The sequence below is a fragment of the Durio zibethinus genome, chromosome 14, assembly GCF_047325235.1.
Source record: "Durio zibethinus cultivar Kanyao isolate XHJ-2024 chromosome 14, ASM4732523v1, whole genome shotgun sequence".
In the NCBI taxonomy this organism is placed as follows: Eukaryota; Viridiplantae; Streptophyta; class Magnoliopsida; order Malvales; family Malvaceae; genus Durio; species Durio zibethinus.
Window position 1 is genome coordinate 10464003 of NC_143175.1, and position 141626 is coordinate 10605628.

The window sequence follows — 141626 nt, forward strand, 5'->3', positions numbered from 1 at the left end:
CTTTTGTGTAAAATCACCCACATGCCAGAAAGTTGAAGAACAAATATTTTCTTCATTTTTTGATGGCTTTGTGAAGATATTTGGTTAAGATAGAGCAATTAAAGCTAATGTTGAAACCATAGTTGATACTGTGGAATCATTTCATGCTTATGATAATGTTGATTTTGGGTATAACAAGAATGAGTACGACGCTGATCATGATGATGAGAGAATAGAAGATGATAAAGTTAATGTTCAACTTGTGCCACAACACATACCATAAGTAAAATGTCGTATGACCAAAAAGATTCAAAGAGCTCTAATGACTTAGATGAATTGTGGAACAAATAAGCAATATTGGGGTTGCATATTATATGGTAGCGTAATAAATTAAGGACATTTCTTTTTGTTTTAAGAAAGAAGCTGAGGGAAGTGATAGGCGAATGTTACTCTTTAACAAAAATCATGTAATTAGATAAATTCTCCTAAAATGAAATATTATCTACTAGAGAGTATATCTTAAGGGATACACATAAGATTTGTTTCTTCTTTGCTCTGCTAAATGAATTTAGAAAAGATTACATACAGAAGTAATTGAATGAATACAATGCTTATTGACCATCATTTGACTTTTTTCCTCTAGGACATATGTAGCTGTTTTAAATTATGGACATCATATTATATTTGTAATGTTGAAAATTATAATTACTTTTTTTTTAGATTATGGACATTGTATTTTATTTCTAATGTTGAATTGTTTTCAATTATGGAATATGTAATTTGAAGACTATATAAAAAAGTTATAATTACTTTTTAAATTTATATAATTACTTTTTTCAATTCAAGAAAGCATTAGATAAATATTGAGTTTATTAAGAGAATAACGCCATGGTTAACATAATTAACTAATTTAAATCTAAAAACATTTAGACAAATACTACATTTTTAAACATAAAAATGCCATCTTTGTCAAGTTAACATAAAATTTGACAAAGTTTAATTTAAATATGATAAATTGACAAAGACTGTATTTTTTAACATCATAATATCATTTTTGTTAAGCAAAAACTTGTTTTTAAACATAAAAATATCATCTTTTTCAAGTAAAAATTATGTTTTTAAATATAAAAATATCATCTTTATCAAATCAACATAAAATTTGACAAAATTCAATTTTAAATATGACAAATTGATAAAGCCTGTGTTTTTAATATCAAAACATCATTTTTGTCAAGCAAAAATTATGTTTTTTAACATATAAAAGTAATATTTGTCAAATTAACATAAAATTTAATAAAGTTCAATTTTAAATCTTATAAACTGACAAATACTACATTTTTTAACATTAAAACATTATCTTTGTTAAGTAAAAGCTGTGTTTCTTAACCTAAAAATGTCATCTTTATCAAGTTATCATAAAATTTGATAATTTTAAAATTTTAAATTTTATAAAATGACAAAGAATGCATTTTTTAATATAAAAACGTCATATTTGTCAAGCAAAGACTATTTTTTAACACCAAAATGTCATATATGTTAAGTTTAATAATACATAATAAATTATTGCTCTCAAACTCCTAGCTATTCAATTTATACAATTTGGACGATATCACATGATCCACATAAAAGTAAGGAAAAATATTTGAATTTGTAAAAATATTCATATATGTTGAATTTGAACATTATCCACATAAAAGCAAGATAAAGAGTTTGGAATTGTATAATAATTATAGCTTGAATTTGGACTTGTATAAAAATTATATGTTGAATTTGCATCAATAAAAAATAGAGATTGTATAACATAATGCACATTTCTTGTCCTCACTATATAAATCTAGATATATAGTTACACCATTCATGCTGCACCTTATCAATGTTCTCTTTTATGAAATGTTCCTTTCTAATCCATTGAAAATAATTAATGAAGTGAAAAAAAGAAATAAAAAAGTAATTCATAATTATCCATATACTAACAATGTATTTGTAATTAAAAACAATAATTAACTTTATTTGGTGTACTTAAAATATCGTTATCTATTATTTGGTGTCCTTAAAATATCGTTATCTATTATTTTCTTTATGAAATAAAAGACATAATACTCATTTTCTTGAGTTTTTGGTTGATGAGGAACCTGCAAATGATTGTTGGATTGTTAAGTACTTTTCACATTTATTTAAATAATTAAATATATATTGAAAATGTTACTCATGTTATTTTTTTTTATTACAGATAGTCAATCCCTTTAAATAATAAAAAAGGTAACCAACACTTATACTCATAGAATCATTATATCTCTTCAAACAAATATGAAATGGAAATGAGAGACACAGCCTTTGAAAAACTTATTATTTTCTTTGTTTTATATTGTAAAATAATGAGAAATGATTTATTACTTCAAATAATAAGGCAACAGCAATGACGATGACAACATAAGGCATGTTTAGATTTAAGAACAATGTGGAGCAAGGATACACTGTTACAGACATGAGTGTCTATAGATTTGGAAAAAATAAGTATATAATGAATTGTCAAACACTATATTTATAATGACAAAAATATCGTGTTTGCTTAATACTTGGCTTTTATAAAACAAAATTTCATGCTTGTTAAACATAATATTTTGATGATTTATCAAAAATTACGTTTATAATGACCAAAACATCGTATTTGTTAAATATAACATTTTGATGATGTGTCAAAGATTACATTTATAATAATCAAATCGTCGCCCTTATTAAATATAATATTTTGATTGTTTGTCAAAACTGCATTTACAATGACTAAAATGTCATGCTTTATTAATATTATAGCATTTATAAAACAAAAACATCATGCCTATTAAATATAAGAAACATTCCAGGTCCTGATGAACATATTACTATCAATATCTAGGGCCTAGATCAATATAATTTGATACTTAGATTGATCCAAATTTTGATGTGTTAGGCTTATGATATTGACATCTATTTGTAGCCAATGAAAATTCTAGTTGATCATTCAATTGATTTTATGTTCAAAGATAAATACAAGATAGATGCATGCCTTTTCACCTTTGCACACTGGGAGTGTTTCAAGCCCGTAATAATTATAATCAACTTTGCTAGCTGCCATAATTTGATTATGGTTTTACACGCTTTTATCACAATTAGTGCTACTGTTGCATAAATATTAGGCTTAGGATGGAAGATCAAATCATGCCCAGATGCATATTCACTACCCATATGGCTATAATCATAAAGCCCTTTCCAAATGATTGTCATGTTTTGATGATTTGTCAAAAACTATGTATATAATGACCAAAATATCATACTTGTTCAATACTACAGAGTTTATAAAATAAAAAAATGTTGTCCTTGTCTAATATTAATTTAAGAAATATTAAAAAATTACATTTGTAATAACCAAAATGTTGTGCTTTTCCAATATTAAGTTATTTTTTTACTCAATAAACATTGTCCTTATGTGTTTTTTATTTTTTTTTTCATAATATACAATCTTATTTTTAATATAATCGAAAAATAAAAAATTTCTTTATTTTTTTGTTTAAGAAATTAATTAATAAAAAATAAAAAATTATAATGATTATGTAACTACATATATGACAAATTAACAATTAAGAGTTGTAATATTTATTACGTGTTATTCGCATGTAATAAAAAATATTATAATAAAAAGTTTTTATTATATAATCTAATATTTCGTGAACAAAATATAAAAATTTAGCATTCTTATGATAAAAAGAATCAGCTACTAGTCAAAATCGACAGTTCTTCAAAGATCAACTTTTCTATGGGAATTCTAAATTCCTGGAATCAAATACCTTAAGGGTTTAGGCGATGCAAAGCTTAAAATATTGATGAAATGGTTGATTATGGGATTGGCTACTAAGAAATACATTAAAAGTAGTTCATGTATAAAGCCTCAAAGCATCTTTCTATTCTTTTTTTGCTTTATAACTTTTTAGTGTTTGGCTTGTGTTATACTCTCATTTCTTTTCTTAACGTTTTTTTTTTCTTTTTGTTATTATTTTTAAGGGAAGATGCTTTGTAATCCTTGTTCTCAATCCAACCTTTTAACTTTTTGACTTATTATAAATACTTATTAATTTGCATTTTAATATTTAATTTAGTGTTCGATGCACAATTTGATAAAAAAATTACAAGACTCAAAATTTTTGAATGAATTTTATATATTGGGGACAAAGAACATGGAACTCATCAAATATAGCCTAATTTATTAAAAATTAAATAACATTTGTCATGAGATTTTTACTCTTGTAAAACAATTGTAGCCTCCCGCTCCCTTTCTTTCTTACTGATAATATTGCCGTAACCATGTCTAGCATCTAAATAATTTCCATACAAACTCCCTTTGTAAAAATAAAAAATAAAAATTTATTATTGTGGAACACCCATATCACTTTCAAAGCATGAAAATTCGAAACTATTGGAAGTTGGGAGTTGATACGTGCATCATCTAACGACCATGTTTTTTTTGTTTTGCTACCTAAGTAAGAATAGACTTTTCATGGACCAACTTCACAATACATTGCTTTCAACATCATAATAAAATCTCACATGTTTTATTAGTGCATGTTATCGGTTGTTTAATTAATAAATAAATAAATAGCTTTAAAAGTTATTATTAATTATTATGTTATTTAATTAAAATAATATATTTTAAAATAAAATAAAATAATCAAATAATTAAAATCTAAATAAAATGGTATTGTCCTCTATTGCACTTTGTCCACACTAAAAAATTAAATTGATAAAATATAATCCTTTTCCCATTTTTATTTCTTAGTTACACACTCATATCAAATTAAAGAATAAGGATTTGATTGATTAAAAGTAAAATTTTGCCCATCATATTGGAGTTTGAAGGTACTTTTTTTTTAATTTATAGTTTACATGAGCTTTTTTTTTTATTTTTTTAGAATTTTATTTTTTTTTAGTTTTAATTTTTTTAGGATATTTACTTTTATTTGGTTCTTTAAATTAATATTGTTAAACTATTTGACTAATATTTTAAATTTCTTTTTGTAATTTAAATTTATTATATATTCTTTAAATATATATACTTTTTTCACATTTATTATATTATTTTATATATTTTAATATTTTAAGTATAAAATTATTTACAATAAAATTTTATTATTTATCACATAATGAATTAAAATTTTAAAATATTTATATTTTAAAATAATTTTATTAGTTCAACAATTGACTCGATTCATTCAAAAATTGAACTAATAACCTAATAACCTAACTTTTTAAATAATTCATTATTCAGTCCGATTCATGTAACTATGATACATATTTGATATATATAGTTTTTGAAGATTTATTTTTATTTTTATCTAAAAAAATATAATGAGATTTTATTCTTATATTTAGTTTTGACAATAATTATCATATTTAAACACAACTAGAAAACTTCGATTGCAATAAAAAGAAATGACCAAACAATATTTTATGAAAATAACTTTAGTTTTTAGGATCTATTTCCTTTATACTTTTTTTTTTTTAAGAAGTTACATTCGTAATCAAGATTTTCTTAATACTGGTATTACTTATATTTTATTATTTATTTTTACTTTTTAATACTTATTATAAAATAAAAATAATATCATAATTAATTTAAAATGAACAAATATGCAACACAAATTATATTAGAATTAGTCAACATAAAAGTAAAAGCATCTAGTTTTTCGTTTTTCATAGAAAAAAACTACAAATTACATGTAGTCCTTTCCTATCCTTTATTCAGGAGCTTATGGTTATTTGTGGGTGAACAGTAGATTGGAAGGCAGGCTCCATACCGCTCTTGTACGCTCCTTTTCCTCGTCTTCGCAGATGTACGATGGGTCCTTTAGTTCAATTTTTCCCTTAAATCTTTGAATCAATTCATGTTGATCCAACTTTTTTAACTCGTCCCCAAATTTTTAATTTAATAATTAAAAATATTTAAAAAAAATCAAAGATTTAATTTCGAATTAAATTTTTTTATTTATATTAAGATTTTATCCTTTTATAACAAAAAAAAAAAAAAAAACTCTTCTTAAGTAAAGCAGCATGAAGCACGTGCAAAAATTTGTTTTGCCTATTGAATAATTTTTTATTATTAATAATAGAAGCAAGAAAATGAATTGTTTAGAATGAAAAAAAAAAAAATGAAGTCAGAAGCTTATGCATAAAGAAGCTTCTAGAAAAAAAAATAATAGCCCTTGTGGAAGACAAAGAAGCAACTATTAGTATTTTCATAAAGATTTATAAGTACTCTTTATTATTAATTATTATACTGAATTAATATTATCTTTTATATTCTTTTTAATTTTTGAGAATTTTTTATGTTATGTAATAATGAATCCTATTATAATTATATATATAGAAATATTTTATGAATACATGTATGCATATCCTCAATTTTATTTTTTATTACTTTAGTATGTAATTTTTAAGTGATTTGGTATCTCTTAAATTTTTTATGCTTAATTCATATCTTATTGTTTTAGGTTTAGAAGAAATGAAATGACATATGATAATTAATTAAATGATATATGTCTTTCATTCCGTGACTTTGATTGATTTGAATTGAAATAATTATAAAAAATAAATTTTATGATTTGAAACTAATTGGATTCATGTATATTATTTATTAATGTTCTTATTTTTTATTTTAAATTATATGAATATAAAACAAAAGTAATCTACCAGAGAAAAGATAAATTTACCCTTTTTAAGTTTTTACTAATTGCTTGACACTTATTAAAAAGATGATGGTATCCTTTTATGTAAATGACAAAAATATCCCTTTATTAATTAAATAATAAATTACTATAATACCTTTCTTTTCTTAAATGACAAAGATACCTCTCTTATAAATATCAAATCACTATAATGCCTTTCATGTCTTAAATGATGAAAATATCTCTCTTATAAATGACAAATTACTATGATACATGTATATTATAATCATGAGCTACATATGAAACTTTTCATCCCTAAGCACACTCATATCAATACTTATGCTGGTTGCATGCAATTAGAGGTACTGGTAAGATCGAATTTATAATACTTGTGAAAAATGATTCGTTAAATGTTTAATGTATATAAAGGAACTTCTCATTCTCAAGCACGTCATATCAATGTTTACGCCAATTATATACAAATAAAGGTATTGGTGAGACTGAATTCATTAATACCTGTAAAAAAAGATTAATTAAATATTGAGAGTATATAATTATCAAATATAAAATACAAAAAAATCAAATATATTTCTCAATATTTGCATAAAATGAAAATCATTAACAAATTCAATCATAATAACTCTGTCCTCCAATAACACAAGTGTTACAGATCTAAAATGGGAGATATATTAGGCACTATCTCGAATTGATATGAACTAGTATGACATCTTATCATGAGGCTTTTAAATAATTTATATTAGGTAAGATCATCCACTTATCATATGAGGCACAAGTCTCAAATCATGATAAGGTTTTAACAACTCCTTAACATGCTCTGTGGATTCATAGAACATCACATATTTACCTCGATACCAATTAAGTTCATCAAATAAATCTCGTTGCATCTGTGCCTAGTTATCTAAACCCATTATAAGCAACCCAATAACATAACAAAACTATAGTGTCCATCTACCTTAACATTCATGATCCCTGTATGTATGGTTATAACTTTATGGGTAAACCATCCAAATATCGCATTTTTTTGTTTACCTTCGAAATGATGAATGGGAAGTTTATTTATCACGTCATCACTTGCACTAAATTGACAATGTTTAATGGTGATGTACTATTTTGAGTAGATAATATAATCTACCAATGTAAAAGGTTACATTATGTAGATATATTTGCTTTTATATCTTTATAACCTTCTGTCTTAGCTATATCTAGTAGTGGAACTAGAAAAATTGTTCACGTGTCACCTGATTCTCTTAATTTTCTTTTCATGGCTTATTTATCGGCCTCATCACATTCATTGAAGCATTTTATGATTCATTCAACCTCAAACACAATGGTAAACTTAAAGGATACCTCATTAACTTTACTTTTCATTAAGTCTAACTTCATCCAATGATGATGCACTTTAGATAAAGAAATTGGACTTCTTACTCTGATATGCTCTATAATTTTATGCATGTAAGGTAATTCTTATGTGCCTTTATCATATAACCACAAGTATGCTTGTTAATTCCAACTTGATTTGCTCGTTTGGTCTTCATCAAAATTATATTTAGTGCACTCCTAAATACCAGTCCTTACAACTCTTTAAATAATATTAATTATGTTCAACAACTATAAGGCTTCTCTTAAATAAAGCCTTTATCTATATATCAAAGCTCAATAAAAGAGTTGATTATCTTCCATGATGATTCAAAAATCCTCTTAAAATGATCCAAGAAGCTTTTTCAACTTTGCATATGCATTCTAGGCCCTAAATGAATTTAGAAAGGTATATTAATATGAATGTTATGTTATGAATTGTGAAAATCAAAATAATCTTTAAAATATAACAAAAATTACACATATTTGTTGTAATATTACCAAAGTGCATCATTTTGTTTGTTTAAGCAGCAACAAATCTATCCTTATACTTTGTCAACCATTGTTCATTCATGTATTGATTACTCTTTGATAAGTTTGGTAATCAATTTTTAGTGAACTTAAATGCATTTGGTACTCATCATTGATAGAAAAGAGCATAAAAATGCTCTATACTAACATAAATGCCTCTCACTTCTGCTTGTACTAAAAAAACTTCTTATAATTCAAAAGCACATTTCTTGATATATGCAATTTGTATAAAAGAATTGTTGTATTGGGGAACATACTTTCTATTACATTCAACAATGCAAAGTTTCTATAAATAATAATGCATTAAAAAATATACCAGGAAGCATCAAACTTTTTAACGTATATAGTGCCCAACAATAGTTGTCATACCATTTGACTTCTATGAACACAAATACAACAAAGAATGTCATCTCAGTAAATGTCACACCAATAATCTCAAGCAACGAGAAATTATATCTATTGATTTTATAAGTACAATCCGGACACTTAAGAAGGCATGCAATAAATCTATACCAATAAATTTAGCCCAGAATAAGTCTTTGATAATTCGCTTGTCTTGTTAGTCCTGTGCCACTCCATGAATTTACAATCTTTCAACTTTTTCATCAATTATTTCATTTGTCATCTATCAACTATCTCAATCAATTTGTATCTCTGACATTCATTATATATAATCTTTATTGTGCTGATATTTCTTTTCACCATGTTGTTTTAGGTAAATTGATGCTTTTTAGTCTACTCATACTGTTTGACATATCAACCATTATTATTTTTTCTTTATTAGACAATTGACGCGTATATGAATATCCCTCTAAATGTTTTACTAGTAGATGATTATGAAACCCATATACTACTTTCACACCCCCACTCATGTTTGTTATCAATTTAATCCCTTGTAACTCAAATGGGTAACCATACTTTTTTGTTCTCGTTCTTTTATGCTACGTTTTTTTCCGCATTTGCCTTATTATTTTATTGCTTGTATTTTTCACTTTGCTCACATGCCAATTTTATTCTAGGTTTCCTAGCTAGATTTTCCAAATTAACGTTTCTAATAACAACAACAAAACTATTATCTTTTCCAATTTGTCTAACCCATAAAACTAAAATTTTCTTACTACAAAACACTTGTACAACAAATTATACTTATCACATTGTCCGTCAATGTAAACTAACATATGTCTCTATGTAATCTAACTTCAAAACATGATAACTCTGTTGTAGTAAATGAAAAACTGCAATCATAACTTATATCCAAATTGTATGGTGATTCATTCCACTCTGCAAGTGCCATTTCAAAATTGTTTTGCATATTGAAAGAAGTTAAAAAAATTAAAATGATCACATTATCGGATATGAAAATTGATAGGTTTTATATATTTTTAGATAAAGATATCTATTAAGTACTTTATGCTACTGGATATACATATCTGTTAAATTCTTTATGTTACCGAATATGCATATTTGGTAATATATAATTGTTTTTTAATATGCATTTTGAATATGCATTTTGGTTACTTAAATACTTATTGAATATGTATATTTGAAAATCATTATACAATACCAGATATGCATATCTGGGACTAATACTGGATATGCACACACGATAATAATATCGAATACGTCGAATATTCACATCGATAATGTAATATTATTTTTAGATATGCTTAACTAGATGTTCAAATTTATAAGTCAAATTCAAGATAGATTTACCTTATCGTTTATTCGACCATCTTCATCTCCACTAGTTTTCTTTTTCATTTGGCTATCCATTTTTACAATGTAGAAGTTAAGACAAGTAGTTTTAATGAATTAGGGTCTAGGGTAGAATTGCAGAAAAAAGAACATGAAGAAAAAGAAAAGAAAAATGAAGAATAGAAATGGATGAAAAAGGGTTAAAAAAACGGTTTAATAAAAGATAATTATTTAATTTTACTTAAAGGTATCTTTATAAAAAAATGCTGAAAATATTTAGTAGGATACAAATAAAAACTCCCTTAACGAAATTAGAGAATTGTTACATATTCTTTCATTAAATATATAATTAAAAAATCACATAATATAATCTTTTAATTTCGTTTATGAAATTTAAAAATTTTAAATATATATATATATATAATTATCTACCACTAACAAAAATTAACGATTGCCACATACGTTATTAAAATGTATTTAAAAATTAAAAAATTAACATAATAATAAATATAAAGAATTATAATAATATTTTAATCTCATTTAATTTCTCTATCTTTTTTTTGTCCATTTTTTATTTTTTGAATGTTTTGTAAAATCATATCATCTTTTTAAAAACAAAAACTGCTATTCTTTTATATTTTAAAACTATTTTTTATATTTTTATTTTTTGACATTAAAAATTATAAAAAAATAATTTTATACAATATTAAAATTTAATATTAAATATTTAAAATTAATTTTTTCTTAAACTTGCTGAAGTTAAAGTGACCCAAAAATTTGGGAGGAAGGAGTGTAAAATTTTAATTCACAATTTTGCGTGAAATAATAGATTTAAAGCTGTAATCAGATTGTTAAACAATCCGATGCTCTCTTAACAAAATGAATGAAGTTTGGTATTTGCCGTATTGGCATTTACGATGAAGAACATAATGCGAAGCATTCTGGTTGATAGAATCTTATTCTTTTATATAAGAGCAAAGAAAGTTATTTCATATTTAAAGCCAAAGTAAATTATCAATTTAATTAAAATTTATGAGTTTATTAAATTTTTATTTATAAATTTTTAAATATATAAATTATTTATCAATAAAAAATTATAAAAAAATTTAAATCTAAATATTAATAAACTCAATATTCATCTCTTACCGATTCTGTTCACACTGTCGACAATTCTTTTTATAGTTTTTCACTGCAAAAATTGGGGAATGGAATTGAAATATGGCATATTATTTTACACACAGAAATTACATCATCACGCGCAAAATACGGCACCAAAATCATCCCTCCACTCACGATCTGTCTCCAATATCACTAAATGTACTCGACCAAAGCTAATGACAGATAAGGTGATTTCCATAATCTTATTTTAACAAACGGCATTTTCAATTTTTAAAAATTAATTGTTCAAAAATTTTGAATAAAAAACAGGTTTAAAAGCATTTATAATTGGAGTTATTTTTCATTTACATTTATGAAGCTAACGACTCAAATAACTACTCAGATTACTCATGTTAATCTTCGTGTTTATTTAAAATATTTTTTTAATTGAAATCATATTATTATTAATGCTAAAAAAAATAAGATTTTGATGAAGTTGCAATTATAAGACAAAGATGCAATATTATTAAAGTATTAAATTATATAAGAAATTGCTTAATTAAATATGAAAATAAATCAATCAAAATTAATAAATAATTAGATAAATGTAACATAAAATTGAACTAAATTCACATATAATAAAACTTGAATTTATGACTTAAAATTTAAAGACTTGTCTTTTGTTACTAAACTAAAATCTCATTAGTAATTGAATGATTAATATTAGTAGCAAAAAATGTATTTATTGCATATAGAAATGCCAATTTTATGTATATTCAATGAAAATTTTAATTTTTTTATCTGAACAAAAATATGTATAAGTATTAAATTTTGAAAAAAAAAATAAAATGGATATGAATTTAAAATATTCTGAAAATAATGGTAGGGATGCGTAATATATATATTACATGTAGAAAATGTTCAATATTAATTTTTTTTGAATTATTATCCCTTAAAAATACTACTTCAATATATGCAATGAAAATAAATATAAAAAAATAAAATTATAAATTTTTAAAATTCAATGTTTTACATTATCAACAACATATTTATTTTCAGTATTAATTTTCAGTAAAATACCAAATAATTTTTATAATTTAAATTCAATACTTATCAAATTTAATATTAAAAATTCAATACTTAATTTTTCAGCACTTAATTTTTTTAGTTTATCAAATATAACCTTACTTTCCCTTTTTTCTATGTTTTCTTTGTACTTTTTATTTATTTTAATAATTATTAAATATTTTAATATTTTATTTTTTAAAAAACTACAAGTACATAAATCTTTATATCCAAATCGTAAAATCATTATGAAGATAAAAATAAATATAAATTTTTATTCAAAAATAAATAAATAAAAATGAATATAATATAAAAAATACTGAAAATTAAAATTACTTTATCAATTTAATACCCACCACATCTTTAATTGCATAATGAAAGCAAAAAAAAATCAATAAGTAATTGGTTCAATAGGTTAAAATTTATCTTTTTTAAATAAAAAAATTTTAAATTCAAATTTTATCGATAATTATTTATTAAAATCATTTCGAATGATCAACCTACAACCTATCTACACTTAAAATTTTTTTCTTACCACAAAAAAAGCGCAAAAATTTTTATCTCAAATTTCACTTGTGTGTAATTATTTTTCTTCAGATACACTTGTATAATTGTACCCAAAAGAGTACACTTATCTAATATTTTCCTCCAAATAAAGAAAACCTTCGTCCTTTCATTTCAAACAGGTTTCTCTTTCAAGCAGGTTTCTCTTTCTCCTTATGTCTGTTCATCTCCCAAATCACAACCAGCCAAAAAAAACCTGTAGAGAAAATCTTTGAAGAAAAGACACCATCATCAAACTTTGCTTGACCATAACAAATAACCAAACGGTTTTCTCAAAATTCATATAAAAAAGAAAAGAAAAGAAAGAAATTAAGCTCCATTTTGGTATATTCCACCAAAAAATCCAATTCTATTAGCAAACTGAAAACCATAGACTTTCTTCAAAAACCAACAAAAAAAAAAAACCCAGAACCAGTTTCAGTTTTGGCATCAAAGAATTTTTTGAAAAATTTTGCAAAATTCAAGCATTATGTGTGTTTGTTTTCAAGCAGATCTGATTATGTTGAATAACAAATTTTGATTTGACACCTGGAGGCAGGCCTTTGAATTTGCAATAAAATCATTAGCTTTTTATTGAGTTTTAATGGATTTGGATGATTTTAGATCAGTTCTTGAAACAGCTGGTGTTGATGTGTGGACTTTTATAGATACAGCAATCCTGGTGGCTTCTTTGGATTATGGTCAAGAGTTGAAGCAAAAGAGAGATGGGATTGTGGAGAAGCTTTATGCTGCTTCTATGGTTACTAGATGTAAAAGCTGTGATTTTGGTGAGAGATCAAATGGATATCAAGTTAATAAGGAAGGCAACCTCCATGAAGGTAAAGGAGGAGAAGGAGGTAAAGGGTCACCTTTTACACCTCAATCGGATAATGAAGATGATGATTTGGATCCCTACGGAGGCTTGTTTGATGATGAACAAAAAAGGGTTCTTGAGATTAAGGAGCGTCTTGAAGTACCTGATCAGGTCTTTGAAACTTTTCTTGATTGTATTGTTGGTTTGATATTTTGGATTTTGATTTGAATTTAGTTTTTTTCTTATTGTTTTTACAGTCTGAAGATTCCTTGGTTGATTTGCTTCAAAGCTTGGCAGATATGGATATAACATTTCAAGCTCTCAAGGTAATAATTATGTGGAGCGAATTTTTTTTTTTATGGGTTTAGTTTCTAGTTTAGTTTGATTCAAGACCATTGACATATTATGATTCTATCTTCAGGAGACTGATATTGGGAGGCATGTGAACAAATTGAGGAAGCATTCATCAAATGACGTTAGGAAATTAGTGAAGCAACTTGTCAGGTTTTAATAAGCTTATGGAAATTTCATATATGTATAAATGTTTTGTTATGTTCATTTAGTTTGAAAGAGCAGTTCAAGGAAAGTCTGATTATATGATTTGGGTTTTTTGTTTCTCCAGAAAATGGAAAGAGATTGTAGATGAATGGGTAAAGGTGAATCAACCTGGAGAACTTGAATCTGCTGCACTTATGGGTAAAATTATCATCTAAACTGTAACACGAAGAATTTTCATTTTTGTGAGAAAATATTTCAAAGGTGAATGGAAATTGACATGTCATTAAAGTGAAAATGACAATGAATATTGTCTGGCAGCTGATGGAGATTCACCACAGCAAAAGTTTCCTCAAAATGGTCGTCAACAGGTGAAAGAAATTATTTTTCTTGTGAAAGTTGTTTGAAAATTCTGCGCTTTTTTTTTTCTCTTTCTAAGATTCTGCTCTGTTATAGGTTCCTGATTTTGCGTACTCTCCAAATCCACACAGTGAGTACAGAATCTGATTCAAAGTTTGATTTGATCGTTGTTTCTTTTGTGCATTTAATTAATCAGCCTTCCTTTCAACGCTTTTTTGGATGACAATTGACAGATGGGAGTTTTGGTTCAGACAAGAATAATTCAGAACCAGAAAGGAAGCCAAAGCCAATCCCTCCTCCTCGAAAGGATCCTCCACCTAGACCTACTCACTCAACTCCTCCACAAAATGTACAGGTATTAATACATTCCAAATTAGAGCCTCTAATTGCATCATTATCTTGTTGATGGACATGGAGGTCTGTACCAAATTTAGAAGCAAATGCTTTCAAAAAGATTGTTTGCTGTTAAACTGGCATTTTGACAAATTCCTATGATCCAAGGTTTATGCTTCTCTAGGAATGAGAAGTTGTAGTTACAATGCCCAAACAGTTTATCTTAGCAAAAATGTCAAGAAAGGGAAATTCAACTTAATTTAATCATTTTAACCTTGCCCAAAAAATTCAGTTCGGCTGAGTTGATTTTTGGTATAAGCTTTGTAACGTCTATTTGTTGAATTGCCTTTCTGGGGATTTTGTGTAGAGACAGAGAGAACAGAAGGAAAGCAATTTTGACTCTGAAAGGCTGGCTTCTGTAAGAAAAAGGCTTCAAGAAAGTTACAAAGAAGCTGAAAATGGTTTGCTTTCTTCTCTTCTTCCACATTTTATTTAATCTTGAATCCCTCACTTCAGGTTCATACTAAATGTGATTGTCTGTGGTTTTCCTGTGCTTTTTGAAGCCAAAAAGCAAAGAACAATACAAGTAATGGACATACATGAGCTACCAAAACCCAAGAATGCCTTCTTTGCAAAGAACAAGGGAGGTGGTTCCCAAGGGAGGCACTGGTGAATGGGTGAATGAATTTGGCATAAGGACATCCCATCTTAGGTTTTTCACTTCTACTTTTCTTTGTGATCATTGTATGATATAGGACTACTCCATATCTTTGATGGGTTATCCTTCCATGTTCTTTCATGGAGATGTACTGAATTTTTTATCAATCATCTGAAATTCTTGAGGGGAACGGACATCCATAACCATTCAATTTGGAGATGTGCCGTGATTCTTTGTTTGACACATGTTACCTAACCTCCCACCCCAAATGTTCCGTGTTTTTAATTTGTAATATATGTGAGTTTTCTTGAAAGATAACTCCTTGTTTTGGAAGCATGTTAGTATCTTTCTTCTTTTTTTCAATGCAAGCTGACTCTACCTTGAAGATAAGAACTGACATACAGGGCAAACACATTATTTGGGTTAATGTGTTATGTATACTACTGGTAGCAGTATTTTGCAGGATATGCTTATGAGGAAAATTTACTTTTTATTTATATGTCCGCTAAACTTCTTAAAAGTTCCATAAGATAACCACTCATAAGTATTTCTATTCAATTGACAAATGCTTTCTTGTGAACATTGATGGGGTGCACAGAGATTTATTTTTCCAAAAAATTAATTTCTGCCATCATGTTTATGTTTTGAATTGTTTTTCCCAATTCCTAGCTGGGATGCTCAGGTGGCGTGGGAAAATTTTTGAACTTGGCCATGAAAAGAATTATGAAAATGGCATTGGACAGACTGAAAACTACATAGCTTCCATATTCAGAGATTGTGATTTTTCATTCTTGTTGTTACCAGAAGCCAGCTCAGATTATGTTTGTTGAGAGTCTGACCGATGTTGTGTTTCATTTTACTGTTAAATTTTGCTGGTTATATGATAAGGCTCATTAACTTTATTGCAACTGTAGAGAGAGGACAAGGGGACTCTGCATAATTACTACAGATCTATAAAAGCAATGAGGTTGATCAATCGTATGTACTCTATTTGTTGGGGCTCATGCATTGTGGTTGATGACTTTTAGCTTTTGTTTTCTTCCAGTAGTTGCTTGTACATCAAAAGATGATTGAATAAAGCTTATTATCACCTCTTTAACTGCAGGTTCTTTGCAGTTATCCTAGTATTTTTGTTCCCCTCTGTGCAATTATATTATTTTTAAAGGTTGCGTTGTTTTTTTTATCTATGCCATTTCATTTTGTGATACTTTTCTCACTTCAAGCTGATTGCTTAGCAAAACATTTCTCCCTTCACCACCCAGAAATTCCAAACCAAATCCTCCCCCAAGAAAAATGAAAAAAAAAGAAAAGAAAGATCAAACATCCCTCTCTTTCTCTAAGATGATGTTGAGTTAACCATTTTGTTTTCAATTTTGCTCGCAGGTGGTGGGAATTAAATGGTCATCTGTTTCCTATGTTTTAAGTAGACCAAGAGAATAATAAGGCTCTCTTTAAGTGGTTTGTATCTTTATCAAGTGATCAATTGCACTTCAGCCTTTGTTCAATGACCACAACTGTGAGAGAAATTAGCCTTCAGCTTATTATGCTGGTTGTTGGATGTAATTGATTCTGCTGCTAAGGGGTATTCTCGTATAACCTCAAAGGATATATATTTTTATGAATTGTAGATTTGCTTTAAGGTAGCAGTTTAATAATACATATTTCTTAAACTGAAATTGCATGAGCAAGCTTTGTTGGGGAACCTGTGTGTTGCAACTTATGATTTATAGGTGTTATAAAGTTAGAATGCATAGAATGTTGAAAATCTTGAACTTGATTCTGTTGCTATGTGAATTCTGGATATTCTTTTACATCTCCCTTCAGGTTTTGATAACTGCAACTTGCACCAATCTGGTGCTTTTGCATAACAAACAAAATGTTATGACGTCCAAAAGAATTCAAAGTTCTAATGTAATTTCAAGTGCTCATTGTCTTGAAGTTTTACCAAAAGTAGTACTCAATATTTCTCTTTTTGTTTTGTTTTTTCTTTCTTTCCTATAAATTTATTTTTTGTAGGTCAACACACTGTTGAGTAAAGTTCTTTAAAACTCTTCTCCCTGATTGCCTATAATCACCACTTGTAAACCTCCTGACTATGTTGGTCCTTGGAGTTATTCTTACATCCAAATGTGGCTATAAATATATAAATATTTTATGTTTACACGTATGTGTCTGCCAATCTCTTTATTAGCAAACTGAGTCTCCCACAAAATTTTTCTGGTCTGCTTTAGGCTTCATTCGAATGGGTGGTGGGAATCCTTTTCCACTGTACCGAGGTGTTGTTTAGCTGCTGAACCCTAAAAGTCATTTTGTTGCTCGCTGCAGTGGGAATCCCTCCCACCGCCAGTCTAAATGCAGCCTTATTGACGTCAACCTATAAACATTAAATGTCATTACATGTTATCTCCACCCTTTGAATCTGAGAATTTAATGAGGGCAAGGCTTTAAGGATGAGCTTCGGGAGTAAAATTTCAACTATGCAGATAGGAGTAGTTTCACATTGTTTTTTGAGAGCAAGAATGCTAAGGTCAATGACTAAAGAATTGTATCTTGGTCACTGCAACACTTGAGTTGAACTGTATCTAGTTGGTGTTAATCCTTGCTAATGCATTTTATCTATGATTCCTGATATTTTGATCTTTTAAATTTTACTTTAGTTCTTTGCTCATCTCGTATTATTAAGTCATGTTCTGTTTAAATGACAAATATACTCCCAAGATCCCTCCAATCCTTGAGTCTTACTAAATGAGTTATGATCCAACTGAGTTGGGGGATTAGGGGATTTCTGAGATTACAGGTATTTTAAATATGGGACAAATTTCTTCTTTGCTGTTGTTTGGCATTTGATTGTTTTCCATCAAACCTTGTTTGTCACACTTTTGGTGATACTTATAAGTAAGCTCAACTGCTTTGAAGACCTGATGGAACATGAAAGTTTCAAGTTTCTGTTCCTTGTGTTCTTCAACATGCTGTGAATGTTAATTTGTTATTTGTTGTTACCGTATTTGCCTGTAAACTTACTAGACAAATGATAAAATATTACTTAAAACAGTAAGGAGTACTAGTTCTGAATCTTTGATATGATGCAGGGATGCAAGACATGGTCCTGCGTCAAATCATTTTCATTTCACATTTATTTTATCGAAAGAGAAAAATTTTACCATGTATTTACTTTTATTGGCCTTAAAATTGCTATACAAATACAAACTTACTTGTCTTGTTCCTTGAGTTTTTCTAGGCTTGCAATTGCTAATCATTTCTTGTATCACAGCGCCACAGATTATTATTCTTCTTAGATTTGCCTACGGGCTTGACTGCTTTGCTGCATTTCAACATGAAACACCAGCATCAGGGAATTAAGTCATCCTATGTTATTATTCTGCATAGATTGTGCCTACTGGATTGATTGCTTTACTGCATTTCAACATGAATTCGGCATCAGGGAATTTAGTCAATCCTATGTTATTAATTTGGCTGTACTCAAGTGTATACCATGTATTGGACGTATTACTATCCTGTTAGCAGCCAAAAGTACATCCTTTAGCTTAGCTTCAAAGATGGCCCGACCCTAAATAGCTTATCGAATTTGTCAAGTGCTCGACTTTTTCATATTTTAGGAAGATAAGCGGCACTCTATTTTAGAAATTAAATTCAAGTAGGGATAATGGAATTTTGTTTAACAGCATCATTGCTGGGAGATGCTCCCCGAAGTTATGATTATGGTTACATGGTTATGGAATCAACTGAGAAAAAGTTGATAAGAACATTTTTTTTTCTTTTTTTATGGGAGACTTGAGTAATGAAAATAATTTTTGGGTGCCGAACGAAACATTGCATTGTCTATGTATCAAAAAGCATTCTTGTCGAAAGTTGTGTTGCCTGTGACCTCAAAATCTAGCAGCTTGTTCCTGGGGATGATGATGAATATTTTTCTTTGCTGTCTCGATTGAAAATACCTTTTTGGGGAAATGAGTGAAAACATTCCCGACTTAAATGTGTCCTATTAAGATAAAGCTGGATTTTCACCAGGTACTGCACCATTTAAATTACACAAGATTTCACTCTACCACGCAAAATGATCCTAATAATAACAGGTAAAGTGTGGCAAAAATCAACCCCCATATCAAATCATTTCCATTGCTCATGATAATGCACCTTTTTGGATAAGTGGGAAAAGAGAGCTATGCTCCATGCCTTGACGAGATTAAAAAAATATATATCCTCCATATTTTTATCCTTAAAATGTAAATTCCCAACAAAAAACACATTTTATTCCATGACTTTTTGGCATTTCAACATTAATGGTAAATATGAACCTAGCCTTGAATCTATTCATTATGATATCCCATAAAATGTTCTATTCCAAATATATACACGTCTCACCAATACTCCACAAGATTTACTTTGCTGAACTTCAGAATGTTCAAAACATACTAAACGAAATAACATGTAATTTCCTTGGCTACATTATGTTGCAGAAGTAATGCAGAAATGAATATAAACTTACATTAGATTTAATCCTACAGAAAACAAACGAGTACAACATTCACGAATAAATTGAATCCATAATCGGAATAATGTGATAGAGAAAAAGGATGATGATGAGAACATATAATTATGTACAATCAACATCAAACCAGAAATAGAGACAAGTTCGAGCATAAATGACCCGAACTCGCTGTAGTGCTAGGTATCCACCGGTCAAAACAGCCTTTGCTCCTCCTTCAATCCGAGTGTGCGAAACAGAAACGCTATCACCATGGCCCTTCAGTTTGGAAGGGAATACCCCACTACCAGCTGTACTTACGATTGGGCATGATAGATAGTCCAATGGGTTTGATTCACACTGAAGGATGCATTCTTCTATAATTAGTCTTCCACTCCTATGAAGCAAGCAGCAACCTAGCTCCGCCTTTACTGTTAAGTTTGTCAGCTTGCAGGTGGACAGAAACTCTAATGCACTGCTCCAACAAAATGAAAGGCCCATACAAACCATTGTTTCTTTAGATAAAAAAAAGCTAGTGGTGACATAATGGGAGCCATCTCCAGACTGTTGGATATCCATATTCTTTCATAGCAGCTCGACATGCAATCCATTCTTTTATTTTTATCGTAAACTTGAAAAAAAATGTTTTCCAGCAATCCTGGGCATCTCTCATTTTATAAAATATAGCTTGTAGGTAAAAGCATCATCAAGATCATCCACTGACTAAAGAAGATTAGTGACAGAATGATCTTGGACTCATCCCACCATATAACATTTTCATTAAAAAGGAAAAAGAGAAATGAAAAGAAGAAAGTCCACATTGATGTTCCAAGATCATCTGACCATGTTTGAAATTAGTAAGAACAAACAAGGCTTATGATGTCAAAGAACTCACTCAATGTGAGCTACATGTGAACCACTATGGCCCTTTAATCATATGGCTACTGAAATCCAACAATATGAAGGTGACTCCTCACAGCATTTCTAGAGAGAAACATGGAGAAGCCTCTCAAAGAATCACCATGTGCATATTAGGCAAAAACTAGTGGAGATTTGCAAACCTGTCAGAACCTCGCAAACAGAGGAGAGTTGTTTCATCAGGAATCTCACCTCCACCAATCTGCAGAAACTAGGCTGAGATAGAAGCGGGGGAAAAAATGGAAAATTTTGATACAATAATCAATAAGAGTTAATCTTCCTTCCCCATACATGTTCTTCATCTCCTTACCAGGGGACAATTACATAGTGCAAAGGGGGGGACAGGGAAAGGGACATGGGTAGTAGTTGGCCAACAGCCATCCATGTTGGGACACCTAAAGTAGAATCCTAAATCATAAACGCTACTCCTAATTGAGAAGAGGTTATAATTTAGTATAGAGCAGGGATTAAAGGAGGGTAGGGAGCAGTGGCTGAAGGTTTGCCACAGCCAAGAATTGAATAAGCTGCTATTACTAAAATGTAATTTTAATTCATATCAGGCCCAATAGCAGAGAGTTGTAGGCCTGTATTTTTTTTTTCTATATATCTTTTGATGGCAACATTATATCTATACAGAGGACGACCTTTGGTTGTTCATATATTTTATAACAAAACATTAGACATATAACATGTCTAGAAGTGTATTTCAAATAATACCTAAATGAAACATCTTTGAGTGCATTTACAGAAAAAAAAATCATATTCATTAAAATATGATGAAAAGTGTACCGACATAAATAATAACTATAGAGGGACTAAAACAATTATATGAGAAAGAAATTAAGTTTCTCCTTTCTCAAATACAATGGTAAGGCATTCAAAAATATAAGAGACACCAAATATAGGATGGCACATTCAATGCTAATGCTTATGGAAGTTCCCTCCAAAGGTAGATCATATAGTGGCCATATTAAAACATTTTCTCAATATTTCATATTCAAACTTCAAAGAGTAAATGTATAGCAAACAAGCAACTCATATATAATATAAGCAACTTTCCAGAACCCTATGGACATACCAGGCAAAGTGGTTTTCTAATCTGAATATTAGAGGCAAGATGACTGCCGCCAGCTGCAATTAAAATAGTATCGCCGGGTCTAAAAGGGAAAATTTGATGATATGATTTCAGTAATCTACCATATGATCCCAGAACCACAAAGTGGAAATTTTAGTTTTACATACCTGGCCGCAGAGACAGCTTCTTCAATGTTAGGGAAAACACCGGGTTCAGAGAAATCCTTCACAGATCTGTCAACTCGCAGCCACAATCGAGGGTGGCATGCCAAATAACACCATCTGTGGCAAACGAGGGCGGTGTTATACCGATCTGCAACTCAATAGCACTACGTGATAGAGATTGCACTTGATAACGTGATAAAAGTATCAGGAATAACCATGCCTACTAAAATGCTTTCAGGTCACTAGAATGTGACACTTTGAAACACCAATCTGAAAATCCATTGGTCCTCAAATGAAAACAATGAAAAAAAAAATAAAACAAAATGAAGTGGTTTCAAGGAAGAGGGATGGAAAATTTGGATTTCAAGTTGTTGGTTCGGTAAAATCCGTAGCATTCTTAATCCAACTATCCTAAATCCAGACATTAGGTATTGAAAACCAAAAACCTAAATCTTAAAGGACAAAAAAAAAAAAGAATTATTGCACGAAATTAATCTTCCAATTAAGAAATCTAACGCAAACCCCAATTCATATTCTTAAAAGAAAAAAGAACTATATGAATTAAGGACATCACATATACTTTCTTAATCCAACAAATTAATCACACTAACCTTCACCCATTCCCTATAAAACAGAAAATAACATTTGACCATTTAAGTGAAAAAAAATGGAGTGATACAAATTTCCTAACACATAGATGAGAAGTAAAACATTAAAAATTAATACAAAAACTCAATTGCCTACTAATTGTACCTAAAATAACTTCAATTAACCTTAAGCCAACTTCCTATGAAACCAAACCAACAATTGAGTGAAAAAATACATAATTTTCTTAATACCCAGATGAAAAAATACAAAATTGAAAATAAATAAAGAATCTTAGCTACAAAAGAACCAATCTTTGCACAGTTCCATGAAATGGAAAATATTCGTCAAGAAAAAGGGTTTAATAGAAAAAAAAACCTGGAATGGGAGATAAGAAGCTGAAGATATGCATGAGACAACCATCATCAAGATTATTAATAGGAGCAGAAGAAGAGGAAATCTTTTCATTTTTGTTGCTTCTTGTTATCTTCATTGACTTTCTTCTCTTTTTCTGCTCCTGCATCTCCATGGCCTTTTGCCTTGGACGCTTTGCAAAGAAAAGATAGTAATTTATTTCTTTGGATTTTTTTTTTTAAATAAAAAAAAAAGAATTGTTTATTACCTTATAAAGATATTGACTGCGTGATGATGCATAAGTAAGCAAGGAACAAAAATCCGACACGACAGTCAGTCGACATGAGTTAAGTACCTCGGTTGATTCTTTAGAATTGGGCTGGATAACTAAATGGGCCCATTGATTTACGGGCCGAAATTTGGGCAAAAATATCAATGTCTTAAGCCCAACCCCTCGGGCTCGACAGTCCTCGGCTTTTAGATTTATTTCGAAAATTCTATAACCAAAAGATTAAGATTGCATTTAGAGTTAACAACGGATCGGATCTAAGTAGATTTTTACTTAGTTCGAATTTGATTTTATATTCATAAAATTTGATCTCGATTTGATTTGACTCAAAAAATTTTTATTTTTTTCATATTCGAACCCAACTCGATTTGATATTGTATAAATTATATTCGATCCGACTCGATCCAAAATTAATAAAATATTATTTTTTAAAATATAAAATATTATTTTTAAAATATAAATATAATTAATTAATTAATTAATAAAAAATAATTTTTATATAATATCGGATTAAACTGAGTTTGCTTAAAACCTGAACTCGATCCGAACCTTATTTTTTCTTAACATTACTTGATCCGACTTATCCAAAACTCAATTTTCAAAAAAAAAAAAAATCCTGTGGAGTATGGTCAAGTTGAGATCTACAGAGGATGGGTTGAGCTACCAACCCTAATTTCGATATCATCAATCTTCCATTTTGGTGCGTTTAACTTGTTCTTTTTTGTGTAATTGTACTCAAAATAATATTTTACAATAATTATTTTAAAATATATCAAATTTATTAATAATAAAAAATGTAAACATATAATAACAAAATTTACACTTATAATTATGTTGATATGTTAATATATATGTATTATATAACAAAATGAATATATTAAACAATTGATCTTACATTTTTTTAATTATAAATAATTAATAATATTTTTTATAAGAATAAAATTATTTTTTTACAATATTAATACATTATTTTATCATATTTAATATTTAAAATATTAAAGTAAAAAAATCACAAAAATATAGTTTTTTAATAAATTAAATTTTAAAACAATAAAGTAAAAAATTTGATACATAAATTAAAACCTTCTAATTTTTTACATTGTATTTTTACATTATGAAAAATAAAAATATATTTAAACTAATTATATTAATTATTTTGACATGTAACAATTTAAAAAAAAAATGAGTATGCAAAATATAATAAAAAAATTGATTGAAAAAAATTTATAATTGGATATTTGTCAAATCGATTTTATTAATTGTAATACTTACATACATATATATTAAATTTAAATTTACATATTTGTGAAAATATAATGTTGATAAATTTATTATTTATTTTAAATTTTTAAAATTATTTATAATAAGTAAATACAAGTTAAAAAATTATAATTTTTTTGAAATTAAGAATTGTAATATTTTGATACAAATAATTTTTATAACTATTTATCTCATATAAATATATAAAATAAAGAATGATATGTATCAACATAATAAATTTAGGTTTGAGAGGACCTAATTAATTTTTATATAAAAATTTTTAAAATTATTATGAAAATAACATATGTATGAAAAAAAATTAAAATTTTTGGAAGGCCATGGCCCTGGGTTTTTTAAAGCAACCGCCAATGGTCATGATGAATTGTTTGGTAACATGTTACAAGTGCGATTGAGCATAAAAACTTCCACGTCACTTCAGACTGAAGGTAAGAGGGTTTGGTGGGATTTTTCATTCCCACTCGTTGATGCGGGTAAAATTTTTTTGTTTTATCATCTCTATTTATCATATATTTTATAAAATCGAATAATTAAAAAAAAATTGACACATGAATATTTTAATTAGTCTCAATTTTTTTATAAATTTATTCAATAAAAAAATAAAAAAAAAATTTTAAAATAAAAATGAAAAAAAAAACTCACTAAACGTGTAACATTGACACCTTAAGTTTAAAATATTAATTTATTAAATTCAGATAAAAAATAATTTTATTAATATAATATATATAATTAAATAAATAATAAAATCTAAATTATATATATATATCTTGAAATAGCTCAAAAAAATATTTTAAATATGCTTTTTATTCGAACTCATTTTTGTTTTTAAAAAAATCAATCTATTTCAATGTATATTATTTAAAAATAAAATAATAAAAAATCCTCTTAACTCATTTCAAAGTAAAATATTATATAAATATATGAATATTTAAAAAATAAAAAATAAATTTTTTTAAAAAAAACTTGACACGTGTAATACTTTTTGGTATTTGTGAGATTAAAATTAAAATCTTTAAAATATTTATCAAATATAAAAAATAAAAAATATTAAAAAATAAACACGTGATACTAAATGGATCTCATAAAAAATAAAATCTTAAAAAAAGTAAAAAATAAAAAAAAGTTTGGTATAAAATGGGTCCCACTTTAAAAATAAAATTTATAAAAATATTTATTAAATATAAAAAATTGATAAAAATAAAAAACCTAAAAAAAAAGATAAAAATGTAAAAAACAAAAAAAAAAACAGGTGACTTAAATTTTAGTCATGTATTTTTCATCCGTACATGACCAAAATTTAAGTAATGGATTGTACACTTATGTCATTTGACTTTTCTTTATCTGCTTTTTAATTCTTTCAAAACTTTTTTTAAATGAAAATAATTATTATTTCGATATAAAAATAATTATTATATTTTCCTAAATTATCATAATTCGTAATCAATTTTTTTTATAAATTTGATATATTATTATATTATTATTAATTATTAATTATTAATTATTAATTAATTTCATAAATGTCTAATAATTTAAATTTTATATTTTATTTAAATTTAAAATTAATACACTTAATGATCATTTTATTTTCGCATTATAATTTACAACACCGTTATCATTACTTTTATATTAAAATATATGTTTTATCATTAATTTAAATTTTATTATTATAATAATTAATTTTAACTTCATCACTATTTAAAATTTAATAAAACTAATCTCATCGCTCATTTAAATAAACCTTAAATTGTCTACTCATTTAAATAAACCCTAAATTATCCTCAATTGATTCTCTGAATTTAAGTTTTTGGAAAGTTAATTTAAGCACATGTGTTCATCAGTTCATATAGGGAAATTGAGTGTTTAATTGATTTAGAGAGGTGATTGAGTCTTTTTAATGTATTAAGTGAGGGCATAATTGGAAGTTTGGGATGGTTTAAGGGATTCTTAGGATCTAATGGTAGGGCTTAACAATTTTTACAGTCATTTATCACAAGTAGTTTGAAAGAAACAAGTTTGGAATAGCCCTTCTGCTAACTATTTTTACATCAATTAATCAAATTCCTTTTCTTTTCATTAAATGGTAAGAATCTTATGTTTCTTCCAAAGATCTTAAGATCATTTAGTTTTCTTTAAAGATCAGAACTACTTTTTCTAGTGATTGATGTTTTGAGTTTGTGATATATATATATATATATATATATATATATAGTTGGATGGTATTAAATCTTAAATACAATAACAAGTAAATTAATTTTTAATGAATTAATATGATATTTCGTTATTTAAAATTAATTAGTATAAACATTCAAATACTTTGAATAGTATAATCAATACTTTATTTTTGATAAAAGAGTAAAAATTTTTTCGAACAAAAATTTAAATAATTATTTAAATTTTTGATATTTTAATTAAGTTTTTGAATTTTTTATTTCAAATCAATTAAACTCTTAAACATATATTTTTATCAAATTAAACTTTAAACATCTATTTTCACTTTAATGAAGCTTTCAATTAGCTAAAATAGGTGTTGACGGTTAATTAATTTTTGTCTAATAAGAACACAATTGATGAAAATAGGTTCTTAAAGTTTTAATTGATTGCAATAAAATGATAAAAATTTAAATGATTATTGAATTTTTGTTCAAAGTTTTTTTTTACCCTTTAGCCTTTATTTTTTTTTTATTCTTGAAATTTTAAGAGTTTATATTTGATACATTATTAGTATATAAATCTTATACATTAGTAGTAAATCAATGATAATACTTTGTTAATGATCAAACATCAACCTTTAAAATAAATATATAAAAATTAATATTTTTTAAAAAAATTCGCTCATCAATAAAGTGTTATTATCTAATTTACAATATTAATAAAATAATATTATTTAATTCACTGACAGTATATAATATCTATAATTAATATGATATTTCGTTATTTAAAATTAATTAGTATAAACATTCAAATACTTTGAATAGTATAATCAATATTTTATTTTTGATAAAAGAGTAAAAATTTTTTCAAACAAAAATTTAAATAATTATTTAAATTTTTGATATTTTAATTAAGTTTTTGAATTTTTTATTTCAAATCAATTAAACTCTTAAACATATATTTTTATCAAATTAAACTTTAAACATCTATTTTCACTTTAATGAAGCTTTCAATTAGCTAAAATAGGTGTTGACGGTTAATTAATTTTTGTCTAATAAGAACACAATTGATGAAAATAGGTTCTTAAAGTTTTAATTGATTGCAATAAAATGATAAAAATTTAAATGATTATTGAATTTTTGTTCAAAGTTTTTTTTTATCCTTTAGCCTTTATTTTTTTTTTATTTTTGAAATTTTAAGAGTTTATATTTGATACATTATTAGTATATAAATCTTATACATTAGTAGTAAATCAAATGATAATACTTTGTTAATGATCAAACATCAACCTTTAAAATAAATATATAAAAATTAATATTTTTTAAAAAAATTCGCTCATTAATAAAGTGTTATTATCTAATTTACAATATTAATAAAATAATATTATTTAATTCACTGATAGTATATAATATCTATAATTAATATGATATTTCGTTATTTAAAATTAATTAGTATAAACATTCAAATACTTTGAATAGTATAATCAATACTTTATTTTTGATAAAAGAGTAAAAATTTTTTCGAACAAAAATTTAAATAATTATTTAAATTTTTGATATTTTAATTAAGTTTTTGAATTTTTTATTTCAAATTAAACTTTAAACATCTATTTTCACTTTAATGAAGCTTTCAATTAGCTAAAATAGGTGTTGACGGTTAATTAATTTTTGTCTAATAAGAACACAATTGATGAAAATAGGTTCTTAAAGTTTTAATTGATTGCAATAAAATGATAAAAATTTAAATGATTATTGAATTTTTGTTCAAAGTTTTTTTTTACCCTTTAGCCTTTATTTTTTTTTTATTCTTGAAATTTTAAGAGTTTATATTTGATATATTATTAGTATATAAATCTTATACATTAGTAGTAAATCAATGATAATACTTTGTTAATGATCAAACATCAACCTTTAAAATAAATATATAAAAATTAATATTTTTTAAAAAAATTCGCTCATTAATAAAGTATTATTATCTAATTTATAATATTAATAAAATAATATTATTTAATTCACTGACAGTATATAATATCTATAAACTAACAATGCATTAAATATAAACTCAATCTTCAAAAATATAACATTATCTTTTTTTCGAAAGAATTATATATGCAAATTACATCTTTATCATTATCCCACAAAGAAATACGAACATTTACCTAGTGATTATAAAAAGAATCTATCATATTACTTGTATAATTAATAATTAATTATATAATCATTGCAAATACATTTTTCTTCTAATTATCACCTCAAATTTTATTATATGTAGGTATTAATTATTTACAAAATAAAAAAAGATTTTTTTCCAATTTTAAAATAATGCATTTCATAATTAGCTAAACGAATGATTAGAAAAAATAGATAAAATTTTGTTTAATTAGAAATAATTAAATGATAACTAAAATTTTTTAAAAATAAACCTAATGGGAAATTATTTATTATCTCTAGTCAAGTTAATTTTGGATTGCTTAACATTTCTGTAAATAAATACTCATAATAATTATTAAGGCCTGGTCCGATTATAGTCAAATTTTGGACACAATTTTTTAGATTTAAATAGGCATTATTTTATTAATATAAAATATTTTTGTTAAATTTATTCTTAAATATATTTAAACTATTAATATAAAAATAACTATATATAATATTATATTACATAATAAATAGTTATAGATAACATTTATTAATTTGAACATTTATGTAGACAATTTATCTTTTTAATATGTAAAAAAATTCTTAAAATTTTTCTTAATAATGACATATAAGATATTTTTTAATTTTAAATTATATATAAAAAATATATATTTAAAAAAATTATTTAATTATCCAAAACTTTCAAAATTTAAAATGAAAAAGAAATTCATATATTAATAAAAATATATCATATTATCATTAATTAATTCTCTATTTTTTTTTTACTGCAAGTGTTGTTGCAATTTTAGTTATATCTTTTTACAAAAAATCTTGATTCTAAATTTTTAAGTATTGGTTCCATATTATCAACATTTCTTTCACTCAATTTAAATTTAAAATAACTAAATAGAAAAAATTATCTATTTAAAATAAAAGAAAATTATAATATAAATTTGAAATTTTAAAAGTTAATTTTATTTAATTCAAATTTCATTAGTTATTTAAATATATTTCTTTTTAAATTTTACAATTTAAAATTTGAATTTTTTCCTTCATAATTTTTTTATATTTATTTTTTAAATGTTTAAAAATTTAAAAAGATAAATATCATTTATTATATTTTTTAAATGAAAATATAGTATCAATTTAAAAATTATCTATACACTTAATTGTCATGCAATAAACGTATAAATGGTATATGTTAGACCATTATTTTTTTTTTCAATTTACAACTTTTTTTAAAGATATATTGTTTTTTTTTATAATTTTATTCTTATAAAAAAACTAATATTTATTTCAATTCATTTTTCTTTTAATACTCATTTACTAACTTTTTTTTTTTTGTATTTTGTTCAAAACTTTTGATCATTTATCGCAAAGTGATGATATGTTCATAAATGTTTATTAAAATTCTTCTTTTTTTAGGAAATTTGTGTTAAAATATAACTTCCTATAATATCTTTTTTCTTAAAATTATATTTTTTTTTTTGGATTTTGGATTTTTTTAAATTTTAACCTATTATCAAGAAATATTTTTTTTTCACTTTTCACATTGAATAGTGCTATTTACACTCTAAAAAATTTTCAATACACCCCAAAAATTAACCTTTAATAAAATTACTTAAATACACATTAGTCAATTATCTTTTTTATCCTTCACATCTTTTTTTTTTTTTCTTTTCAGTAAGTTTTGAAAATTCATTTCTAGAAAAAGTAGTTATTTACCAAAATTTATTTTCGAAAATGAACAAAAGTTACAGAAATTCATTTTTGGAAGCTTATTCAATGTACTGAAAATTCATTTCCAAAAACTTCTTCAATATTCCAAAAATTTATTTTCGAAAACTTCTTTATTGTATCAAAAAATACAGTTCTTGAAGCATTACAATTATCTGAAAATAGATTTTCGGAAGTAATTTTTTACTTTAGTTTCTTTGTTCATTAGGTATGAGATAGTAGATTTTAATCTCTTGATCAGTGTTTGACACAAAAATATTGGATATCTCTTGCTGTGATCTCCAAACGGATCTTTAATGATTTATTCAAGATACAGGCTGTTTAAATCTGATAGTAGAAATTTCTAATTTTTTTACCACACTGTTCGTTTAATAATATTTGCAATATTTTTTCAATTTTAACAAACTTGCATTTGAGAGGAATCATTAATTGGGAAGAGGAGCTCGTGCAAGTTGACTACTTCACCATATGCGATGAAGTCATGCTCATCGCACATAGTGCAACAGTTAACTTGCACGAGTGCCTTTTCACACTTATTGGTTGTTCTCAGATGTACGTTTGTCAAAATTATAAAAATATTGCAAACATTATTTAACGAATAGTGCTTAGTGGCCAATAAATTAAAGGTCCCTATTATTAGATTTGCTAATCTATTGATGACATTATCAAGGTCAATATTCCTTACAATGTCAAATTATTATGTATCAAAAATTTATTTATGAAAGTTTTTAAAGACTTCTGAAAATGAATGTTTGAAAATCATTAAGAAATTCCAAAAATTCACTTTTGAAAATTCTTAAAAGATTTTAAGAAATGAATGTTTGAAACCTTTAAGAGATTCCGAAAGTGAATTTTTGGAAGATCTTGAACGATTTTGGACATTCATTTTCGAAAATTTTCAATAATTTCGAGAAATTCATTTTTGAAATGTTTAAATCATATCTCAAATCGTACCTTAAAACTTAAAATTTTAAATCTTATGAAACTAAACACAAAATCAAATGAAAAATAGAAAAAACAAATAATTTACCTCTGATTCTAAGCTATCTAATGTCAAAGGGGTGATTAGGGTTTGATTTGAGGCTAAATCCTTTAAGGTTTTTAGGGTTTTTGGTTGAAAGAGATGGGATGTTTAGGTTTTTAGTAAATTTTTGTTTTGGGTTTGGGGCGTATTGAGTAAAAAATTGGATGTTAATAGTAATGGGGTGTGAAGAGAAGAAGTTGGGGTGCAAATAGCACCACTCTTCACATTTGTCATATATTTGCTTTTTTATGAATTAGTTATTGAGTTTGTATAATTTGGTTTTAATAAAATAAGTACTATTATATGTACCGAAAATTTATTTTTGAAAGTTTTTAAAGACTTCTGAAAATGAATGTTTGAAAATCATTGAGAAATTTCAAAAATTCTTAAAGATTTTCAGAAATGGATGTTTGAAACCTTTAAGGGATTCTGGAAGTGAATTTTTGAAAGATCTTGAACAATTTTGGACATTTTTTTTTGAAAATGTTCAATAATTTTAGGAAATTCATTTTTGAAATGTTTAAATCGTATCCCAAATTATTATTTAAAACTTAAAATTTTAAATCTTATGAAACTGAACACAAAATCAAATGAAAAGCAGAAAAAACAAATAATTTACCTCTAATTCTAAGTTATTTAATGTTAAATGGGTGATTGGGGTTTGATTTGAAGCTAAATCCTTTAAGGTTTTTAGGGTTTCTGGTTGAAAGAGATGGGGTGTTTAAGTTTTTAGTAAATTTTTGTTTTGGATTTAAGGTGTATTGAGTAAAAAATTGGATGTTAATAGTAATGGAGTGTGAAGAGAAGAAGTTGGAGTGCAAATAGCACCACCTTTCACATTTGTCATATATTTGCTTTGTTATGAATTAGTTATTGAGCTCGTATAATTTGATTTTGATAAAATAAGTATTATTATTTTTAAAGGAAAACTACTTATTTCATTACTTATTTCGGTCCGTGAATGATTATTTTAAGTTAAATGGTAAGGTACCAATGATGGATATATTATGTTTTTTTGTTCTATTTTAATATAAATGACTGAATAGATATTCAACTTGATTAAATTATACATCAACACTTTAGATTTTATAGTTATATATATTTTAATATTTTAAATAATATTGTAAGATAATTAAAAAATCCAAAGGTTTTATCTATCACTTTAGATTTTTTTTTATTTTTATCATGTAAAAATATTTGTATATTCTATATATTTTCTCAACCATTTTATATAATTCATAATTCACAATCAAACACTCTAAATGTTTTTTCATTTTTTGTTATGAATCAAATACATTATAAATATAAATGCATTTTTAAAATAAAAACTTTAAGATCAAAATGTGATAAATTATTTTTTTATAAATAAAAAATTAAGAAATATATTTTTCATTAAAATAATAAAAAAAATTAAGATAAATTTAAAAAAATTTAAAAATTTAAAAATATGATAAAAAAATCTGTTTAGAGAAATCTAGTTTTGATATAAAACAAATCAAATCGTATCAACCAAGTCTAACATGACGCGAAACTGGAAACTCTTTTATTTTACTACAATTGCTACGCACAATTTAAAAAAAAAAGAAGTTATCTCATATACGGTCTTTCATCCAGGTGTCTTAAAAAAAAGAGTCCACAGACCTCTTCAATCATCCAAAGCCATCTCGACCATCCAAATGTACCTATGTCCAAGCAAATCCACACTCCCAATTCTTTGATCAAAATTTATTGCAACGCTACGTTCTATAAAAAATACGCACCTCCACTGCCACTATCCCACACTTAATCACTCATAATCGAAGCAGCAAAACAAGTTGCAGTTCTTACACCTAGAAGTTGATGATCTGCAAGTCCAGGTTTAAGGGATTGATAGTTAACAAAAAAAAAAAAAAAAACCTTTTACAAATCCTTTTACGTTACTTATGGAAACAAGAAAATATAAAGGCAGTTTGATTTTTCAGCTTTCCTGGTTTTTCTCTTACTCTTGCCACTTTAGTTTCAGAACTTTCCATTTTGAATTCTCCTTGTGTCTAAATATAAATTTCTTTCATTATTACTTGACATCAAATCTCTAAAATATCTAGGGCCTAGGGATTTCTCTTTATATAACTAGCTGCAACCAGCCTTCTGCCTCCATCAATTAAACTTCACATTCTTGTTCAGGTAACCAACCAATCTCTTTCCTTTGTGTTGGGGTGTTCTTTATTTCAAGAACTTTTTCTGGTACGTGTAACATGTTTGTTACATACTTCAACACAAAAAAAAAAAAAAACAACAACTATTACTTCTTTGTTGTTTCCCTGCTTTGTTCTTATTTGAATCTTATTAACTGTGAAAGGGAGGTAGCATTAATATCATTGCATTCTTCTAGCCTCCATGTTAGAATTTATATATCAACCATTTGTGTTCTGAAGTCTGGCATCTAATAACTATCACATAGGAAATTTTATTGTCTCTCTCTGTTTTTTTTTTTTCCCATGTTTTCTGCTTATTTTCAAATGCATCTCTTCAAATTATTGTACTCTGTTTGGCATTCAGATGTGATTGTCGTTCCTTTTCATATGATTCATGGTTTTGATATCTGTATTGGAAGAGATAAATCACATATACATTCTTGAATTTTTCCTTGCTACAGTATAATTTAGAATTTGGATGTTTTGAAATCTAAACCTGCTTTCTTAAGTGCCAAATTATACTGATTTTAAAGGTTTTTTTTTTTTTTTTTTTCTGTCAGAACATTTGCGACTATCTGTTTATTCTTTTAAACCCTCTAACATATGGTCCCTTTCTTCTAGTTTGCTTTGCACAATGGCGGGAGGAAAAGTAGAGTATTCTTTGGGGGAGACCAAACCGAAAATTGGTGGTGACCGAGTCTCTGGCAGTGCAAAGCTTACATCCTCATTTGACCTTGTTGAGCAGATGCAATTCTTATTTGTCAGAATAGTTAGAGCTAGAGATTTGCCATTGAAAACCGTCAATGGAATCAGTGATCCTTTTGTTGAAATAAAGATTGGGAACTATAAGGCAACGACGAAATACTTTGAGACGAAACCAAATCTGGAATGGAACAAAGTGTTTGCCTTCACAAGAGATCGTGTGCAGGGTACAGCTGTGGAGATCACTGTGAGAGACAAGCAACTTGCAATTAATGACAACATGATTGGCAAGGTTACTATTAATTTGTCTGACATTCCTACTTGTCTTCCACCAGATAGTCCACTTGCTTCACAATGGTATAAGTTGGAGGACAAAAATGGGATCAATGTAGGGAGAGGAGAACTGATGTTGGCCATTTGGTTTGGCACTCAAGCTGATGATGTGTTTCCTGATGCCTGGCATTCAGATGCAGCAATTGTGAGCGGTGAATGCCTTCTGAATACTCGTTCGAAAGTATATCTTTCACCTAGACTTTGGTACCTTAGAGTTAATATAATTCAAGCACAGGATTTGGTACCTGCTGGCAACAGGAATAGAAAACCAGAGGTTTATGTCAAGGCTATTCTTGGGGATGTGATCTTGAGGACCAAAGTTTCCCCTGATAAGAATGTGAATCCTAAATGGAATGAGGATTTGATGTTTGTTGTGGCAGAGCCATTTGGTGATCCTTTAATTTTGAGTGTGGAGGATAAGCTGGGAAAAAATATGGAGTGTTTAGGAAGGTGTGTAATTCGTTTATCACAGGTTGACCAGAGGCTGCTACCTGTACCAGCTGCTCCTAAGTGGTACAATCTTGAAAAGATTGTACTTGAAGATGGACGGAGGAAAGAGCTGAATTTTTTTAGTAAGCTTAACATGCGAATAACTCTGGATGGTGGATATCATGTTTTTGATGAATATATTCACTATGTTAGTGACTACCGGCCAACAGCGAAAAAGCTGTGGACGGCAATGATAGGGGTTTTGGAGTTGGGGATCATAACTGCTAGCAGTTTGCAGCCAATGAAGTTAAGAGATGGGCGCGAAACTACTGATGCTTATTGCGTGGCGAAATACGGGCCTAAGTGGGTCAAGACTAGGACAATAGTTGACAGTTTTGCTCCGAAATGGAATGAACAATATACTTGGGAGGTTTATGATCCGTTTACTGTCCTTACTATAGGAGTTTTTGATGACTGTCACTTGCATGGTGGTGTTGTGGTTGGAGGTGGAAAAGATCCAAGCATTGGGAAGGTAAGGATTCGACTATCTACTCTTTCAACTGACAAGATTTACTCATACTCTTATCCCCTTTTGGTGTTAAAACCCAATGGATTGAAAAAAATGGGAGAAATTCAGTTAGCTGTAAGATTTACTTGCTCATCGTTCTTGAAGTTATTTCTGGCTTATACCATTAATCCTTTGTTTCCGAAAATGCATCATATTTACCCGCTCTCCATATATCACCTCGATAGTTTAAGGCAACAAGCCACTCGTATTCTTTGTTTAAGGCTAAGCCGCTCTGAACCACCATTAAGGAGAGAAGTTGTGGAGTACATTTTGGATGGAGGTTCCCAGATGTGGAGCCTAAGAAAAGCCAAAGCCAATTTCGAAAGACTATTGGCTACTTTGAAGTGCTTTTTGGATGCTTGGAAATGGTTTGATGAAATACGGAGGTGGAAGAATCCTACGGTAACTATTCTAGTCATATCAATATACTGCATTGCGGTTCTTAAACCAGATTTGATATTGCCTACACTGATTCTATATTGCCTTCAAGTTGGGATTTGCCGATGGAGGAACCGACCGAGGCATCCAACTCACATTGATGTCAAACTTTCCCTTGCTATTTCAACAACTGCTGATGAATTGGATGAAGAATTTGACACATTCCCATCTTCTAGACAATCTGACGTTCTTAGAATGAGATATGATCGGCTGAGAAGTATAGCAGGGAGGGTTGTGACTGTTATTGGTGACTTTGCAACTAAAGCTGAGAGGTTTCACTCTCTGCTAAACTGGCAAGACCCAAGAATTACAGCTGTGTTCCTTGCTTCTTGTCTGGTAGGTTCTTTCCTCTTATATTACGTAAATCTCAAAGTTTTTCTTATCGTTGGTGGCTTTTATTGGATGAGGCATCCAGCATTTGGTAATGACATTTTAAATGCACCCCAGAACTTCATGAGCAGATTGCCCACAAAAGCAGATTACATGTTATGAGAATACATTTCTTTTTCCTTCTTTTAACAGTTCTTTTAAAAGATGTAAGCAAATATTCTTTTTCTTCTGATTAATAAAATTACAAACCATGGAGCTTTCTTCTTTACGTATTTCTTTTATGTTTAAATCAGATTTTATTTTCTTCCATCTCCTACAATCACCAACACACATTTCAACCAATTCTTGAGCTCTTTTACTCTCTAGACTTGTTCTAATAAATTGGCAAAAAAGAACTTCATTTACGAAAGAAATCAATAAGCAAATTGAATAAAATTAACATAAAGTTGTATTAAACTTTAAAAAAGAAGACGAACTTGATCCTGAAATCACTGCTGCTAAACAATGGCCAACCATCTACTCAAACTAATTGAGGTATCCCTAACAAACAAGGCGGTGGGAACAAACAACCACCAAGACTTTCTCAAATGTGCATATCAAAGTTGAGAAGATGGTGTTACGATTTGCTTGATTGTAATAGAATTACAGAGTCAGCAAGTAGAACTAAAATGGAAAATTATTTCCTTTCCCATATATTTTATTATTATTTTTAATTTAATGTAATCAATTGTTGTGCAATGCATTTTAGATTTTAATCTACTTATTTAACTATTGAACAGAAAAATGCATGCAATCCAATATTAACACAAAGCATATTCAAGAAAGTTGGCACTAATACCGTTAGGATGGAACCAGGTAGGTAAACACAAAAATATGAGAAAGTTCTAGTTTATTTAAACTAATAAAAGACACGTGATGCATCGATTCCATATCGAAGTTTCAGTTACTGGAGTAATGGAAGAATAGAGGTGGCAAATAATTGATCTGCCAAGACTTACTATGTTTCAGAGAGTTGGTTGATGTTGCTTCAGGCAATGTGTAGATTATGACACATATAAATAAGTCATCTCCAGGGAGTATGTCAGAGGAATATTTGTACGGGCGATATATAACTGACATTGACTTCAAACACAAGCACCTATGCAGTTTTTGTTTATAGATGCTGACAATAGATGTCCACAGATTCTTGAAATGGCAATGTTTTAAGGCTCCAGATCCAGCTAATCTAGGATGATTTTCATGGCTCCACGATAAGCTTGAAGGGATTCAGCTCAGACGACAAGAAAAAAATACCTTGGAATTACCAGTAAATCCGTATAATAATTCAAAGCACACGCTTAATAGGCATGGAAATATTAAGGGAATTACCCTTAGAAGAATTTCAGATTTCATTATGAGGATTCAACCTTAGCAACTCCACCATCTGCAGGCCCATAGTTTGATGCATTCTCAGAGGTATCTATGCAAGGACTGTTCTTGAAATGCTCCACGTGTTGGGGTCCCATCAATGGGGAAGGACCTTTTGAGACATTGTGAGCGAGGTTTTGTTTAACTTGTGAATTGTCTGATAAGCAACCCGGCAAACTCATTAAACCCACTGATTTGCGTTCATATGAGAACTTTGAGGAAGCAAGCGATCCAGTTGTCTCAGGATGCTTTCCTGACAACTCGAGAGGCCGATCGAAGAGTAAATGAGCAACAGTACGATCTATGGGATTGGTCTCTGTTTCTGCATCAGACATCCTGTATCATACATTCAAAGAGAATAAGATGAGACTTGGAACTTCTGATGCAATCTAACTCCAGCAGGCCCAAAATGCAGCATTAAGTGTTAAAGATGGTATTCTAAGTTCCGAAAAAACTGTTGATTCAGGGAAAGAACCTGAAAAGTTCAGAAGAATGACTTTAAAATGATATAACATAAAGTAATGAAATCCTCGCAGAGACAAAAATAATCCATAAACACAACTGAGTAAGCACGTATGTATTTAACTTAGACAAGGACACACATACTAGCTGTTAATAACATGACTTGCAGAATTCAGTTTTGACAGGTTTTTTCTTTTTTTTTTTTTTATCTCATTTTTCATCATTACAAAATATAGACAAACATATTGCCATGCCTGACACCCATCTCCAATGTCAAAGCATGACATCTTAGTTTATGTGCTTCAAGCAAATGTTCAATTTAAAAGTTACCAAATTTTGAGTTTCTTCTTCCTGAAAATAATTTAACCGCAGAACATTTCAGTTTCCTTGCAAATTCTTCATTTGTGGATGCATATTCCTATTTTTAAGCCAATGATTGTATATTCTTTGACATTTTCATCTTGGCTATATTTGATCTTTTGGTTGTCCGCATGAGCTAGAATGGATTTTTATCTCATAAGAATTGGGACTTCAGATGGAGACTACAAATTATCTTCAACCCCAAAAGAATACAAATAAAACTCTTAGAGCTTGAAGCAAACCCTCAATGGGTGTAAAATATAACTAAAAACTGATTTAAACCTAAGCTATTAATTATGAATTTATCTATAATCAAATATCAAAGAAGGAATGCCCAGATAAAAAAAATTAAGTTGCTTAACTTAATTACATGCACAGAAAAGGAATTTGCTGTTATCCTTCCATGCCTGAATCTCATTTAATGGAAAAATTGGAAATGGAAATCATATTGCACTAACAAAATGGACATATAAGAGGTGCTGAGTTCTCTAAAAATTTTAGCCGTAGGAGAGATGTTGAGAATTTTTTTTAAAAAAAATTCATTTAGGTAGGAAGGAAATAAGGGGGTTAAGGAAGGAAAAAGTTATAATCTAATGATTGCGCTACAAAATAGCACATGTTGTTGTAGAGCTCAACCATTAGTTAGAACATTTTCCTTCCTTACCCCTTTCTTTTCTTCCTACCAAATGGAGTGTTAAGAAAAATCCATTCAATTTCCTATAAGATTAAGAAAAATCCATAATTTCCTTTAAGATTATAAATTAAAAAGAAAAAGTATATCTCAAAAGGAAAACTCATGACAGCAGATCATTATGCAAAAATAATGTCTCTAGATAAAAAATTTTCTTCTTAGTCAACCCAAAATGAAAGAAAGATACTAAGGCCTTAAAATCTTCCATTTTTCTACTTCTTTCCATAAATTAAGAAGGAAAAGAATGCCATGGGGACCCAACGAAACTGCCAATAGGAATATAATAGAGCCAGCTTAGCCAAAGTGAGAGAAAGAAAAACGCAAAAAAAATAGAGGATAAGAAATTTGAAGCGAAAAGGATCAGCAAATTCTCATAAAAGTAGAGAGAGAAAAGATCAGCAATTCATCAACCAAGGAAACAAGTTATGCCCAAGAAGAAAAAGGTTGAACGCCCTCCTTTTTCTATATTTTATGTCTTGGCTGAAAATGCATTGACTCCATACTAAGTCAAAATTCATCTTTTTTAACAAAGCGTACATTCCTTTTAATAGTACAAACCATAGTTAACCCCAGGCTATTTAAACTTTAAAGTGTTAGTATCAGCAAATTGTCATAAAGCCAAAGAAAAGCAAGATCTTCATTTCATCAACCCAGAAAACAAAAGAAAAAGAAAAAGAAAAAGAAAAGGGAATCTTTAAAAAGAACACCCTTCCTTTTTATCTATATTTTTCATCTTGGATTAAAATACATTTATGCCTTGGTAAGTCAGCACTCAGCCATTAATGACATTAGGTAATGAAGTGCAATGTAATTTTAGTAAAACCTTTGAAGAGTTCATTAACAGAGATTAACCTTTCCAAGATAACATAAAATCAATTTCACTTTTGAAATAAATATAAATGCAACAGCATAGAGTTTACTAACCTGTTATGGTTCTTATTTTCCTCTTTTGCAACTTCATTTTCAACCCTGCTACTTTTGTTTGTGCTGCTTGTGTCACTAGCATAATGTCTCTGCATCGCACTTTGAGCCAACCGGATCAAGCTATCTCTTACGCAAAGTCTAATTCTGACATCCAACTTCAAAAATTGATATGTTGGTGTCAGTAGTTCCTTATTAGCCAGCAAGGAAAGAAATTCAGCAGCAAGTCAAGCATACCTTTGCAATTATATCTTGTAGCTGACACAGAACTGTGTCTTCCACCGAATGGTTGTCAACTGCAACAGAGATTGTATTAGAATCATCTTGCTCTAGAGGTGAGTTTGGCTCAAAAGACGCAAGAGTGCTAAGGTCTTCAACATCAGCTCCCTCAACATGTTGAAATTGATTTTCTTGAGTAGATTTTTGAATGACAGAATGATTGGTGCAAGGAACTTGATGAGTAAACTGCTGTTGTTGTTTCTGAATGGCAAGCAGTGCTTGCATTTGCTGGCGCCGCCTCAATTTTTCGATTTTTTCCTGAGGTGTCATGCTCAAGGGTTTTACAGAAGCCTCAACAAACCTGCTTACAGGATTTGCCTTGCCAGGGGAAATGTCATAACAAGAAAGCAAGGGTTGCTGATTAAATTCCCCAGACTCGATGTTTGACAAAACTGGCATTGCAGGATATTGGTTTGCAAAATTCCCATATGAGGAAGGGGTTACATATATATTGGATATGTGCTGGTACTGCAGTGAGTCAGATCCTTGAAGCTCCCTCTGCTGACTCACAACTGAAGACGGAGAAGATTTTACCATGGAGGTTGCCAAATTATTCTCATATTGAGCCAATGGGTTTCCAGATGGATTCCAGGTACCATATAAATCCTGTACTAGTTTTGCCTCACCTATTTCTTCAGGTTTTGTTTGAAATTTCAACAGCTTTTTCTGCCTATATGCCTGTGCACAGAAGTATTAAACTAAAATAAAACATTGAAATCTTGAAGGGAATGCCTAAATTTATAATGCCAGTAAATTAATGCAATAATTTATATATTGCCTATTCAGAGCATCCTCCAATCCCCAGGAAAAAAGAGGAGGAAAGAAGAAAGAAAAGATGAACCGCTAAAGAAGTTCTCTTTTTTTCTTTGGCTAAAGAAAGAAGATATCATTTAAGAGAAAGCAATTACTTGACCTTGAAGGACAAACAAATATATGCCAAACACATAAAAAGTCCTCTCTGGACAACATTTTAAGGTGAAATGAGCTATAACTCTTTTCTACATGAACAAGTTCGAGCTATCCTTAGTTCAAGCAATCTCAATCATTCCCAACTTCAATAGTTGAATAGACAATATAAATCAGTGAACCTATTGTCACTGTATATAGCAAACTTTAGCAGGCTCCAAACTAAACTGCTGCCTGATGGTTACTTGCCAAGTCCACATAATACAAGAAAGTGGGCCTTTTTAGCTCAATAAATTTAACAGTAAACATTACAACATCAATATAATAGTATATTCTCAGCATCTATTAGATAATCCAAACTCTGAGTTATATCAGCACCTACCAAAAGCTTGAATAAAATTTAACAGTAAAATGCCGCAAGGGCTTGAAATATTACACTTTGTTTTCATTGGAAAGCACATAACACAGTTAAATGTCAAAGTCAAACATAGATTCAAAATTGACAGGAAGAGGCACTTTCTACCCAGATGGTTTTCATTGGATAATATTGTTAGAGATCTTCCAGAAGTTAATGATACCAAGCCAAACCCACTAATTCTGTGTAGGGCACCTAGTAAACAAATTTAATCCATCTATTTTGTTTGTAGCTAGCAAAATCATTTATTTAAAAATTCTACACTGAAAGACGCTAGGCTCTTTCCCTTCCCAATATAGCACATGAGAAAGGTTCAAGAAACTTATACCCATGGTTCTGTAACTGCACAATAAATGAGACATCATAAAAACTTGCCATCCTAGGACCATGGAAAATAGTATTTTATTGTAAATCTTGAAGAGAAATATTAGAAACCAAAGATAATTTGAATAGTTAAGTATTAAGAGTATGATAGGAATACCTTCTCAGCCAATTCATTATGGGTCATAACTTCTTCAGCAACCAGACAAGACTTTGATGCACTGGTTTTTCCCCCAGTTTCCACATTTCTCTGTGAAAGTGAAAATAGAAATTAGTTTATTACTTTGGTTTAATTGTCTAAGTTAAAAGCATAAGTAACAAAGAATTGATCATACTGCATGTTGATGTTTCACACCTGCTCTTCAATTATGGATTTACTTTTATCTCCAGGAAATTCCACATTATGCACATCATGAGATGGGGAACCAACCATTTCCCCATAGCTAAGGGTAAATGACTGATTATCTTGTTGCTCATATTTTCTCTTGATTTCCGAATGTTCAGATGTGCTCCTTAATGCTCCTAATCCTAAGCTAGAAGAATCCATAGTGGTAGGAAAGGATTTTCCTGGGCTGTTTGTTATCTCTTTAGATGAGGGCCATAACTCATCAGCACTACCAAGGCTTCCATTGCCAAATATTGGGTCGTCATTGCTGCAAAATCATCCCTTGTGAGAATATTGAGTCAGATGGATGCCATTGTATATGATGAAAAGGAGAAACAAGGAACGGAACACTATGATTAGAGTTCTTCTTTTTTTCCCAGAAAGGGGGGGCAGGGTATTGGACTCCTCACAGATTTTTCTGACACTAGTTTGCAACACTGCTACAAAATGAAGAGAAACACATAACAAGTGTATATTAAATTTGGACCAGCAGAATGATCAAACCGGTGTCACTGCTGCAAAATCATCCCTTGTGAGAATATTGAGTCAGATGGATGCCATTGTATATGATGAAAAGGAGAAACAAGGAACACTATGATTGGAGTTCTTTTTTTCCCAGAAAATGGGGGCGGGGTATTGGACTCCTCACAAATTTTTCTTACACTAGTCTGCAACACTGCTACAAAATGAAGAGAAACACATAACAAGTGTACATTAAGTTTGGACCAGCAGAGTGTTCAAGCCGGTGCAGGAGTTTCAGGTTCTTTACTTTTACATTAAGGGTACACAGAATAGTTATAACTTGGAGCAAATGAAAGTAGAAAATTTCAAAGTAAAAAGTCCATGAAAATAACTGGTCATTTATGTTAAGACAGTAAAGGTTATGCCAAGGTGACAAAAGTTATCAACTTGTGGTTGCTTACAGAATTCAAAAGGAAAAATGAAAATCATAACAAATACTGCTTGCCTGACTGCACAAATGCCAATCTTCCAGACTAGATTGTCAAGACAATGCTTTCATAAGCTACAAGAACAGTATAAATTGTGCTTTACCTAAAAATTCGATCAAGATCATCAAAGCTTCCAATGTTAGCCCAGCTATAGTCAACAAAATCTTGTTCTTTACCATCATTGGGATTTCGATCAGGATCATTACTAAGTTCAGTCATCTCCTCTGTTCAGATAATGTGGATAATTAAGGTTATAAAACAATAAAGAAAAAACAAATGTTATTGGTTTTAGTCTGAATAACTAATATTCTCATCATTTTTTAAACTAAATTTAGTTACTTCAACCAAATTGTTAGAGACTTCTCTACCAATAGAATCCTGATCAGTTTTTGCTGTATTAGATGAAGATAACTCTGGCCATGAGCCCATACCAAATCCTGAAGTGGCAATCCCTCCATTTGCATTGAAATTGGAACTGCCATCTAACTTTGTTCCACGAAGATCAACTTTAACCCCAGATGTCTTTCGCTCAGTAGACTTTATGGTTGCAGTTTCTTGACTCCATTCCTTCTTACTACTACAGTTTTCACCTCCCTCATGATAAGGTACTATATGGTCATCAGTCTCACCATCCTCACCCCATATTATATCCCTTAACTGAAAACATGACGAAGGGTCCATATCACCATTCATATCACATCCAAGAAGGTATTATCATATCTTTAAGCAATCAAAATAATGATATTTAAGCAAAAAATAAAATAATTGAAAAGCTATAGCAAAGCTGCAGTTCAGTTGTCTGGTTTATGGGTCCAAGGATGTGCCTGATTAAATCAATTGTTATGCCTTTAGGTTCTTTCTAAAATCAATCTTTGCCCGCAACAATAATTTCACCACAGCAAATTAGATAGAAATTATTAGAACTATTAGATACCAGAAGGATAGGTTATGAGTTTCTTCAATGGAAATTATGAACAAAATATCAAACTCTATCCCCAACCCAGAGCATTACTTTGTTAACTTGTGTTGCAGCCTTTATTCCACGAAGCCTCTTAATGTTCTTTCCTTTTGCTCAAATGTTTTGACTTCACTCAGAATCCATTAAATCTTCCTTCAACATGATTTGGTCCCAAAAATGAATTTGATCTCAAGAATTTTTATTGTTTCTATGTTGATTGGAGCTAATAGTGTTTATTATTTACTTTAAATCACAATGCAAAGCATCCTTCCCACAAATTTAACCTTAGATAACACTACTTTCCATAAGCAAACAAAACAAAAAATTACAAAAACAAAATAAAATAATACACAGTTGTCTCACTTGGATGTCAAGCTAACAGATTCAACAGTTGTTTCAAAAAGCAAACGTTGCTCTTAAGAGGCTACATTCAGGCCCGATTACAATCAAGAGCTGCTTCAAATGCTAAGCATCCATTGTTGTCAAGCCTATGATATTACTGCCACACAACTGCAGACAAGATTGCACAAGCTTCCCCCGCATGCAAATATAAAGGAAATGAATATCCAGACAAAATCTTTCTTGGGAAGTTACTAATACAAAGCTCACTGATGTAGGTACATAGACGCAAGCTCTCCGAAATCTAAAGGAAAAAGGGAGAGAAAGAAAAAGGGAACATTACCTTAGACTACTAAAAGAAATGGCTAACAAAGACTGCAAGTGGACTGGTTCTCAGCACTTTTAGCCATATGCTATCCAGAACCGTGCATGTTTACCAATCTAATACATCTGTCGAATAAAAACCAAGGCAGGATTAACAACTAGAAAGTTAATCTCCCTCTGAGTTTGCATCTACGGTGACATGAAATTTCAGTTACGAATATAGGCTGTCTTGACTTTGCAAATTTTAGTATTCTACGTCAAAATATGAGCTATCACCTCCTAATGATGTAGAGCAAGTTTCTCAAAGAAAACACTCAAGAATAATCTGAAATTTTTAATGAAATTCTCTAAATCTCAATTCTCAACTCTCAATAGTCAATTCTCAGCATCAAAATCTCCAAGATCAAAGCCTTGATACTCAAATCTCCATAATTCAGAACATTCCAAACTTTATATTTCATAATCATAAGCTCCCGGAAAGTAAAATAATTTGGGTACTTAAAGCTAAACCCTAAACCTAATATAAGCTCAAATTACGAAATATAACCATAATGCTGTAATACTTGGAAAATAAGTATAATGCTAATAATATAATGAAACCCAAAATGTCCTAAATATCCGTAAAAAACAATTAACACATATAACATAACAAAATAGCAAACATAAATCTGAAGAGTTTAATCCCTTAAGTAGCTTTTATCCATCTTGGCTAAATAGGGATGACCTTAAATATGTGCCAACCTGTCTAGAGGGCTCCAGCAGGTTGCTTAGTGATTGGACAGCTCTATTTGTTAATAATGGAATACTTATCTTATAAATAAATTATTTTTTAGCTACAAGAATGATCTTCAATGCCAACTATGATCAAGTCTATTAACCAAGGACTCCAATAGCAATTCCAATACAAAGGGGCTAGACAGAACTTTACATTAAGAAATTATCTACAGTCCCTTGAGATGACACTTTAGTCTCTGTTAGGTATCAGGAAACTAGGGAGTGGCAAAACTAAGTTAGAAATAATAATAAATAAAGAAAGTGGGAAAGAATGAAATGATGATCAGAAACCAAACACAAAAGAAGAAGAACCTTCATCCTTGAACTCATTAAGAAACATGAAACCTTTAGCACAACTGCAACAACAATAAACCCCACTTAAAATTTTAGCTCTTATTACAATCTTTATTGTTAAATATATGGTTAACCACTTTTTAAATGTTTCTCTTTTTCCAAAACATGAAACCGAGCATTTCCACACCTTAATTGAAGTATAAACCCTAGCCCTTCTGCTCTAAAATCCTGGCCCTAAACAATAATTTTTTCCAGCTCTAGTGCAGTAAGTGAATTTAAGTAGGTTTCAGTCTACAATTAAGCAAGGTTTCTCTTGGATCCACTGACTCATTTAAAATTTTGAATTATTTCAAGATAAAGTTTCTGATTCCACCAATTCTTAATGCTACTTAAATTCCATCTGACACAAGAGCCATTAGTCTATTTCTCTACACTGTTATAGCAATTTAAAACTTCAAGTTTTCTTCCAATCTCTATTTCAGTACTCTATCTTTAAGAATTATATTGGTTATACCCTGCCCCTTCCCTCCCTCCTACATGCTTCTTATTAATTTTTTCCAAATACTGATCATATTATATTCATTCACGCTGTTCTTTACTTTATCTAGTTTTATGTTTTCATGTTAAGTTAATAGGAGGCTAGAGAACAGAGAATAATGCTCCCCCATGTGCATAAACCATTTACTTACTAGCAGACTAGTTTGCCTCTCATTGATTGTCATCTTTCATGCTTTCTAGTTCCTAAACCAGATAACTTCATCATGACGAATTGTTTTAATAACTCATAAATACCAAAGCTCCATTTTCAGTTTCACCCTAGAAAATGTCCTTCAAACATCTCAAGACTCCTCAACTCTAGTACAGCTTATCACGTTCACTTTAACCTACGACTCCACTTTCCTAGATCTCTAACATTAACCCATTTCCATGTTAAGTACTGAAACTCTTCTTTACCTAAACCCCAAGACAGCTTTCAACCCAAGAAAGAAAAAGATTGAATTTTTAAGCAAAAAATTTCTAAAAACCATAGTTTAAAAAAAAAAATTTATAACAGTTACTATAAATAATGATTGTGAGACAATCTTAAGCGAAAATGTTTCCTTACATAGAAACCTTAACAAGTGCGCTTTAATTTTCATAGTAAAACAATTCAATGAGAAAACACAGACAGAACACAGAAAATAGCAATCTAAGCAATCTCATAAAAGCCAAACACAAATTTTCAGTTAAATTTATTCCAATAACAATTACTTCAACAGAAAAAAATTAACAAGTTGAATTAAAAAATGAAATTGACTTCATATTTTGTGCAAAGACATACCCAAAAAATTAAAGAAAAAAAGTCATTTATTAAAAATTCTTTTCAGGAAAAACAAGTCAGAAATAATTACCTCTTCTTCGTTCCAATCAAACATCTCTAAAGAAAACGCAGCTGATCACAAATCCAACTCCAAATCCCAATTCAAAAGTACGTGCCACAATTGCCCCACACATCGCCAATTCCACCAAAAATTTTAAAGAAAATACAAAACAAGCTAACACAACAACATATAAAACATTCCACAAATTAAAATAAATTTACTTTCTTTGATTTTTCATATTATTTTTACCGGACGAAGAGAGTGATGGTAACAGAGAAAACGAGAGAAAAAAAAAATGGGAAGAGAGTGAGGGAGGAGGGACCCAGTTCACGTGACGTCATATGAGAGGTGATTGGCAGATAAGATGACACGTGTGAAGGGAGTGTCTAAAGATGTGGTTAGGAATGAGCCAATCTTTTGCCGAGTCGTGATTGGAGGGCTTTGATTACATTTCAATATTCAATTCAATTTCATTTTGAATAAAAAAACAAATGATTCGTATATTCGTTCAAAAATCAAAATTTAATATTTTTATCCTAATTTGAACTAATTTAATTCTTATACTTTTGACTTACAAAATATGACTCCAAAGTTTAATAGAATTACAAAATCATTTTTAAATTACTGATATAATAGTTTTTTAATCATGTAAATTGCTAATGTAATTTATTTTCCTGGTTATGTAAATTATCAAATAAAATAATTATTTTTTATTTTTTTCCTTTCATTCTCTCTTAAACTCGACCTTGATATCTAACACTTTCCAGAATAATGGTTGAAATTCATAAAGCTAAAAATTTCAAAACAATGGATGAAATTTGATAAAAATTTAGGTTATTCAAAACAATGTATCATTGTGATATATGCACCTACCCTATTAAATCAATTACTGGTTACTTTTTTTTTTTTTTAACAAAACCGATAGAAGATCCAGCTATTAGTATATTTTTATCGTATAAAATATTAAAATTTATGTATTCGTATTATATTTTATATAAAAATTAAATATTATAATTTATATTTGTATAAAAATATAAAATATATTATTTTGATTTTGTTCAATTCATTATAGTTATTAATAAAATTTTAAATCATATTATCTTCGTATATATTTTTTGTATTGTATTTATGTCGTATCAACGTGTTGTATTTTAAATTATCATGTTTAACTAATAGCTAACAAAAATAATTTCTTTTATAAAAAAGGTTACAATATTAAAGAGGAATAGATATTAAAATTTGAATTTAAATTTATTTGATATTAAATTTCATATTGAAAGTATGCATACCATTTTTAATTCATTAATTTCTTGTCCTTCCCTACCAGTGGAGCCAAGCTTAAGTAGCAAAGCAGAAAACTTTTGTTGATCAATTCCATTAACTTTTCACCCTTGCACTTACTCTTACAATCATTGAAATTTCATGCACCGGATCCCCTGACGAGCTCTTGGCTGTCAGGAGAGTCTATCAGGCTCGATACAAGAATTCCCTGGAGGAAGTTGTTGCTGCTCGCACCAATGGAGATATCCGAAAGCCATGTCCTCATCAATATATTATTTTTCTTTTTACTTTATTTTAAGGTTTATGAAACCTTGGGGAACAAGTAATTAATGAAGTTTTTTGGTTGCTGTTACAGCTCTTAGCTGCTTTCGTAAGTGTGTTCAGATATGATGGAGAGGAGATAAAAACCGGACTAGCAAATTCTGAAGCCAAGATTCTTCATGATGGTATCAAAGACAAGGCATTCAATCATGAAGAAGTTATCAGGATCCTGAGTGCAAGGAGCAAGATGCCACTCATGGCGACTTTCAGTCGCAACAGAGACGATCTAGGCACTTCCATCACACTAAAGTACCCATAAAAAGCTCCTTTTATCAAAGCTTCAATAACTTAAAACAAGCTATGTTAGTGTCAAATGTATTCTCAATTAACTTTTTTCTTTCCTCTTTCTCCAGAATTTGCTAGGTGATTCAAGTGATGAATTCCTGCTGGCATTGCGTAATGCAGTTTGATGCCTCAATGACCCGAAAAAATAATCTGAAAAGGTTAAGCCTTATGATTCTAATACCATTTTAGTAAGACTTTTTCATCAAATTAAGCATTGTCTGCTATAGGTTTTGCACAATTCGATCAAAAGGATTGGAACTGAAGAGGATGCTCTTACCAGAGTGATCATTACGAGGGCTGAAAAAGACCTGAAACAGATCAAAAACCCTTATCACAAGAGAAACAGTGTGGCTCTTGATCAAGCTCTTGCTAAGGACACCCCAGCTGATTACAAAGTCTTCTTACTCTGTTGGGGAAGGAAAATTGAAATTCTTATTGGCCTCTCTTTTGATTCAAAAATTATTTATGTAGTCAAATTTGCTTGCTGTATTTAAAGCCGCTCTTTGCCATCACATATCAACACAGAACAGTCAAAGGGGTAGTTAAATATGTATGTTTCCATTCATGTTAAGATGCGTTTCACCAACAGTTTCAACTGGTTAGACATTATTTTATGGGGACAGATTTACTTGGAAACTATGTACTGCATTGTTATAAACAACTACATAATTGTATTTATGGATAAAGTATCATGGAGTATTCCTAATAGGAAAGGCAAAAAAACCAAAAACCTTGATCCAATGCTAATCAAGGTTTCCTATAGTGCAGATTGGAAAATCATCTCAGCAAGTTCCTGCAACAACACAAACAAAACGTCCTTGTCATTAGCATTACTTGCTATTTAATGTCAACAGCTTGTATATGTGACAATGAAAGAAGAAAGCTCGAGAAAAAGATCTAACTACACTATTTTCTAGGTTAAAGTAATGCATAACGGAGTGTATATAAAAGAAAAGTAAACAGTCAAAAAGGCTCTATGAAAAGAATTGCCTTGTCATTTTTACAAAACCCAACCCCAAATCCAAACCTCTAATAGTAGAGCAGAATGGTCATCACAGTCAATCATAAAGTTGAAAGAATATAAACATTATAAAAAGTAATATATCTAACTACCTGCTTGGCTGAAGCAACCTTGGGCTCTCCCCATTCCATGGCTTTCTTCTCAAGCATTTCAAAATCAGCTATACCAGCCTGTTGGATGATGTATTGCTTACATTAGACATAGGAAATGCCTATTATAGGCCGAAAAGGAAGTTAATACAAAGAATATAACCTCAATTTGGGCACCAATTTCTGTGTCAAAGCTGGAATATCGTTTACGAACAAGCTCAGCCAAAGAACCATCCTACAAATACAAATCCATTAATATTGTCAAAGCGAAGAGAAAAGTGAGAGGCATGGTCAAAAATTGGAGGAAACTTGATATTATATACTTCAATCAGCTTGGCAGCATTTCGGAGTCCACGGGCCAAGGTGTCCATTCCACTAATATGAGCAATGAACAAGTCCTCAACATCTGTGCTCTCTCTCCGTCTAAAAATCATAAACAGCAAAAAAATTTATCTCAACTGGATAAAGAAAATGAGTGTGTGGGTAGACACAACACAACTGCAAGAAAACAAGGAAAAGTTTACACTCACAATTTTGCATCAAAGTTGAAGCCTCCAGGTGCTAATCCTCCCTGCCATAAACAAAAGCGTAAACACCAAATGTAACCCCAATTGAAAGTCAAATCCTTTTGAATTATCAAAAGTAATTAAAAAGAATCCTTCGCATACATTTCTTATCACACTAAGCATAACCATAGTTGCCTCTCCAATATCTGTCAAGAATTGATCTGTATCCCAACCTGTATTGCAAACAAATCCAAATCTTCAACTCTAAGAAGATTGTAATTCCAAGTTTGTCAAATGAAACTAGGAAGCTTTGTAAGAATAGAATGCATTTAGTTATTGAATGGTACCAATCTGAGGATCCCCCGTGTTTGCATCAATATTTCCTAGCAATCCATTGATTCTTGCAGTCTCAAGATCATGATGACAGCTGCCAATTGCACAAGCACCATAGGTTGGCAGAGGAATTTCCATCATGCAGTTGTTGGTAATGGGCAATAATTTTACTTGGAAATAATAAGTATAAGAAAAACTGAATGTATGGAACACGACAAACCTGTGACCAGAGAGTGTAGCATGGTTGCATTCAATGTTCAGTTTGAATTCCCCTGCAAAAGGAAATAGTGAACAATGAGTAAAAAATTTAACTGCCTACCAACATAGATAACATCAGGAAGATTTTCCTTTTTCTTCTAATATAGATGGAGCTGATCAACTAGAAGTTCCAATATTCTGAAAAGCATGGTTTGGATCATTAATTTAAAATAGGTATTTGAATAAAGTGACAGTTCACTTTACTATAGTTTCTGTTGGAAACCAAATACTCCACAAAATGGTTCTACATCACAAAATATCATAAAGCCAAATAAAATTCCAAATTAAGCGACATTATTCTCTGGGCTGAGGGTTATGCTTTCTTATCATATATTTTGTTTCTCAGCCAGCTAATCTTACCATGTAATCATCATGTTCTTCTTTATTTATCAGGTCCTGGTAAGAGCATGACTTATACACTTGCTCTTACTAAATGGTGTAAGTTTTCACTTTTCAACCGGCACATATGGTCACATTCATGAAATCAACACTTGCTTTATCAGGTAAGAGTTATCTATGAGACAAGTTGCCTCAAATGCACAAGTTTAGGTTATACTTTATTTTGCTAATGCATGCTGAAAATTGGTACCATGATTGACGAAAATAACATAGTTATCAAAGATCATTTGGAAGGCTACATTAGGGATCAGATGAGAATTCATTAGAGCTCACCAAGTAGCCCATTTTTTCGCAAGAAGTTGGCTGTTGTTGCAGCATCCCAGTCATACCTGGAAAAAAAATTTAGCATAGTTCATATAAAGAACAAAAGGGACTTGATTGATATTACTAAGAACTGAAAGGATTGTTGAAACATACTGATGTTTGGTAGGTTCTTGAGGCTTAGGTTCAATCAATAGGGTTCCTGAATCAAAGTATGTTCCATCAGATTTTCAGCAAAATAAGAAAAATACAAAAATGAACAACAGGGAAGAAATGCAGAAAACTCCTTTGGTCCAGAATGGAATCCTTCATTTTGTTTCCCCCTTCCTAGCAACCTATATTTTCTGGAAGGGAAGTTATCATACAGACTTAAGATTATAATAATGGAAAATTACCATTGAATCCGATCTTCTTCTTATAGGCAACAGCAGCTTCAAGAAATCTTGCCTATCAAAAAATAAATAACAATAGTTTAAGTTGATGAGAACTAGGGCACCACATTAGAAACTTTAAAAAACTTCCAATCAAGAAAAATGTATAAAATAAAGTAAACCTTTTAAGTAACATAAAATTAACAAGAGCTCACATTGAAAAACATAATTTACCAGAACACCATAGCAAGAAATGTTGAACAAACATACCAGATGATCAAGCTCTCTTTCCATGTCTGTGTTCAAGAGTGATTGATAACCCTCACGACCACCCCAAAAGACATAATTTTCTCCCCCTAGATAATGTGTCACCTATAGTAGGAGCAAAGCAGCGTATAAAGCAAATATCAGAAATAAGACCAATGCAATTGTAAACTAAATGCACAAAAATAGACCAAGTTTCTTCTCGATGTTATATGAGAAAAACACCCACCTCCATGGCTTTCTTGACTTGAGCAGCAGCATATGCATATACACCCACTTCAGAGCTACCAAGCAAACATAGAAGCAAGTATTAAGTTCATCAAGGGACAAACAGATCTTGTTCTATACAGGATATACTAAGGATATATGCAGAATACTCAATTAAGGAAACCTGGTAGCACCACCATGCATGTAACGTGGATGCATAAATAGTTGAGCTGTACCCCACAAAGGACGGATCTTGTCTCCCTTCATAGTCAAGTAAAAGAGATGTTTAGGAAACAGATAGCTTAGTCAAGTTTCAAACAAGAAAAACTTATCAAACAGATTATATTGAAGACCAACATGCAAGTATAATTAGTCACACCAAAAAAAAAAAATGGCAAAACAAGGTGCCAAATTATTTTGAGCAATTTGAAATTTGTGGCACAAATTTTTCATGCCATAATTAGATCTTAGTTTTGATTGCAAGAGCACAAATAGCTAAAAAATGAGAGGCCCAGACCCCAATAGCAATCTTTCTCCATTCTCAAATTCAAAATATACAACTTTAAGTTTTACTATTCTTTGCCACCTCCAGGTATGCAATCAAGCACTCAATGAAAACAAGTAGGAAGCCAATTGCCAAGAAGATTCAATGGTCTCTATTCCTTATATTAGAGAAGTAGAAAATTACAGAGCAGGTGAATTCACTATTTGTGTTCTATAAATATTTATCCTTCACGTTACTCATTGCTGAGAATCCATCAAAAGTGACTTATCGTTATACTTCTTCCACAAACAATAAACTAGTTCAATCTGTTTAGGTTACATGCATATGTCCAACGTAAATGACATGGGCGGCCTGGTTAAAAACAGGCACAATGCCTATTACCTGTGTGATATTGATTAATAAATCTAGACTGTAAAATAAACAAACTAAAAACAAATAAGTAAATACGTTGTAAAGAGATCCAATCTGGGATGTTCAAGAACATAAAGAATTATTGAAAGAAATAAAAGCAGGTTAGGTACTTAAGTCTCTGCTTAAGTAAGACGGCATCCATTCAAAACTTTTTTGCACATTCAGCCAGTTACCTGAAGTTCTTTAGCAAGGGCCACCACTTCATCCAAGTTTGATTTAGTTTCCTACAAAAAACACGATAAAAAAAGATTGACAGACAATGTTCCAAAGCAATAGGAGGGCTGCTGAGACAGTTTAGTAAAAACCCAGTTCATTTCCAAGCATTCAAATATAAAAGCAACTTTAAAAATCAATAAGAAAACTATCTGACCTCTAGTGTTTTGCCATCCGGAGCAATGTCCCTGTCATGAAAACACCACCTATCAATGCCAAGCTTTTTAATGAATTCGAAGTTGGCTCTCACTGCAATTGTTTCAAAAAGGAGCAAAAAAAAAATTAATGCATGCTGTGAATTAGTATTAATAAATAATAAGAGGTGGGCAATAATTATCAATCTTACTTCTTCGTTTGGCCATAGCAATGGAATTGGTACCATCTTCCCAAGGCCAAAACTTTGTGGGTGCACCAAAAGGATCAGCACCTGTCCCACGGAATGTATGCCAAAATGAAACACTGAATCTCAACCAGTCCTACACCATTCATAACTAGTCAGCAACCATCAACACCTTGATAAATCTCATACAAGTTAAGAAAGAAAATTAACCTTCATTTTCTTTCCAAGAATCTCCTCTTCTGGATTGTACCATTTGTATGCAAGTGGATTCTTGCTAGAAGGACCCTGAAGTCAAAATTACTGTTAAATGTCATATGTTCGAATAATTAAGCTATGGCAATCACATCTATGATTGCTTTGAGAACCATATTTCTAATTTCTAATAAAATATTCCAAAAAGAGAAAGAGATAATATTTCAGTAGTAACAAAGTATACAAATAAGACCCTTTAAATTTTTTATTCACCAACACATTCACAATATTTTTGACGTATATTGGGATGTAAGCCTTTACCTCATACTTAATTTTGGGAATTCCAGGGAAAAATTCCCCTTCCCACTCATCATCTTCAGCACATTTTCCACCAAGATCAGCAGGGCATGTTTGTGCAGCATTCTGCATGCAAAAACAATTCCAATTCAGATAAAAATTGGAAAAAAATTACGTAACATAATATCTACATAAAGAATACATATAAACATTACAAAAGATGTTCACAAAAAAAAAAAAAAAATGCAATGGAAGGTTTTTTACCACTATAAGAGAGACCACATTGATACAAAGAAGTAGTAATAAAATCCTCCCAGCCATACTTTTCTTCTATAATATCATGAAAACTAAACCCTGAAAAAACAGAGCCAACCAAACAATTAAATTCTAATAATATAATAAAAATCAACCGATAATTACCCCAAAAATTAAGCACATAGAATTTGGGAGAGCATCAAAAGTTTAAACATGTAATTATCAAAAAAAAGAAAGAAAAATTTAGGGTTTAACAATCAGAAAATAATAGCCTACACTGATTCATGAAGATAAGGAGACAAAATTAAGCTGGCAGCTTAAAATTTTTTTTTTTTTTTTAATGATGAATACCTGTCATCAGCTATCACATAAAACCAACAAAAACATTAAAAATAATGAATTTTGACAAATACCCATAATCAGATATCACATTGTTAATCTCAAAAAAAATTCTTTTTTAATTTAAAAAAAACCCATCAACGAAAAAAAAAAAAAAAAACCTTGAAAATCGAAAGAAAAAACAGCTGAGAAAGCGATCTTACGGATTTTGACAGAAAGAATGGATTTTGAAAAGAAAAAAGAAAGCTAAAGCCAGAAATTGAGAGGAGTCAGTATTTATAGGTTGAATTCAGAATGATTTTTGTTTTGGATAAGGATAGTTACGTACATCACTGTCAGTTCTCAGGTTTTCTTTTATTAGTCTTTTAACTAGCAGTATTAATTAATATAATTTAGCGTAATACCTAAATTTCATATCATCCGGGAAGGAAGATTTGGGAGTGGATTTCAAAAATTGTTGTAGGTTTAAGATCCTAAATATATTTATTTTCTCTCCTGAAACTTATTTATTTATTTATTTATTGATAAATTTAGTACACCCGTAAAAGATTAGCTCTAATATTAAAATGTTTTCTTTTTTTATCAATTTGGATTCAATTTATATTTGAAATATTATTTATTTTAGAGTGAAAATAAAAAATCTTGAATGTATGAAATTTGGTACCCAAAATATACTTTGAAGGTCATTTGAATAAGGGATTAAGGTTTTTTTTTTTTTAAATACTAGTAATTTTATTATTATTATTATTAATTTTTTAATAAAAATTATTAATTATTATATTATATTATTTAATTAAGATTATTTTCAATCCAAAATGCTCTACTTTAAAATGATTCGATTTATATCTAATCCAACATATTAGATTAAACTTTTATATCTAATTGATGAATCAAAATAATTTAAATTCAATTATTTAAATTTAAATAGTTTAAATATCAAATTCAAAAAATTCAATCTATCATTTAAACCGATTCCAGTCGAAAATAACTTCAAATTTTTTTCAAATTAAAATGACTGACCCATTACTAACCTATCTTGTCTGATTGACGCTGTACCTCTAGTTGAAAAACACTAACCCCCTCAGCTGTCCATGTCAATCCAATCACGACACGGGTTGGTTATCCAAATACTAGCCGGCCCAAAGTACTGTTGGACAAAAGAGCTGCCCGATTGAACCGAACCTAATGGCCCTATTGCATCCAAATGTACCCTTATCAATCCTAACCTATGCCAAAACGAACTCGAGGCTTGGGGGTTTTAAATTAAACCGTCTTATTCCATGAAAAAAGTTCGTGGCGGCATGTTGTGAGTTGTTGCGGACGCAATTGAAGTCTTAATCCTTCATTCGAATATAGCATTAACTGCTTGATGTCGATACTAATCAACGAGTTGCGAGAAATCCTGGTGATGTGCATCCTTTCAAGGCTCCCCGTCAAGTCCCTATTAGATTCAGGTGCGTTTGCAGACCCTGGAACGCTTCTTTTAAACCTCCTATTTTATGATCAACAACCATAGAAACGGCAACCTCAATCTCCTCGGAACGCGTTTCGACAAGCTTCCTTACTTCTCCATGCTTTCAACTGAAACGAAACCAAGAAAATGATGAACACGTCGTGTTTAATCTGAAAGTGAAAGAGAATAATCCACATGCTGGTCACGATATGTGATACTTGTCAACTAAAAGTGTCCGGACCCTCTTATGGCTTACTTTGTTTGTTTGATTACAATCGAATTACCCTTTGGAATCCTTCCACCAGAGAAGTCAAGCTTCTTCCTGAATCCACTATCTCACGCCCTGCTTCGGCAGATTGCACCAATTTTGGTTGCTTTAGTTTAGTCTTGAGTCTCTTGACAGCAAGTTTTTTCTTTCTTACAACTTCAGGCGTTAAGTTTTATCTAGATGTTGTCCATATGTTTTTTTTTTTTTAATTTCCCAATTTCCTTTAATTCCTCAGCCTTTATATTTACAAGAGGACGTAATGCGTCTGAACTTATTCGAACCTACAATTTTTAAGTTTCGCAAAAATTTTATGTCAACTGATCCAAGCATCAATCAGTTGTCTGTAACCTTTTTTCTTATGAATAAACTTCTTTAGCTTAGGCAAAAAAAAATGTAATAAATTTATAGAAAAAAATAAATAGAGAATGGAAAAAGATGCTGCCAAAGCCCAAAAGAACTCATCAATGCTGATTTATTAAGGAATCATTAAAGCAACAGTACGATACTCTTAAAAGCCACATGCCAACACATTTAGGCAATGAAGAAACAACCACGGAATTAAATAGAGGAGAGCATTCTTCAATATAAAATTCAAAGGCATTTAGTAGGATTTTAAGCTTGTCCACTCATTTGCCCTTTTGCTAACACACCAAGTAACACATCCTTGTAGGCTCCCTTAACTCTCTCCTCTATCTTGTGGGCAAATTTATCGGTTATTCCTTTCAAATTTCCAGCTTCTTGGGTTGAAACCAATCGAGTCAATGCTTTTTTATCATCCTCATTTGCACCTTCTGTGAGTGCTGTTTCGAAAACCTGAAACGGAAGACAATAGATCAAAAAAACTTACTTGTATATTCAAATGTATCTTTTACACTTTAATTTCGGAAAATATCAGTCAAACAGAATCTTAATAATCTCACCTTGGTGAAATATGTATGAGGGGTGCACAGGCATTCTATTGTTTCTTTCAAGAGTATCTCAGCTTCAAGACCCTAACGAAATTAAGCAATATAGAAGTGGTTAAATTTTAGAATTTAGGCCAATTGTTTTTATTGCCAAAGGTTTAATAATAATGATGCTATATGAGTATATAATTAATGCAAATCCATATAGGGTAACCTCAGTGATGGTCTTGCCAGAAATTTTCTTGTATTGTTGATAGACTTCCCTGAGATGAGGCTTGCTCCTTGTGGTTAGAATCCTGATCACTTCCTCGTCCTCGATAGGTTTCCTCTTATCGCGATTGTTGATTGCTTGTAAAAGTGCTTTGGCCTCTGATTTTGCAGTGTCTTCCTTGACCTTTGGTCCTTCATACCTATAAGCACTCACCAGTGCCACTAAGAGCTGTACCAAGAACAAAACAAACTAATTATTGAGATAGCACTTTGGGTTGCAAAGTGTTAAGATTGGAACAGATTCAAGCTCTTTAGCTGTTAGATGCTAACTTTTCAAGGTGGTTATATAAATCAACTGAGTAAAATTATAGGTTGTACCTATACTTTGATATAGATTTGGAGCAAGGAAAAGAAACAATCTAATGTGAATATGGTGCAAACCTTGCGCTCAGTTCCCTTCACGTGGGTAGCAAGATCTTCCTCAATGGATCGTTCAAAGAGGGAGTGGTACGCCTTTCTTGCTCCCAACAGCTCATCAGATGATCTGGTGCATGCTATTTATACGATTACACCATATAGCTGGGGGCCCTTCTTCAATGCCTTTTTCAACAACCGAGCATCCCTCTCCCACGGATGCATCAGAGAAAGCATCACAGCATCCTAAAAATATTTTAGAGTAGAGAAGTCAAGGTATATGCATCATCCATGATTTATTTTTTTATAAAATGTCGAAATCATTTTACATAATCTCCCCTTCTTCAAATAAAAATTTTTTTTTTGTTGAAACCGTTTTATATATCCATCTCCCGAGTTTAAGGCTCAAATCTCCCTTTCCATAAAATTCCTCATACGTATAAAATTAATTAAATTATTAAATAAATGTAATTGATAAACTGGTGATATTTCATCTGGGAAATATAAAAGCCTAATAAAAAGAAGACAAAAGCATAATAATGAATGAATTAAGCTGAGTGTGCATATATAAGTATACTTTAAACCGCTTGAATTCAACTTTGAGATTTTTTATGGCAGAATCGTCCCACCGCTCAAATTGACGTTCGTCCTCGATGAAGAATTGGGAACATCCTTTCCTGATAAATCTCTTGTGCTCATGGTGTGTTTTTGTCAATATTGATATTAATGAATTCTCATCCACTCCAATTCCTAATTTAATGAAGAAAAGTTTTATAATTTTCACTCATAGTATATAAAAATAAACTCATAATGTAATGCCAAATAATAAGAACATTAACTTTCACAATGATTTTGAGTTGTAAAATTGTATAGTACTAGTAAAGACTACAACTATGGACAATGTCAAATCACAATATTTGGATGACCACATTTTCCAGCTTAATTACAATGCAAAAACTAATTAACCCAAATGGAGAAAGGAGACAAATAGGATTTTGAAGCTTTCAATTTGGTAAAATGAGGCAAAAAAGAAATTAATAATTAATTCACAAATTCCATTTGGTGAATTCATTAAAAAAAAAAAAACCATGACTACATATGTTTCACTATCACATAGTTACTACCTAGAAAGAAATTTAATTCATGATACCAACTGCAAAAAAGGAAGGATTAATATGAAAAGATTGAAAAATGAAATATAAGTTTGGAGGGAGGAAAATGAAGAACCTGAAAAGGCTTTGTTGAGAAGTTGTACATCAGCTGGATGGGCCATTTTCTTTGTTTTGGAGTTATGCAGTGTGGAGAGAAAGAGTCGTAGTATTACTAATGCAATGAAAAGAAAAGGTGCCATGCTAACCCCGAAACGCCCTACATTTATATAAACCTTAGAGGTTATTTTCGTCATTAATTGTTCAATTTTAGGGTATTTTTGGAAATGAATTTCGAAAGGGAAGAAAAAAGAAAAGGAAAAGAAAAAGCTTGAAAAGAGAGAATAAACAAACAACAATAAAAATTGGTATTAATAAATAATAGCAAATGCAAATTAATATAAAACTTGAAAGAGCAAGAAGTCAATATTATTTTCCTGCTTTATTTTTTTTCTTGCAATCTTCTTTTTTAATTGGGGTAAGGAGAAATTGAAAGTCAACTTTTTGTTCAAGTAGATACATATATCTATAATTAAATAAAATATTTTAATTATAAAAAAAATCATAATTTGAAAATAAAAAAAATATTGTAACTGCTAGAATTTAAATATCAAGCACATTGAATACTATTTCTTAAAAATAATTATATAAATCAATTGAATTAAAATTTTTTTAACAAATTCAATCTATACATTACAATTTACATATTTATCGAGCCCTTTTTGTGTATTTTTCAAATGATTAAATAGTCTAATAGATAGCTGTGTCTTATCAGTGCTTATATCTTGTAATGTGAATTTTTGAGGTTTACTTTTTGCATCATTTTGATTTATTTTGTAGATACATTATAATTTTTTTAGTTTTTCTTAAATATAAAATGCTTTTGAATTAAAATTAAATTATCTTTTAATATCTTATTGTTTTATTATAATCAATTGAACTATAGAATATATATTTTTATCCAATTAAACTTTCAAATAATTATTTTAGCCCAATTGAACCTTTGATTAAACGAAAATTAATCAAATAGGTTGTTAGAAAATATTTCAAAATATGAAAATATAATTAAGTAATAATTTAATGATAGAGGAATCATGTTAAGTTAATAAATAACTTAAGACTTGGTTCTTAACATCAATAATAATATGATTCTAGACTTGAAAATATAATCGATTGCTCTATGTGAAAAATTATAATTTTTAAAAATATAAAAAATGATTTCTCTTTATATGAAAATTTTGATTATTCATACAAACAAATATGTCTATAATCTTTCAAAGAAACATATTTTTGATCAAAGGGAAGTGATTTTTTTATTGAAATAATATAATAAAAAATCATAACCTTAAGATTCAATCCCTATAAATAAAGATTAATGTCAGTTCATTGGATACAACTCTATTGAGCAATAACTCTTTTCTTTCTCATATCCTTTCTCAATTAAAAGCAAGTTTCTTTGGTATTGTTTACTGCAGATGAAAACCTTGTTAAGACAATGTATCTCCTTTTTTACTAAGGAGTATTTAGTAGTTTATTTTACCAGTGCAAAGTAAGAACAAATAAGATTTCACTGTATTTTAGAAACATTTCGATTCATTCTTTTAGCAAATTATAACTAGTTGAGATGAAATAAATCTTAAGTAAAGTGGCATTTGGAGTACGCATTGAAGTCATTTTATCCGCGATCGAAAGTCCAAATTATTTTACTGCAACTACAAAACAAGAAAATTTGATCTAAGAGAATTTTGCAAATTCATCGATTCAACATCAATTCAATATATTCCTATTTTGTACTATTATATATCCTTTTGATCAATTTCTCTTTCACATAAAGTTTTCAACAGCAAATTATTCAAAGAAAAATTAAAGTGGGTAGGTATTTTCCATGTAATTAAAATGAATTGATTGGTCATGATAAAAATTAGGTAGAATGTGGCTCTCATTCCTTTTTTCTTACATTAAAAATCTCATCCAAGTTTGTTGGGTGTGAACTCATCTATTTTAGGGATTGAAATTGGGACCAAAATGAAAGCTACACAATCTTACATCTTCAAACAAATTAATTCATTACTAAACGCCAAAAAAATTAAATTCAAGAAAAACCAAAACTATAACAATATAGGTTTGAGTTTTTCATCTAAACTTTTTTTTCTTATAACAAGTGTTTTGCTAATATTAGAAAACTTTTATTCATAGAATTTAATATTTTTCTTAATTAACCTAACTAGTTGAGGTATATATAGAGATGGGGAGAATTTAATAATCTCAAGTTTGAATTTTTAAGAAAAGAAAGACTGAATTTGTGAAATGAAAAAGAATTATTTTTATTTATAAAATGTAAGATTGATCAAGCTTAATGAACTTCTATATTTACGAAAAACAATGCTGAGAAGGTATAAAAGATCATACTTTTGAACCATGTTTTTTTTTTAAATAATAAATATCTTCGATTTGTGGTGATTTTATATGTGAATGATACCTTTAGTTGTTGGGGATAAATCGGTCATTAAATTTTTTCCTTTTCTTTTTGAAAAGCATGTATGTTTTAATTATAGAAAAAAAAAAAAAAAAAGCAGTTGGATGTGCATGCCAATAACTTGCTTTTTTTTTTTTTTTCTCAATTTAACTTCATAAATAATTCTCTTTTTCTTTTGGATATTATACTAATTAGCAAATTGATTTTATTCATTTCATGGTGAGATGAACGTGATGCCACTTTTTAATTATTTATTATTAAGTTGAAAATTTATGCATGGACGTCTATTTTAATAAATAATTAATTAAATAGATGCATGTTTATTTTTTTCATAAAAGTTTAAGTGATGGAGGCAACTTTATTTTAGGGTTAGGACATATCTTAAGTTTTAATGAAAATTTATATTAAATTTATAAATTATTTACAAAAAAAAAATTATGTAACGAGAGTCGAATTGAAATCTTACAAATAAGATATTTAGTCTTAACCAATTCAATCAATTACATTGATATTTATGTATGTTTATTAACTATATATATTTCATCACAAAGCAACTTATTAGAAATTTTTTTTAAGGAGATGTTACATAAATCTTGCCTTTAACGTAAATTAGAAAGGCGATTCCTCTTTTTGCAAATTCATTAAACTATATATATTTAGCCACGGTACAGTTGCCTTTGAAATAAATAAATTCATTAACTATATATTTATTTATTTATTTATTGAGTCACTCACAATGATCACAGGGGTCTATTCTTGCTTCTTTATGATGTATCTAAATTAGTTTATTAGCCAAATTTCAATGATAATGACACTCAGAATCGAAGAAACCATACAATTTAATCATTTAAACTTTAAATTCATGCATTTCATGCCTTATAATAATCTAGTCTCGTGAAACAGGCGACTCTATTCATCGAATAAATAATTAGTTATATGTCAAAACTTAGGTGGTGTATGTGGAACTTGGCAATGTGCAAGCAATTAGCAAGTTGGCAACAATAATTAATGAGGGGTGGAAAATATTTCTGCTATTTATTAAAGAAACAATTACAAGTATATAATTTCATTCTTTTTTTAATTTTTCCCACTTATTTTAATTGCTTATCTATTTGATTTTATGGCTATAATTCGAAGTAAAATGGAATTTGAACCCTTATCCAGCAATTTGCTATCCTCCATGATCGAGCAAGTTGAGTTGAGTCACTTGGGATTTAAAAAATTTAAGATCTTTCAAATTTAAATTATTTTGAGATCATGTTATTTGATATTCGAATTATTGGGTTCAGTTTTTTTTTTTTTGTTTGAATTTAAATTAATTTAAGGTTTAGATTAACTTTTATAATATATCACAATCATTAATTAATTCATTTCTGGTTGGGGTCCTCAAGGACTTCAACATGCGAAACAAATTTGCGGTTCTTATCCAATTTGAGTCAACCAATGTGAAACTGTCTAGCAGAAATATGTATCAGAACAAATTTAATTGGAAGAATTTATGCATATGAAAAATGAAATCTTATGCAGTTTAATTCAACAATGTGGACATTATCAAGCATTTCATACCTACCATGTAATAAATATCACATGCAATAGTTCACAGTCCGAGAGAGACATCAACCTACCGACAAGAGAGAATGTTCAGCAAATTACAAGACAAAATGGGGTTTGGACAGTAACACTAGATATTGATCATTTTGTTTGTATCATCCAGAATTATTAGCTTCAATTGACAATCACAATCTAATCAAACCAACGGTAAGTTCCTACAATAATTTTCCTACAGATTTGGCCCAAAAAGAAAACAAAGTTCCTACATTACATTAGAGTTGCTTTCACTTAAAGCTTATGTAAAACTGATATGTTACTGAATTATTAAATGTTGCTTTCAATATTGATGAGTATCCAAAAGTTGTTATCAGTTGATCCAATTCAATACTCCATGGTACTAAACATAAATAGCAAAACTTCATGCAAGTTTACAAAAATATGTCAAAACCAAAGGGTCTTCTAACTTTTTTTCTTATTATTTTTCAAGCTTTTGTTAATAAAATGGCTTTAATCTCCTTTCTTTTTTTCTTTTTTACTTTGAAAACGGTGTAAAAAGCGTAACAAAATAAAGATTTCAAGTCCTGATATTCAGCGAACTATCAGGAAGGAATACAACAGAAACTGAGAAAACTCAGTGAACTAAAATGAAGAGTTTTAAGAAACTTTTCACAAGTAAATCAAAAACCCATGGCCCTCAATCTTGTTTTAAGATTGGAGGAATGGGTTCACTCAAAGTACCTGATGTCATTCCTTCCCCAGAAGAAGACTCTCAGGAACTCAAGAAAGCTTTTCAAGGTTTCCTCTCTACCTCCATTATTTTCATTTTTCTTCCTTTATGTTAATGTTTATTGAGATCATTATTGTTATGATCTTGTTTTAACTTAAATTGTTGTTGTTGATTGTATTTGGAAACTGTTTACAGGATTGGGAACAGATGAGGAGGGGATAATTGGGATATTAGGACATAGAGATGCAAGTCAAAGGAAGAAAATTAGAGAAACTTATCAGCAGCTCTACAATGAAAGTCTCATTGATGCGCTTAAATCTGAACTTTCTGGTGATTTTGGAGTATGTTCTCTTCTTTGCTCCCATGTTTATTTCATAACAAGTTCCTTCCTGTGCATTCCAACGTAGTTGTGTAGTTGATTGAATTAAGATCAATGTGAAATTCCCATCAAAGTTTCAATGATTGTCTATTGAAATTTATGCTGCAAATCCTTAGAGATTCAGAACCTTGAGATCTCATTATTGTGAAATTAGAACACAATTTTAACCATAGCAAAAAAGGAACCAAATCATATGATTCTTTAACAATAATTGTTAAGGCCTCCGGATTGGTCTAGCTGGTATTGTCTTGAAGCAATTGTATACATATCACACTTGTATACAAGAAAAGACCTGTCTTAGAGTATGTTTCGAAGTGAAGCACTCTTTTTGTTCTGATTTACTGTAAAAGGAAAATGATTGCAATAAAAGGTTTCTTTTAGGTTATTATAGAAAATTAGGTGTTCAACTTCATTTAAACTTTTAAATTTACATAAAAGACAGTATAAATTTACTTCATTTACAAAATTAGGTTATTCCAGATAGTGATTTCAATAAGAGGCTTTTTTTTTAAAAAAAAAAAGTCTTGTTGGAACTTTTTTTTGAAATTGCAATTACAAATTACAATCATAAGTATTACATCCATATATAAAAAATCATTAAATAATCAAACAAACAAACCAACCAACAAACTAGAACATAACTAGACAAATCCAATATAAAGTTGAACCAAACCCACATAGTGAGGTTTAGTTTTAGCCCTAGAATGATTCTTAAACTCGTTGAACTGTTCCCATGACTTTATGAAGCCCTTGATTTCCGAAAACTAATGTTCACATCCAAGTGAATTCCTGTGGTTATACTTTAAAAATAAAAAGTTATGATGTTGAACAGAAAGCTGTCATTCTTTGGACATATGATCCTTCTGAGAGGGATGCCAGACTGGCAAATGAAGCACTGAAGTCAAAGAAGAAGGGTGTCAAGAAGCTAGAAATCATAGTTGAGATGTCATGTGCATCTTCTCCACACCATCTTGTGGCAGTAAGGCAGGCCTATTGCTCTCTCTTTGACTGTTCACTTGAAGAAGATATTGTAGCTTCAGTATCTATGCCCCTCAAAAAGGTAACTGTATTCAGAATCAATATGCACTTGATAAAGAAGGAACACTAACCTGTAATTGACTACGCGTTCATGTATATGAGGTTTTGGAGGATTGCAAAACAGCCAGTTGACTTGTTAGTTTTGTTGATGCACAGATTCTGTTGGCCTTAGTAACAGCCTACAGGTATGACAAGGAATTGGTCGACATGGATGTGGCCAACTTAGAGGCCGATAGGTTACATGAGGCCATCAAAACCAAGGAGCTGGTTCATGATGATATCGTTTATATACTCTCTACAAGAAATTTCTCTCAACTCAGGACAACATTTGAAAGCTACAAGAAAAAATATGGAAATCCTATTGACAAGGTTCTTCTTCCATCTATAAGCATTATGTAATCTATATGTATTATTTTTCCCTTTTTTTTCTTTTTTACTTTCCTTTTTACTGAGGAGATCTTTTGGCAGGATATCATGAAATCAGGGAAGGATGATTTGGAATCACTATTGAAAATGGTTATTTTGTGCATAGATTCCCCAGAGCAGCACTTTGCAGAGGCAAGTATATACATTTTTTACCCAAATCTTTAATTAATAAACCATGGGATCCATGTTGCTTCTGATCCATGATTATAGTAAGAAAAAAAGAGAAAATAAGAAAAGGAAACTCTCATCAACTCTGAAAATAGTTTGAAATAGTGTTTGGGATGAGATTCTCCATTCTGGCAATAAAATTCAATTGTTGCTTTCTATGCAAGAAAGGTTAAGCAGATGAAATTCAACTCTTCTTTTTTTTTTTTTTTATGCTCTGCTAAATCCCTAGCTATCTTTCATATTGAAGACATGAGAAAATGTATCAGACCACTTAGTTGTTAAAACGTAGGTGTTCAAAAATGTGGATTTCTGTTTAGTACTGCTTTCAAGCTCAGTTTTGGGAGTACTTCTAACAGACTTGTTTTGTTTTGTTTTGTTTTTTCTGCATTTTGGGGTGGCTTCTAATCTGTTCAAACCATCGACAGGTTGTTAGAACTTCCATCATTGGACTAGGAACCGATGAAGATTCACTAACAAGAGCCATTGTAACTAGAGCAGAAATCGACATGATGAAAGTAAGAGGAGAATATTTCAACATTTACAAATCGAACCTTGATGATGCAGTTATAGGGGATACATCTGGAGACTACAGAAACTTCTTGGTGACCCTACTTGGTGGAAAGATGTGATTCATTCTGGCATGTATACAGTATGAATTTGTGACTCTAGATAGTTTGCATTGTTATTTTAATATGATTTGTAATGGGAATATTTTTCAGGAAAAAACAATCAAACTCAAGTCCTGAATTGTTTATATCTGGTTTCAATCTGATTGCTTGTACATAGGTTTCAATAATGATTTCTCTGTTTCCAGTCTGATTGTTTACAGTGTGAAGTTTTTAATTCTCTGCCAACTAAAACCATTACCAAGCACCCTGAAGCCATTTTCATTCTAATTAAAATTCATGCCCAGCATTGTCAATACGGTATACAAGCTATAAACCACTTCTTGGTTTAACAATTATAGTTTAAAAATTGACAATTAGGTATCCAAACTTTGATTCCATCATCAATTTGTACACTAAACAGAAGTAGGAAGTCTTGGTAATATGAAAGATGAAATGAAATGACATATATAGAAGAAAAGTCCGAAGAAAGAGCCATTTAACTATCTAGAATAAAATGGTGTCGAGGGATGTAACATACAAGGAATTAGAGAAAATAATCTTGAATAAAATTACAATGAAGTTATCAATGGTTGTGTCAAGTTGGACTCCGGTTGTGTAAAACTCACTGGACGCAGAGATGGTTGGCGATAGGCTCCAACTGCTTTCACATAGCTAGCTTCCATCTGACCACTTTTCTCATCGAGTTAATCATTCTCAACGGCATTCTGTCCGTGAAAATCAACCACTACATAGGTTAACTTAAATGCTTAGCAAGTCTAATTTTCATTCTAAAGACTATGCGATCATTTAATTACAATGTTGTGATAAAAGCTTATGAGTTTTAATTCCTATTGGTGTGCCAGTCCCTATTATTGGCAACAACGTTTCAAAGTAGATTACAATAAATGAATGAAGAAACTTTTCAATAGGAGAATGGATAGATAGCTTTGGAGCGGCAAAAACTATTTTCATTTTCCTTCAATGGCCTGTCTCCATAGTCGTGAACATAACAAAGCATATAAACTATTTCAGCAGGTTTCCTTATCCCCAAAGGCCAAAGCTACCTACTAAACCTACATTTTCAATGCTTGAAAGTTATTCAGATAAATATGCAAATGACAGATAGCTATCTCACAATGTTGACAAACTTATTCTTGTTATGAGTTAATAGAGATATTTAAGGAATCAAAACAGACCTGAATAGAGTATCCTCGAAATGTAGGAAGAAAGCGGATCTTGCAGTACTCATTGAACATTATGGTCAGCAATATAAGGGGAATGGTGGATATAGAAGCAGCTGGTTTCGATTTCAGTCCAAAGAGACCAATCATAGTAATTTGCATAAGAATGATTGCAACAAATATATAATGATGAATGAATGGCCAAAATTGACCACATGTGTCATAAACAGTATCGTATACATCCTGAATCTGCAAAATGTTACCATCAAAATTCTTACTGCTTTTAAGAAGGTGAAAATACCATGCTTATAAAAGAACTGTTCACTCAGTTCCCACAACAAACCAAGTTAATATGGTAAAGGTCAGAAAGTTACCTGATTGATATACACAGCATAGCCTAGGAAGAAGTAGATAATAAGAAATGGGAGCAACAATGGAGCAACAACTGCATACACTATACCAATCAGTATGGAAAGGGAGACAGTCGGGATGATTCTAAAGTATGGTAGTGAATAAAGATACAAGTCTTTCTCCTTTCCTCGGCCATAGGTGTATGACTTTATAAGATTCCAAAATAGTAAGTCAGGCTGAAGAATCTCCAAAGAAAATCCTGAGAGCCCCTCTGTCAAGATGTATGTCATAAAGAAATCTGCCTGGAACATGTGAATCCATAGTCAAATCAATCAGACCAATTTTCTAAATTATGTGACAAAGACAATATTTTATGACCAAACTGCTTACCCATGGATGCAATTTTTTTGCAGAATCGACAAATAATTGAAGAACAGGCAAAGTTAATCTTATAAGCATCATTTTTTAGTCTTTTCATCCTTATTATGCAAACAATTTTAATGCATTTCAGATATAAATCACACAAAATTTATGAAGGAAATAAAAAGTGAGCATAATATTAAAAAATGACATATGAAGACAAAGCAAGCGTACTTGAGAAGAGACAAGGCTAGCAAGATGACCGGGCAAGTTCTTAGGATGACTAAAAGATTCTCCAATTTCATCAAGCAAGGACCCTGATATCAAGCTCAAAAAGAAAACATTTCCCACAAGAAAATAGAAAACCATGTTGCAAGCTTTGATCTCCGCCTTGCTCTTTGAGATAGAGCCACTCACTTTAGCCATGGCAAACATTGCAAATGGAACAATGCTTAGAAATCCTTTGAGGATGGCACTGGGAAGGTAACCCGTCACTACAGAGGATAATCCTGGTCTATAGTACGATAAATATGTCAGATGAAACACTGTATAAGTTCATTAAGCAGTTAAATAAAGTGAAAATAAATTATAGAGACACATAACAACTCGTTTAGTTATATTGACAAGATCTCTATCTGATACTTTTTTAGCAAATATGGGGAACAATTCTCACCATAGGGACCAAACAGAAAAACACACTAACGTATACATAAGTTAGAAATAAAATGCGTCATAATCCTTGTACCATATTCTTATTAGATACCTACTTATGCTGGAGATTTGATGAAGAAGCTAAATACAAATTATATGGCTCATGCATTTAAAAGGACTTAAAGTTCAAGATATACTATACAACAATATAATGTTCCCCATGATAGTATACCAAATAGATAAATATGATTGGTGAAAAATATTTAGTAAATACTGAAATAATATATATTTATCAAAAAATATATATATTGTATAAGGAAACCAAATGATACTAATGTCAATGCTGTTATTTTCTGGGGGATTTTATTTAGGTGGTCACTTAGGCCTTACCTTTTTCTCTTTAACAAGGCTGCATTCCATTCTTACAGTTTTCAAGAAACTTGAGAAATTAATTTACTCTTAGCATTAACATGTAGCTTACAAAAGCTAGTAACGAATCGTGTGGAATGTTATAATGCCTGAATGTATCAGCAAAGATCAAGAGTTCTTACATCAATTCTATAGCCCTGGCTGGAGGAAACCATCTCTTAAGTTTCTCAAATTTAGCTATTCCTTGAACAGCTGTGACTGGGACTGCAAAGAAAACTGTAAGAAGTGATGCAGCAAGAATCACTATGATTTTGTAAAGCGGTAAAAATTTATATTGAATTTCCAGATTCCTCCATGAGACATCACTTGGTTTTGGAGCTACTTCAGTGATCCATAGAAGTGGATTCATGTGATGCTGAGCTTGGGCAGCCAAAGCAGCTCCCCAGCGGGATTTGAATGTGACAAAGGCAACAGGCAATTCCTATAACAAACATACAAGGAACTCAGGATTTCTAACTTCCATTCTCTGAAACATTCAATATCCTGAATTTACATACCCCTTGTTATAGTTATATTTCCACATGAGTTTTGGACCACAGCTATTTTCAAAACTGTTATCTCATTGTATTGTTGCCATAAGAATTATCATCTAGTGCGTATTATGGAATACTTCCAACCAAAAGCTTTTGTGCTCCTTAAGTACTTACTGATATATATTTTTTTTCATAGGGAATTGGGAGTAGCCAACAGTATCTTCCACCTTACATGATGAAGATGGTAACGATGGGCAGATGGCTCATTTTGTTCAAATATAGCACTATCAAGGTGACAGATCTTCAAAACCAACAATCTAACTGGCTCATCCATCATGCTGCTACAATGTTACTACTTGAAACGAGCCTTTTGGCTAACAAGAGTAATAAGAGCAAAAATTTCCTTCTGCTTCCAAATTCATTCAGCATAAAACTAGCCACTGTTCATGCAAGCATTCATAATGCACGTATATTAGAAAAAAAAAGGCCATCTCATTACATCAAGCTACAAACAAACACACACACAAAACTGAGGTTACCTTTTCTTTGAGCATATCTTCACTCTGTAAATGATGAATCTTATGACAGAGTTCCTGAAGCTTTTCCTCAAGCAGGGCTGCTTTCACATAATCATCTCGACATTCATCCAAGCATAACATTTCCTCAACTTGTTTCTTTACTGTACATCTCTTTTTTAAGTCTTGTATCTTCTGATGAATATATCTCACCTGGTTCTACATGCAAATCATTTGTAAGAAGTCTGTTAAAAGGGAAAGAAAACCAAAATAAAAAATCTCTTATGCAGCAATGATAATAAAAATTTGTCAACAAGTAGTAGTTCACACATAAATAGGAAGATACCACTGTCTTAGTATTTTCAAGCAAGTATAAAGATAAAATGGAATATTGTGGTCAAACATGTTTTGTGAGAAGTGGAAATTTTTCAATGAAACCATTGGAAGTGCATGATAAGAAAGCTATGTTAACCAACAATCTTTTAGAGCAACTTGAAATGGATGACTTAAAGTCCTTGAAAGGTAAAAAAATCAACCTATCTAGCAGTATACACCAACTCCTCAGAGAGAAGTAAATCCTTGTTTTCAGGGCCCGGATGCCCAACACCTCTAAGAGAACTCAAACCTTGTTTCCATGGCCTGGATGCATTACAAAGTCTCTCATACCAGCCATCCTCAAAAGGGTTTTCCTCTTGTTAGAATTTTAGACAAAGGAACTCTGAGCACTAAAAACCCTAAAAACTCTTCTCAAGAAGAATGAAAGCGAAGTTATTTGCATGTCTTTTAGTCAGAATTCCATGATATTACTAATATGTTGAAGTACAATAATGGATAAGCTTTCTTGAATGAGACCAAACTGATGAAAGAAAATTTATGATCTCAATGCAAGCTGGTTCGAAAGGAATGCCCCTTGTAACACAATTTATCATTTTTTTCGCTGCATCTGATTTATGTCTTGAAGAATTTAGGTGGCATAAAAGTAGAAACTAAGATAAATTTTCCCAAAACTTCTAAAATAAATTGATCCTGGACACAAAAGTGTGATCAACATGATCCTTGAAAAAAAAAAATGAAAATCAATTTTCAACTTCTGAGAGCTGTAGGAGACATGATACGCTAGAGCTACACAAGAAATTTTCTCTTAAGGATTCAAACAATTACACTTTAGTACACAAGTTAAGCTGTTGCAGTTGATAACATTAGAAAGTGCTGCCTGGTGTATAAATAAAGCTGTCCAAAATTATAATGGCACTTAGAGAAGTTTTGCCATAGGAAAGATATTTTAACTACAATCTTTATCCAATGCTGTTAAAGCTCAATTTATTCAAGTGATCGTGAAGATCATTTGATGACATGTAGCACACAGTAATTTTCTGAAAATGTTTATTTTTGAATTTTTGAAGAAACACAAAACTTCATCATTGTATGACAGGTGGAAGAAACAGAAAAACTGCAGGACATAGAGATATCTAATTGAAGACTATATATTAAACACTTACCAACAGATCTTCAATGTCTTTCCCATCATACAACATTTGGTAAGAATGATAACTGTGAGGATGATGTTTAGAAAAGAAGTGATCAACACTACAGCCACGAGCCTTGTGTTCATTGCAGAATGGAACTTGTCGAACTAGAGTCGTAAACTGATTAGGATGATGCTTCAGGTTCTGCACCTGTTGAATCCTTTTCACCAAAATCTCAGAATATTCCTGGAGATGGAAATGGTGTAGGAAGTCACCTGTTAAGTCAACATTTCTGAATGCTAAAGTACAAGTCAGGACCAGAAGTAACATGAATATGGCAATTATCCACCATTATTTTTCAGTCGTGAGTTAAAATTTCTCAAGTAAAATGGGAAGTTATGAACGCAAAGCTTACCCTGTACAAAAGGTATAATCCATAAAAAGATATAAACCACAAGCATATAAAATGCACCCAAAGCCTGAGAAACAAGAAGCCAAACTCTGTGATTAATACATTGATTATATTGTTGTTAATAAACAGATAGAATCAATAATACCATGCTGAAAAAGTATGACTGGTAAAATGCTAGACCTTTTCACATGTACAAAGATAAGACAGGAAAAGATGAATGTCTGCACTTTCAATCCAAGTATAAATTTCTTTTCTTCTGTAGAGTTCAATGATTCTAAGAATTCATTTAGTGATACGAAGGCCGCCTTTTTTGCTGGCATTGAATGCTTTGTAGAAACACTCACCACAGTAGAATCTTAAATAGACAACAGTATAGCTCGCTGCTGAAATCAAGAAACAAAAAGTATACATATGCTTACATTATAATTAACTGTGAAAGTCTTACATGTTAGAACCTCTTTTGATGTTAGATATTGTGCAAGAATCCATGGAACGGTAACTTCCAGATGGGTCACTCTGTCCAGCATAATTAATCGGTAGGAGTATCAACGATCCAACAAGAGAGCAAACAGCAAAGAAATTGATCCTGAAAAGACAAAAGAAAAAGGCATACTTAAAAACCAATCAGAAGTAACATTGTCAAGGAAAAAAAGAAAAAGGCATTTGCTAGATCACTCCAAGCAGTCATTATACTTTATGATGATATCAAACATGTAATTTCCAACATACCTGGAGAGCTAACTGCAGTTATAGTTTGTGTTGCACATGAAGGATCACTTCTGTAATAATATTAGCTGTTCTATATAATCTTAGAATGCATCACATCTGTGTAAAGGTCATCGAAGTTAATAGAAAAATGCCTACGTTACATCTACTTACATGAACTCTTCAATTTACACAAAGTATCCCTGTCCTAATTTCATTAATATATATATATATATATATATGTGACAGTTTAAACTCAAAATTAACTGTGTTGTATACATAGTTGTATGATCACGCACCAGATACTGACTCCGAATATCACAAAATATTATCATAAAGGATTTTATCAAATTAAATAAGGTGAGAATTCGGGTTTCATAAAATCAAACAAGATCAACAAAAACAATTACCATTGTTTATGATCATTAAATCTCAATGATCTAATGAACGTATAACTTCTTAATTAAGAAAATAATAAAGATAAAGAGAGATTAATTTGTATAGGCTAAATGTAGTTGTAGTAATACACTGACCCGAACTTGAAGAGTCTTACAACAACAAGAGCATCAAGCCCACTGGTTGCAAGGATTTCATCTTCAGTGAAACGAAAGGCTCGAGGGATCCAAGAAAAGGAAGGAAAGAAACGAGCCAGAGAGAAAGGAGGGGGGAAGATGATCGGATGTCGTTTGGAAAGAGGACGAGGGTAGTATATGGGAGCGTTTGAAGGCTGTTTCTTCAAAATGGAGAAGAGAAACAGAATCACTAAGGCCAATCCTATGTTAATGGCTGCCGAAGCCAAAAGGCTCTGAGGATTCATTTGAGAAAAGAGAGAAAAAGAAAGGGTTAAAAAAGAAAGAGAGAATAGAGAAAAGAAGAAGAAGAAAGGGGTTGCTTTGTTAGCTTTGGTATGGTACGTGGCAGTGCTGCATGCAGGCGAGGAAGTGATTTTCTTGGAATTTTTAGTATGAAAGTGAGACACCTGTAATAGAAAACTCCAAAATAGGTGGCTCAACTTATATGTTTTTGGAGTCATATCCTACACACATTTTCCTTTATTCTTTTTGTTGCGGACGGAGGGTTGTAAAAAATAAAGTTTACACAATGACTTGCATGTAATTGAAGATCTTGTCGTACTTGAAGTTAATTCATTAGTTTTATTTAGAGGTATCCGTATATTGAAGATAATTAATTATTGGATATGGAAGATCTTATTCTATGAAGTTTTAATAGTTTTATTTTTTTTTTCAAAGAAAAGGGTAATAGTTTTATTTAGAGGTGACAAAATAAACATAAAAAATACCTGAATTCAAAACAATCCAAACCGGAAAAAATCTGAATTTGTATCTGAATCAGTACTCCAAACCCGAACATAATCTGATCCTGCCAATTTGACACCTCTGTTTTTCTTTAATCAATTTAGCTCAGTCTCATTTCTTTACACTCTGGACAAACACCAAGCAGGTTATATGTATACCAACAAAGAAATGCAGCCCCATAGACGTGCCTAGCCCCCATTCCCACCCTGGAGAAAATCCTCTACTCTCAACACGCAGTGCAGAGAGGGAGGGCTTCTTGAGGGAGTTTTGGGTGGTAGTGGAGGCTAATAACAGAGAGGTGGTCAAAGCTGGAAACATGAATCCTAAGCTAAATGTTACAACTGAACAGGCCCAGAGTTAGGCTTTTCCTTAAGCCTAATGCCACTTGCTCCTAAATTTACAATTTTTTTTTGTCACAAATATTTCTTAACATGTAAATCTCCTGTTGGGCCCCAAGGATTTAACAGGCTGAATTTTTTAAATTTCAAGAAATGAGTCTGTTGATCGAATACAAAATTCTCGAAGGATATTGGGAAAAGGCAGAAAATACATAGATTGGAAAGGCTAACTATGGTCTCAATGCCCTGTATCTCTTCTGGCCGCTAAAGACCCAGGCAGAACATAAGTCAGATAATTCAAACGAAAATCAGCAAACTACAATGACAACCAACATTGAATATGTTCTTCTATCATCTATCATGCCCTATCCTCAGATTATCAAAATCTTTTACCCATCAATGTTCTCCGCCATTCTCTGGGTTCTCATCATATTCATCATCATTATCATCTTCATCCTCATCAATGTCCTCATCATCATATATATTGCCTCGAGCAAGTTTCCCGAGCTCCAATTCCCCATCATCTTCATTAAGGAACTCCAGCCCATATTTTGTGTCCCTATGCTTAACTAAAAGCCAACGCAACAGTCTGTCTTCCTTGTTCAGGTACTGCAGCTCCTTGTTGATATTGGGTGTGGCCATCATTGTCATCTGCATGAGTTGACCCTATATACATGATATAAACAGCAGTTAGTTCAATTGATTACTTCATAAATAAATTTCTAGGCCAAAAAGACCAATTTGTCTACACATTTCTAGCTCATGTTAGAAACTTGATATAAAACAAGTGAGCAGGAAACAACTAGTCACAAACACCATAAGCTAAAAAAACAAAGAATTTTTGGCTTAAGTATTGACAATCTATACATATTTTCAACTGGTTCTCCCGATACAACCAAAGTCAAGTTTCAATCAGTGAAACAAGAAAGTACGAAACAAATAAACATCATAATGGTAATAGGATAATTTTTTCCATATCTAGATGGAGTACAATGAGACAAATCCATCTTTACATGTAGAACAGCACACCACCATATCGAGATATCTACCAGTCATTAACATGTTCCATTTTTCATTGCAAATGTATCTATAGGAGTTAACTCCTTTTTTTATTTTTTTATTTTTGTAAATCTTATCGATGTTTGAACAATGCACAAACTACTTATGCTCATAGGCTGATTATAGACCACCAAAAGAAAAGACTTATGTTATTTTAGATAAATCAAAGCTGGATTACATTTCAAAGTTCAGTAGTTGTTACTCATTACAATCTAAACTTTGCAAAGGTAAATAACTACAAAAACAACTCCACATAAGCAGAACGGATAAACTTCAAAAGAAAGAGGCAAAATCAAACAATAAATACACAATCTTCATCCTCTAAGAGCTTAAGTCTTTATTTAAAAAAATAAATAAATAATAATGAGAGATAAGATCATGTAACCTGATAGTATCTTCCAGAGAGCTTCTTGATGCCATACCCCAATTGAATGGTCCCAAATGATTTGATCTCAGTGAGAACCCCATTTCTGCTATAGACATGTCTTCCTACTCGGGCTACTAAGTCCATCAGCCCCTCCTTCCTCACATGGGGCTTCAACAGAAGCATACAATCATACAAAGGCATTGTTTTCCCTCAATCACTTTAAAACTATAACCACCAACCCTATAAAACAAAAAACAAAAATCGAAGCTAAATAAAACAACATCAGGAAATGATAATTATAATTATAATATACTCAAACATTGATTTCAGACTCCTGAGCTGAACCAAATAAAATACCCATCAACAAGAAATTGACAAAAACACGTTTTGGAAGAACAAACCCCATAAAATTAATCTCAAAACTTAAAAAAAAAAAAAAGAGTAGAGGTTGAAAAATACCTGAAACCGAAGGCTGAAGCAACAAACCACCCAAATTGGAGTTGGAACTAAACCCTTAGTCAAGAAAAGAGAACAGACAAAAGGGTGTTTTTGGGGTTTTGTTATAGGGTTCAAGGAATCGGATTGAACTTCAAGAATTAAAGTGCAAAAAAAACAAGATTAAAGCCCAAATAACTAAGTGGGTTTGTGAAGCACCTTTTTCTGGGCTAACAAGGCAATGAATGGGGCTTGGGTCCCGTATTTCCGAGAAAAAAAAAAGTTGGATAAATATAATTATTTAATATTTGATATATTAGTAGTATAATTTTTTTAAAATTTTTTGATCTAAAATTCTTACTGTTATCGGATATAATAATTTTTTTAATACAATTTTGTTGAGTTGCATCCGGATAATTTATAATTTTTTTTATATTAAAATAGAAATGTGACAATCTTCTAATCTCTTTTTTTTTTCTCAATATAATTCTATAAATAAAATTATCCTAACAAATAAACAATAATAAACAAAAACAATTACTCCAACTCTTATAAAATTTTTTGCTCTGTCTCTAGAGTTCAGATTATATTTAACTAAGGTCGACAATTTAATCTATCTCTGATGAGTTTCGATTTGACCCGACCTTACTGGATCGTTTTTTTTTTTTAAATTCGGATTTCGATTCGGATCGGATAAGATTATGAAACAATCAAAGTTGGATCGAGTTCAAATTTTAGGCAAACTCGATTCGATCCGACCTGATATTATATAAAAAATTATTTTTTAATTAATTATTTAAAATTTTATTTATATATATTTATATAATAATATTTTTAAATATTTATATTTAAAATATAATATTTTATATTTAAAAAATAATATTTTATTAATTTCGATTCGAGTCAGGTCATGTGTAATTTATATAGTATTGGGCCAAAGTCGAGATCAGATTCGAATATAAAAAAATAAAAAAAAATTTAGATAAGATCGAATTCAGATTTGATAACACATAAACTCACTCCGAACTCGACCTGATGCCAACTTTATATCTAACCATCCTTTCTTTTCTTTTTCTTTTTTTTTATTCAATAACCCTGCTCATTTTCTCAGTAATTTGTTGCTCTTTTTTTTTCTTTTTCATTCGTATCTCTCTTTGCATACACGCACAAATTAAATCCCATGAAGCAGGTGAAGCTAGCTAGGGTCCCACCAAGACAGAGAAGAAAGCACTCTCGAGGCTTAATTTGATTATGTATAAAAAGCTGAAGAAGGCATCAATGGATTGGATCGATGATGGAGAGAATGTCAAGTGTTTCATCGCTCAGATTCTTCTCTTTCCATGTTTGTTGGAGTAGTAAATTAGTGATAGTTTCATGTTCTTCTCTAACATACCAAATACATACTATTGTATTTATCTAAAGAATTGATAGATTTTCTCGTTACCTTGAGACGGCTACCTAAACCTTTTCAGCTAATTTCTAGAAGAAAAAGATTTTTCATATAATTTTGAGATAATATTAAATGTTAAAATATAAAAAATCTTTAAATATTGAAAAAAATCTAACTAAACTCTTATATTATTATTATTACACCTAAATATGTCTCAACTCTTATTTTTCATTATCTAAATCATTTGAAGACATGTTGACTCAATGATGTGACAAAAAAATGTACATGTGAATACAATGATATACACATGACATAAAAAGTGTAAAAGCTTTCAAAAAGAATGTCTAACAAAAAATTTTAGCAATAAAATAAATAATATATAAAATTAATAAAAAAGAAATATCTATATTTATATGAAACTTAATAAAAATGATTAATTATTTAATTAGTGAAAAGAAAATATCTATATGTAAAATTATTATTTTTTAATAAAAAGAAAAAGATTACATGTAAAATTTATTAAAAAAAAAGGAAATTTTTATATTTATATGAAAATTGATAAAAAAAATAAATTATTTGATACTATAATAAAAAAAATAGTGAATAGGAAATATCTATATGTAAAATTAATAAAAAAGATATTTTCTATATTTATATTGAAATTACAAAAGTGATTTTAATTTTCTTTTTATTGATTAGCATATAAATATATACATTTTTTATTAAATTTACATATACACAATTTTCTTTTTATTAATAAATAATTATTATTTTATTATATATATTAAAAATACAAGTAGATAGAAAATATTTATTATTTGATACTATGATTGATAATTATTAAAAAAATCTAGATGTAAAATTAAAAAATTAAAATTACTTTTATGACCTCTCATTTATTTATGTTTTAAGATAATTATACATATTATTTGATTAAATGCACATATTATATATATATATATTATATATGATAATCACTTTTAATTTTGAGCTAATACTCTTGAACATTAAAATTATAAAAGTAATTTTTATTCTTATTAATTTAATATATTGTTATGAACTTCTAATAATTATTTATTGTTATAGTACTAATTAAAAAAAATTTTAATTAATAATATTTTTTGTTAGATCACCCTTTTTTAAATATTTCTTTTTTGTATTCTCTTGATGCCATATGTGTATCATTATGTCCACATGTATATTTTTCACTGCATTATTGAGTTCAATGTCTTAAAATAGCTTATATAATGAAAAATAAAAATTGAAGGGCTTAGTTAGATGAAATAATAGTAGCAAGACTTAGTTAAAATTTTTTAAATATTTTGAGGGCTTTTTTCATATTTTAACTATATATAAATTGGTACCCAAACAAAAAAAAAAATTTACCAATTGGTGCATGAACTTTCAAAACATATAATATTTGATCCTTGAACTAACACTGTTAACTAATATATCCACGTGGTATTTGATCAATAAAATCATACCACGTGTATGACACATATATAAAAAAAATTTAACTATTTTTTTAAATTTTCACGTGGATGCTATGTAACATAATTCGATCGAAAAGCAATGGTAAAAGGGTAAAAGGAAGGATCAGGGTCAGCGTCCACCCCTCCCTTCCCCTCCTTTTATCTTCCCATTGTTTATCGATTGCCATGTGACATCCATGTGCGTGGAAATTGAAAAAAATATTTAATATTTTTACACATGGCATAATTTTATTGCTCAAATGTCACGTGAATAAATTGGTTAACAGTATTAGTTCATAGACCAAACTATTTCATAGTTTAAAAATTCAAGTATCAATTTGTATAATTTTTTTGTTTAGGTATAAATTTATACATTTGCTGAAAGTTTGAGTGCTAAAACTATAATTAACCCAAATACATACAGTCCAAAGTCAAATTAAAATATGGGGGACACTTTCAAAAGAAAAGTAAATGATATACAATTATATATGCTACAATACTAAGAGATTGTTAAAAGAAAAAGGATAAATAAAAGAAAGAAGTGATCTAAATGATAAAAAAATTTAATTTTTTTTTAGTAAAATTTTGAATTTAAATATTATAAATAAAAAAATAAACATTTGAAGAGTTTATTTTTTTAATAAAAATTTGATCCGATTTGATTTTAAAATAATTAAAATTGAAAATAGTTATCGAATATGAAAATATTTAAACAAAAAATATTTGGTCAAAAAAAAAACGCATGTTTTCCTTTTACCAGTCTATTCTGACCAGCGAGATGAGCTTCTTTTTGTCATCAAATAAAATTTCTTTTAAAATAAGACAAACATAAAGTTCGAATCTCTCTTTTGTTATTAATAAAAAAAAATTCTATAACGTTTGTTTTCTATTTATTGGATTGTAAGATAACAAGAGATAACCCCTAAAAGTTCATACTCTTGTTTATTTGATTATATTTTTATATTTTTTTCAATAAAAAAATTTTGGTCAAGAATGTAATGAAATAAATCGGACGCTGTATGATAAGATATTATATTATATTAGCAATTTAACAATAGGCTAATCTAACTTGTGCCATGTAAATTTAAGTGACAATTTAATGACACAAAGATGTCCTTGACTCTACTTAAAATATGCCCAAATTTGGTCGCATAAAATTTTTTTTATTACACTAATGTATGGCTTTCATTATGTTGAGATTAAATATTTTTTATTTTAAAATATAAATTATTTAATTTTTTATTTTAATAAAAATTATATTTATTGTCGTAACGTCTAGATCCGGGGATCTATCGCTAGACATTGACTTTAGGGAGTCGCCACCAATCTTTTTTATCTAGGTGCGATTGGCCACCTAAGGAATCTGTCCTTTCAGGGAACACCTAAGTTTAAGGGTCCCTAAAAGAATAGGTTCAGGTCTGCTAACCAGAACAAGGTTCGGGAGTTCGGTTACGTGTGAGGAAGGTTATAGCACCCTCACAGCGCCCATCAAAAAATGGTACCAGCTTAAATTTGTGTTATCCAAAAGCTTTAAAATTTTACCAAGTAATTAATTATTGGAAATTATTCTCAATTGACTCTAATACTTTTAGCAGAAAATTGAGAAAATTCCCTCACCTCAAGAGTATGCAAGAAAAACTACTGTTTCACTTACAGAGGCTCCGTCGTCGGATTATTTAAAGAAAAAAACAAAATCAAAATTAAGATAGAAAGGAAGGAAAGAATGATTTTTTTTGTAGGGAAAATTGATACTTTCAACTTTTCCCTAAAAATATTTTTTGGAAATTTCGATTTTCAAGGAAAATTGATACTTTCAACTTTTCCTCAAAAACCTTTTTTTTGAAAATTTATTTCTAAGGAAAATTGATACTTTCAACTTTTCCCCAAAAATATTTTTTTTTTGAAATTTTGATTTTTAAGGAAAATTGATACTTTCAACTTTTCCCCAAAAATATATTTTTTTTGGAAATTTATTTTTCTTTTAAAGAAAATTGATACTTTCAACTTTTCCCTAAAAATATTTTTTTTCGAAATTTATTTCTGAGGAAAATTGATAGTTTCAACTTTTCCCCAAAAATATTTTTTTTTTGAAATTTATTTCTGAGGAAAATTGATACTTTCAACTTTTCCCCAAAAATATTTTTTGAAAATTTATTTCTAAGGAAAATTGATACTTTCAACTTTTCCCTAAAAATATATTTTTTTTTTGGAATTTTTTTATTTTTATTTAAAGAAAATAAAATAATAAAAAATAAATAAAAAGAATATTACATAAACCTAATCTAATAAGTAAAAAAATAAAATAAACAAATAAACAAAGAGAAAAAAAAAATTCAAAGAAAAAAAAAAAAAAAAAACTGGAGCGGCTCGGATCGCGGCTCGGCTCGGCTCGGCTCGAGGCAGGAAAACGGCTCGGGGGGAGCGGCTTGGCTCGGCTCGGCTCGGCTCGGAGGGGGCTGGCACGCGCGGGTCAGAAAGCGAGTCGACGCCCGGGTCGGGTCGGGTTGCGGCAAAACGCGCGGATCCTCTGGGTTACTTAAGGCCAAAACGACGTCGTTTTGGGAGGGTATAAAAGGCACCTTCCTCCGTTTTTCGGCAGAACGCTCCTCCCCCTCTCTCTCTCTTCTTCCTTTTTCTCTCCCTTCTCTCTAGAAACCGAAGAACACCGGTGCCGGATTCTGGAAATTTTCGCCGGAATCTGGAAATTTCACCGGAAGTTGGCCGGAAAGTCACCGGTTTCTGGGATTCTTCGCCGAAAACTGGGCAGGTCGCCGGAAACTTCAATGTTGGCCGGAATTTTCGCCGAAAAATTCAAACTTCGTCGGAATTTTCGTCGAAATCTGGAAATTTCCCAGAAATTTCCAGAAAAAATTTTCGCCAAAAATTTCTAAAAAATTTTTCTCACTCCCAGAACACTCCTAAACTTTTTCTAACTTCCTATACGCCTCCTTTTCTCTCAAATCAGTAGCTTTACTTACTGTTTTCTGTGTGTCTTGCATTCTGTTCCAGAGTCCCTTTTATAGGGATTGATCAGGAGTTCTTGATCAATCTCAATTCCTCATTGGACGGGAATTCAATCTTTGAATCCCACTGGACTCTTCTGATTGAATTCCCATTTCCAATGGGATTCTTCAGCCTTCAATCTCAGCCTTCCAAAATCAAAATCAAATAAAATAAAAAACTAGATAATTAGAGAAGATAAATCAGCAGATATTATAAGATAAATAATAATAAAAAAATATATCAGATATATAATTAGATAAGTAAAAATACAAAAATGAATAAAATAAAAAAGATAAAAAATATATATATATACATAAATAATAAAATACATATAAATACTAACAAAAAAATAAATAAATAAATATACATATATTAATACATAATAATAATAAATAATACAATACATAAAATACAAAAGAAGAAGAAAAGAAGAAAAAAAAATACAAGATAAAATTGAATTGGGCTTACCCATTTGGGCCAGGCCCAATTGATCTGGGCCGGACCCAATTGGGTGTCTACAGCTGCCCCTCTTTGCACATTTTCTGTGAAACAGAAATTGCGCAAAGACGTAGACACCCAATCAAGACTCAACTCAACATTTTTTAGTTTTTTTGTTTTTTTTATTTTTTTTTTGTTTTTTTGTTTTTTTGGTTTTTTTGTTTTTTTTGTTTTTGTTTTTTTTTTTTTACCAAAGCTCCTCTAAACAGAGGCACCACAACTTTTGAAAAGTAAATTGCTCCTCTAAACAGAGGCAACGAACTTGAAAAAGTAAATTGCTCCTCTAAACAGAGGTACCACGACTTTGGAAAAGTAAATTGCTCCTCTAAACAGAGGCACCACGACTTTGGAAAGTAAATTGCTCCTCTAAACAGAGGCAACGAACTTTGAAAAAGTAAATTGCTCCTCTAAACAGAGGCACCACGACTTTGGAAAGTAAATTGCTCCTCTAAACAGAGGTACCACGACTCTGGAAAAGTAAATTGCTCCTCTAAACAGAGGCAACGAACTTTGAAAAGTAAATTGCTCCTCTAAACAGAGGCACCACGACTTTGGAAAGTAAATTGCTCCTCTCAACAGAGGCACCACGACTTTGGGAAAAGTAAATTGCTCCTCTAAACAGAGGCAACAAACTTTGAAAAGTAAATTGCTCCTCTAAACAGAGGCACCACGACTTTGGAAAGTAAATTGCTCCTCTCAACAGAGGCACCACGACTTTGGAAAAAGTAAATTGCTCCTCTAAACAGAGGCAACAAACTTTGAAAAGTAAATTGCTCCTCTCAACAGAGGTACCACGACTTTGGAAAGTAAATACTCCTAGACAATCATGTCCGAAGGAGTTGAAAGTTGTGTTTGAAGGGATTTCAGGAGATTATGCCCAAAGGTCTTATAAATCAACCCTGATACCAAGAGACATCCTATTTCAAGGATTAGGAACTTACCTGACAAGTTTCTTCTCAAACTTGCAAAGTCTTTTCATATCTGTCTTTTCCATGTGGGATGTTGGAACACCCCTGCTTCTTGAATTTGTACACTATACTTTTCTGAAAGTAGTGTATGCTATGTAAATGCATATGAATTTCAATGCATGCTATGCAAATGTTGGCCAATTAATTCCTGTTTAATGTATGGTACTCAAGTTTCTCAAGCTCTTTTTCTTTCTTGGGTGTCAAGCCCTTTGATTCCTCAAGGATCCAATTGCACTGCTCTTCTAAGATCGAACCAGTGTAGCTCTCAATTGTCCTTTCCACTCACATTCTTTCCTTGTTCAGTTTCTCAATACTCTGGAATAAGCTTCATCAATCGATCATCCCTTGACCATCATTCAATGAATTTCTCAGCACTAGCAAATTTCAAAACAAATTTCATCCACCATCACTGGGTCCTTGTCTCAGCATCAACCATTCCAAAACAAACTCTGTCCACTGATTGTTCCCACCATTCAATCATAACTTACAAGTTATATCGACCAATTCATCCTTATACCCATCACTCGGTTATACCACTTTTCAAAATTTGCCCCATCATATTCTTGATTTGGTCACATCATATATCCTTCCCAATCATCTCTTTTAGGTTTCTACCACCATCATCTTAGATTTCTTTTCAAATGAATGTAAGATTCTTTTAAACACATATTCATTCATTCATTATCATTTCAATTCTTGACAAATATAATGCAATCAAGCATTTTCTCAATTCATTCTAGGGGTGAAACAATGAGAGAACACAAGGTGAATTATGGTAAAGATAATCAATGAAGATCTGTTTTGGTACAAAGTAAATGGGAAAGGAAATTAATTAGATACGTGTCATTGGGGTGGATGGTATGTCCAAATGATGAATATTCAAACAATTCTTAACATTAATCTAGGATTTTTTTCAAAAACTCATTCCATTTACTGTTGAAGTCATCTTGAGCTTGACGAACTCTGCCCCAGTCTTTGAGGGATCTTCAGATGTCTTTGATCTTTCATTCATGTGAGCCATTTGACTTAATTTTTTCTACTAAAATCACCCTTTCAGGTTTTCAATTTGAATCTCTTTTTTTCATTTTCTCATTTTTTCCTTCTTTTTTTTCATTTTTTCATTTTTTTTTCTTTTTTTTTTTCATCATCTTTTTTTCATCCATTGTTGATATCTTTCATACGTCCAACTTTAGAGCATGATTTCATTGCTTCCTCGTGAGCATACCTTCATTCAACATATGATCATTCAAGTTGAGTATTCACACTTGATCTAAATGGACTTTTCAAGGTTGTAACGTAGGCCAAGGTGAAGGGTCATAAAAATAATGGATAGAATAGGCTCAAAATATGTATTAAAAAGGTTCAAAACCAAAGGATCATTTGATACAACTTGGCATTTTGCCCCCACATCGTTTCACTACTTTTCTCTTTCCTCACACAAAGGATTCTCATTACTTTGCCCCAAGTCATGTGTGGCATTTTTTTTTGCTTTTCTTTCTCTTTTCATTTTTGAGACCTTTTGTGGTGTTTTTTTTCTTTTTTTTTTTTTTTTTTTTCAAAATTTACCCTCCAGTGTAGAGGGTGATCCTTGGTTAGGGTTCTTCCAAAAAAAAAAAAATGATAAGCTCAAAGGGGTAACAATAAATGGTTTTTCAAATGGTAAAAGAAAGATGGCCATTTTTCATCTCAATTGTGAATACCTTTCTTGAACATCATCTATTGAACAAAACTCATGAACTTGTATAAAAGATTGCACACCTTCAAGATATATCTCTTTCATCTCTGGTAATGGCTTACCCTCTTTATTTTCGCTCAAATCATCTCCTCAGTGAACGAGTTCTCAAAATTAAATTCCAAAATTATTGTTACCATTGTCTAAATATTCATCATCTGAAATTTGAAAATGAGAATGTAAAGTCATGAAAGGTCGAGTGAAAGAGAAAATGTAATGAAATGCATTGAGTTGCCTTTATTAAAATGATAACAAGTGAAGTCATATTGCAAAAAAATCTAACATTGTTTGAAAAGAAATCCCAAAATGACAGAAGAAACCTTCAACCAGCCTTATCTCCATTGACATCTTGCCCCTCAATTCATTATGAATCTCCAGATCCTTTCTGTTCTTGACTTTCGTTCAGAGCACTAACATTAGATGCCGTTGCTTTTCCCTGATCAAAACTTACCATTCCATCATTGATCAACCGTTGCACCTTATACTTTAAAGCAGTGCAATTTTCAGTAGAATGGCCAGTAATTCCATAATGATAGTCACAACGGGCTGTAGGATCATACCACTTTGGATAGGGTGGTTTAAGTGGTTCCACATGGCTGGGGGCAATCAAATGGCTATTATAAAGCTCTCGATATAACTCTGTATAAGTCATAGGGATTGGATCAAATACAGGTTTTTCTCGAGTAGTCCGTTGTTCTCGCGAGCCACTGGCTGGGTTAGTAGGGCGGATTTGGGTTCTTACAGGAGCTTGAATGTTAAGGCGATAAGTGGATGAATAAGATGGTTGGGGAGCTAGCTGGTATGGGTAGGATGAGGCATTATTCACAGCGGGATAGTATGGAGAGTAGCCTTGGGATGGATAGGGTTGATAACCCCTGAATTGTTGTCTATCGAAGCTCACAGCTTGAGCTTCAGCTTCTTTCTTTTCTGATGCCTTCTTGGTTTCTCCTCCTTTCAACTTGCCATTTTTTATGGCACTCTCAATAATTTCTCCAGAGATCACCATGTCAGCAAAATTCTTTGTTGCATTCCCTATCATCTTCTCATAATATGGAGGTTTCAAAGTGCTGACAAACAGCACTGTGGTCTCTTTTTTTGTCAGAGGAGGTTGTACCTGTGAAGCTATATCTCTTCATCTCTGGGCGTACTCTTTAAAAGACTCGTTTGACTTTTTCTCCAGATTCTGTAAAGATAAACGATCAGGAGCCAAATCGATAATGTGTCGATATTGACTGATGAAGTCATGTGCCATATCACTCCAAGAGCGAATACGAGTCCTATCCAACTGAACATACCATCTAGCGGCAGAGCCAGTAAGACTGTCCTGGAAAATATGCATCAAGAGTTTTTCATCATGAGCATGAGCTGCCATCTTCCTGCAATACATGGTGATGTGGGTTTTGGGGCACTTGGTACCATCATATTTTTCAAATTTTGGTACTTTGAACTTATAGGGAATAACCACATCAGGGACTAGGCAGAGCCCAGCAGCATCTACTGACCCATAAAAGCTAAATCCTTCCACAGCCCTTAGCCTCTGCTCTAGCATACTAATCTTGAAACTTTTCTCAGCTTTTACTCTCATCTTTTCCTTCTCTTTTTCTTTTAAATCATCTAGATCAGGAATTAGTTCTGCTACCTTTTCGGTGAAGACAGGATTTATATAACTGTTATATTGCCCTGGGTTGAAGGATGATGGCATTCCAGGATATGCAAAGTGTTGTGGTGGGACCTCTTGAGCAGACTGGGCTTGAGGTGGGCCAAAACCTGAAGGGTATAAAGGGTCAGCCACTTCTTGTAAATGGGGAACTTGTTGGCTTGTATTTCCTTCGACTCCTTTCCCCTTATTCATGTTATTTAGAGCTTCCAGAATCTTGCTTAGTTCATTTTTAATCTTCTCCTGAGCTTTTTCTAACTTTTCAAATCTATGAGAATTTTCCTCCTCCATTTGTCTTGCTCTGGATCTTGTGTTGTATGGATGAGCAGGGTTTTTGCTAGATGGAGCTATTCTGGGACCTTGAGTACTATACTTATGATTAGAAATGTCATGCTGTGTCTTATGTATGATGCTTTGATACACAAATAAAATGTACATTTTTCTGAATGAAATCTAGTATGAAATGAATGCAAATGATTGTGTTAAAACATGGTCATGAAAGTAATGCGGATGCATACAATCAGACAAACAACATAGTTAGTTTCATGAATGAAATGAAAGTGATGCTGATGCATAACATTACAAAAAATAATACATAAAGTTAAGCAATCAAAATGATTAGATAAACACCTTTTTTGTGTCCTAATTTCAGGGTATATCTATCATTGGGTAGAAAGGGCTCTATCCTAGGGTTAGGCACTCTTAAGGTTCACTACATGTGATTTTAAAGTCAGAGTCTAAAGGTTTTCAAATTGTTCCTTACATCCTTGTCCATCACAGACTAGTAAGGCACCCTAATCCTCACCCATTACAGGCTACAAGCGGAAAAGGTTCAATTTGAGTGGGAGTATTTCGCTAGCCACTGCGGAGGCATTAGACCTCACGAAAGCAATAGGTACTTTACTCCCTCCTAGAGGGACGGAGCTCGGGTATAGAGCTCATGTTATGCACATGCACATGAATGACATAATTAACAAAGTAAATAAACATGACTAAAAAATTACACATATATACAACAAGGTTCAATTTTATTAGGCTTTTGGATAACACAAATTATTTGCTGGCCTGACTCTCAAGGTCCCCAGCGAAGTCGCCAAGCTGTCGTAACGTCTAGATCCGGGGATCTATCGCTAGACATTGACTTTAGGGAGTCGCCACCAATCTTTTTTATCTAGGTGCGATTGGCCACCTAAGGAATCTGTCCTTTCAGGGAACACCTAAGTTTAAGGGTCCCTAAAAGAATAGGTTCAGGTCTGCTAACCAGAACAAGGTTCGGGAGTTCGGTTACGTGTGAGGAAGGTTATAGCACCCTCACAACGCCCATCAAAAGATGGTACCAGCTTAAATTTGTGTTATCCAAAAGCCTTAAAATTTTACCAAGTAATTAATTATTGTAAATTATTCTCAATTGACTCTAATACTTTTAGCAGAAAATTGAGAAAATTCCCTCACCTCAAGAGTATGCAAGAAAAACTACTGTTTCACTTACAGAGGCTCCGTCGTCGGATTATTTAAAGAAAAAAACAAAATCAAAATTAAGATAGAAAGGAAGGAAAGAATGATTTTTTTTTGTAGGAAAAATTGATACTTTCAACTTTTCCCTAAAAATATTTTTTGGAAATTTCGATTTTCAAGGAAAATTGATACTTTCAACTTTTCCTCAAAAACCTTTTTTTTGAAAATTTATTTCTAAGGAAAATTGATACTTTCAACTTTTCCCCAAAAATATTTTTTTTTTGAAATTTTGATTTTTAAGGAAAATTGATACTTTCAACTTTTCCCCAAAAATATATTTTTTTTGGAAATTTATTTTTCTTTTAAGGAAAATTGATACTTTCAACTTTTCCCTAAAAATATTTTTTTTCGAAATTTATTTCTGAGGAAAATTGATAGTTTCAACTTTTCCCCAAAAATATTTTTTTTTTGAAATTTATTTCTGAGGAAAATTGATACTTTCAACTTTTCCCCAAAAATATTTTTTGAAAATTTATTTCTAAAGAAAATTGATACTTTCAACTTTTCCCTAAAAATATATTTTTTTTTGGAATTTTTTTATTTTTATTTAAAGAAAATAAAATAATAAAAAATAAATAAAAAGAATATTACATAAACCTAATCTAATAAGTAAAAAAATAAAATAAACAAATAAACAAAGAGAAAAAAAAATTCAAAGAAAAAAAAAAAAAAAAAAAAAACCTGGAGCGGCTCGGATCGCGGCTCGGCTCGGCTCGGCTCGAGGCAGGAAAACGGCTCGGGGGGAGCGGCTTGGCGGCTTGGCTCGGCTCGGCTCGGCTCGGAGGGGGCTGGCACGCGCGGGTCAGAAAGCGGGTCGACGCCCGGGTCGGGTCGAGTTGCGGCAAAACGCGCGGATCCTCTGGGTTACTTAAGGCCAAAACGACGTCGTTTTGGGAGGGTATAAAAGGCACCTTCCTCCATTTTTCGGCAGAACGCTCCTCCCCCTCTCTCTCTCTTCTTCCTTTTTCTCTCCCTTCTCTCTAGAAACCGAAGAACACCGGTGCCGGATTCTGGAAATTTTCGCCGGAATCTGGAAATTTCACCGGAAGTTGGCCGAAAAGTCACCGGTTTCTGGGATTCTTCGCCGAAAACTGGGCAGGTCGCCGGAAACTTCAATGTTGGCCGGAATTTTCACCGAAAAATTCAAACTTCGCCGGAATTTTCGTCGGAATCTGGAAATTTCCCAGAAATTTCCAGAAAAAATTTTCGCCAAAAATTTCTAAAAAATTTTTCTCACTCCCAGAACACTCCTAAACTTTTTCTAACTTCCTATACGCCTCCTTTTCTCTCAAATCAGTAGCTTTACTTACTGTTTTCTGTGTGTCTTGCATTCTGTTCCAGAGTCCCTTTTATAGGGATTGATCAGGAGTTCCTGATCAATCCCAATTCCTCCTTGGACGGGAATTCAATCTTTGAATCCCACTGGACTCTTCTGATTGAATTCCCATTTCCAATGGGATTCTTCAGCCTTCAATCTCAGCCTTCCAAAATCAAAATCAAATAAAATAAAAAACTAGATAATTAGAGAAGATAAATCAGCAGATATTATAAGATAAATAATAATAAAAAAATATATCAGATATATAATTAGATAAGTAAAAATACAAAAATGAATAAAATAAAAAAGATAAAAAATATATATATATATATACATAAATAATAAAATACACATAAATACTAACAAAAAAATAAATAAATAAATATACATATATTAATACATAATAATAATAAATAATACAATACATAAAATACAAAAGAAGAAGAAAAGAAAAAAAAAATACAAGATAAAATTGAATTGGGCTTACCCATTTGGGCCAGGCCCAATTGATCTGGGCCGGACCCAATTGGGTGTCTACATTTATCTAGCTCACATGATCATTTGGTTTTGATTATTTTGAATAAAATGTAATGTGTCAAATTATATAAAGTAATGACAAAGATATTTCAATAATTTAATATATGATTAATTTTATATTATGTTAAAATTCAATACGTAATTTAATAGGGGTATTATAATAATTTTAAAACAAAAGGCACATGTCATCTTCTTATGAAACACTTATAATGCATCTATGTAATTACGTATGGAGGGCATTATAACAATTTTAACCAATTATAGTAAAAATGATATTTTTATAATTATGATATAAGGATATTATAATAATTTTGATTAATAAGGGTAGGACGAGTATTTTTCATAATTATGATAGAAGGACATTATAATAATTTTAACTAATTATGGTAGAAGGGTAATTATGTAATTATGATAAAAAGTACATTATAATAATTTTGACTAATTATGAGAAAAGTGATATTTCTGTAATTATAATAGAAAAGTATTGTAGTAAATTTGAATGCGTGTTAACATCATATCAAATAAATAGAGGAGCATTAATGGGAATTATTTTAACATATGTTACTTAACATTTAATATGTAATTTAATAGGGGTATTATAGTAAATTTCAAACAAAATTTCCTATGTCAAGTTTTTATGAAGCAATTACAAGGGTATTTTAATAATTTAATATGTAATTAATTTTATATTATATTAAATTTTCATATATAATTTAATAAGGGTATTATAATCATTTTGAAATAAAATACCACATGTCAATTTCTTATAAAACACTAATAAAAGCATTTTTATAACTATAATATAAAAGATATTATAGTAATTTTTGTCAATTATGATAAAGGTGTTTTAATAATTATAGTAGAAGGAGTATTATAGTAATTATGACAAATTACAATAGAAAGCATATTTTTGTATTTTTGTAATTATTATAAGAGGGTATTATAATAATTTTACTAATTATAAGAAAAAAATATTTTCGTAATTATGGTAAAAAAACATTGTAATAAATTTGAACATGTGTCGATGTCACATCAAATAAATAAAGGGCTATTATAGTATTTCGAGGAAATTGTTTTAATTGATTTTGAAGCAAAAAGCATATGTCAACTTCTTATTAAGCACTCGTAAAGACATTTTTACAATTATGATATGAGAGTATTATAATAATATTAATCAATTATGGTAGGATTTTTTTGTAATTATAGTAAGATGATTATTATAATAATTTTGATAAATTATGAGAGAATGGGTATTTTTATAATTATGGCAAGAAAGTATTAAAGTAATTTTGCTTAATTATAAGATGAGGAGTATTTTCATAATTATGATATGAAGTTATTATAGTAAATAATTATAAAAAATATTAATTTAATTATGGTAAAATGATATAATAGTAAATTTAAACACATCCAATTCTTATCAAATATAAGGAAAGGTATTATATTAATTTATTTGGGGACAGTTTTATAAATAATTATAATATAAAAAATATTTTTGTAATTATAATATGAAGGCATAATAATAAATTTAAACACATGTCAAATTCTTATCAATTATGAAAAAGGGTATTATAATAATTTAATTAGGTTTTTTTTTTCTTCTTATAGTATAGATTTGTGTTTTACAATCATCCACAAAGATAAAAAGCATGAAGTTTTTGAATTTTGTTCAAAGTTGTAATTAAGGCCTCCAATTTTTATGATAGTTATATATAGCTCTTACTTTATAGTTAATTGGTTTTTGACTCGTGCAATGCATAAGGTTTTTAATTTTTATAAAATTATTTTAATTAATTAAGTTTTCAAAAATATTATTTTTCTTTTAAATTCTAAATTTATATATTTTAATTATTTTAATTTGAACTAAAAGTATAAAAAAATCTTCATAAATAATTGTACTTAAAATTGGAGAGCATACTTTATTTTTATTTTTTTCAACAACCTATAGATTGTGTTTCCTAACTTAATTTTAAAAGAAAATATTTGGATTTTAAAATTAGTGCAAAATGTATGATAAAGTAGATGTAAATATAAACATTATTTTACAAAAACTTTTTAAATTTAAAGATTTGTTGGATGTTTATTTAGTAGTGGGTTTGAAATATTTATACATATTTATGAATTTGAAATTCACGTTTTTATATCCTTTAAATTAAATCAATAATCATATTAAATTTTATTAATTTATGTATGTTACATATATTTTATTCTTGTAATTTATATAGCAAATAAAATTCAAATTCATTTTCTTAAATTTACCTTTCTAAGCGTAACAATAGTGTTTTTTGATTGGACAATCACTTATTCTAAAATAAGTTATTTTAATTTTTATGAATTTATCAAACAAAACATATTAAAATTTTATAGTCCAAGATATATATGTTAAAATTAATTTTAAATTTTATTTTTATATATTAAAAACCTAATAATTTGATTGCAATCAGCATATTTATATATGTCAACTAACCATTAAATAATTAATTTTAAAATTTTTATTAGAAAGCTCATTTATTAATTACTTTTTCCTACTTCTATGTACATGCATTTTAATAAATATTTTTAGATTATATTTTTCTAGTATTTATGGTTACCAAAATTAAACCTTGATCACTAAAACTAAAAGTTTAACATTCCATCAATAATTTACGTGGTTATTGGTTATTTTTAGATTATATTTGATGCTAAATGATAAATATAAAATATGTATAATATAAAAATTAAATCAATATTAAGTGGTATTAATTTAACTGTGGGTGAAATTTATCTAAATAAAGTAATTAAATTAATAAATTACTTTTATAAAAATTTATTAATTGTTTAAATGATTATATAGTTTTTAAATATTATAAGCTTTTATTTAAATATCAAATAATTGATAGGTAATAAGTTTTAAAAATATGGTTTTTATATGATTAACCAATAGGAAGTAATTTAAATTCTTTTCTAACATGGTAGAAAATCCGCCAGTTAATATAGTATTATAATATTAAACAAACAATTATATAAAATTAAAATTTAATTTTTCAGCAATAATTTAAATTTAAATTTATTTTATTATTTTATTTAAAGATATAAAAGACAAAGTTTTCGACAAAAAAGAAAAACATTCAATACGAATGGATTGTATTATTGACATGTGGATAATCTTAAGAAATCTCTTATTTCCTCTAATAAATGTATTTTTATTTTATTTTATGTATTTTTAATTTAAAAAATAATATAAAAAACTAAATTGACTACATTTATTTTTTTATTATTTATGTTAAATCATTCTTATTAAATTTATATTGTTAAATATCTAACTTAGAACCAATTGACAACAAGTAAAATGGCTCAATCTGAATATAAGACTATAAGATATTGAAAATTTATTAAATGTGAGATAACCCACTTTAACAAGCCTTCATTAAATGTAGACGAAGATAAAAAAAATCTTTTACGTGATAAATTAGAAAATGACAATAGAAAGAAATCATAGCTCTGATCCATGTTAAACATCTAACTTAAAATTAATTTACAGTAAGTAGAGGGGCTCAACCTGAATCTAAGACTATAAGAAATTGAATATTTATTAAATGTGAGATTACACCACTTTAACAAACCCTTATCATATGTAGACAAAGATGAAAGAAGTCTATCATGTAACAAATCTGAAAAGGCTACGAAAAAAAATCTTGATTTTGATACCATATTAAGCATCCAACTTACTACTAGTGGAGAGGTTCAACCTGAATATAAGACTACAAGATATTAGATATTTATTAGACGTAAGATAACCCACTTTAATATGATATCAGAGTTAAGATTTCTTTTCGTTGCCTTTTTTAGGCCTGTCACATGATAGATTTTTTTTATCTTTCACTTATACGTGATAGGAGTATGTTAAAGTGGTGTAATATCATATTTAATAAATATTCAATTTTCTATAGTCTTATATTCGGTTGACTATCTCTAATTACTATCAATTGATTTTAAGTTTGATGTTTAACATAGTATCAAAGCTGAGACTTTTTTTATGTTGCCCTTTTCAAATCTGTCACATTATAGATTTTTTTTTATCTCCGTTTACACGTGATGGGGGCTGTTAAAATGATTTAGTTAATATCTAATAAATATCAAATATCTTATAGTCTTATATTTAAGTTGGTCCCTACATTTACAGCTTATTAGTAGTAAGTTGGATGCTTAACACTTATGAAGGGTATTAAAACTTTAATTGCCAATATTAATAAATAAAATAATTTTGTCTCTTTCTTCAATTATAAATATGTAGCTCATGAATTATATTTATTAAAAAAATATACTTTTCAATTTTGGTATAAAATATGATCTATTGGCTCCACCTTTAAAGCTACACACACATACATATATATATATATATTTAATATATTTATTTTAAAAAAATTAATAGATAATGAAATCAATTTAAATTAATTTTAATATGTCAATCAAATTAATTTTACTATCATTATTACACTAATTTCAAAATTTCTTTTTCATTTTTTCTAAGCACATTGAATAAACATTATACTTAATTATTCTAATTGTAAAGCATAAATTACTTTCAATTTAAAATACTATTACTCTTAATTTGGTTCGTAATTTATTTTAGTCAATTAATCATTTAAAAATAAATATTAATAAAAATGATTAAATTTGTTTTATAATAATAAAAATAAGATATTTTAAATTAAATATATTTTACCATTAAATTTTAAATTTTAAATTAAAAATGCATAATTAATTCTGAACACTTGTTAATTTTTTAAATTATTCAAATATTAAAAATGTAAAGTATCCATATCAAATTATTTCTTTTTTATTAGAGTTTTTGACTTTTATATATTGATATAAGATTAAGTATATAGTTTTTTTACTTTATTGTTTAAAAAAATTATAACTACAAGTGATAGTTATAATCTAGTACTATATTCAAATATAAAAAATTATCAAAATAATCAAACAAATAAATCAACCAATAAACTAGAACGTAATTAGGTAAATTCATCATAGAATTAAACTAAATCCATATATGTTAAAACTTGAATCTAAGACCTTTTGGTTCTAAAATCTCTTATACTCTTATACTATCACTACATTAGAGCTCTCAAAATTAACTTAAACCTAAAAACTTTGTCCAACTTACCCAAACTCAAGTCTAACTAGAAAATATCGCAATACAAATTTAATCGAACCAAAACTAAAGTATCCAAAATTTAATTTAAAATATTTGAAAATTTTAAAACCCAATATTTTAGATCTAAAATGACCATAATCTAAAATAACTCGAATTTTCTTTAATCTAAATTGATGTGATCAAAACTTGACCCAATTTGCTTTATAGACACCTCATACCAAAATACAAACATTGCAACTATGTCTTCTCAAACAATAAAAAGGTCTAGTTGTTCAAGAATGAAATGAAATTACATCCCATTACATGACTAAGCCATAATAAAGAATAAAAATGAAATTCTCTCCTATTTTTTTAATTGTATGATATTAAAAATCATGAAACTTTAATTTTATAATTTAATAGTAAATATATTTAAATTAAAGTTTTTTTTTTATTTCTATAAAAATTAATAACACCTAAATGATTTAGAACGAAGAAAGTAAAAAAATACTAATAAATTAAACATCTACCACTAATAAGCTGATAATTAAAAAATTTTTAAAAAATAGTAGTATAATCCAATTTAGAAAACTCTCTATGGTTTGTGAATCCAAAATTTATATCATCTCAAAACCTTAACAAGCCATTAATGAAAAAATTTTCAGGCTCTGCTAAAATAGTATTTATGATAAAAGTGATAAAATACAACCGAACCTAAAAACCTATTAAAAAAATCAAATCCGAATCCAACTAAACTTAAATGGATGAAAAAGAAAATTCAAAATTTAAATTAAAAATAATCAAATTTGATATAATTCAGATATGAGATAGATTTGACCCAAATCTATAATAATTTAAACTTAATATTAAAAATTAAAATTATGGAATTTTCAATTAGAAGTTTTTATTTTAACCCGAATCCAGTTAAAAAAACGACATACTATATTCTATATGATCCGGTCCCATCCAGAAAGGATCGAGCCCTATTGACGACGAAATCCTTGAATCCAACAATTTGCCACCGGTAGTTACTGGCTATAACTATCCATATGCAGGTCCACATCTGGTTGAACCAATGGAGGCAGCAACCTTGCAGTTTCTTCTGCATTCAAAGCTTGAAATTAAGGGCAACTATTTTTCTTAGTTTGAATCATAAAACAAGCAAATGAACAGAATCAGATAATAGATGAAATACTTTTTTTTTTTTTTTTGAAAATCTTGACTTAGTCTTCTCTAAAAAGAATATACCCTTCTCTACATAACTCCAAACCGCAAAATTCCATTTTCGCATTTCACCGTAAAATAATTTTAAGCATTTCCCCTCTTCTGTTTCTTGTTCAAGTCCACAAGACGACGAACAGATTGATACACCAGGAAAATAAAATTTAGAGTCCTGGTCGGTCTTCCCCACCTTGTCTTTGATTTTCTTTGTTTTGTTTCTTTGTTTCTCACTCGTATTTACCCCTTTTAACACGTATTAAGATTCAAGGGTGTTTCCATTTCTTGGTCATTTTCTCAGTCTTTGTATCCCAATCTCCAGGTTAAGTTCCTTCTCTTTTCTTCGACCCTGAATTTTTCTTGCCCTCTTTGTCATTTTTTTCTTCTTTTTACACATGTATATATAAATCTATTTTTCTTTGTAATTTGTGCGTACAATAACTTAATCTTTGTATAATTTCCAGCTTTTGTTATACTGTTTTATCTCCCATATTTCTGATTTTTTTCTGAATTTGCAACCCCATCTCTGTTTCTGCCAAACCACTGTTCCTGTTTGACCTCTGTTTTCCTTTTTCTTCCTTTTTTTTCTCTATAAAGTCTTAAGTTTTAATTCATTGAATCTTTTTCTCTGGAAATTTGTTCATACCTTTCTTTGTTAAGAACTAGGCCATCTTTGAAAATGAAAACAAGGGACAGCAGAAGCTTCCCTGAGCTTGTATCCGAGGTACAAGCCTCAGTGGAAGAGGTAGCCTCATTTCCAAAAGAATCAGAATCAGAAGCAGAACCAGAAAGAGGTCTATTCTTTGAATTCCCACGTCTTCTGCATAAACTTTCTCCAATTTTGAGTGACATAAAGGATAATAAAGATGTTATGGACACGGTTACTATCCGAAAAGCAATGGAATCGCTTGAGAAAGAGCTTAGACGTGCTAAGACTTTGATCAAAAGCCCTGATTCTAAACAACCGAATACATGGATCGAAGATGTGATACAAGATCTTGGGAGATCCATAGGCCTTGTGCTCTTTGCTAGCATTGATCTTCATTTGGATGTGAAAGAGAAGATTGGTGCATTGCATAAAGAATTCATGAATGTGAGGCTTGATGCAAGCTTAAGCCTCAGTCCTAGCCCAAGCAATCAACCCGAGTTTGTTAGTGCAACAGCATCAGAGAAAGAAATTGAGGAAAGAACAGAAATAGAAGAGGAGAGAACAAATCGTACGATCGATGATGTTGTCTTGCAACTGAAATATGGTAATGATGAAGAATTCAACTTCGCACTTTTGGACTTCAACGAGTCTACTAGGCATGGATTGATTACAAATGAATGGATAAATGAAGAAGACATTATTCCCATTCTAGTTAATCGGTTAGGATCATGTAAGCCAAACAACCGTTTGATCGTTCTTCGGACGCTGAGAAACCTTGCTTTAGAAAATGCTGAAAACAAGGTGCCATATTCTTTTCTTTCCATTTTTTATCCTGTTTTCAATGGAAAATTTTCTTGTTAGTTATCTTACGTTTTATACTAGTAAACAGGAAAAGATGGCAGATGCTACTTCTTTATCAGCATTGGTGAAATCTTTGACGCGAGATGTGGAAGAAAGGAGGGAAGCCGTAGGGCTTTTGCTTGATCTGTCAGATCTTTCTGCAGTTTGGAGACGGCTTGGCAGAATTCAAGGGTGCATTGTTATGTTAGTTACCATGTTTAATGGGGACGATCCAATTGCTTCGGACAATGCAGGGAAGTTATTAAATGCATTGTCAATTAATACACAAAATGCGCTGCATATGGCAGAGGCTGGTTACTTCAAGCCCCTAGTGCACTATTTGAATGAAGGTAACACAAAAATATCATTTACTTGCTACATTTGAGTTCTTGAGTGTTGACTCTTAGATGTTTTACAAATTTAGTATTGAATAAATATTAAACATGAAAACAAAGCGGTTCTAATCACACGACTTTGTTTTAACACAATTAAAATAAAGTTTGCTCATCTTAGAATGTCCATCAAAATGTGTAGTAACTAAACTTGCATAAAAGTTGAAATGTAATTCTAGCACTCTTCCATTCAAAGGCTTAAGTTACCCGTTAAAATCATCGCCATGTCTTGCCAGGCTCAGACATGAGTAAGATCCTCATGGCAACTGCAATGTCAAGAATGGAGTTAACAGATCAAAGTAGAGCTTCCCTTGGAGAAGATGGAGCAGTTGAACCTCTTGTTAAAATGTTTAATGGTGGGAAGCTTGAAGCGAAGTTATCTGCTTTGCATGCATTGCAAAATTTATCAAATTTGCCAGAAAACGTACAACGGTTGATCAGTTCAGGCATGGTAGTATCTCTACTTCAGCTCCTTTTCTCTGTCACATCTGTGCTCATGACTCTTCGGGAGCCAGCTTCAGCGATTCTTGCAAGAATTGCAGAGTCAGAATCTATTCTTGTTAATCAAGATGTAGCACAGCAAATGCTCTCCCTTCTAGATCTCTCAAGTCCTGTAATTCAGTATCACCTCCTACAAGCACTGAATAGTATTGCTGGCCATTCTAGTGCATCCAAAGTTAGAAGAAAAATGAAGGAAAATGGTGCAATTCAGCTTCTTCTACCCTTTCTAACCGAAAGTAACACTAAAATCAGGACTGGAGCATTGAATTTACTTTACACTCTTTCGAAATATTTACCTCAAGAATTGACAGAACAGATAGGGGAAAACCACCTGAACATCATTGTCAACATTATCTCATCAACATCATTGGAAAGTGATAAAGCTGCTGCAGTTGGCATACTGAGTAACATACCCATTAGCAATAAGAAAGTGACAGAGGTGCTTAAAAATGCAAATTTGCTGCCGATTTTGATATCTATAATGACTTCAAGTCCTTCAACCTTAACATCCACATGGCATTGGTTAGCAGAAGGTGTTGCAGGTATATTAATTCGATTTACAGTTCCTTCTGATAAAAGACTACAGCTTCTTGCAGCACAAAATGAGGTGATTCCTTTGCTTGTGAAGTTGCTTTCTAGTGGATCCCTGGTTGCTAAATCTCGAGCTGCTACTTCACTAGGTCAGCTATCACAGAATTCACTGTCTCTGCGAAAGTCGAAAAAATCAAGCTGGTCCTGTGTCCCTCCTTCCACTGCTGCATTTTGTGAAGTCCATGACGGCTATTGCTACGTTAAGAACACATTTTGTTTGGTCAAGGCAGGTGCAATTCCTCCATTAGTCCAAATATTGGAAGGTAAAGATAGGGAAGCGGATGAAGCTGTTCTAAATGCAATTGCAACTCTATTGCAAGATGAAATCTGGGAAAATGGAAGTAATTACATTGCCAAAATATCAGGTGTTGAAGCAATTATAAAAATCCTGGAATCAACAACTGTAAAGGCTCAGGAGAAAGCACTATGGATATTGGAAAGGGTTTTCAAAGCCGAGGAGCATAGAGTAAAGTATGGGGAATCTACTCAGGTTTTGCTCATTGATCTAGCTCAGAATGGTGACCCACGGTTAAAATCATTAACTGCAAAATTATTGGCAGAGCTTGAACTCTTACAGCTTCAATCTAGTTACTTTTAAGAGTACAATTCCTACTACATATCAACAACTGTTTTCCGCATGTCAATTTGCTTTTACAGTTTATATACATTATATATATTTCTTTATTTCCTATAATAATAGTTGAGAACTTAACTGATATACTTATTTGGTCACATTTTTTTTTAAATTGAGTAATCATACTATACTAAAATTGAGAAAACCTTATTATGAAAGAAATTTTTAAGAAGGGAGGCTCGAGTCAGCTGATGATCAGTTATAATCTAATGCGTTTCACTGTGCTAAGGATTAATCATTAATAGGATATTTGAAAAAGAATCCCTACAACATATTATCAAAGAACCTTGGGGCCAAGGTGAGCAGGGATTTTCTTTTTGTGCATAAGGATAAACAACTGTCAAATAAAAATTTAATAATTATTTAAAATTTTGATATTTTATTACAATCAATTAAATTTTAAATAATCTTTAAACATTTATGTTTACCCAATTGAACTCTTACACATTTATTTTTACTCAATTAACTCTCAATGAGATGGAAATAATTAGTTATTTTTTCGCTTATAAAGACTTTATTGATGAAAATAAATGTTTAAAAATTTAATCAACTACAAAAAATTAATAAAAGTTTAGATGATCATTAAATTTTAGTTCAGAAATTTCTTTTATCCTTTTGTTTTTTTTTTGCTTTTACGACCAAAAAAAAATGTTATAATTCAAAAAATTATATTGAAAAAAAAAAACTCGTAAAATTAACGTAAAGAATATGAAAATTAAAATCTGAGATAGAATTTGTTAGAGAAATTCTTGTCATATATGTAAATAGTTCGAATTTCCAAATAAAATGAACATTTGTATCCTTTCGCTTTTCCCTTTTTTTATTTTTATTTTTTGGTTTTCATCACCGACGCTATAAAAGTTATGCATCTGTTAGACAGGTGCCGTTAGAAACAGGAAACTCATGCATGGCAGTATTCCATGCCATTCAATTTTAGGGATTAAAACACAACTTTTCGAGAGGTGAGTGATCTAAATAAAATAACTTTCGAAAAGGTGGGTAATCTAAATAAAAAAAAAAAAAGAAAAAAACCCCGAAAAGCAAGATACGGGGCATTTCATGTTATTCAATTGTAGTGACCAAAACATAATTCTTAAAAAGCTGGTGAAAAAAAGATGATGTGGATTGCCCATGCATGACCAAAAACGCACAATGTTTGTAATGTTGAGGACCAAAGAAAAATTTAAATATTTTGGTGACTAACTGGGTAATTTACCCAAGAAATGTTGTTACCCTTTTTATACATGTCTTTCATTGAAATGTCAGCAGATTGTTAATCAGTAAGGCTTTTGGCATTTACAACTCAAACCATCATAAAATTAATTACCTTTGTTAAACATTGAACAAGAATACATGTGTTATATCAATTCAACAAGTTTGATTGAATTGCACTCAAAACATCATGTAATTTTTTTATTAATCACTCATACGTGAAGTGTATACTTTTTCTTTCCATCGCATCGACGAAAAAAAGGTATAATTACATGACTAAATGCTATAACTTAGAGCTTTAATGCAAACTGCATTACAGCACGATTACCGTATTTGTTGAAATACAAAATAAATATAGATTAACAGAGATCAACGTTTTAGATGTAATTTCATATTGCCATATCCGATGACTGCTCCTTAATTATTCTACAGATCAAAGCAAGCATCCCACAGCCAGCAGCAGCACAAAGCAAAGAGACTGCAAACCAATTCAAGGCAAAATATATGTTAATTTTGATATGTTGCAAATGATTATTGAATTTGAAACATCTGTGTTTCTACTTTCTATAGCGGAACTTCTAATTAATAATGAAAAAAAGGATGTTCAATTTGAAAGAAATGTTGGGGAAAAAATAATTTAAACGCTGTAGTTTGAAGACTGACCATCCTTCAAGGAAGCTTCTGTTCTTGCCCGTGCCCTTGTTTCTTGTCACCGGAGGACAACAAGCTTCAAGTTCAAAAAGCAGAATTAAAATTGACAAAGATGTATACATTCGATAAACAAAAGAAAAAAAAAATGATCCATATGTGACATTGAGAGATCACCTGCTGACTTGTTGTCGCTTGTTCTATCTTGGTTTTGATGATTTTCCATGAGAAGATGGAGATCGGCTCTGGCTAGAAGATGTTATGTATGATTATAGGTATCGATGATTGTTCCTCAATCTGATGAACTTCCTTCTCCAAATTTGCACACTTATGTAAGCAAGGAAAGTGTCTTCATTGGCTGCTATTGATTGAAAATCTGCTACTTTCTCTAAATTTTATCTAATTAGAATCGGATTCTATATGAAAGTTCCAGTCCAGTCAGAGAAGCCACCATTGTCGCTGTAGGCAGATGCCATTTGCTCAACTATATATATATTGGGGAATCAATTTTTACAATACTAGGCCCTTTCTGCCAGCCAATATGGTTTGGTGGCAAAGGATGCACTTCATCTCTGATACGTTTTGGACTAATGAAAAATATCAATTCACCATCAGGAGGATTATGCGCATCTATTTTCTAATTCGTAGATTCAACTGTTTCGAAAAGTTATAATACCAAATAACTGGATGCATGCATCTATATATATTTAATATATATAAATTCATGGATTGAGTTGATATCGCATAGTAAAACAGATCTACTTATTAGGGATCAATGCTTGTAAAGAGTATTCTGAGAGTAAAATCATGTGAATGAACTAAACCCATAACAAAAAAATTCGATATTTAAGATCGTTCAAAATAAAGATCAGGTTCGAATAAAGTCTGGAGACATCCTCGACTGTATTATCCCAAAAATAAACCTAGTTGACAAAATAAAATAAAAAAAATTATATAAAAACAAAGATACTTTATTTGTTACCGTTTACCTTTTCTATAAATAAATATTTATAATATGACAGATTTAAATTTATTTTATAATTTAAACTCAAATTTATTCTATTATTTTTTATTTGTGTTAAATTCAGATTAAGAGAAAAACTAAGAGATAATTTCAGAGATAAAAATAAAAAAGTTAAAGAAAAAAGCTCAGAGATAAAAATAAGACATTTTAAAGAAAAATTAACCCTCCTGAAGGGAGTGAGGGGGTATTTATATATATAAACTCAGATTAGATTATCAAAATATCTCTAATCAATTGTAAGTAACTCACTTAAGGTAAAAGATAATTATATTTTTATGACTCAAAAATGCCCCTAACACCTTCCATTAATTAATCTCTGTCTGTCTTCTAGCATTCATATTAGTTTTTGGAAACTATCTGTCAGAAAAAAAAATGGAAACTATCTGTCAGAAAAAAAAATGTGAAAGGAATAAATAAACCACGCACTCTCAAGTTGATCTATAGAATTGCTAGAAAATCAAGAATATTCCGTTCTCTATTGGGACTTTACGTTAATGCTTTCCCATTGCTTTAAACGAAAACATTTTTCACGAATGTGGATACGCACTTTGATTTAATATCCGCAGTATAAAAATCTGAAATGACAATGGAATAATTAAGATAGAAATGGCACCTGTTATATTTTAATTAATCATACTAGTTTTGACAACAATACTTCCCCTTTCTTTCCGGTTTTCACATGGAAATCTTCAAAAGTTTTCGCATAAATTCAGGGAATTTAAGCTACAATTATCCTAAAACCAACATAAACCAACTTTAATACTAGCTAATACATTGATTGTGCCAAACAATTGTCACATTTTTTTTATGTAGGTCTTATGAAATTTAAGGACAAAATGGTATATTCATCTATTTATAATATTTATGACATTTAGGGATACTTTTATCTTTTGATTGATTTGGACATTTTTAACTTTTGGCCTGCTTACCGTGAGCATCTCTTATGCCTATTGACATGGATGAGCATCTCATCCTACGTGCAACCTATCAGACTGTGCTCTGATATATCATTCAGGAATTGGTTCACATTAGATCATATCAATCGGACCTATTCTAAGTCAAACCTCACTAGCTACGTCAGTTCAGGTATAAATATGCCTTTCTTTTCACAAGTAACCCTAGGTCACTCATTCTTCCCATTTGCTCTCATTTTCTATACTTTCCTTCCTCCTTTTTCTCATATACTCCGCTAGTTTGAGTATTGAAGCACTAACACATGAGTCACTTCCAACCTTTGTTTTTGACCATTGTTTTTGTTTTCAAGATTTAAGTTATTTCGAATTTTAGCATAAATATTTGACGCACTAGACAAGGGCCATCACTTGTTCTGGAATGAAGTTTAGAAAGAAAGTTGTGAAAGAAGGAGATCTGGCCATGGTGGTCGATTACCTTATAGACCAATGCTAGCTAAAGTCAACCGCAAGCTTCATTGACAATGAAAAAGTTTGACGCTTTAACCCGTAAGCTCCAAAACCTAACAAAGCTACTCCAAAATAGCTTAACACCACCTTTACCATTGAAAGACCTTCATTTTACACCACTTATAAACCCAAAAACAACCATAGATCATGATAGTGACGTATAAAGTAAATCACATATGCTAAATTGGTTGTGATTGATCTAGTTGTGACCGAAGTGTTGGTCGACCTAAAAAAAAAAAAACAGAAGAATCGTCTGAGCTAACATTGACCTAGTTAGTTGTGACCAAGGTGGTGGTTGACTTGAGAAAAGAAAGAAGGAAAAGATTGACCTACAACGGTATTTCTAATTCTTTTAATAAATTATATTTATTTTGTGTTAATATGTTGATAAAGGGAGCAATACCATATGATGAGATTTAATATTAAAGCAACAAAAATGAATGAGCTCTATTATAACAATATGTGAAACTATAAAAGTGGATGAGCTCGGCCAAAAAGCTCATCTCGATAAGTTGAAGGCTTAACTCAACCACTTATGCAAAAGAACTCAGTTCAAATTACCTTCATAAAAGACCTGATCGACAAGATTGTTTTCAAAAGAGTTCATCACGATGAAATTACCTTCTTAAAGGTTCAGTTCAACCAAAAAGCTCATCTTAACAAGTTACTTTCATAAAGACTCAGTTTGACAAAATTGCCTATAAAAGAGTTCATCATAACAAAATTACCTTCTTAAAGGTATAGCTTAGCAAAAGAGATCAACTTGATCAAAATTGCCTTTTTAAAGACTTAGCTCAGCAAAAGAACTTAACCCAATAAAGTTATCTCTAAAAAAGCTCATCATAATGAAATTATCTTCTTAAAGGCTTAACTTGACATAAAAGCTTAGCTCAACAAAAGTTGCTTTTAAAAAAGCTCATTTCAATAAAGTTTCCTTAAAAAAAGTTTAATTCGATAAAAATTCTTATCTTGAAATATGAGGTAAACAATATTGAAGAAATTGGGCTTAGAAAAACTTATAAGTACCATAAAACTTAGAAAAAGATAGGTGTAATATAAAAGAATTAAATTTAGAAAAATTTATCTTTAAGGTCTCGAAATAAAAAGAAAGAAGAACCATAAAATACAAGATGATGAATAAATGACTTAGAAATTCTAAGTGAAAGATTTGGGCAAAAACCAAAATCACTTATTCTAGAAATAACAACTTAAAAAATCCTAAGTTCAAACTTTGGGAAGAACAACGATCACCTATTTCAATCATATATTTTGCAATCACATTTTTTCAAGAATTGTAATTTTTCTAATAAATGGTATGAAAGACCTAATAAGAAGAGGTAAAACATTGTCACAAGTGATATGGAAAGCCTAATAAAAAGATATGAACATTTTGATAAATGATATGAAAGACCTCTTTATAAGAGGTGATCATTCTCATAAATGACATGAAAGGTTTCGTAAGAAAATGTGAACTTTTTCACGAATTATATCAAAGACTTCATTAGAAAATGTAAGCATTCTCACGAATGATATAGAAGACCTTATAAAAAGAGGTGAGCATTCTCACCATTATATGCAACACCTTGTAAAAAAAATGAACATTCTCACGAATGATATGTAAAACCTTATAAGAAAATGTGTGCAAACATTCTCACTAATGATATGTAAAACCTTGTAAGAAAATGTAGGCATTCTCACGAATGATATGAAAGACCTCATAAGGAGATGCGAGTATTCTCACAAAGGATATAGAAGACCTCGTAAGAAGAGGTGAATATTCTCATAGATAATTTGAAAAACCTTATAAGGAGAGGTAAAAACATTATCATGAGTGATATGGAAGGCCTTATAAAAAGATATAAACATTTTCATAAATAAAATAGAAGACTTTATTAGAATAGGTGAGCATTCTCAAGAATAATATGAAAGGCCTCATAAGAAAATGTGAACATTCTCACGAGTGATATAGAAGACCTCGTAAGAAGAAGTGAGTATTATCATAAATGATATAAAAAACTTTATTAGAAGAAGTGAGCATCCTTATGAATGATGTGAAAGACCTAGTAATAAGAGGTGAATATTCTCACGAATAATATGAAAAACCTCATAAAAAACGTGAGCATTCTCAAGAAGGATTTGAAAGAACTCGTAAGAAGATATGAGCATTCTCATGAATGATGTATAACACCTTATAAGAAGACATAAGCATTTTCACAAATGGTATAGAAGACCTTATAAAAAGAGGTGAACATTCTTATAAATGATATAAAAAAACCTTAGGGGATGAGGTGAACATTCTCACGAATAATATAGAAAGGCACAAAAACCTATTCTTAAAATAATCATCTCAAAGTATGAGGACAAAAATACTAAAAAAATGAAACTTAGAAAAATTTAAAAGTCCTTAAAATCTCTGAATATGAGAAAAATTATAGAATACAAAATGAGGAATATGTGACTTAAAAATTTTAAGTCAAAGCTTTAGACAAAAGTAAAAATCACCTAGTCTAGAAGTATTGACTTAAAAGAATTCTAAGTTCAAGCTTTGGCAAGAACTACGATCATCTATTCTAAAAACTTATTCTGAGATCACCTATTCCAACCAACTATTTGCTAGAGTTATAACTTTTTAAAAGAATAGCTAAGCAACATTACCTATTCTAGCCATTTATTCTTAGATTACCTATTCCAACAAACTATTTGTAAGAGTTGTAACTTTTCAAAGCAATATCTAACTAATATCATTTATTCCAATAACTTATTTAGCGATCACCTATTTCAACTAATTATTTGCAAGAGGTAAAACTTTTCAAATGAATAGCTAAGCAACACACTAATAGGAATATGTGAATGTCCTTTAGAAGGAATAGGTAATTGAAGCACTAATGGAATAAATATACCAAACTCATTTATTCCACATAAAGCGTAGCTAAATGTTAACACATTTTCTATAGTATCACCTTAGGTTATGAGACATAAAAATTAAACAAATGACCTATTCTATATAAACTACCTTGGATTATAAGTTGTAAAAAGAGAAGTTATTTTAAAAAATTTTCTAGTAGTCTAAATGGAACCATATATTCTAGAAGTGGTGAATAGTTACTTATAGAAGTGATTAATAAGTAAACATCCATTTAAAGCAATAGGTGAACAAAGCATCAATGAGAATAAGTAAACAAGATGGAGTCACCTTAAAATGTGAAAAGAAAAATATGAGAAAGATCATACTTTATCAAATTGTCTTTAAAACCATAGAATATGAAATAGGAATAAGTGATCTTAAAAAAGTTATCTTTAAAAACAAATGCCACATATTGCTATCACCTATTATAAAAGAAAATTATATCATGAAAAAGGGCCACCTATTCCTATCACTTATTCTAAAAGAAGAGAATGATTATTTATTCTCTTTGAATTACCCTAGAATATGAGGCATGAAAAGGGAAATTATGCAAATTTAAGTTTTTAAGATATTAACAAAAGTTAAAATTACTTATTTTTTACAAACTACCTTAAATCATGAGTCAATATATATCTATATAGTTACAAATTTTTCAATTTGAATAATTAATAAAGAAAGGAATATGTGAACAAAGTGACACTTATTTCAAGAATTTACAGGACATGAAAAGTTACAAAAATCATACATAAAAATAGAAATCATACTTAGAAAAATTTTTAAGTATCTTAAGCATTTAAAAAAAAAAAAACTAAGAATAGCAAGCTTGAGAATTGCTAAAATGCTAAGGCAAATAAACGCAACATTCGTAGAATAAGAAAATAAACACAACATTCATTCATAATATTTAAAAATATTAAACAACACTTATGATAAAGGTGGAAATAGCTATACAAGTTATTACAAGAACTATTATAATATTTTAAGTACAATAAATTTAACATATGGCATCTTCTTAAACCTTGGCACTATCTAGTCTTCCTAATTTACATTAGTATCAACAACGATAACCTCGTATCACCTCTAGCTATTCTTTCATCCTTATCATCCAACTAGTTAGTATTTGAGATATAAAAAAGAATAGCTAAAAATACTAGCTAAAAGAAATAGGTGAAACCATAAACATTTACCAACCAGAAGAATTAAGTTCAAAGTTATTCTATGAGAAAATTTCTTATACTCATTGCCATTATTTTCAAGTTTAATAGATAAAGTAACTAACTTTGGTGGAGACCCGATCTCAATAGAAGAGAGAAGGATAAAATGAGTTTAAATTCAATATAAAAAAATTGATGTAAAGCTATTTAAAAGAGAAATACCTAAATAGAATACAAGATGAGTAAGACTTGAATATTGACGTAAATACCTAAAGAAAAGTGATTTCCTTTTACAAAACTGAGAAAGCTAAAAGGAATAAGTGAAAGTTTTAAAAATTACTAAAACCCTAAAGAATAGGTGAAACACCCAAAGAAACCTCTAAAACTTTTTTGAAGTTAAAATGAAAAGCTTTTTGGATGAAAAAATTTATAAAAGAAAAAGATTATCTTTCATTTCTCTATACTAAAAAAATATATGTAAACAATTTAGTTGACAAAATACCTCGCCAAAATACTTTACCAAAGTTAAACAAAATACCTCACTAGAATACGTTACTAAAGCTAGTACTAAAAAAGCTTATATCAACATGATAGATCATGAAAGTTCATCACATAATACGTAAGCAAGCTATTCTTCTAGCATAAGATAGATATTCTAACCTGACAATCAGACCTAAATAAGATCAATGGAGGAATAACTCAAGCCTATTTTGCCTAACAAACATTGACCTATGTAGAAATCAAATCACTTAGTCTGAACTATCAAACTAGTTAATGGGAGGACAAAATGATGTAGAGTTGTGAATTTTAAGGGCAAAATAATATTTTTAAGTATTTGTAATATGTTTTACATTTAAGGGCATTTTTATCTTTTGATCGATCTAGGCATTTTCGACTTTTGGCTGACTTGATGTATATACCTCTTACGACTGCTAACGCTGATGAGCACCTTATCTTATGTGCATCCCATCTGACTATGCTGACATATCATTTAAAAATTAGTCTTCCTTAGATTAGGTCAGCCAAACTTATTCAGATCTCACAAGCTATGTCTAGGGATGAGAATTCAACCCGACCCCGACAGGTTTCGATCCGACCCGACCCTATGAGGTTGAATTTTTTTTTTGAATTTCAGGTTTCGGGTCGGGTCGGGTAATATTAGGAAATAATCGGGGTCGGGTCGAGGTCGGGTTTTAGGCATACCCGACCCGATATTATTTAAAAAATTATTCTTTAATTAATTTTTTTAATTATTTATTTATATATATATTTATATAATAATATTTTTAAATATTTATATTTAAAAAATAATATTTTTATTAATTTCGGGTCGGATCGGATCGGGTACGGATTATATAATATCGGGTTCGGGTCGGGGTCGGGTATGAAAAAATAAAAAAATTTCGGGTTGGGTCGGGGGTCGAGTTTATTGATGATAAAGTCGGGTCGAGTTCGGGGCGAGCAAAACCCATCCCGAACCCGACCCGATGCCAACCCTAACTATGTCAGCTAAGTTTTAAAATATGCCTTGCCTTTTATAATACCCTAGGTAACTCATTCACCTTATTTATTTTTATTTTTTATACTTTTTTTTTTCATATATTTACTGACTTGAACATTAGAGTATAAACACTGAAGTCACTTCAAGCTTTTGCTACTTCAAGCTTTTGCTCTTAATCATTGTTCTTGTTTTCAGGGATTTGAGCTATTTTGAATTTTAGCACAAATATATTTTTCTTTTGAAAGATAATTTGTATGCATTCCTTCTTTCTCTTTTGGATGAATTCTAGAAGATTATAAGATTTTAAGATTTAAATAGCTATCAAAATAGAAGAAAAAAAGAAAGTAATAAAGATAGTGAAAATATATACATGCATGCATGTATGTGTGTGTGTGTATATATATATATATATATATGTAAAAATAAATGCTTTGACTAGTATGTCTAAATCAGAACCAGGAACCATTTAAATCAATAAAGAAAGCTATGGAAGTTACAATTCACATTACTTTTGATACCTTAAAACGGAATTGGGATCTTCCCCCATTTGAAAAATGTTTAAAGCCCCTTTTCGGATATTGTACGTACAAAAGGAATATCAAATATTAATTGCACATTAGGATTGACAAGAATAAAATTCTAGTTAGCCTAAAGCGTTAATTTAGCGAGTCAAAATTGGATTTGAGTGAAATCATTTTGGATGAAAAAAAAAAAAGTTATTTTGGATTTTAATATTTTGGTTTTTATAATATTAGATTCAGATTTTTTGAGGATTTTTTAAAGTAACAATTAAATTATTCCAGGCATAGATTATTGAATTCAAATTGTTAAATTTTAAAATTAAATTAATTTAATTTTGAATTTTTTAGATTAATTTTTTAGACCATTCTATTTTAGATTATTTTATATTTAAATGAAAAAAAATGTCTTATATAGCCCCTACTCTATTATTTTTTATTGGATTTGATATCTAAATTAAAATAATTGCTAAATAAGTATTTAAGCTCTGAAATTGTAAATTAATTTGATCTAAAAGTTAATTTCATTAATCGAATTGCTGATTTGACTATTTTAACCAGTAAAAAACTGCCATCTGTATACAAAATGAAATGTTAAGTTGGGTACAAGAAAGGAAGAGATTTCCGTTGGGAGAGAAAAAGAGAAAACGGAGGAGATTTCAGGGTCAAACTTAATACGCGGTAAATTTTGATTGGCTTAAAATTTTTCTTATTTTCCTTTCATTGTTTCCGATGTATGAAAAACAAATATAATAGGGATTATCTAAAACTAATAAAATCTTTAGTTATCCCTCAATTGATCTACTTTGACACTTTCAAGCAAACTACTGCTATTAGTATCTTTTCCATTCTGCCAACTGTCTCAAGAAAACCCTGAATCTTTGCTACCAATAATCCCCACAAGAGCACATGCCATTTCGGAAGTGATGAAAGCGTGTAGAATCTCTTACAATGATCTCACGCCCCACAATCTTTGCTACCAACTTAATGGCACTATGGCAATCGCCACATGCACGAAGATTCTTCCATCACTGTTATTGCTCTGCCCTCTGCAATGGTCACCAACCCAAATGCAATGGCAAGCCTCTCGCTATGATAAGACAACATCTCTTGCTTCTGCTTATCCTCGACATCATGGAGGGCAAACCTCTCATCCGGAATATAGCGACACTCCTTCAGTTTTCCTCCCAACCAATTCGGCTTTTGATACATCTTTTCACTGAGAGGGTGAGACCTATCTCCAGAAACAAACTCGTGTCGCACTCCCCTCGATGTAACCCAACTGCAACCTGGTTGTTTCACAATTCCTCTCCGTTTCATCTGTACTCTCATTCTCGAGACATCACTCCATTTACCAGCAGAAGCATATAAATTAGAATCTTGGACCAAAATTTTCATGTTGAATCTGGCAATGTTTTCATTAAACAGGTTGAGTAGCCATGCATATAAACACTTTTTTTTTCTTTTTTTATCAGAGATACAAACTGAATTCAAATCATATTACAAGAGGCTACTAACCAAAATACCAACCAAAGACTGATATCATTTAACACTTCTCTCTATAGACCCTAACTTTTCAGTCTAGAATACAACAGACACTAATCAATCTAGACAAAGCTAGGGACTCAACAAGAATTTACAAAGTTTAATTGCATTTGTTTTACCTATGGTCTTCTCTGTTGTTGTTCTTGATTCAGAAGCTATTGCTGATGTTGATTATGTTTGATAAGGAGTTGAGTATACACTAGCTCATTCCAAGTATCAGGAACACCAGGGAGGCACCAGTGGCTGCAGTCCTGGATTCTACTAGGTGAACTTCTCTCCTCCTCAGTTAAGTTCTGCTTCCGGTATATTGATGGATGAGCATCCTTCCGAAAACCAGTCATTCTCGAAACATTTAGATACAAGACAGGTGTAGTCATGCCATTTATCACTGACTCAAAAATTCGCATTTTTGATGGATACTTCTTCACGTAATTCTCATTTGTAATAGGTTCTGTTTCACCATCACATTGCCCACCAGAGTTCCATCTTCCACCCCTGTGAACAGGTAAAATGAATTAAGAGGCAATCTGTTTCCCCAATTAAAGGGTTTAACCTAACATATCTTTTATGTTCAATTTACCTGAAGTGTGATGCAGAAAAGCCCCTGAAGAAAACAAGGGTCTTCATAGAATCTATATTAGTATCTATCCATCTTGCCCATGTAGTCAAAGCTTTACGAAATGCCACTTTAACATTTAATCTATCATAGATAGTGCTATCCTCTTGATAGTAACCCTTCCTGCAAATTTCTTAAACTGTTTAAGAGCTTCTCCACTTAAGATCATCATTATCAACAATATGAACGAATAGGTAGCATCAACATTACCCTTTGGAAGTTTTTTCATGAGTCCACCAATGTCCGGTGTTGAAGATGATAACATCTGCATTTTTGTACTTATCAGATGATTTATCAATCATGTCAAGTCGAAGTGTTTCCTTCTTTGATCCATTTCTCTCAAGAATGTGCCACTCTTGAACTAGAAATGGCGATCGGAAGTACTCAACCGAGCAATTATAATCCTGTTCATCCAGCCAAAACTAGTATGTTAAATGCAAGAAAAAGACTTCTTTTTCTTTAAGCATAGGAAAGAAAACTATCTGACTGCAATTCTGCAAGTAGTCTACATCAAAAGAGAAGAATAAGGACAAACATACTTTGAATAAAATGGCGTAAGAACCCTCTGCTCGTAATTCAAGCCTACCAGAGGCTTCAAAGACGTTGCTTTTCTCCACAACAGAATTTTTAAGGACACAAACCAGAGATTCCCACATATTTCTACCGAGTGAATCGCCAACAAAAGCTACACGCTTGCCTCTCAATAATTCCAACATTTGCTTACCATTCAATCTGCAAAAAACTCCACCCAAAACCAATCTAAATAAAGCAAAAGATAAAAATAAATAAAGAAAATAATAAAGAAAAGATACCAACTACAGGATATATGAAGTTACAATCATTTGAACTTGCTTGGATTCAGCTTCTTAAGGGTAAGCCACCTCAGGTTTCTATTCTCTAGATAGCTTGCTTGGATACAGTTACATTTATCCAAAAAAAAAAAAAGTTCCAATCATATCCAGCAAATATTATTTATAATTACACATGAACATGAAGACACCTGCACACTTTTGCACTCCTCAACATAGTTTAAAAATATAAAGTCCTGATATGTAACCACAACCACTATAGATTCAAATTAGCACAATTTCTTTACATAAAAATAATCAACAAATCTAAATTTAAATATCAGCACTTGGTAAATTACCTTGGCATGATGCATCCATTGGGTTGCCATCGGTATTTCTCATAGCCCCTATCAGGCCTACCATTAAGAAAGCAATTGAAAGACTCATCAATATGAGGACAAGACCCTGGGGCATACAGAGGGTAAGTATCATCCCTAACCCATTTCCCATCAAATATTCTACAATGACTCGTTATTTCCACAAAATTTCCCTTGCTCTGCTTCTCAAGAATTTCATCACTGCTTCCATCCAATGTCACATTACTAGAAACACTCACCTTCTCTAAAATTCCTTCCTTTAATTCTTTTCCACTTTCTCTAAAATTTAAAGACTGGGAAGAACTGCCAGGACTGCTGGTTACATTACCATTTAAGGCAACAGTAGGAGTGTTAAAAGCATTATTGCCCTTTAAATGAATCTCTGATTCTCCACTGTAGACTTGATCACTAGTAAAAGACTCATCTTTTCCACCAAATCTTTCACTTTCTTGAGAAATCTGAAAAGGGCCTCCATGGTTACCTTCTCTTGACAAAGACCAATCCTTTTTTCCATGAAATCTTTCAGATTCCTGAGAAATCTGAAAAGGGTTGTCTTGGGTTTGAGAAACATGAAGTGGGTAGTGACTGGATTGCGAAAAGTTGGGGAGAAAGTGAGAGAAAAGAGAGGAAAAATGGGATCTGTAAGAGGAAGTTTGCAGGAAGTTTTTAAGCCGAGGAGAAGAGTAAGAAGAAGGGTTGAGCAATAACAAAGTTGTAAAACCAAGAAAAAAAACAGAAGTGAAGCTAAAAGCAAAAGCCACTGTTTTTCTTGTCGTAAAGAGTGAGAATGTTGTCGTCTTTGATTCTGTTATAGTCGGTGAAGGGTGCTTTGCATCAGCCATTGCAACAAGATAAAAACAGCCGGGAAGAGTCTTCAGCCTTGCAACAAGATCAGTGTTTCCTATTTTGTATAATCTAATGCTATAATAAGTAAAAATCTGGTTATTTGCATGTAATAATTACTGAACAATACTGTAATTTCAACATGGAAATCCTATAAATTGCTAAATAATGGTAGTACAAAACATGAGGTGGGACCAGATGGAGGACTCTTGTTCTAACCGACCGTACAAACTTTTAAAATTATATAAGTCTAAAACTTCAATATTTTATTAATAAATCACACAAAATTTACATAAAATATTTTAATAGATGAAAAAATATAATTAACAATAAAAAAATCATATACCAAATTAAGGGTTTGCTGGAGGCTGTACGGGACTTTAGTTATAGCTGGATTATTATCTATAAAAATATATAAAAACAATCTCCATCATTTATTGTAAGGGCAGATCAACAATATATAATAAAATAATTTAAAGGGTACGAGGGAAAGGAATCCACTTGTATCCTCTGCCCTTTTATTTGTTTTTCCCTTCTCCTTAATTTTTTTCCATTTTTTAAATTTTTTTTCCTTTCAATCTAATCCCATCTTTGACATCACCAACAGTTAGCTAATCAATTTTTTTCACCAAAACGCTAATTCCCTAGAATTCTCCATTCATTTTCTTCGCTTCTTGATCAATTTTCTCTCTCAAAAGCTTTTGGATCCTAAGCTCACTGACAAGGCAAGTCTCTACCTTGCATGTTTCCTTTTCCCTTTTTTAATTTCTCTTTAATTGTTTCGATAAAGGTGATCTCTGTTGCTTGCTCTGCTTTCTCCTTTTGTGAGAGTTTTTTCTTTTGGATCCTTATTGTGGTTTTGTTTCTGTGTTTGTTTTCATAGTGTATGTTAGCTGTGTACATCTCATTGTCTGAGGATGGCAAAAAGTGATTTAAGGTTGTTTATAGTGTTTCATATTATCCTTGCTTGAAAAGTCCTATACGAGTGCTATGAAGATGTTGCAAGTGGAAGCGAGATTTGCAGTGTTGTTTTGGTTGGGCGTCAATTTCATGTAAGTTTATAATACTGTATTCCTGCTTTTTTCAGTTTTGCTCATGATAGATCCTCATTTCATGAAACAGCTCGAAGAGGATTTACAGATAGTCGGATGTATTATAACCGATGCGAATGCCACTGCTTTTCTTCATGCCAAAGCCTATGGTATATAATTTTTTCTCTCTTTTTTTTTTTTTTTTTAATTTTCATGATATTTGTTAATTAATTTATAATTGGGAATGCTAAGAAAATTTCTGAAAATATTTCATGGACCAATCAATGTGCATGGATTCTGTAAAAATATCCTGTTGAAAGTTAAGGAGGAATATAACAACTACAAAGTAAGCATCACTTCTTTATAACTTTTTTCTTTGAAATTTGTTTATATTCTTTGATTGTTTTTATTGGCAACCGAACATATTCTTCATATACACACTTGCGAATTGGTTTAGTTTAATCCAATGGAAGAAGAATGTGGGGTGTGATATTGCTTTCTTTTTCTCAATAACTTTTTGAAAATTATGGAATTTTGTTTAGTTGTTTTTCCTCAATTGGCGATGATGATATAAAGTGAGGTGACAAATTAAAAATAATAAAAATAATAATGTTCATGGGCAATAGAGATTTGGGGATGACTATGTTTGATATATAGTTTAAGGCAAATATTTCAATGGGGACCAACTAAGATGATCCTCTATTTATATAGTTTTGACTTTGTTTTCTAACAATCATAATAATCAAGCTCTTTTTCAACACCTAGATGCTTATCTAACACTACTTTAGTATTTGAGAAAATTTGTTGGGTTTGAGAACAGAATTTGGTGATAGAGAGACAAAGAAATGAAAATTGATTCTACAGTGGGAAAGTGGTAACTGAGTTTGATTGTGCAAAACTTTATAAATGCTAACTATCTCAGCTTTCCGTATTCAGCAGATGGATGTGAACTTTGTAACTAAGCTTCAAGTCTTCACTTAAGAAAGAATTAAAACTACAAGATTTTGAAATTCTAGAGACTGAATGCTTCACCAATGATGTTTTGCTCAAGTAATCATAACTTTTGGTAATAGTTAAAGATTCTAAGCATACATATAAGCAGCAATAAGATTACTGCTGTGAAATGTTTTTATATATATCTACGAAGAGATTTATTTCATAACAAGCTGTCATTTATAGGATGATAATGATGAGCTCTGGGGATGCCCTGGAACTCCTGCTTTTACTTCATCTGAGTGCTGCTTGAGTATGTACATTAATTCGGTTCATGTGGTTTTCAAAATCTTTGGCAAGTACTAATTTAAGGGACAATATATAAGAAACTTTACCAAGGACAGCCAAAATTCTTTTTGAGCATAAATTAATTTCAAGGATAAACGTTTTAGTGAAAGAAGTGTGCAATCTGTGCATGTCGAAAGACAAAAGCATAATTTGCCACATGAGATTTACAGCATTTTCATCACACTATTTCAACCTTTGGTATAAAAATCATATATACCTTTCAATGGATAACGGACACAGTTTATCATGGAAAAGCAGCAGATATATGGGCTACAGGTCTTACCCTATATTACATGTCCAAAGATAGGCGTTACCCTATCTTTCCCCAACTATGTTCCTGCTTTTGAGTTTTACCTTTCCTTTAACATAGTCATTGCTGCAGATTTTAAACTAACCTTTATTACTTCCAGTGGAACTAGATACAGGGCTCAATGATCTGCTCCAAGGCCTTTTATGCAAAGTTCATCTCTATTTCTCTATTTTTCTTCTTTCTAAGGTCCAAAGAAGTACGTAGGACATTTTAGATTTCATTGATCGAATCTTTTGACTAAAAATTGTTCTCCTTTGTTTCTGATATGCTGACCATACGCTACGAATAACCTTAGACATTGTTGCTGAGCCCCAAGAAAATATTTCATGGTTCTCATATTCGTACGGTTTAATGTTATTAGCCAATACATTGAAAAGGTTTTTAATTTGTATATGAATACAGAAATCATTTTCTCAGTGGAGAACCAAAGTAATTGATGCATTAATTCTTTACAATCAGAACATTAATTTCAAATTTCTTTCAAAGTACAATAACCAAAGAATAGAAAATTTTGTTTTACACAAACTACAAATAGAGTACTAAAACATGGGAATTAGTAAGTAATTTCATGTTCTTCAGCATATTCTTGAGTTGCTGTTCTAAAGCTCCTTGATGACGATGAAGGCTCAACTCCTTGAGGTATATCAGAGAGAGAGGCCAAAAATTGGCGAATGCTTAAAGAACGAGCAGGTTTGAAGCTTAATGATCTCATCTTGTTCCTGGAGAAAATGTCAGATGACTTAGAAAGGATTAGATAAACCAGTGCTTGAACAATGACGAACATGAGCACCTTCATCAAGGAATCTGCCAAGGATATCTCTACTTCCATAACGGGATTCTGATCAGAGATTAGTTACAAAAGTATTTCGTAAAGAATTGAAAGATGGAATTCCTGAAGAAACAATGCTTAGGGAAGGGAGTATATATAGGGGGGGTGTGAAGATTGGAAGAGTTGGCACATGGAAAACTGCCTGTTTGACTTGTAGCCCAAGCCTGGAAGTTAATACATTGACCACACGCAATCGGATTGTGAAATTGTCTTAGGTTTTTGTTAGAGGAAAAAGAAGGTTAGCCCGATCAGCCTCATGAGCCCGACAAACCTCCTAATCCTGGATAATACTAGTTGCACGACAGGAATTATGTAATTCTTCTATTTAATTACTTGCTGTTTCTATCATGTAGGTTCTGTTATAAAAAAAAAAAAAAATAGAAAAATCTAGAAAACTTATCAATTGATCAGATTGATCAGCTATAAGAATCCTGGTTGATGTTTGACCATGATTGGGCAATGAATGGATGAAATGGTCCTGGTTGATGTTTGATACGTAATATCTACCAAACATTTGTTATTGTAGGTAAGAGTAGTTTATATCAGCTTTTATGTTAATACCTGACAAAAACATGGTTTTAAAGTGGCTTGAGGTGCTTGGACGGCTTTTTAAGGATAAGACGCATCAGAAGAAACAGAGGAAACTGTCCTGAAATAAAAGCAAAGTGTTATTAGGCTGGATAAAGCTTTCATGGCCTGCTGCCTCATTGGATAAAGCTTGTGTTGTTAGGCTGAGTTGGCTAGCTCCATTAATTACGTGTACGCTGGTTGTTGGAAAGTTAGCAAGGAAATCAAAGGTAAAGCTTTTGCGCTAATTAATGATCATTAATGGACCTTTCCCATCATGATTTTGATTTCTTCCCACATCCAACGTCCTCTTCCTAATATCCCGATTAATCTCTCGTCGATTTTTTTCTTACCACAAACATATTTCTTCTCTAATATTTTCATGTTTTTATTATTATTATTATTATTATTATTATTATTATGATTAGAGATTATATCAGTCTTTTCCCATATATAGGAATAAAAAATACTTTAATTTAAATTTAAAATTTAAATTCAAATAATTCACTCACGTTTTTAACTTTTGTTAAATTAAAAATTTTCAATTAATTTTCTTTAACATCCCCACCATCTTAAACCTTCTTTCTAATGCCTTTGTGTGTTTCCTGCGGGTTTTACACTAAGGTTTTGTTTGATAATTAAAAAATTAGGTGTTGAAAATTTAATTATTGAATTTTTAATACTAAATTTGATAAATATTGAATTGAATTATAAAAACTATTTAATATTTTATTGAAAATTAAATGCTGAATATAAATATATTATTTGCTAATTATAAAATATTAAATATTAAAAATTTATTATTTTATATTTTTATCTTTATTTTCATTGCAGATAATGAAACAATATTTTTAGAGGATAATAGCTTAAAAAATATTTTAAAAAATTTACTGAATAATTTTTGTATTAAAAGAAAATTTAGTCTTTACCAACTCATTCATCGTATTCAACATTTTTTTATTAAAAAAAATTCTATCAAGAAGATTATATACTGCATTATCAAAGGCATTGAAAAAATTAAATTTTTGAAAACTTTATTTTAAATGCGTTATCAAACAGGGAACTGTGCCACACTATTTAAACTAATTACGATTTAAATTTGAAAATGATGCAAATTTCCACTTCCATTACTCAGCAAATGGCCCATGTACTTGGGCCTTTTCAGGTATGATCCATGTCATCTTGGGCCGACCTTTGCCATTGGCCACTCTAACTGTTTAATATACCTTTACAAGTATAGCTAATAACTCGTGTTTTCATATCGTATTTTATATCATTTTTAATACATATAGTAATACGAATTATTAGAATATGAAATGACATGAATTATAAAATGTATTTAAATCTTAAATATAAATACGATATCTTTATTATACGTGTTACACGTAATATAACATGATACAACTAACACGCGTATATTTAATCCATTTAAACACAATATGAATGAATAAAAATAACACAAATAGACATTAATAAATATAACTAACACGAATATACATAAAAATACGACTAAAATAATAAACAATTATAAACTAGTTATCATTTATAATTTACAAATTACAATTTAGTATTAAACAAATAAGACTAATTACTAAATTTGTGAAGACACTACTAATTACTAAATTTGTGAAGACACTAAACACTAAATAATAGTCGATAACTTACTCCTTTTACACATTTACATAATATAAATTATACTACATCAAGTCCAAATCTCTAACCTTCATAAGTGACGTTTCACTAAAGACAATAAGCAACAACTTACATAAAAAAAAAAAAATAATATCTTCAATTCATTCCATACTTCATAATATAAATATAAATAAATATATATAAATATATATTTAAAATAGTAAAATAATTCACAAATATCCAAGTGTAGATAGTAGATACCAACATATCATCAAATATCATCCTCAATTCATAAATAAGGCATACCAACCTACTAGGTCAATGTATTCAAAATAAATAAATATGAATATAAATATGAATAGACAATAATCATATATGTATGTATTATAAAAGGTTTATTCCAAAAGCTACATTTTTTATACTTTATACTTTTTTGTTTTTTCCTACACATAATATTAATATATTGATACAAGAATTTTTTTTTTCTAATGCTATATATTTTCAATAAATACTTTATTAGTATGATTTATTTGAAAAAGATCCTAATGACTTCTTAAAATTATTTTAAAATATCAAATTAATATAGTTATGTTACTTATAATAATTTTTTATACATTATAATATGATTAAAATAAATTACATATTTTAATTATCATGGGTATACTCATATATATATATGATTTAGAATAAATTATATAATCTCTTTAATTAATATGAGTATCATATGATGTGATTTAGATTTTAGAATAAAGTATATAAAACTAGTCACTAAGATAAATATATACATTACATTATAATAATGCTTTATCATGTCATATAAAAATATAAATTATATATTCTCTTATCATTTTAAATGTTATTTGGAACAAATATGTTATGTTTAACTTCAAACGTATATATAATATCTTATCATGTGGTTTAAAATAAAATATTTAAAATAAGTCGTCGAGATATTTATTTATAGTAATAATTTATAAGTTACGTTTTAATAATATCGTATCATGTAATATAAAATAAATTATATAGTTTTTATCATTATGCATATTATTTAGAATATTTGTTATTTTTAATTTCAAATATATAATATTTTATTTTAACTCTTATAATTTAAAATAATTACATATCATCATTCATGTTATTAAGATGATTATATAGTTTCTTATTATTATAAATATTATTTATTATCAGTATAATCTATTAATGTATATACATGTGATTTGAATTTACATTGCTTAATCAATGACCATAATATTAGATATTACTTGTTATTAATAATTAAGTGTATACCATCCTTTTCAATTCTTTTTTAATAAAAAAACTTTTTTTTAATCTTATTCTAAAAAGTTACAAAAAACAATATATATTTAGTATGTTAAAATTTATATATATATATATGTAATATATACGTTATTAATATAAAAAATATTAGTTGCATACTAAAAGTATATAAAAAAAATTTGATACCAATTTAAAATGCATTTAATATATATATATATATATTTAAATTTTAATGTACACATAATTACTAATATAACAACGATAAATGTATATATAATTATATTAGTTTTTACTACCAAATTCAAAATGATGAACTACTAAAGATTAAAGAATAAAATAAGGTTATCTGGTATTAATAATATTATTTATATTGTATTTATATTATTAATATAAAAATAATTTTATAATAATTATTAAATGAGTATCATAATTAAATATTTAAAATAATTTTTATATGATATTAAATAGCTAATTAGGTATCATAATTAAAAGATTAAAAATTAAAATAATCTTTATATGTTTATATTGAATTAAAATAATAATAAAAATGTGTTAAACGTATTAAATATATTAAATATATATATGTGACATGATTAAATTAAACATATTTTTAGTGTTATATTACGTGTTAAACATGCATTTACGTGACATATTTTATTTAAATATGCTTTTTATATCTTATACATGTTTAGACATGTCAACATATATAAAGCACGAATTGTGTCATATTGAAATTGATTTTAATACGAATAAATACGAGATATTTTTTTTAAAAATATATATAATTTTTTTTATATTATTTTTATGTCATATCATCATATCGTATGTAAAATTATTAAATCTATTTACGAGTGAAAGGAGAGAAATAAACAAGTAAATAAAAAACATTCATTATATTGTCATATAACATAGCATATGTTTACATTAGCGACACCAATTTTTGTCTAAAAAGAACAATTAGTTTGTTTAATAACATAAATGAAGCAATTCAAGGTGAAATAAAAAAAAATTCATTTCAATATTAGGAGTGATAACAAATCATATTAAAATTTGATTTAAATCTGAATCAAACTTTCATACGATCTAATATGAATTAAATTTTATATATTCAGTTTGATTCATTAATTTTTTAAATTAATTTTTTGTTTTTTAATATATTATTTTAATATATTTAAATAAATTAAAGTGTAAAATAATTATTTTTATTTTATAAAAATTTTAAAAATATATAAAAATTAATAAAAATATATAATATAGCTCGATTTGATTTTTTTTTATTTTTCAATTTCAACTTAAAATATAAATTTAATATTCAAATTTAATTCAAAATAAATAAAAAAAAATGATTCAGATTAAACATTATTATTTTAAATTACTTTTTAAGTTTTTAAAATTTTTTCTCCCACCTCTGCGCAAGACTTGTCTAAAAGATTCTTTGGTCCTTTTATTCAAAGTGTAACTTTTGGTCCTTTGATCTTTAATCAACATAATTATCATTAAGTAATTGAAATTAAAGAAATTTTTAAAAAACTAATTATACAATGATAAAAAAAAATTTTATTCAAAATTACCAACTCTGAAACCATAATCAATTATTTATGACCATCTTGAATGCAGGATATCGTGAAATTCCATTAGAAAAGGAAATTAGTTTTCCTTTAAAAATTTTTTTTTTTTAAAAAGAGTGGTCATTTCATTAGCCAACTCATTATGGGGACAACTTAGTTTAATATTGTGTAAGTGCATATGTGTCAGTATGTGAGTAGAAAGATGATCCAAATCTACAATCTTCGACTCCTTGCTAAGGTTTTTAGGGCACGCAAATTGCGGAGCCAAGCCAACTTTAACGGCCTTTCCTCAACGTTTACCCCTTTCTTTCTTTCTTGTCTGAAATGATTCAATTATTTTAGTGGGGCTTAAAAAGTGGGATTGAATTGAATATTCCAATGCAATTGCAAATTGGCTTTGGTCTGGCTGTTACCGCTATTTGGTCAATTAAGACTGGATGACCTGATAAAAGTTTCCATCTTGGTAAGTTTTGGTGAGTTCCTTTTTGTTGATTGATTTAAGCTGTTGAGATTGGATTTTCATCTGGGTACTGCTCTTCTTGATTTTTTTTTTTATCTAATTGACTTTGATTTTGGTTACATATTTGAACTGGGTTCTTGTTTTGTTATCTAAAGTTGGGGAGGGGAGGTTGGCCGATTCAAGTTTTATTTTTTATTTTTTAAGTTTTTTATGGGTAGCTTATGCATTTGAAATGAAAATTTCTTTGATAGGGAGAAGGGGGAAATGCTTTTCCTTATTAAAATGTTAGATTTGCTGGTAAATTTACCAATTTTGGGCTGTTACAGTTAAGTGAGCCTCATGAGTACCTCCAAGCCCCATTTATGGCTTTTTTGTTATGTAAATAATACTTTTTTAATTTTTTGCTCTTTGACAAGTACTTGGATCATTGAATGGTCTGTACTTCATACTTTTCGTGATTTATATATTGATCTGTTTCAAATTGTAGACCCTAAAATAGATCCACTACTCATAAAGGAAAATGAGAAAAATAGTAATCTTGCTATCGGGTTAGAGCTTGAGAATAAGCATTCCTCACATTGTCATATCAATGTGTTCCCTTGATTAGTTGGCATTGAACATCTTTAGTTGGTTGCAAAATCTACAGCTTCTCATGTGTCTTAGAGGACTTCCAATGGTAGTTAGCAAGCTACTTTTCAGTAAAATTGTAGCGATAGGGCTAATGTTCTTTCTTTGGAGATTTTGACTGAAATCTAGCAGTGTAGGAGGTGGCAGTGTTTATTTTGATAGGACGAGAACTGAAAGAAAGAATATAATTTTTTCTATTGTGCTTGTGTTAAGTAATGTATTGATGAGATGAATTTCAATTGTTGGGTAGAAACTTAGAATTATTTCTAGAAAATTGGTTAATTTGTTAAAGAGTCCAGCAGTTTCAAAAAATGCTGTATACAAATGCCCTTCTTCCTCATATGTTAAGCATACGAGGAAGAACTTGTTTGATCAGGTGTATTTATATTACTGAGTATACATCATTTTCAATATTGACTGATGCCCTAGTCACATTTGGGTATTTAATAGCTTTCAGGTGTTTTTCTTCTTACTCAAGTTGCTATTCTCTCAAATTAGTACACCTTTGTTGAATGTTGTTATTCCATTTTGAAAATTGAGAATATTCTTTTGCTGACTTTAAAACTGGATTGTTTGAGTAGAACATCTTTTCATTTCTGAGCTTGATTATTGTTTTATGCTTTATCCTTCTTTTTCGCCTTACTGTTTACTCATATCAATCCAATAAATGAAAATTAGATCATTAAAATTTCCCTTTATTTGATAATCCTTTTTCCTTTGGCTACTCCTAAGACAAGAAGCCAGAACCACTTCCTCACGCTCCCATGTAAGGACCTAGTTAAATAGTAGTCTTTAGGAGGCTTCTTGACAATAAAGATTTCCCCAAGCATCACAGGCCTCTTCTTGAACTTATAACAAAATACATACTTGTAACACAAGAAATTTGGTACTTCTTAAGCTACTATAATGACAAATGGATCATGCTGCTGACGCTTCATTCTAACCACTTTAGGTTGTAATCTTAGATCTGTTACATAAGAGTATGACCTATTATGTACTTAGTAAAAGTGTTCAGTGGATCTTCTTGGTATATTTTATTGGTTCATCTCTCTTCCCCTACCTCTATCTTGGGCTTGTTGAAAATTCCTCCTAGCTATTGAATTTGTCAAGATGAGTTCTAAAGTATATGGCTGCCCTTAACGTTTTTGCTGTAGAAAGTTCATGGTTTTCCTTGATTTAGATTGATTGAACTTCTAATATCTAATATTATTATTAGTAGGGAAATGCCTTTTATAGATATTTAGAATGGAGGGAATTGCAGAAAAGATTATGAAGATGCGGAGTTAAGAGAGAAGGTCCAATTCATCCCCCACCCTCCCTCACGTGGTTTCCCCTACACTAGATTCAAACGAAGAGTGTGTGCTGGCATTAACATTCAAAACTACAATATGGTACCCGGTGGTGGTATCTGCAGAGATGTGATCGAGTCTCGCATCACATTTGCAGACTATGATATGGCAGCTTCAAGCGCAGAGTTAAGGGGTTCCCCTTTAAGAAAGGCTGCAACTGGTTTAGGTGGAAATCTGGGAGCAACATCAACAAATGATGTGCATGAACTACTTGAGTGTCCTGTTTGCATAAATTTGATGTATCCTCCAATTTACCAGGTGGGTTCAATTTACATGCTGAAAATAAAAATTCAGAAAGTATTTGGAATTGCATTTTCCTTGGGATTTTGTGTTTGTATCATCATCAAATTGGTAGGCATTTGCATTGGAAATCATATTTCATATAAGTGAATCAAATTATTTTTCTTTAATCAATCAAAATTGAAGAAATTAACATAATGTATAATTAATAAAAAAAAAGAAAGCAGGACTCCTTTTCCCAAATCTTTTACGCAGAAGAAAGTAGCATTATCATCTCAATTCTGAAAGTAATTGAAAAGATGCCAATACTTTAACTGCTATTCTTGTGTATGCATAGTGTAATTATGCTAGTCCTTTATTGAACTATTTTGGATGCCTGAAGGCCAGGCAGCTGATTAGGTATATGGACAGTGCCATAGTACTTAGTATGCATGAGTATAAGTGCATTAGTGAAGAAATTTTACATTTGCATCAATGCTTCACAAGCACAATATAAAATTTTTACTTCAACATTCTTCCAGTGACAGCTTTTTATATCTCCTATGTTAGTGTCCCAATGGCCACACTGTATGTTCAATTTGCAAGGCTAGAGTTCACAACTCTTGCCCAACTTGCCGCAACGAGCTTGGAAATATAAGGTGTTTGGCTCTGGAGAAAGTAGCTGAGTCACTGGAACTTCCTTGCAGATACCAGATTCTGGGTTGTCATGATATTTTTCCATACTACAGCAAGCTCAAGCATGAAAAAAACTGTAGATATCGCCCATATAGTTGCCCATATGCTGGAGCTGAATGCTCTGTCACTGGTGATATTCCATTTCTTGTCATGCATCTCAAGAATGATCACAAGGTTGACGTGCATGATGGGTGTACTTTCAACCACAGATATGTTAAATCCAATCCCCATGAAGTGGAAAATGCCACATGGATGTTAACTGTAAGATCTCTCACCCTCTCCCTCCCTCTGCCTCTCTCTTCTCTCTGTGACATACACATACTTGCAACAAGTTCACAAACTTTCATGCATCATCTCAAACAGATCTCTTGTCTGATCCAAATCCTATTCTAAAATGATTAAAATGATGTTTAGAATGGGAATTATAACAACTTTAATGATTGCATTCCCAATTACATCTTTTGTTCCTTCGGTTAATTAATCTTGAACCTCCCCAACCATTTGATACTTTTTGCTAATTAGTTTAGTTTAATTAATTCTTCAACATCATATGGACATCAGCTTTGTTACTTGAATATCAACCAAACCAAAATTGCTTAAAATTTAAACCGTTTCCAAATAATTAGTAGTTAGTACTATATATCCATGAAACTCCATTCAGTTTGATCTGTACCTGGAGCCATTGATGACTGTCCTATCTGCTGCAGGTTTTCAACTGTTTTGGTCGACAATTTTGCTTGCACTTTGAGGCTTTTCACATAGGAATGGCACCTGTTTACATGGCCTTCCTGCGGTTCATGGGTGATGAAGATGAGGCTAGACAGTTCAGTTATAGTCTGGAAGTTGGTGGCAATGGCAGAAAGTTTATGTGGCAAGGAGTTCCTAGAAGCATTCGTGATAGTCATAGGAAAGTTCGAGATAGTCAAGATGGACTCATCATTCAAAGGAACCTGGCACTCTTCTTTTCAGGTGGTGATAGACAGGAGCTGAAGCTGAAAGTGGCTGGCCGTATTTGGAAGGAACAATGAAATAAGTCCAGAAATGAAATCTATGATATTGAAGTGAAAATTTGTATTGGAAATAACATATAAATAAAATAAAAAGGTTGCTAGATTCATGCAATTTTCTGTAAATTTTGTAGATAAAGATATCACATATGAAGTTAACTATGATTTGCAATGGAATTTATTACTTATTTCGTTAATGATATTTCAGCATCATACAGATTTGCAGAAATTGATAGGCATAGGTTGCTCTGGTGATTGTCCCCCGGCTCATCAAGCTCAAAAGCAATGATCAATCCTTACTTTGCTTTTGTAATTTCTAGTATTTGCTTTCAGTTTTTATAATAGATGTTATAATTGAAAATGAATAAATAGTTAAAATGCCACATCAATTCAAAAGTATGTGTTCAATATAAAAGTAAAATTACACATTTTATTGATAATTATGGTTTTTTTTTATTTATTTAATTTTTACAAAAGAGGCTTTAGCTTTGGGATAAAAGAATGAATTACAAATATTGAGATTTGAATCCTAGATTAGGTGAATGTCACTTTTTGAGAGTGATTATATGAGTTCGTTGGATTATATTTCGAATTCAATTTTTTGTGTTTTTATGTTTAAATGAAGTCTTTACATTTTCCTTCCACAACAAAGAAATGTAATCAAGTAGTGAAATTAACAATCAAATTGAACTTAAAGTTTGTTGTAAATAATATTGTTCAAAACTGGCTTAAAACCCTAGTTGACATTCAACTTCATGAAGATTTCCCTTTAAAGAAGCACAAACTAGAGCACGCTGTTCTCAACAGCTACGCAGCAGTCAGCATTATATGTGGAGGTTTATGGAGAATTATACTTCAGCATCTGGTTTTCCCATAGGTGTTTTCTGGGACTACCTTACATGAACATGGCAGGGAGGAATTTGTCTAACATTCCAGAGCCATAAATAAATGAAGTAAATGATTTAGTTGGTTTTTGCTATTTAACCTTCATTTTGACAAGGTCATTGCCCTGTAAAATTCTATCCTAAATGACTTCAACTTTAAGATAATTTGAATTCGAAACGACATAAATTTCCTTCAATCAAAAATTATTTGATTCGGTCTATCAATTGACACCTCTACTTACAAATCATGGAAAACATTCCACATACAATAAACCTTGTGCATCAAAATGACTTTTGGAATCATTTTAAAGAGATGAAACTTGGTCTTTTTATATGTTTTGTGATGCTTTTGTCCAAGGATATTACCACGTTTGGCTCCAAATCCCAAACAACCTTTAATATCCATATTTTCCAAGTAACAAAATACTAGTATTATAAACTTGACAAACCCCTTCAATCCCTTTCAAGTTGCTTGGTTTTTAAGGTACTAATCTACTCAATTTTAGTCACACTATCTAACTAACAATCAAAAAATTCATATCAAGACTTAAATTTAAGAAATAAAACTAATAACTAAATGAGAAAGCTGGTAGAGAATGTCAAAGGAGGAACTTCAAGTAACAAAAGGAATCAATTTTGGGCCAATTTTCACAAATCATGCCTAATTTGTTTTTATCTCTGCTTTTATTATTATTACTAGAATATTGATCCTACTTCACTTGTTATTTTTCTATATTTATTGATTTATTGGTTTAACTAATATTAAAAATAATTTAAATTAAGTCATAATTATTTATTTAAATAATATCTATTTTTGTATGTTTAATGGAGTATATATTATTATTAGTATTCATACAATAATTTTTTTGTTATATTTTAATTGATTTTTATTTTAAAATGACAAAACTTTAAATTAAAAAAAACTTATTAAAATTTTGAAAAAAATTTATTTAGTATATATTTTTAAGTATTATTATTTTTAGTATTAAATAAATAATATATTTTTCAAAGTGATATTTGATTTGATAAATATCTTGAAAATTTGTTTTAAAATATTGATCATAATGTTTATATCAAAAATATAAATTTTCAAGATTGACAAATCTTTGTAAAACATTTCTCAAAGTTTCAACAAATATTTCTTTATGTTTTTGTATTTCTCAAACCAAAATTATCTTAAAAAATTATTTATTTAATTTTAAATTAAATCTAATTGCTATTTTTGAAGTGAACTTATTCATTTTGGACTCAATAAAATTTTAATAATATTGATTTTGATAAATGGATTAACTAGAGAAAGATGTTTTATACGAATAAGGTTTTCCAACATTGAATTTGTTTTTTTTTTGTATTAATTTATAAATTTTTAATATTTGAAATTTATATGGATGAAAAACTTTTTGAGTTTACTTTCTAATGGATTAAATAAAATCAAAATCAAAATTTTTTGAGAAAAGATTTTAAATTTTTACTAAAGATTATACAATTGTTTAACAACTGCATAAAGGATAATTTTTTAAATTTATTATTATTTTTATACATTTGATCAAATGATGAATTTTATATGGATATAAAGTTTCTCAAGTCTAATTTTTACATCTTTAAACAAATCTTGATTTGAAATTGTATAACTTAAGATATGATCAAATTAGTGAAAAAATATAATACAATACAAAATTTAATCTAAAACAACCAACAATATTGTTCATCCAAAATAATCTTGAATACAAAGCCAGGCTAATCCAATCGATCCCCTATCAAAATGGATCGATTTGTTGTCATGCGATGATTAAAATTTGAATGAAGTTTAAGAACCATTCAATCCATTAATGTACCTATTCGATCCCTTTATCCTTGACAGCTTCCAATTGTTAGTTTTTTTTTTTTTTAAGGAAATAACGATTCTTTTCTTTTCCAACTCAACCTCAATGGCTCCAATTCATTTTTCTTTATATAAAGAGGCCTTTCAACACCATTAACAAGAGATAGGTATGGGAGAAAGTTCATAAAACCATATTTTCAAAATTCTCTAAGAAAATCAAGAGCAATAAAAAGTTTAAAGCTTAAATTTTATATTCTTTGTATATGTTGTATCTAAATAATTTAGTCTCCTATTTGTATTTTATTAGACAAATACTAAGGTTTTTAGAAGTGTCATTGGTTTGCAAATCATTAAAGCTTAATTGTAATATGAAAATGAGGTATCCTCTTAAATGATTTTAAAAGTTTTTGTAAAAATTCATTTTGAGTGGTTACAGGTTATTACCTTAGCCTAGAAAGACAGGGAACTAGAGGTTACTATCTTAGTTTATAAAGATAAGGAATAAAGGTTGTACTTTAGTCTTAAAAGATAGTTTGTAAGAATTCTTAAGAATTAGTCAATTTGAATTCTTAGCTAAAAAAACTAAGGAAAAGTATGTAGGTACTTTTAGAGAAAAATCAAACTTTTATAAATCTTATGTTTGATTTTTATCCCTATTCTTTTTAGTTTAATTGTCGTTTATATTTGTGTCAAGTCCATTAATTATTATTTATTGCATCATATTTTTATTAAAAATTATATTAATTTTAATTTTTCATTAAATTTAATTGAAAGTGAATTTTGAAAAAAAAAATTGGAGACAATCAAATTCACTTGTTATCTATATTTGATCTAACACTTTCTAATTATAAAAATTAATTATTACTAATTACATAAAAACAAATGTATTTTCAAGTGCAATTTAAGTGAACCCACCCCCAAAAAATGTATTATATGTTCCAAGTTTCAAGCTAAACTACGGTTTCCAAAATTTTGAAGATAAAAACAAAATTTGTCTTATTATAACATTGTATGTTCCAAGTTCTATTTGTATGCATTAATGTAATGTCTTCTGATAATAATAATAATAATATTACATTTCGATTGTTTTATCTTTTAAATATTTTAATTTGAATGACAGTTAAAAACTTTTCAAATAACGTATTCAAATCCATTTCGATACGTCTATATCAACTTATCTTTTTATTTTATTGTTTTCTACGTAAACTCACATGGTTTATATGATGTATTGTATTTTTAAAAAATCATAATCTATGACTTTTACGATGCAATATCAGAAGTGTAAATGATATATTAGTACTCGTAAATTATTTGAGTTCGATTAAAATAAAATTCGAATTCGATTCGATTATTATCGAGTCGAGCTCGAGCTCGAGCTCGAGTAGCTCGACTCATTGATTGAGTCGAGTTTGAGTATTCTTATACTCAGTTCGAGTAGCTCACGAGACTAATTAAGTTTTTATATTTAATTTTTTATATTATTTTAATTAATAAAATATATCGAATTCGAACTCGAACTTGAGCACAAATAATCAAGCTCTTGTTGAGTATAAAAATTAAGCTTATTTTTATATATTTTTGAGTTTAATCGAATAAGTTCAAGTAGCTTAAATTCGATTACAGATTAAATTCGAGTTAAAAAAATGAAACTTTATAGAATTCGAATCGAGTGTTGAATCGCAAGTGATGAATCGAGCTTGAATTTAAATTTTTTACTGTATCAATTTAATTTGACTCGATTACATTTTTATATAAGATTTAACGTGCAGCTTTTACAATGCAACCATAATGACTAATGAGCCCTTTTTACAATGCAGGCATAATGAGCTGCTTTTATCTTATTAACAGCACAAGTCAGGTCTGAATAAAAAATGCGGGTTTCGGGTTCAACACGCGAATCGCTTATGCGGGTTGTAGCTGACCCATTTTTCTTGTTTCCAAAACGACGTAATGTTGGATTTAGTCTAAAATCCTTATTTCAAGAATTTTTTTAGGTGCCTTTCTCCTCTCTCTCTTGGCCAGAAAAATCAAATAAGCTAGAAATCGGCTGGCCTCCACCGTAGCCGCTGCCTTTTGCAACCTCTGGCGGACGTCTACAGACGCCGGAATCATCTCAAATTTTGCCAAAAAATTCTTATTGACACTTTCACTCCTTCTATCACAGTTGTTTTCCCAAAAAGTTAATCAATGCCCTACATCTAAAACTAAAATTCAGATTTTCATCATTGTCCACACAATCCCATGACCACCAGAAACTTTCATCCACCTTCTTAGTTTAGAAACCCAGAAAAAAAAAAAAAAACTAAAAATAAAGGAGCCGGAAACTGCCATTAATTTTTTTGCTATATACTTGCTAATGAAACTGTGTTTTTGCTTGTGTTTGTCTTCCTTTATATTGTGTTGGAATTTTTTTTGCGTATGATTCTTGATTTCCATTATGATTGCTTGATTGGGTTTTTGAATTTTGTTGGATTGAATTTGGGTTCTTGCTATCGATATCATTGCTGCTATAATTGTTGGTTTGTTTTGTGATTGCTTGATTGGGTTCTTAGGTTTTGTTGGGTTGAATGTGGGTTCCTGCTGCCGATGTAACTGTTGCTGTTGGGTTTCTGTTTGATTGGGATCTTGGGTTTTGTTGGGTTGAATCTAGTTTTTGTTGTAATTATTGCCATTTTTGTTGCTTTTTTTTTTTAAATTATTATAATATTTATACTAATTTGAAAGGTAAAACAGTACCTTTTTAATGCAGCAGATTATTATTATTATTATTATTATTATTATTATTATTATTATTATTATTATTCAATATTCATAACTTTTCTTTTTTTTTTTCCTTAGTATAAGAAAATATTTCATCAATAATTATTTTTAATAAAACTCATTTCTAAAAATACATCCAATTATCCATACCAATCTTTCAAAAGTTAAGGATTCTTCTACCTTCAAATTAGGTTTGTTTTTCTATTTCTGTTCATTAATGCAAAGACAAGCTTGTAGTCTCAAATCAATTAATTAGAAACTATAATTTATTTTTGCTTTAGGTAGGCAAAATTCTGAAAGTTGAAAAAGGATAAAGTTATTGTATAAATAGCAAGTAATCTCCCTCATTTACATAAATGATTTGTTAAAGAAACAAAAATAACTTTTCATTTTCAAATTTTAATATTTTGAAATGATCTTTGCCATTTGTAGCTCCTATCCTTTTTGCTGAGAAGTTCGAGGTTCATAGCAAGCTGAAAGGAGTCCACAGCAGCCCAAAGCCTTGCACCTGAAATTGAAAGAGTTGAAGTGTTTTTCAGTAAAAGAGGAAGCTGGAATATTTGTTGATTACAAATCAAAGTAAAAAAAAACATTGAGATACCTTTGATTACATGTATATACAAACAAGGGTTTTTTAAAACTTAAAAAAAAAAAAAAAACACGTTTATTTTGAAATATTAAAAAAAATGGTATTTTTGACATTGAATTTAGGATGCATAATATAAAGAATAAAAGTAGTGAATTAAGAAGAAATTAAGTTACAGCAAATTCATGAACCCTCCATCCCCTTTCTTTGTTGAAGTTGGACAACATTTCGTCTTCCCTGCAGTCGAAATTAATTTTAATCACATAATAATCCAGCTTAAAGCCAAAGGATTAATCACCACTCCCCCTCAAAATAAATGAAATAAACAAAGTAAAAAAAATTAAGCAAGACCTGCTGAGCGTCCAGGGCTGTTCTCCCCAGGATTTCCTTGTATTCGGTGCGTCTTGTTCTTGAGTTGGTGCGTCTTGCGTTCTACCATAATTGATCAATAAAATCACTGAAACTTGCCCAATTTTTCTTTCCTTTCTAAACCTTCGAAGTTAAGGAAAGATTTGGTTTTTCTTTTTGCTTATCATCTTATTGTAGGTATAAAGATATATATAAGCAAGCAAAGGAATATTAAGATGGGGACTGTTTTTTTAATAAAGAAAATCATAGTTTAAAAATAAAATAAATCAAATAGATTAATTCTCGAATTTAAATAGGTTACTTTAATTTTTTTTTCTTTTTTATCTCTTATCATTGTCTTGGTTGCTAGTCCTCACATCATGGAATAAGAATCTTAATTAATTTTCCAATATGGGAAACAGCTCATAATGGCAGTGCAATCAGTGTCAACATCTAAATGTGCATAAAAACATTGTGCACTTTTTTAAATGGATTGCAGAAAAATAGTATGAAGTATAATGTAATGATAAAATCGGATTATAAGCTTAATTCCAATATTACAATTCATTCAAGTACAATAATATTTAAATATGTTCATGAGTTGAATTATCTATCAACTCCAGACTCAAATCGAATTTTTCATAAAAATATATGACAATCGTTTAATTCTTTTTAGTGGAGTTCAAAAATTTTATAGTGATATAAGAAACGAAATTTTGTAGTTGTCATGTCAAAATTATGTTCAATATTCTTCGAGAAACACATATATCGTGGTTCAGTCAAACAACGGCTCTTTCGATTATAGTCTAATTTATTTGGATAAATTATTTTCTTTTTCCTTTTGTGTATAATTTAACACAAATTTATTAATTTAAAAAATAGATAATTTATCTCAAAAATTTTAATTCTATTAATAAAATTTAAGTAATTGCAGGATTGTCTTTTAAAAAATTTTAATTATTGATTTTAATAAATATAATGGATGAGATTAAATTGTTTTTTTCTTTTTGAATTATCTCTTTTATTTCTTAAATTTGTTGAAATCAATGGTTAAAAAAATATAAAATTTGTTAATTTTACACTAATTTAAATTGATCCATTCTCTATTATTTATTTCATATGTATCTATTGGATATATAATAACAAAAAATTATTTGTATTTAAACATTACAATTCTTTAACTTAGACTTACATATTATAAATGATTTTCAATTTTAAAAAAAAAGTTTGTAATTAGCATATTTTCACAAACAGGAAAATCTAAATTTAACATATTTAAGAGTATTATAACACTTAAATTAAATTGAAAAATGTTCAATTTTTATATTTTTTTAACCAAACCTTTTTATTATTATATCTTTCATTTTTTTTAGATAGTTACAAGCTAAAATAATATTACATGCTTAATATATTCATTTTGTTATACATATATTTACATATTGGTATATTTATAATTGTAAGATTTATTTATATTGCATATAAAAAATCTTTTTTCTATGATTAGTAGATTTGATATATTTTGAGAAAAAATAAAAAAATTTAATATTATAAAATATTAGTTGATGTGAATATTTGAGATATTAACTTTTTAATGGTAAAATAATCTTTAAATGAATTTTTTAATAAAATAACTAAGGGATAATTAATGGAATGACCTAGTTGTCTTATAAAATTAAAAATTTCGGAGCAAATTATTTATTTTTTAAATTAATAAACTTGTATTGAATTATATTCAAAGCTAAAATACCTAATTATTTTGGTTTTTCTTTCTAACCAATTAAAATAATAAACTTTTTCTGAAGATTCCAATGTAAAGTTGGAAACAATGCGCATATTTCACTTTCAAGAAAAGCGATTTTTTTTTTTTTGAAAAATTTGGTTTAGATTCCTATCCAAAGGAAGATGAAGATAACGAAAAACCTAACCAACGTGAAACATGAATGTCCGGATTCCTTTACTTCAAAAACATTGTAAAATAGGCTCTTCTTATTCTTCTTCTAAAAAATAGAATATTAACGTGGTGACGTCATGCAACTGATGTCAGCAAAAGGAATTACGGACTACATGCATAGATTAAGTTTTGAACTACGTTTAGTAGTTAAAGGTATTTGAAAAATATCAATTTCAAATTAAATTTTTTTTTTATTTATGTTAAAACTTTGTCTTTCTTATGTAACAAAAAAAAAAAGTTTTGACCACATAATTAAGGTTTCAAATATTGTTGGGCTAATGTTAGAAGTATACATCGATGGATTGGGCTAATGGTTTAACAATATTAAATATTTTTATAATAAATATAACATAAATGAACAGAACAAGTTCGTGGCCAAGCCTAACTTTTAAATGTGTCAAGAAGGTCTACTTATGAATATCTCTAATTAGTAATCTCTTGGATTGGAACATTAAGTTATACTTGTATGATTAGATAATTAAAGTTTGTTTTTATCATAAATCACATATTAAAAGTATTTTATTGTCTACTAGAAATAGCCTCTCCGCTATGTTGGAGTGAATTATTTTTCAGACAAAAAATTGTAATTATTTATTAATGATTTATTATTTTGAATATATTTATAATTTTTTAATTTAAAAATGATAAATAAAAAATTATTATATATAACATTTCATATATTGTGATTATAATTTTTCATTAATTATTTTATACTTTTGAGCGTTGTATTATTAATCATTTGATTAAATGTATGATTTTTAATTTAATATAATTTACAAATTTTTTTTGTAAAAATATTTTTAAAAAAATAAAAACAATTTAATTTTTTGTTTTGTCTTTTTATATTTATACTTATCATATCATATTTTTAATTTTTATTTTATTATAGTAATTTAATATGCAGTTAAGTTTTATGTAAAAATTTAATATGTAATTTAATTAGGGGTAATATAACTATTTTTATAAAATATCACATGCCAAATTTTTATAAAATAATGGCAAGAGTATTTTAATAATTTAATATGTGGTTAATTTTCTATTAGGTTAAAATAATAGGAACATTATAATAATTTTCAAATAAAATACCACATGTCAACTTCCTATTAAGTAATCACAAAAGTATATATGTAATTATAATGGAATGGATATTGTATTAATTTTGGTCAATTATGGTAAGAGAACATTTTTATAATTATGATAAAAAAAGCATTATAATAATTTTGACCTATTAGTAGGAGGAGAACTATAATAATTTTGATAAATTATAGTAGAAAGATATTTTTGTAATTATGATATAAAAAACATTGTAATAATTTTAACCAAGTATTATTGAAAGTATATTTTCATAATTATGATAAGAGCATTATTATAATAATTTATTAATTTTGATCATCTATAAGAGGAAAGATAATATAATAATTTCAATCATGTGTCAAAATATAATTTTAAAAATTTTGTTTTAATTTTAAAAATTTCAAACAAATTTTTTTAAATATGAAAGAGGCAAAATTTTTATATCAAGTTTTAATAGATAACAATATATAGTCAAATAAAAATGTATTTATTTTTTTAATATAAATTATAAATTAATTATATGTAAATATATTTTTTTATTAAATTAAAATATTAACTAATAACTTTATTAATATAATACATATATTAAAATAAATTAAATAAATAATAAAATATAGTCTTTTATATATATCAATGAAGCTTGAGGCAGAGTGTTCTAAATTTGATTTTGACTTAACCTAAATTGTTCAAAAAGGTGAAACTTAATCCAATCCTTATTTTAAACAAAAAAAACCTCACTTCTATTGAATTGTGATAAATCCAAACCCATCGAATATAAGTTGTTTTGTTATCTTTTCATTCATTGACTTTTTCTTTAAAAATTTTATTTGATAAAAAATAAAAAATAAAGAAAATGATAAAAACAAAGAAGCCAAATAGGATGCCACATAAACTTATTAAATTAAGATATTAAATAATATTTTTTGACAAAATACATATATAAATATAAAATTAAATAAATAATATATATATGTATATATATATATATATGTTGATGTATGATACCTAAACCTTACTCTTACCAAGCTCAATTTAAAAAAACTCAATCCAATTATCCTGAATTAAATAGAAATGTACCAATTAGATCAAGGTGAATCGAAACCTATTGAATATAGAACTTTTTTATTATAAAATTTATTTACTAAAAAAAGAAGAAAAATTAAAAAAAGAAAAGAAAAGAGGAAAAAAAATCAATAGCTTTAAAAACAGAGAAAATGAAAAAAAGGAAATATCACGTGATACCCAAGACAAGGCGGAGCACTTTAAATCCATCTCCAACTTGACCTATTTTTTTTTTTTTAAATTTAACCCAATCTCCAACTTTTTAAAAATACATCTATATTAAATCGAAACCAATCAAAAACCAATTAAATACAAATTGTTTTATCATCCTTATCATTAACTTTTTTTTTACAATATTTATTTAATAAACAAAATAAAATTAAAAAACCAAATTAAAAAGTCAAAAACTAAAAAAAAAAATTTAATAAAAAATAAAATATTAAAAAGTGGATTTTTCGAAGAAGAATGGTGTGTGACGTGAAAACACTCTCATATCTAAAAAATCTACAACTTCAATATAATGAATGGATGGATAATAAAATATATATTTTTATTTATACCCATAATGGGGTGAATTATTATAAATCTACTTTCAATCCAATCTTGATGTAAATTAAAAAAAAAATCTCGATTGGGTCTCAAATTTTTTAGAAATGACCTATCATTGGATAGGGGTCAGTCAAAATCTATCAATATTATCATAATGGCTTTGGGACCGTCAAACGTAAATGAGTTTTAAAATTGAGAAAAATAAAAGGAGAGTCGCCACCAATCTTTGTTATGGTGTGATTGGCCACCCAAAGGTTTATCTTTTTAATAAAACTATAAAAACGGGTTTAAAGTTTATCAAAAAGATAAATTTCAGTTTACAAAAAATCAGGTTGGGTTCGAGAGTCGGTTACGTGTGGGGAAGGATTAGCACTCCCACAACGCCCATAAATTGGTACCATTTAATTATGTGCTATTTTCGGTGTTGGATAAAAATGGTTTTAATTTGAAATTTAACATTAATTCTCTTCATTTGGAAAAATAAAATTTTGCTAAAATTTTTATTTAGAAATATTGAGAAAATCATTGAGTTAAAGAATTATCTTAAAATTCTTCAACATGTAGGCAGAATTTAAAATAATTCTTTTCGCTTAAGATTTAACACAATAATCCTTAAAATGAAATAACAATCTTTATAAAAAATAATTGTTAATGACTCTCCAACATCTAGGCAGAGTATTAAGAATTATTTCTTTCGAAATATTATTTTTTATTTTATTTTATAATATCACAAAAAAAAATTTTAAGTATTATTTTTTTTATTATAAAATATTTTATCACCAAATAGTAAATAAAAATTAAAGACAGAATAATGCAAATAATTACCAATGATAACACGCAAACGTATGTATGACAATGAGTATTATGTAGGATGAGATGCAATTTTAAAGTTAGATTCTTAAGTATAATGAGACCACCACGACTCTCCAACATCTAGGCAGAGCTTAGGTGCATCTGTTTATATTTAAGATATCAATTTACTGTTGTACTTTTATTAATTAATCTTATTATTAATACGAATTAAGAAATCATGTGAAAAGACTTAACGAAGTAAAATTTCCTAAATACCCTATCATCTAGGCGGCATTCGAGAACAAATTGCTTCAAATGGAATTTTCACACGTGTCCTTAAGATTTTTAGGAGGTTTTGAGTCAAGGCTTGAGTAGAGGTTTTGAAGGTTTGGTTTTAAGGTTAGAGGGTTTTAAAGCTTGAATTTTA

The 141626-nt window shown here is 29.6% G+C and overlaps 16 protein-coding genes and 3 long non-coding RNA genes across 44 annotated transcripts; 7 read left to right on the forward strand and 12 right to left on the reverse strand.

Moving 5' to 3' along the window:
• The first annotated feature begins 13121 nt into the window (after positions 1-13121).
• Positions 13122-17316, forward strand: LOC111295176 (putative mediator of RNA polymerase II transcription subunit 26c). Of its 5 annotated transcripts, XR_002690766.2 has the most exons (12): positions 13122-13965; positions 14052-14120; positions 14216-14298; positions 14417-14490; positions 14611-14660; positions 14746-14779; positions 14883-15004; positions 15350-15443; positions 15546-15694; positions 16555-16618; positions 16746-16805; positions 17024-17316. XR_002690766.2 is itself a non-coding variant. In XM_022888566.2 (10 exons), exons 1-9 carry the CDS (start codon positions 13585-13587, stop codon positions 15653-15655), a joined length of 1017 nt encoding a protein of 338 aa, XP_022744301.1. In that variant the 5' UTR covers positions 13122-13584; the 3' UTR covers positions 15656-15694; positions 17024-17316. The 5 variants fall into 5 exon arrangements, 3 of the variants coding, with proteins under 3 accessions (XP_022744301.1, XP_022744302.1, XP_022744303.1); XR_002690768.2 differs by lacking the exon at positions 16555-16618 and having other exon boundaries at positions 17024-17262; XM_022888566.2 differs by lacking the exons at positions 16555-16618; positions 16746-16805.
• Positions 17317-20124: 2808 nt separating this feature from the next.
• Positions 20125-23475, reverse strand: SKIP5 (SKP1/ASK-interacting protein 5). Of its 2 annotated transcripts, none has more exons than XM_022888569.2 (5): positions 23247-23469; positions 22287-22431; positions 22123-22201; positions 21188-21246; positions 20125-20601 (listed from the first exon to the last, which is right to left on the reverse strand). In XM_022888569.2, the coding sequence occupies exons 1-5, from the start codon at positions 23395-23397 to the stop codon at positions 20256-20258; spliced, it is 780 nt and encodes a 259-aa protein (XP_022744304.1). In that variant the 5' UTR covers positions 23398-23469; the 3' UTR covers positions 20125-20255. The 2 variants fall into 2 exon arrangements, with proteins under 2 accessions (XP_022744304.1, XP_089599617.1); XM_089743491.1 differs by having other exon boundaries at positions 20364-20601; positions 21188-21260; positions 23247-23475.
• A 10003-nt stretch (positions 23476-33478) lies between these two features.
• LOC111293578 (FT-interacting protein 3-like) lies at positions 33479-37562 on the forward strand. Of its 2 annotated transcripts, XM_022886330.2 has the most exons (3): positions 33479-33999; positions 34632-36444; positions 36533-36791. In XM_022886330.2, the coding sequence occupies exons 2-3, from the start codon at positions 34645-34647 to the stop codon at positions 36677-36679; spliced, it is 1947 nt and encodes a 648-aa protein (XP_022742065.2). In that variant the 5' UTR covers positions 33479-33999; positions 34632-34644; the 3' UTR covers positions 36680-36791. The 2 variants fall into 2 exon arrangements, with proteins under 2 accessions (XP_022742065.2, XP_022742061.2); XM_022886326.2 differs by having other exon boundaries at positions 33482-33999; positions 34632-37562.
• A 122-nt stretch (positions 37563-37684) lies between these two features.
• Positions 37685-48264, reverse strand: LOC111293579 (agglutinin-like protein). 10 transcript variants are annotated; one of them, XM_089743497.1, is made up of 10 exons: positions 47988-48260; positions 45548-45654; positions 45229-45375; positions 44339-44564; positions 44011-44131; positions 42928-43225; positions 42733-42822; positions 40889-41608; positions 40655-40809; positions 37685-38553 (listed from the first exon to the last, which is right to left on the reverse strand). In XM_089743497.1, the coding sequence occupies exons 5-10, from the start codon at positions 44124-44126 to the stop codon at positions 38202-38204; spliced, it is 1731 nt and encodes a 576-aa protein (XP_089599623.1). In that variant the 5' UTR covers positions 44127-44131; positions 44339-44564; positions 45229-45375; positions 45548-45654; positions 47988-48260; the 3' UTR covers positions 37685-38201. The 10 variants fall into 10 exon arrangements, with proteins under 10 accessions (XP_089599623.1, XP_089599618.1, XP_089599621.1 ...); XM_089743492.1 differs by having other exon boundaries at positions 44276-44564; positions 45229-45396; positions 47988-48256; XM_089743495.1 differs by having other exon boundaries at positions 45229-45396; positions 47988-48255.
• A 1210-nt stretch (positions 48265-49474) lies between these two features.
• LOC111294768 (annexin-like protein RJ4) lies at positions 49475-50338 on the forward strand. Its single transcript, XM_089742966.1, has 4 exons — positions 49475-49495; positions 49594-49758; positions 49913-49963; positions 50072-50338. Exons 1-4 carry the CDS (start codon positions 49475-49477, stop codon positions 50336-50338), a joined length of 504 nt encoding a protein of 167 aa, XP_089599092.1.
• On the reverse strand, positions 49659-56528 carry LOC111295064 (xylose isomerase). 5 transcript variants are annotated; one of them, XR_016327506.1, is made up of 23 exons: positions 56309-56447; positions 55776-55865; positions 55536-55637; positions 55233-55307; positions 55029-55158; positions 54840-54931; positions 54643-54693; positions 53738-53814; positions 53576-53630; positions 53353-53454; positions 53107-53158; positions 52868-52913; positions 52724-52779; positions 52014-52065; positions 51808-51887; positions 51623-51693; positions 51485-51525; positions 51278-51377; positions 51118-51189; positions 50958-51035; positions 50576-50637; positions 50122-50152; positions 49659-49994 (listed from the first exon to the last, which is right to left on the reverse strand). XR_016327506.1 is itself a non-coding variant. In XM_089743499.1 (21 exons), exons 1-20 carry the CDS (start codon positions 55830-55832, stop codon positions 50602-50604), a joined length of 1425 nt encoding a protein of 474 aa, XP_089599625.1. In that variant the 5' UTR covers positions 55833-55853; the 3' UTR covers positions 50138-50250; positions 50576-50601. The 5 variants fall into 5 exon arrangements, 4 of the variants coding, with proteins under 4 accessions (XP_089599625.1, XP_022744155.2, XP_089599626.1 ...); XM_089743499.1 differs by lacking the exons at positions 49659-49994; positions 56309-56447 and having other exon boundaries at positions 50138-50250; positions 55776-55853; XM_022888420.2 differs by lacking the exons at positions 49659-49994; positions 50122-50152; positions 56309-56447 and adding an exon at positions 56510-56528 and having other exon boundaries at positions 50384-50637.
• A 1754-nt stretch (positions 56529-58282) lies between these two features.
• Positions 58283-60686, reverse strand: LOC111295082 (annexin D4-like). The gene is made up of 6 exons (XM_022888441.2): positions 60583-60686; positions 59933-60105; positions 59383-59601; positions 58946-59170; positions 58747-58818; positions 58283-58639 (listed from the first exon to the last, which is right to left on the reverse strand). The coding sequence occupies exons 1-3, from the start codon at positions 60626-60628 to the stop codon at positions 59500-59502; spliced, it is 321 nt and encodes a 106-aa protein (XP_022744176.2). The 5' UTR covers positions 60629-60686; the 3' UTR covers positions 58283-58639; positions 58747-58818; positions 58946-59170; positions 59383-59499.
• On the reverse strand, positions 58439-59477 carry LOC149515032 (annexin D4-like). Its single transcript, XM_089742967.1, has 4 exons — positions 59404-59477; positions 58946-59141; positions 58747-58818; positions 58439-58639 (listed from the first exon to the last, which is right to left on the reverse strand). Exons 1-4 carry the CDS (start codon positions 59475-59477, stop codon positions 58439-58441), a joined length of 543 nt encoding a protein of 180 aa, XP_089599093.1.
• Positions 60687-64945: 4259 nt separating the features above from the next.
• LOC111294326 (annexin D3-like) lies at positions 64946-68084 on the forward strand. Its single transcript, XM_022887594.2, has 6 exons — positions 64946-65325; positions 65453-65598; positions 66469-66696; positions 66831-67043; positions 67143-67232; positions 67694-68084. The coding sequence occupies exons 1-6, from the start codon at positions 65175-65177 to the stop codon at positions 67895-67897; spliced, it is 1032 nt and encodes a 343-aa protein (XP_022743329.2). The 5' UTR covers positions 64946-65174; the 3' UTR covers positions 67898-68084.
• A 68-nt stretch (positions 68085-68152) lies between these two features.
• On the reverse strand, positions 68153-75687 carry LOC111295195 (Early-responsive to dehydration stress protein (ERD4)). 3 transcript variants are annotated; one of them, XM_022888587.2, is made up of 10 exons: positions 74953-75687; positions 74160-74300; positions 73718-73781; positions 73336-73548; positions 71861-72055; positions 70971-71269; positions 70003-70282; positions 69432-69710; positions 69073-69306; positions 68153-68601 (listed from the first exon to the last, which is right to left on the reverse strand). In XM_022888587.2, exons 1-10 carry the CDS (start codon positions 75450-75452, stop codon positions 68581-68583), a joined length of 2226 nt encoding a protein of 741 aa, XP_022744322.2. In that variant the 5' UTR covers positions 75453-75687; the 3' UTR covers positions 68153-68580. The 3 variants fall into 3 exon arrangements, with proteins under 3 accessions (XP_022744322.2, XP_089599627.1, XP_089599628.1); XM_089743501.1 differs by having other exon boundaries at positions 68153-68621; XM_089743502.1 differs by lacking the exon at positions 69073-69306 and having other exon boundaries at positions 68153-68621.
• Positions 75688-76194: 507 nt separating this feature from the next.
• LOC111295194 (Translation elongation factor EF1B/ribosomal protein S6 family protein) lies at positions 76195-78104 on the reverse strand. The gene is made up of 3 exons (XM_022888586.2): positions 77959-78104; positions 77518-77739; positions 76195-76739 (listed from the first exon to the last, which is right to left on the reverse strand). The coding sequence occupies exons 2-3, from the start codon at positions 77698-77700 to the stop codon at positions 76470-76472; spliced, it is 453 nt and encodes a 150-aa protein (XP_022744321.1). The 5' UTR covers positions 77701-77739; positions 77959-78104; the 3' UTR covers positions 76195-76469.
• Positions 78105-98562: 20458 nt separating this feature from the next.
• LOC111295381 (U-box domain-containing protein 44-like) lies at positions 98563-102049 on the forward strand. Its single transcript, XM_022888843.2, has 3 exons — positions 98563-99808; positions 99897-100197; positions 100476-102049. Exons 1-3 carry the CDS (start codon positions 99038-99040, stop codon positions 101927-101929), a joined length of 2526 nt encoding a protein of 841 aa, XP_022744578.2. The 5' UTR covers positions 98563-99037; the 3' UTR covers positions 101930-102049.
• A 1302-nt stretch (positions 102050-103351) lies between these two features.
• LOC111295276 (uncharacterized) lies at positions 103352-104143 on the reverse strand. The gene is made up of 3 exons (XR_002690794.2): positions 104003-104143; positions 103841-103904; positions 103352-103655 (listed from the first exon to the last, which is right to left on the reverse strand). It is a non-coding gene; the product is annotated as an uncharacterized LOC111295276 (long non-coding RNA).
• An 8867-nt stretch (positions 104144-113010) lies between these two features.
• LOC111294422 (protein trichome birefringence-like 4) lies at positions 113011-116640 on the reverse strand. Of its 2 annotated transcripts, XM_089743503.1 has the most exons (6): positions 115657-116640; positions 115049-115241; positions 114720-114913; positions 114474-114632; positions 114013-114388; positions 113011-113753 (listed from the first exon to the last, which is right to left on the reverse strand). In XM_089743503.1, the coding sequence occupies exons 1-5, from the start codon at positions 116514-116516 to the stop codon at positions 114049-114051; spliced, it is 1746 nt and encodes a 581-aa protein (XP_089599629.1). In that variant the 5' UTR covers positions 116517-116640; the 3' UTR covers positions 113011-113753; positions 114013-114048. The 2 variants fall into 2 exon arrangements, with proteins under 2 accessions (XP_089599629.1, XP_022743451.1); XM_022887716.2 differs by lacking the exon at positions 113011-113753 and having other exon boundaries at positions 113760-114388.
• LOC149515033 (pentatricopeptide repeat-containing protein At5g46460, mitochondrial-like) lies at positions 113342-113746 on the reverse strand. Its single transcript, XM_089742968.1, has one exon. The coding sequence runs from the start codon at positions 113744-113746 to the stop codon at positions 113342-113344; it is 405 nt and encodes a 134-aa protein (XP_089599094.1).
• Positions 116641-116970: 330 nt separating the features above from the next.
• Positions 116971-120568, forward strand: LOC111295286 (uncharacterized). The gene is made up of 4 exons (XR_016327507.1): positions 116971-117242; positions 117401-117569; positions 117640-117894; positions 120553-120568. It is a non-coding gene; the product is annotated as an uncharacterized LOC111295286 (long non-coding RNA).
• Positions 119548-120279, reverse strand: LOC149515034 (uncharacterized). The gene has a single exon (XM_089743504.1). It carries the CDS (start codon positions 119966-119968, stop codon positions 119693-119695), a length of 276 nt encoding a protein of 91 aa, XP_089599630.1. The 5' UTR covers positions 119969-120279; the 3' UTR covers positions 119548-119692.
• A 4634-nt stretch (positions 120569-125202) lies between the features above and the next one.
• On the forward strand, positions 125203-129568 carry LOC111294378 (E3 ubiquitin-protein ligase SINAT2-like). Of its 4 annotated transcripts, none has more exons than XM_022887660.2 (4): positions 125203-125486; positions 127320-127707; positions 128239-128625; positions 129072-129568. In XM_022887660.2, the coding sequence occupies exons 2-4, from the start codon at positions 127489-127491 to the stop codon at positions 129390-129392; spliced, it is 927 nt and encodes a 308-aa protein (XP_022743395.1). In that variant the 5' UTR covers positions 125203-125486; positions 127320-127488; the 3' UTR covers positions 129393-129568. The 4 variants fall into 4 exon arrangements, with proteins under 4 accessions (XP_022743395.1, XP_022743394.1, XP_022743392.1 ...); XM_022887659.2 differs by having other exon boundaries at positions 125203-125476; positions 127317-127707; XM_022887657.2 differs by having other exon boundaries at positions 125203-125476.
• A 5569-nt stretch (positions 129569-135137) lies between these two features.
• LOC111295631 (uncharacterized) lies at positions 135138-135954 on the reverse strand. The gene is made up of 3 exons (XR_002690853.2): positions 135775-135954; positions 135600-135660; positions 135138-135345 (listed from the first exon to the last, which is right to left on the reverse strand). It is a non-coding gene; the product is annotated as an uncharacterized LOC111295631 (long non-coding RNA).
• Between the last annotated feature and the right edge of the window lie 5672 nt (positions 135955-141626).

Excerpts from the sequence above, each read along its gene's own strand:
- LOC111295176 (XM_022888566.2), top strand. The coding sequence starts at position 13,585 with ATGGATTTGGATGATTTTAGATCAGTTCTTGAAACAGCTGGTGTTGAT. Across the intron at positions 14,661-14,745 it reads CTCAAAATGGTCGTCAACAG|GTTCCTGATTTTGCGTACTC; the intron begins GTGAAAGAAATT and ends GCTCTGTTATAG. Across the intron at positions 15,444-15,545 it reads TTACAAAGAAGCTGAAAATG|CCAAAAAGCAAAGAACAATA; the intron begins GTTTGCTTTCTT and ends TGCTTTTTGAAG.
- SKIP5 (XM_022888569.2), bottom strand. The coding sequence starts at position 23,397 with ATGGAGATGCAGGAGCAGAAAAAGAGAAGAAAGTCAATGAAGATAACA. Across the intron at positions 22,432-23,246 it reads CTTCTTATCTCCCATTCCAG|ATCGGTATAACACCGCCCTC; the intron begins GTTTTTTTTTCT and ends ATTGAGTTGCAG. Across the intron at positions 21,247-22,122 it reads TTAGAAAACCACTTTGCCTG|ATTGGTGGAGGTGAGATTCC; the intron begins GTATGTCCATAG and ends TAGTTTCTGCAG.
- LOC111293578 (XM_022886326.2), top strand. The coding sequence starts at position 34,645 with ATGGCGGGAGGAAAAGTAGAGTATTCTTTGGGGGAGACCAAACCGAAA.
- LOC111293579 (XM_022886331.2), bottom strand. The coding sequence starts at position 48,011 with ATGTTTGATTGGAACGAAGAAGAG. Across the intron at positions 44,565-47,987 it reads TTGATTGGAACGAAGAAGAG|TTAAGGGATATAATATGGGG; the intron begins GTAATTATTTCT and ends TCATGTTTTCAG. Across the intron at positions 38,554-40,654 it reads GAAAATAAGAACCATAACAG|GATGTCTGATGCAGAAACAG; the intron begins GTTAGTAAACTC and ends TGTATGATACAG.
- LOC111294768 (XM_089742966.1), top strand. The coding sequence starts at position 49,475 with ATGGAGATATCCGAAAGCCAT. Across the intron at positions 49,759-49,912 it reads GGAGCAAGATGCCACTCATG|AATTTGCTAGGTGATTCAAG; the intron begins GCGACTTTCAGT and ends CTCTTTCTCCAG. Across the intron at positions 49,964-50,071 it reads TGCTGGCATTGCGTAATGCA|GTTTTGCACAATTCGATCAA; the intron begins GTTTGATGCCTC and ends TGTCTGCTATAG.
- LOC111295064 (XM_089743499.1), bottom strand. The coding sequence starts at position 55,832 with ATGGCTGGGAGGATTTTATTACTACTTCTTTGTATCAATGTGGTCTCT. Across the intron at positions 54,932-55,028 it reads TGCTATGGCCAAACGAAGAA|TGAGAGCCAACTTCGAATTC; the intron begins GTAAGATTGATA and ends AAACAATTGCAG. Across the intron at positions 51,378-51,484 it reads TTCAACTTTGATGCAAAATT|ACGGAGAGAGAGCACAGATG; the intron begins GTGAGTGTAAAC and ends TATGATTTTTAG.
- LOC149515032 (XM_089742967.1), bottom strand. The coding sequence starts at position 59,477 with ATGAGCTGTTGGGAGCAAGAAAGGCGTACCACTCCCTCTTTGAACGAT. Across the intron at positions 59,142-59,403 it reads AGGAAGATCTTGCTACCCAC|GTATGAAGGACCAAAGGTCA; the intron begins GTGAAGGGAACT and ends GAGTGCTTATAG. Across the intron at positions 58,640-58,746 it reads CTCATACATATTTCACCAAG|GTTTTCGAAACAGCACTCAC; the intron begins GTGAGATTATTA and ends CTTCCGTTTCAG.
- LOC111295082 (XM_022888441.2), bottom strand. The coding sequence starts at position 60,628 with ATGGCCCATCCAGCTGATGTACAACTTCTCAACAAAGCCTTTTCAG. Across the intron at positions 60,106-60,582 it reads TCTCAACAAAGCCTTTTCAG|GAATTGGAGTGGATGAGAAT; the intron begins GTTCTTCATTTT and ends TCATTAAATTAG. Across the intron at positions 59,602-59,932 it reads TTGAATTCAAGCGGTTTAAA|GATGCTGTGATGCTTTCTCT; the intron begins GTATACTTATAT and ends AAATATTTTTAG.
- LOC111294326 (XM_022887594.2), top strand. The coding sequence starts at position 65,175 with ATGAAGAGTTTTAAGAAACTTTTCACAAGTAAATCAAAAACCCATGGC. Across the intron at positions 65,599-66,468 it reads AACTTTCTGGTGATTTTGGA|AAAGCTGTCATTCTTTGGAC; the intron begins GTATGTTCTCTT and ends GATGTTGAACAG. Across the intron at positions 67,044-67,142 it reads ATGGAAATCCTATTGACAAG|GATATCATGAAATCAGGGAA; the intron begins GTTCTTCTTCCA and ends ATCTTTTGGCAG.
- LOC111295195 (XM_089743501.1), bottom strand. The coding sequence starts at position 75,452 with ATGACTCCAAAAACATATAAGTTGAGCCACCTATTTTGGAGTTTTCTA. Across the intron at positions 71,270-71,860 it reads AAGATATGCTCAAAGAAAAG|GAATTGCCTGTTGCCTTTGT; the intron begins GTAACCTCAGTT and ends TGTTTGTTATAG. Across the intron at positions 68,622-69,072 it reads TTCGAGGATACTCTATTCAG|TGGTTGATTTTCACGGACAG; the intron begins GTCTGTTTTGAT and ends TAACCTATGTAG.
- LOC111295194 (XM_022888586.2), bottom strand. The coding sequence starts at position 77,700 with ATGCCTTTGTATGATTGTATGCTTCTGTTGAAGCCCCATGTGAGGAAG. Across the intron at positions 76,740-77,517 it reads TCTCTGGAAGATACTATCAG|GGTCAACTCATGCAGATGAC; the intron begins GTTACATGATCT and ends TCATGTATATAG.
- LOC111295381 (XM_022888843.2), top strand. The coding sequence starts at position 99,038 with ATGAAAACAAGGGACAGCAGAAGCTTCCCTGAGCTTGTATCCGAGGTA. Across the intron at positions 99,809-99,896 it reads TAGAAAATGCTGAAAACAAG|GAAAAGATGGCAGATGCTAC; the intron begins GTGCCATATTCT and ends ACTAGTAAACAG. Across the intron at positions 100,198-100,475 it reads AGTGCACTATTTGAATGAAG|GCTCAGACATGAGTAAGATC; the intron begins GTAACACAAAAA and ends ATGTCTTGCCAG.
- LOC149515033 (XM_089742968.1), bottom strand. The coding sequence starts at position 113,746 with ATGAAAATTTTGGTCCAAGATTCTAATTTATATGCTTCTGCTGGTAAA.
- LOC111294422 (XM_089743503.1), bottom strand. The coding sequence starts at position 116,516 with ATGGCTGATGCAAAGCACCCTTCACCGACTATAACAGAATCAAAGACG. Across the intron at positions 115,242-115,656 it reads AATGGATGCATCATGCCAAG|ATTGAATGGTAAGCAAATGT; the intron begins GTAATTTACCAA and ends AGTTTTTTGCAG. Across the intron at positions 114,914-115,048 it reads CTTACGCCATTTTATTCAAA|GATTATAATTGCTCGGTTGA; the intron begins GTATGTTTGTCC and ends CTGGATGAACAG.
- LOC149515034 (XM_089743504.1), bottom strand. The coding sequence starts at position 119,968 with ATGGAAGTAGAGATATCCTTGGCAGATTCCTTGATGAAGGTGCTCATG.
- LOC111294378 (XM_022887660.2), top strand. The coding sequence starts at position 127,489 with ATGGTACCCGGTGGTGGTATCTGCAGAGATGTGATCGAGTCTCGCATC. Across the intron at positions 127,708-128,238 it reads TGTATCCTCCAATTTACCAG|TGTCCCAATGGCCACACTGT; the intron begins GTGGGTTCAATT and ends CTCCTATGTTAG. Across the intron at positions 128,626-129,071 it reads ATGCCACATGGATGTTAACT|GTTTTCAACTGTTTTGGTCG; the intron begins GTAAGATCTCTC and ends TATCTGCTGCAG.